This window comes from Rhipicephalus microplus, chromosome X (genome assembly GCF_043290135.1).
Source record: "Rhipicephalus microplus isolate Deutch F79 chromosome X, USDA_Rmic, whole genome shotgun sequence".
Lineage (NCBI taxonomy): Eukaryota > Metazoa > Arthropoda > Arachnida > Ixodida > Ixodidae > Rhipicephalus > Rhipicephalus microplus.
Genome location: NC_134710.1, coordinates 379,609,476 through 379,738,761, shown reverse-complemented (window position 1 = coordinate 379,738,761; position 129,286 = coordinate 379,609,476). Strand labels below are relative to the sequence as shown.

General features: G+C 44.5%; 1 protein-coding gene, 1 long non-coding RNA gene and 2 pseudogenes across 2 annotated transcripts; 2 read left to right on the top strand and 2 right to left on the bottom strand.

The window, feature by feature from the left end:
• The first annotated feature begins 73,655 nt into the window (after positions 1-73,655).
• On the top strand, positions 73,656-75,684 carry LOC119183466 (uncharacterized; annotated as a pseudogene).
• Positions 75,685-76,912: 1,228 nt separating this feature from the next.
• LOC142776419 (uncharacterized) lies at positions 76,913-119,987 on the bottom strand. The gene is made up of 3 exons (XM_075880044.1): positions 119,826-119,987; positions 89,001-89,239; positions 76,913-81,962 (listed from the first exon to the last, which is right to left on the bottom strand). The coding sequence occupies exons 1-3, from the start codon at positions 119,826-119,828 to the stop codon at positions 81,902-81,904; spliced, it is 303 nt and encodes a 100-aa protein (XP_075736159.1). The 5' UTR covers positions 119,829-119,987; the 3' UTR covers positions 76,913-81,901.
• Positions 95,253-96,673, top strand: LOC142777317 (uncharacterized). Its single transcript, XR_012888031.1, has 2 exons — positions 95,253-95,543; positions 96,059-96,673. It is a non-coding gene; the product is annotated as an uncharacterized LOC142777317 (long non-coding RNA).
• LOC142777034 (uncharacterized) lies at positions 96,766-98,137 on the bottom strand (annotated as a pseudogene).
• Positions 119,988-129,286: the final 9,299 nt, after the last annotated feature.

Below are 129,286 nucleotides of genomic sequence, written 5' to 3'. Positions count from 1 at the left end.
TCACGTCGCAACGATTTCAATCACATGTCTGCGACAGTCTCAACATTCCTATAGTGAAAACAATCACGTATATACCCCTAACTTGCGAAAAGATTTGTATAAAGACAGCTAAATGAAATATGCCAAACTTATTGCGGTCTTGTGTGGCTTAAGGAAGCCACAAAAGTATTTCATGACCTTTTTTTTTCGGATATTTGGTTTTAACGCGACAGGGTGCCCAGAAGCGTATGCTACGACAGCTACTACGCACATCGCAGGACGAGTTCGCATTCCCGCAAGCGACCAAATTGCCACAAGCTACCGTCTAAACATTAAATGAGACCTGCGATAACAAGATTTAAAACAAAACATGGCCGCACACTCCTTCTTAGATTGATATGCGAATGTAAGAAAGAAAGTTGATTTCTGGCATCACTTGAAGTACGAGCGGATAACAAGAATCGAGAGCATAATTGCAACCGAAGCGAGGTTCAGGGGCGCAGCCATGTTGCCGAAAGTCGCAATGCTGGTTTTCGGCCGACAGACGACCTTTTTCAGTTTTAAGATATAGGTGACGCGAGAAGTGGCGACAACGCAAGGGCCTCCACGAGAGCAAAACTTGTCGCTCGTCGCTTTCGTTTGTCACTGTAGCCAGGAAATCACGCGCAGGCGGATGCATATTTATATTTCTGGACCCCCTGATGGGCATCTCGCGCTACAAACGATGGCCGGTGCGTAACCTCTGCGGTTCAGCTGCGGTCACCTCCTGCCATTGTACGCTTTCCCTAGCACGTAGAGCATGTGACACAGGGGGCGATGTTTTCGTTCTTCGATGCTTTGTAAGGAACCTACAAGTGATGATAAAAATGCTGGAATAATTGCTATCGCAATAAAAGAGAGCACAGAACGCCGCTATGACTGAAAAAACTGCACCACATCTTAAGTGTTATAGAAGCCTTGGTCCTACGGAGAACCTTAAAGCCTCGTTACTTAATGTACAATTTATTCAATTCAAATTTCTGCAACTGTCAATCTTTTTCTCCATTTTGAGCTCGTATGGTGAATCAGTAGTTTTATATGGACCAAATCATTTACACCAACGTTTTAAACTTTCTTCATTTGACAATTTCTAATATCATAATATTATATAGCTTTCTACGTTAAAAACTTGTTATTTTGCAGCAATGAAACAAAACAATAACAAATCGATGTTATCCCAATGGTGGCTTTTCTGGCATTAGTGAAGTTTAGCAAGTTTATCTGGTTATATAAACATTTTCGGACAATGCACACGCAGCGCTCATGCCTCAAGTTCTTCACGTCTTCGACCTTGTGCGCCGTTTTAGTTTAATGTCGACGTTTGCGTTACTTCAGTTATACTTTTTTGCCCAACCCCAGATGCCTTTTTGCTTCAGGTCACCCAAGTTATAGTATCTCATATTGTTGAAAAGACTCAAAACAAAAATGAATGTATTGAACGATACAAGTCAAATTTGATGCAATTAGCTCGATGCAGATGTAAAAAAAGATAATCCATGCATATCTCAACTTCATAGTACAGCAACGAAGTTACGGCATTGTCACGAAATATTTCTACTAGAAAGCCATCTTGTCTCTAGTTTATGAGAGGAGACTTTTTTCCCGGTGTAAGAGGTATTACTTGAGACTGGTCGAGACAGGATATGACGTTTTTTTGTCTTTCTTTTTGTATATGATATTTTGCAGTCTGACAATTCTTTATAATAACTAAACTCCAACTGAGCAAATTCTGCTTGACTGACTGGCTGACAAAACGAATGAGAATCGCACAAACTATTACAATGCAACCTTGAATAATTACAGACGCTCACTAACCACATGGAGATTCTTGCTGGGTTATACGTTGAAGTTCGAAGTAAATTATGCAAATGGGAAATATGTAGACCATATAAACTCGTGCGTGCAATACTACATTTTCCGTGTTAAGGTGCACTACACATGAGGACGACACCCGCATTCTTGTGACGTTTTTTCATCCATGTTTGAATTATCGCTGGATTTTTCAGATGAATCGGTACCAGCGAAACGCATTCATTCCCATTGACATAAAAGACTAGAAACCCCGCTCGCGTCCCCAGGATTAGTTTCATAAGTTTATTTCTAAATAGCAGTTAGCAGAAGCCATTCCTGCAGGTTCTCTGCAAACATTTTGAACACGCTGCTATTTAGTATTTATTTCATGCAAGGGCCACTTTGTGATGTTACTACTCTACTCCGATATCGCAAGTGTAACAATGGTCTTAAAAGACCCTAAAAGAAAAGTAAAAAACTATTTCGTAAACTAAATTATAAGCTGCCCAGAGCCCTATTTTCATTAACGGAAGACTCCAAGGATACATGTATTACATCACAGATAATGAGCCAACTTACACGTCTCAGTTGCACGTCGTCTTCTTCCTGAGCCCCAGTTGTGGCTGCGGTAACTGGCGGAGTCGTCACTGAGCAAGTCATCACCTTCATCAGGAGTAGTAGAGCTGTCCTTCCTTTCGTAGCCCTGCCCGCGACTCGGACTCTTATGCGAGCGCTGGTCGTCGTTCTCCTGTTCCCTTTTTCATCGACGTCCGGATGTACGACCCTCCTCGGGATGAATCGCTGGCCAACGGTGTTGGGCGCTATCTCCAGCCGCTGCTCGAAGGCACCATCCCCGACATCTGGTGTGACATCGTAAGCCGACAGCGAGTTGTGGATAATGAGTAGCCCGATGCCTCGGAGCAGCCATGCAAAAGCGATGCCAATGACGAAGCTCAGGAACTCGACACGGGTGGGCTTCGAGGGCTCGCACAAGGATTCGGGATCCAGCGTCTGCTCGGAAAAGGGCCCTGAGCCATCTTCGTAGTAGTACCCTGGAAAGCTACGATCCGATGGCACAGCAGCTGCTTGCCACGGACGTTCTGCCAGAAAACATAAACCAGCTGGTGATGGTGCAGCCCACGTCGGCGAAGGCGTCCATTCAATGGGAAAAGTCTGGACTGGTGGCAAGATGACTCTCGATCGCTGGGCGTCCCCGTAATACTGAGGCTCTCCTTGAACAGAATGCATTCTCCCCAAATGCAAACGTAGACAATCGAAGGACGGTTAGGAGCAGAACGAGGCAACGGTGCATGTGACGTTGGAACTTCTTTGTCTTCGCTGCCTCACGGCACGCTCCCCGGATTCAAGAGTTCTTGTTTTGGTCCAGCTATTGATCGTGGCGCATACCCACTATGGGAGATTGGCCAACAATCAAGTGATTTTAAAATTATTGTTCAGATTTAGAATAATGGAAAGATTACCGATAACCTAGGAAAGTGTGATGCTTGATTTAATACATACAATTTTTTAAATAAAGAAACCAATTATTGCTTAGAAGAGAGCAGTAATCTCAAATATACTTATACAATTTCGTAGACACGTTAGTTGAATGAAACAGATAAATTAGTCAGTCTATTAGTTTCTTCAGTATATTCCCGGATGACCGCGCATGCTTTTGCAGTAGAGAAACCAGAAATGGAAGCTCCAAAAGGCAAAATGGCAGGCAGAGATGTGTCAATACCAATACCACGCAAATGCAGTTCTAATAGAGTTTTTCGTAATGTGTTAAACCGCCTTCAGGTCAAAAGCAAATAATCGATTGTTTCAAGTTCATCAGAAACACAGTGGTGAAAGTGCCTGAGCAGACCTGTGTTTTGAGAAATTTAGATTTGGATCCCGGCAACGCAGCCTTGTGATAGCTCCTTCTTGTTTAGGAGTGCGGCATAAATCTCTTCGGCAGGAATATAATAAATGACAATATTTGATAGAGTTTGTTAGTGCTGAACCTCTGAAGACTTCCACAAGCGTACGTCTGCGGATTCGAGCAGCAGTCCCAAAAGCAGATGATGGACAGAGCGTTAAAATCAGTTCGCTGATTCTAACGTCCGAAAACCGCTATATGATTATGAGAGACGCCCTAGTGAAAAACTGCATGCTCTGCGAAAAAAAAATTAAGTGCTTGATTGCTATTATATGGTGCTACACTCTGTCCTTTGAAGTAGCAAAAAAAAACTGCGATAAAGAAAGGGGTTGTGAGAAACAGTGCCATTTTGCCAGTTATGCTAACAGCATGCTTGCAGGAACTCTTCCGATGGCTTAGAAATAAGTAGGAGTAATGACTAGCGAAAAACATTTTAGCAGCTCGCCATAGAAATGGGGCTCTTGAAGAAATAAAGCTTGCAAGTAGCAAATAATGTTCGGAGATTCTGCAAATTGATGAAGAAACTTTTATTTCGTATGAAAACGGAAAGATGGAATTAAAAGGACACTGTTGTTTCGATTCAGAATTTTCGATTCTGCTGGCTTTGCCGCCGTCGTGGCTCTTTTCACGAGAGCCTGCAAGCACTCGTCGAGGGCCGAGCTGGCTGTCTTCCATCCGTACCATGTCAGTGGTTGTTTATTGTATAGTTTTTGTATTATTTTGAAAAACTTGTCAAAAAAGTGTGTTGTAATATATGCCCCCTTGACAAGCACGCAAGCCAAACAGGCGCCTTCGCACAAAAAAAAAAAACTGAAACAGCGTGAATAAAAATCTAGACAACAATAAACAAATATACTTAATATGGGAAAAGGAGTTAAAAAAAGAGCTACGAAGGGAATGCGTTCCTGAAATTCAAACCACCAACCTGGCACACTCGTAAACGCCGACAATCCTAAAAACGACATGCCAAGGTACAAAATCAGAAAGCACATGTTGCAGTCAATACCGCTGAAAACGGTGACTCTGATGCCCAAACGTCCGCGATATAAAAATTTTGCTACAGGGGTAGGACGATGCACTTTGTTGTGAAAAACAAGGACGCGTCGGCGCTACTCGCCGTCGACCGACACGTACGTACACGGTTCGTACAGCTACAGTGGCGTGCCGCATCCTCTACTGGAGTATACACTACCTTAGGACGTTTTGCAACTCTACGGACCCGATCGGGCGACGGGCGCTTGATCGGGCCTATGAAGTCGGAATACAGATAGCCACACAGCTACAGCCTGCATGGCTGAGGGTTATGTGGTGTTCCGAAGTCAAGAAACCTTTTCATGCATGTATATAACTATGTCAGTGTTAAGAGGAGGGACCCTCGATTCCAGATACAACACATTGTTAGCAACTGTTTAGTTGCCCAAGGCATAAGCGCAAAGCTTCTCTTTCCAGAAGAATTAGAGGCCGCCACTCATAAGCTAGAACTCCAAAGAAAAGTACAAGAATAAATTCCAAAATAGCACGAACGCACATGCGATATATCATTACCAGTGTGTTTTTTCTTATACCTCTGTTGCAGTTGCTTAGCCTGCGTACTATGCCAATGGCCCGCACACCTTTTCCGGCGATATATTTGATATGAGGTCATCAGTTAAGCGATGTGTGATAAAATACTCCAAGGTATTCAAAATATTGCACCAGTGGTATATCATCATGATAGTAAGACAAAGAGTTGGGTACGGAGTATTGCAGCGGGAAAACAAGGAGGGCAAATTTACTTAGATTAAGTAAAAAGAAGTTGCCATCGAGCCAGCTCTCCATTACCTTAAGGTTAGTCTGCAGCCGTCCGTATAAGATCTGAATGTTATCTGCCATTGCAAAATAAGCGATATCGTCTGCATTAACATAAGTTGTTACGGCCTGTTTACGTGGCATGATGCTCATTAGTCAATCAAATAGCACCGGCAAAAGCACTGAGCCTTGCCGTAATCCCCTCGTTTGTGCATGCGTATATGATGAAAACCCATCCTTAAAACATTACAACTTCATGTATACAAAAAAATTGTGAACCCATGCTACTATGAATTATGGAAAATTAAGGTATTCTAATCGATCTTTCAAAATACAGGGCTCCACAGTATCATATGCTCTAGCGATGTCTACGGTAACTAAAGGTGCATATTTGTTATGTAGCCGAGCTAACTGAAGCCGACTTTATAAATCAACGTGGGCATCCCAAATTGAACAACCAGTCCAGAACCGATTTTGACATAACTTAGAATTGACCTCACGGTAATACGTTCTTTATTACGTATACTGATTATTCTCTCAACCAAGTTCACTGTATTTGATGTCAGTGTGATAGGCCCTACATTATCGAACATGAATGTTTCAATTTAATTTCTGAGCAACAATATAAATATGCAGAGTTTCCATTCTGGAGGTATGCATGCGTTCCCTAACGAAGAATTTCCTAGTTCTAGCTAAAGATTCGGCGATTCCTGGAGTAAAAATTATAACATACATTTCATAACTCCATCTGGTCTGGGAGCAGTCCTCGGTAAGCATAACACTGTCTGACTCAATTCAGCTAAAGAAACTTCTGGAAATTAATGCAAGTTTTCTAGCATTGGCCGGATAGCCGAAAAATTAGCACTGAAGCAGCATTCCAAACTTTGCGCTATGTCTTCAAGAGAGAAGTCTCATTTCTTGCGGCGTCAAGACACATGACTGCAACGTTAAAGGTGCTGGCAGTACTTTTCTTGTCCGAAGGTAAGCGAACAGAGCACGCTTATTTCTTGATTTTGCAACATAATCGAAATGTGTATTGTCGTATTCTTCTTTCGTGTGGTTCTAGCACGCCTCAATACGTCAGCGAAGAATTGATAGTCCTTCAAGTTGGTTGGGCTTTGATTATAAAGAAGTTTTCTCCAAGCGGCTTTTCTTGTTCTATAGTCACGCGTACACTAATCGTTCCACCAACAAGAAGAGGATCGTTTATTCCATAGAATAGAAAATTTGGAATTGTTTCTAGACTTCTCCAGTATTGAACCAATCGTAGATGCTTAGTAGTACTGGCGTTTCCTTAGTACTGGCGTTTCGAAGCTTAGAAATGGCAGAACCGAGGCATGCCTGAAATTCGCTATGGTTCATGTATGTGCGTTTTGGCTGGTCTAAAGTTATTGTTGGACTAGTAATATCAAAAACTACAGGAAGATGGTCGCTGTTAGTTGCCGATCCAGAACAGCCCATGAGAGAACCTTGATTGCTTTGGAGCAAAACGTATAATCTAATACTGAGCAAGTCTGACCTCGGACAAGTGTTGCATGGCTTTTATTTAGACATGAGAGGTTGTAATCAATAGTTCATTCCCACAGTCGCCTACCACAAGAATTTGTCCTTAGGCTCCAAGACAAATTATGTGAATCAAAGTCTTCTGTGAGTATAATTTCATTTTTACACGTTACCAAAACACCGCCACAATATCGCGTATTTTCCACACCGGAGGGGAAGTAACAATTTATAACTAAAAAAGGGTACCATCCGTAGAGACAGTAGTCTAATGCTTATTATTTCACAATCTGAGTCTATAATTCTGAAAGAAATTTTCGCCCTATGGCATAATTTACTTGATACAAGAATCATTAAACCACCCCATTGTGATGGGCAATGTGATCGAAAAGAACACAAACCTGCAAGATGGAAATTTTTATCTGATGTAAGCGGTGTTTCCTCGAGAATTGTATTATGAAGAATAAAGTTATTGTAAAAATAATGTGAGTCAGTTGAGGCTCAGAATATAGAACGGCAGGTCCACTGTGGTACCCTCAACTGACCGCAGAGGCCATTGCCACGCCCTTGTTAGCATTTGTACGCGAAATCCCTGATTCATTCCGTTTAGTTTTGGCCTTCATATCAGTGAAGATAGGTGATCTGGTACGTTTATTATTTTGCATATCGAGTTCCATATCCGTTGCAGCACTTGTGCGCGGCTGAGGCGTATATCGGTCCAAGTGCACCTGTGTTCCGGACTGCTTAGCCTTGTCTGCACATGCAGAAGGTTCATCCAACACTACATTGCGTGAGTGGCATCGCTGGCAATGTCCGATACTGCAGGTTCTGTACAAGTCTGTACTCTTTGCCCAATCTGATTTGAAAGAATTGGCACCAAACAGACAGAAAGGTTAGATATGAGTTTATCCAATGTCTTAGTCACTGCCTTTTACACAGCAGTTTCAACGGCCTGCGATAGATTTGAGTCTATATTGGAAGTTTAGCGCGATGTAATGCCAGAGTATCCGAAACTCCTGTCTCTAACTGTGTCAATGGCTTTGCTTCGAGAAAAGTATTTCGCTTTGGGCTTGTGCATTGGTGATGATGATGATGATTCTCGGAATAACGGCACAACCTATCCCGAGGGATGCGTACGAAGAGTGCGGCTATATAATTTGCAAAGCAAAATGATCTATTAATAAAAAAGGGTAAACAGAGAGACGAGAAACAAGGACGAAGTATATGAGAAAAAGATCATTTATATGGAAGCAAAAATAGTTGTGATAATTTTGCAATGCGATAACTTTTATTGAGATATATTTTAATGCAATGCTACTGAGGGGGGATGAACAAGAGAGAAGGCAGGGAGGTTAACCAGGCACATGCCCGGTTTGCTACGCTACGTTCCAGTAGCATCTGCATAGAGAGCGGCCGATCGTCCAATTGTCGCAATGCGTCCGAAAGCTTCTGTATTTCGGGGGCAAATCGAGGGCAATGGCATATCAGATAGTGCATGTCTTCTTTGGCACAGCAGACGTCACATTCCGCATTGTCGGTCAATCCGATGAGGGTTCTATATGCTTTTGTGAAGGCAACCCCCAACCAAAGGTGACAAAGAAGCGAAGCTTCACGTCGGTGAAATCCGGATGAAGGTCGAAGTTCCAGTCAAGGGCTTATTTGGTAGAGTCTCGTATGTCTTATGCTTGGGGTGTTCCACTCCTGCAGACAGACTACGTGCCAGGTGACGAAGTTGCTTTGCAGCGTCAGTCCTTGACAAAGGAATCGGAAGGATGTGCTCTTCTTGGTGCGATGTGCGAGCCGCGTTGTCTGCCGAATCATTGCCACTGATCCCACAATGGCCAAATAAAGATGAACATATGAGATAATTAATGGCTATACTTGAGGTAAATAGATTAATGCTTTTCTTAGGGCTTTGATATCTACGACACGCAATACTTCAGGGCTCGATCGTTTCTTCATGCATACAAAAAGTTACAATACATGGAAATAACGAATCTAGGCATGTGTAAATAAAAATTTAATGACGGCATTCTGCATCGAAGTTTTGTTAGCGTAACTTCTCATTTGCCTTATGCTGCCTCTAGAGCTAATCCATGGATAATCAAGGTGCCGAAAATTTGTGCATAATTTATTTGTGCAAAATCGAATAGGATGTCGGTAACTGAAAATTGAGGAGCCATTCTATTGCTTGAAGTTGGATGGCCAGTGAATTCGTTCAGCACACGACATTTATTTGATACAGAATACTGAGCCCTAGCAAATCACACACTTTGCAGCTAAATGTCAAATATCTATCCAGAAAGTGTGCGTTGTATTTTGGGCATTTCAGCCTTTTCAATTAGGTTGCCTGAGTCTTGTTGCTATGAAGCCCGTCGTCTCGTCTCGTCTCGCTCGCCGCAAGCGCTTGACGTTTCGTAAATTATCTTGACTTGCGTTTGCTGCTAATGCGTGCCCTTTATTTTAAGGGGGCCCGTGGTTTCAACGAGCCAGTGATGACAATTCATTCATGTTCCTGGTATAGTGGCCCAGCATGGCCAGTAGTGGAATACTAACTAAGCTATCGGTGGGAAGTGAAAAACTTATTGAACTATCGGTGGATCGATTCGCTGGGTTTTACAAGCTCAACTTTAACGCACCTATTCGCAATCATCGCACATTACCATACACCGACAATTACTTGTTGGCGTTATACACCATACTCCACAACCAAGACAGATGAAAAGAATGAAACAGTGCAATATTAGCAAAAAATAGGTTAATGCACGCAAAAAAAAACTCCGTTGAGCCGGATTTAAACCACCGACCTATGAGTAATCATTGCACAATATGGCGCTTTTTAAGTCCACCGCTCTACCAACTCAGCTATTGCCGAAATAATTCGTGGGGTTTTACAAGGTCTATTTGAACACACTTATTCGGAAACATCCTACATCAGCATACACCGACAATTGCTTGTTGACGTTGTACACTCTACTCTACAGGCAAGGCAAATAAAAAATTAAATGTAGCATTATTAGCAGAAAATTAGGAAAGAGCAAGCCCCCAAAAAATCGTTGAGCTGGATTTGAACCAGCGACCTATGGGTAACCATTGCACAATATGGTGCTATTAACGCCCACTAAGTTTCCAAATGAGCCTAGGAGTTTTTTTTTCATTACCAGCTTCAGCATATACTTATCAACAAAACTATATCATAGCACAAAAGAAAATTATAGGTTTAAAAACTAAGTTCACTTACCTAATGTTACACTAGAACTAGCGCTGTTTTAAGAATAATTTTACCTGCTTCAGCGATGCTAGCACATGTGTGTGGGACTTTTGTTCTTCAACAAATCGCTGAAGAATTTCTTTGAAATATGGACTCGATGATCTGGCGTCTGCATCTACACTTCACAAGGCAAAAAGACATCTCCACCCACTGTGCAGTACAAAAATCGTAATTAGGTCCTATGGAACACCAACTTCAGTGTCAATGGCCAAAACCTGGATTCCTTGAGGGTGCAGGAGAAAATCTTTCTTAAGTGTGCGCTTCAAAATATCCCACATGAACACTCCGCCCCAACAGTCCAGGAATACATGGTCAATTGTTCCGTCTGGTTTGCGTATGTCACATTGTACACCCCAGGGTAGATAAAAACCTGTTTCGTTCATCCAAGTCTTCACTGTCAGCGTGCTACTGTGCAAGCGAAAGAAAAACGTTTCAACACCAGGTGGTACGGGCATCTTTTTTAGTCGCTTAAGCATGTCTTTTTCTCTTTTTGTACTACACTGAGATCTATAGAGTGGCATAAGCAACACGATTTCACATAAGTCTCTCTGCAACTTTTTCCTATTTTTATAACTTAAATGCCTCAATAAAAGTCGACTGAGCAAAAAGCGCGCTGACATAACTACTTCTTTTAGGAAACCTTGAATAATTTCGTTAAAATGCTCACTCGAAACAATGAGTTGAGGTAAAGCATGATAACCTGAGCTGGCAGGAAGGTATGTTCTACATTCTTTTAAAACATGAATCGGCTGACTATTTGTCGCAAAAACAAATGGCTTAAATCAAGCCCGCCATCACGGACTCGCAAAAACAAGTTTGTTCTGCTAGTTCACTCTCATGTGGAGCCCTAAATAAACACTGAAAAATATGCGGTGGAGTATTTGGACAGTTATTCTCGAACAGTTAATTACTTGCATGAGATACCACAGTTTACTTATGAGAAATAGGTTGCATACTGATGCCTTAGCAACGACTGAGAGGTTTGAGTCATTCCAGTTTTTAGATATTTTTCACAGTTAATGAATATTCTTATACCAGTGCAGTTCACTCTCAATATCATTTCAGGGGTACTCCTAATACCTAACAGGAGGGGTAAAGAAACTTAGGTAGGCGAAAGTGTCGGGAGTACACGGCCACTAGCCGTGCCAGAATCCGTGGCACTGTCCCGAGTTCACAGTACTTCCACTGGCAACACAAAAGGACATGACTCTTTTAGCAACATGCACTATGATCTATTAGTCAATACAGAATGTGGCAACATCATCGGCGTAGGCCAGCAAACGCACCTATAAATCTTGTATCAAGCCACGTATCACGTCACTCCGTATCAACACCATCATCACCATCATCATCAGCCTGACTACGTCCACTGCAGGACAAAGGCCTCTCCAAGTTCCGTCAGTCAACTGGGTCCTGTGCTTGCTTCTGCCATATTACTCCCGCAAAAGAGACAAGGAGGGCAGTGTAGGTCTATACTTTCAAGTACTTTTTTATTAAGAAGTAGCACCTGATGCGACAAGTTTTCTTCAAGAAAACCATACTGGCAAACAGATATCAGGTAAAAATAATCATACCTGCAATGAATGACTCCCTCAAATAACTTTTAAAATATTTACAAAACAGAAACAACATATAAAATTTCATGACATTACCAGCTCGAATATTGGACATAACCTAGTGATCTTTACGTCATAAGAAACACACCAGTAGTAAACATTATATTAGCGAAATAAGACAAAACGTTTAATTTATAAAAGGCACAATCTGAATAATGACTATTTTTAAAACGTCACACGAAGAATAGAACATCGTGAACTATGACTATAGGAATGACACTAGGATATAAAATGCACCATTTACAACAATGATACAAATCGCGCCTTTCAAGAAAGAAATGGCATTTTACCCCTGCACCACTTTGGAGGGCCAGACGCAACTCCTTAAATAACAACACATTGCAGACTACCAACCACCGCGCCTCAAGCGCGTTGGCTCTGTTGGGCTTCGCAGTTTAGGCTCATGCTGGGCCCTCCCATATTCAAGTGTACTCCAACCGTGCGAAAAGAAACGCCCGATGAAAGTGGCCTGGATTTTTTGAAGTAGGGGTGGCGGAATATGTCTGTCACAGTCTCTTAGGCCAATATAGTAAATGTCTAGAATATCAAGAGTGTTCATAACAATTATTTCACTTGTGTTCTTTATTTAACGCACGTGCACTTTGAGTGCTATTATCCGAAGTGCGTTTCACTCATACACACAAATCGAAGTCGACCGATGGTTGATATAACGATGCTCACTCATTCTGGATGTCTCGGTAGAATGTGGCAGTTGCACTGTTCCGGGTTTTTGGTTCCACTCTCATGGTTCGGCTAATACCAGCAACTGCTTTTTCGGAATCTTCCACCGGGCACACCATCTTTGCAAGAAAGGCTCCAGTTCTCTCATTTAGACCGACGAACCAATCCTACAACTCACACAGTTCATAAATTTGATTTTTTTTACTGCGATATTTAGGTCTCTACTAACGTTAAGATGCCTCCCACTAAATAAAAAAAAATGCCACGCCTGCACGGAAGGCGCAGCATACTCACAGCGAAAGCTATAAGAGCGGCCTTTCAGAGTTTTTTCTATACACTCATTGGGTAACTCCTGCAAACCCACTCACTCGGTAACCACTACAGCATTATTAATTAAAATTTTGAGTAGTAGGCCGGCACTTCCTATGCTATTCTTCGACATTCTTTTGGGAAGCGTCATATTCACTAAACAATTACGTGGATTTTTTGTGTCAATTTTTCATGGAGTAGCTGAACGCGACGAGGAATTATGCCTGAAGTGTGTATGCGCCACAGTTAATAAATAATAAATAACAAGCTTTTGTAATGGGTTGGAGCTTTCGACGACCTATTCTTTTCGCTATTCGCATTGTGTGACGCCTGGGTTTTTTGTTATGAAATGCTTTATGCTTCATAATATTGTCACGGGGTCGTGACGTGGCCGACGACAGGAGACTTAGTGTTGGGAATAACTGTTTATTTGGGCGAACCTGTGCCCGGTAAACGGAAAGTACAATTACAGCAGTAGTCTTGCAGAGATAGCAGTCTCGGACTGATAGCGGCGAACGGAGCGTCGGCCTTTGATCAACAACTCACAAGCGGCGAAGCGCGTCGGCATTTATACTCTTGCTGTCGAATGTTCTAGCGTTACCGCTGGTGGTGGCGTAGGTTCCAGAACAATCTGTACCATTCGCAAAGTGGGCGTGATCTTATCAAAATGATCTACTACAGTCCGGAACCTTCTCGAAAACTGCAGGCGCGGTTTGCGCTGAGAATCGTATGGTGTTTTGGGACGATAACAAAAACTTGGGAAATAGAACGTGCAATATTGTCATTCTCTGCCTGACAACAAACCTGCTAAGGGAAATTTGCAAACAAGTCCCAAGCACCGGCGTAGCTCAGTAGTAGAATACTGGACTGGTATCCAGCGGACCCGCGTTCAAGCCCCACTGTGTCATTGGTAATAGAATTTTTAGCTAATTTCGCACGATGTGGTTACGAACACCAGCGAAGGCGGCGGCGGAACGGTTCTGTGCGAGACCTGAGTTGTGATCTCATAAGAGCTTTTGCAGGAAAAATATTTCAAATAATTCTGAAAGTATCAACGAAGAATTCAATTACCTTTATGTTAAAGTTTTCGCAAAAAGTTTCAGAATAATGATTAGACTAATGTTAGTATCTGCAGTTTTACGCACCAAAACCATAGTATGAAAGTGAGGCACGCTGCAGTACAGGGCTTCTGAAGCATGAACACTCGTGTTGCTTGCGGCCGCTGGAACCGAGAAGAACACAGGCCTCTGCCATTTCGCCTCCATCGTCTTGGGTCAGCAGCCGAGTACCTTAACCGCAGCACTACCTCGACGAACAGTCTGCATTTAGTGAAACACCTCGCATAGTAACAAGATCGGGCATTGAAGAATTTCGTCATTTATTTTTGCCAAAGCATCAGTTACTTTGCTCATTTGAATTTTTCATATATTAGGGTGGGGATTTTTGGGGCTGCTAAATCTTGTAGCATTTAGTATACGCTTCTTTCTATTTCATTAAAGCTGCAAGATGATAATCTCTGGTTTTGGAGAGATCACTGGGAGCTATTTATTATCAAAACGCATGCTCTTATAAAAAGCATCTTTTTTTTTCTCTGGAACAATGACAATAGCCTAAAGTCATTGAATACTTATCACAATAAACGAGTACCAAAAGTACCGAAGGAACAACGTTTCTTTTTTTCACCCATTGTCTCTGTGCATAAGATGTGTCGGTGCTAATACGTTTTTTTCTCACTTATGGGCATCCCAGATGACGTGAATTACGATTCCGTAACGTGAAAGTTTATATGATTTGAGGGTGCGTGGTGAAGTACTGTGCCACAACCAGGATGAGGACGATAAAAAGAAGACACAACGATTAGATTGTATGTAAAACAAATTATTTTGCGGAGCTAGTTCGTGACACAACCCTCACTAAATTATCGTAGCGCTTCATTTCATAAGGAGAGGCCATGTTTTTCCTCACGATGGTCTTGTGATAGCGCCGGACATGATGGTATTGTGACCGCAGCTCACACAACAATTCGTTCGCTTCTAAGCGAGTATGTTCTCACAAATCGTCGCTTTTTTTCTTTCTACTGTTCACATTTTTCTTTTCACTTAACAAAGCTGAAAAGTGCAGCCAGTATTTTGTGCATATATTGTATGCTGTGATTTGTCTTTTTGTTTGTTCCTATTTTCTTTTGTGCCATGCAAATTTTCATTGCCGTGATGTACCTCTCTTTGAATTTGTAAATCCCTTACAACAATGTCCCCACAGGGCGCTGTAGGTACATTTATAAACAAATAAAACCACAAGGCCGCGTCCGGCGTAGCCTGCTCAAGTGCATTTCTGCACTCCACGCGTCCTGAGCTGGAAAATACAACGCTGCGCTGGAAAATAAACTGCGCTGGAAAATACAACGTGTCCGATTTGATACAGACACTTTTTTTGCCTTGCACGGCTCTCTATCAAAGCACAACGACTGCTCCCGTGTTCAGGGAGAAGCAAAAGGTTTCCACTCTGGAAAAGGTACCTCGAGGCTCTGCTGCAGCCGCTCGTGTGTTGCGTTACAGACGCCTAATGGGTACTCCAGAGTCACAAAAGGAAAAAAATTATGGTATAGAGGGCACCTCGCAATGCTACTTACTGTTGGTATCATATGTAACTTTTTAAGAGCCAATGCCACACGTGCAGGTGTTCCTTTTCTAGCAGCGTGGTTCATTTTTCCACCAGGAAGTGAAGCGAAACGGCCGATTGAGAAGGCGCTGAGAACGAGGCCCAATTAGGAAATTGCTTTTTGCTTCTAAGATGAAGCTTAAAGCGTTTTTCGAAGTTTTTCGCTCGTAACCAACAACGTCGAAGCGAAATGTCTATGAAACAAGCTCTTTAATGCCTCGTTGATTATAGTGGACGGTTGAGGTAAGAGGCGTAAGCTACGAATAACTGAAAATTTGGATGTTACTGAAGAATATCTGCAAAAAATATCTTTTCACTAAAGTTCCTCGCGTTAGATCGAAGTCATACGAAATCAATTCATAAAATAGTTGACGGATCGAAAGTGCCAATATCGCAGTAGCTTATAATTGCGAAATGTGACCGCAGGAAACACAAAGGAAAATTAACAGATCATGAAAAGCAGTTCGTGTTGACCACTTTGTGTGTTCTGTTTCACTTTTTAATGTGCTTTTTGCGGCCATTTTTCCAAATAATGTGTAAGCAAATGAACTACACTCCAGTCTTCCAAGTCTTAAAAGATATACCCAAACTTCCGACATGTGGAAGCAAAAATGAATACCACAAAGCAACTCCTTCTTCATCTGTCTGATTAATTTTCAACTCAGAACAACGAAATCGAAGGGAACAATTGAATTGTCAGTAGCATACTACTGTGTTCATTGTGAATAAACAGAATTGAAAGTGTTTTAGGTATACTTCATTATAAAAAAATTGTAGAGTGCTTCTTTCTAGTGACTTCTTTTCTTTTGCTGTTACGTGACTAGAACAGCTCATCGCTAATACAGATGTTGTTCAACATTCTGATTTCTCTCGTATACGCGCACAATGTAGAACATAACGAAAGATTTGGTACTTCATCTGATATGGGGTGTTTTTTGACAAAAGGGTCTTAAACAGATAGAGCAACATGTTATCATTTCTTCATTTCGCTCCAAGATGGTACATTTGAAACGGAAGGCAATTAAAGTGAATGTATTAGGCACTTTGAAAAAGTACTGATCTTAAATGGCAGGACATGAAGCAGTTAAGGGGGTATCGTAGGGTAAACCCCCCAAAACATCGAATTTGCATTTTTGGCACCGAAAAATATACTGTACTCTGATAAACAAACCTGTGGAAGCCCAATTTTGGCACCGAAAAATATACTGTACTCTGATAAACAAACCTGTGGAAGCCCAACATCGAGCGCCTACTCCAAGTGGTTTAAATGTCGCGCCGAAGTGCACCGCCCGCTTTCTGGCGTAAGCATTGCGCACGTAAAACCTCCTTTTCCTCAATTGGCGTTTTCTGTACAATATTCAACTTCAGTGTACCTTTCCTCAAAAATTTTGAATTTATTTCAACGAAACTTTGTGTGCGTGAACTACAATATGTTGGAAAAATCTTAACTAAAAATTGCCGATTTCATAAAATGTGAAGCTGTAACAAAAGTACACAAAAATGCGCACCCCCCGTCGTGTCGTGCAAGCAGTATTTTTATTTTACACAAAAGTTTATTACACTAATTTCTTAGTTCGAATATAACCTATTAGTCTCTACAACAACACGGCCGAATATGGTTACAATACTTTTGGTAGTTGTACAGAAGAATGCATTGAGTAAGTGAACCCCCTTTGCAATTTGGGAGTACGCCATAGGAAGGATAAGTAACCTAGGCTTACAAGAAAGGTGTCACTAAATACCCTGTGGAATTTTTGTGAGCACATAAAATTACTGATAATACTTGCACCCCTTTCTAATATGCTATGCTAACACTGACATATTCCATTTAGCTTACCATATGCCCTTAAGCTCACAAGAAGAGCTCAAGCAGTTTGGGAGGCATTCCATAATATGCCATGAACACGTAAGAGCTGCCGGCTGTGCAGGATTTTAACCCTGTTTACAGCAAGGACAGCTCTTCGTTCAAGCCACTACGCCCACGAAACCGAGGAGGACACCCAGAAAAACACAAGATGGCGTTAATTTTGTAGCAAAGTATTCCGCATTGTCAATCCAAGCCCAAATAAATGTTTCACAGAATATGACCCTAACCAAATGTGAATGCCGAAAATCAAAGTACGGTGAGCTATATACATTTTAACTTCAAAATATAGGTTTTAAGTTTTGTAGTAGCCCTATTCAATTTATCAGCACCAAGTCCGGTTCCACTTCAAGTGGGCTTGGCTCTCTTAGAATACATGAAATGAAGAGAGACCAGCTGATTCGACATATACTTCGAATTTATTTATCTCAATGCGCGAAATTTATGTATATCGGGCGAAAAAGCAGCATGCAGCGTGCCCAAACGTAAATGCTAACTTCTGACACATTCTTGGCCACATCCATTCAGCGAATCGAACTGGTTAGACCCGATCAAGCAGCGGTGGGACTTGAGTTCACGCCGGGTCACGTTGACACAGCGAGCTCCACCGAGTGCCTGCATGTCGGCGAAATAAGATTGCCTCAACTGGCGAGGTGAGCCCGTCTCGGCAGCTGGCGTCTCGTCGCACTGCGACTCTGTGTTGAGCACGCAGCGCCGGCGGCATTCTTCCCAGCGGCGGTACACGCCACGATGGCCCACGGACAAGCACGTACCCTGCGGGAAGCTCGACGTGACGCACTTCTTGTCATGAAAGTACCACGGCACGTCCAGCACGTCTTCCCTACATAAAATAAACAAGATTTGGTGTTGTTTTATGATCACCATAATTTGTGGTTAATTCATGGTGAATGCGCTAAAAGCGTCCACTCTATGTACATAATCCAACCAAGTCAATGAAAAAAAAGTTCAGCAGCAAATATGATACTGCCTAATCTAATTCTGGGCCACTTGAGTTTACAAAAAGTTGACGCGAACAGTTTGAGAGACACTTGTATGTATGCATCTGCAGCACTATACCACGGCTTGAGTTGAGTTACCGGCGCGAACAATTATGTGAAGCCCATTACACATCAACTGCGGTAGACAGAGCGTAGCGACAGTGCCTCACTGAGCGGGAGGCTACAGAAGGCCGTACCTTCCGTAACAGCTCACAAGTGAGGTGTCCTCTCACGTGACACTCGCCCATATCTAAAGGATGACGTCATCAGTGACCGCACGATGCAGCATAGGGGCACTATGCACACTACTGTAGCGCTAAGGCGGTCTGCGTAAACTATCGTGGTGGTGGTGTTGGTGGTAGGGGTTAGAAAAAGAAGAAAGCGCCTAATTTCTGCAGCCTGGTAGCGAGAACGGCGCAGCGTCTAAGAATCTGTCATCCCTCTACTGTGGTTCGCTCCTCTTCGCACTCTCTTGTTAATATTTTTTTTATCGTCAGCTATGCTCCGCAGTCGCTCTTTTTCATCCTCGTTAACTCTGCCTGTTATTATGCCACTGACGCTGCTCATTACTGAAGCGGGTGCCTGAGAGCTTGGCATTGAAAAACAGATACATAAACAACAACAATATCCATAATTAGTGTAAATAAATAATAGTAATATTAATTAAAATTATATAGATAATAATAATGATAACAGTAATAATAATCATTTATTTAACGTGACCAGGAACAACCGCAAGGTCTTCTTGCAGGTACATGCAAAAATAAAAATTCAAAAGAAACAATACAATGCAGACAGTCTTGAGAAATATCAAGAAAAAAAACGCGTAGACATAGGGAAATCGACACAAAAGTGGAGGAGTAAATAAGACAGGACAAAAAATATTTAAGGGGAACGGAAAATTACATTGCACGTATACAACTACACGCACGTATATGAACGGATTGCACGTATACGAACGGAGCGTCGGCCTTCGTTCAACAAATGACAAGCGGCGAAGCGCGTTGGCATTTATACTCTTGCCATCGAATGTTCTAGTGTTATCACTGGCGGTGGCGTAGGTTCCAGAACAATCTGTACCGTTCGCACAGTGGGCGTGATCTTATCAAAATGATCTACTACAGTCCGGAACCTTCTCGAAAACTGCAGGCGCGGTTTGCGCTAAAAATCGTGTGGTGTTTTGGGACGATAACAAAAACTTGGGAAATGGAACGTGGCATTGCCCCCCTCGGAAAAAAGGCATCGTCCCGATGCTTTAACTAAAGATGAAGGTACAATAATAATGCAAGAAAGTACAATGAATAAATTACGATGAAACAATTACCAAAAACACTGTTTTAGTTTGTTAACGCGCAAGAAACGGCTTGAGGCGCGCGACATTCACGACTTCGGGTCGCGATCGGCGTCGTTGAGAGTTCGTGATGCCGTCGGGGACAACCTCGTAATCAAGTGGGCCGAGACGTGGAACCGTCCTGTACGGTCCGAAGTAGCGTCGCAGAAGCTTTTCACTTGGTCCACGTCGGCGTATCGGTGTCCACACCCAAACACGTTCACCGGGCTGGTTTTCCACGAAGCGTCGTCGAAGGTTGTAACGGTGGCTGTCTGTCGCCTGTTGATTCTTGATACGGAGATGCGCAAGTTGTCGGGCTTCTTCGGCACGTTGAAGGTACTCGCTCACATCGAGGCTTTCTTCGTCGGTGACGTTGGGTAACATGGCATCGAGCGTCGTTGCCGGGCTCCTTCCGTAGACCAAGTTGTATGGAGATATCTGCGTCGTCTCCTGCACCGCCGTGTTGTATGCGAAGGTCACATACGGAAGAATGGCATCCCACGTCTTGTGTTCGACATCGACGTACATTGACAGCATATCGGCGATCGTCTTGTTAAGCCGCTCGGTGGGGCCGTTGGTCTGTGGGTGGTACACTGTCGTCCGGCGGTGGTTTGTTTGGCTGTATGCCAAGATCGGTTGAGTTAAGTCGGCAGTGAATGCCATTCCTCTGTCGGTGATAAGTACCTCCGGGGCGCCGTGACGTAGGACGATATTTTCGACAAAGAACTTAGCTACCTTGGATGCACTGCATTTTGGCAGGGCTTTTGTCTCGGCGTAGCGGGTGATGTAGTCGGTAGCTACCACGATCCACTTGTTTCCGAAAGCCGACGTCGGGAACGGCCCTAGTAGGTCCATACCAATCTGCTGGAAAGGTCGGCAAGGTGGATCAATTGGCTGCAGAAGTCCCGCTGGCCTTGCCGGCGGTGTCTTGCGTCGCTGACAGTCCCGGCATGTCCTCACATAACGAGTGACATCGGTGGTAAGACGTGGCCAGTAGTACCTTTTTTGTATCCTCGCGAGCGTGCGAGAAACACCGAGGGGCCCTGCCGTCGGATCGTCGTGCAGGGCCTGCAGGAGTTCTGGTCGCAGAGCTGAAGGCACCACAAGGAGGTACTTAGCTCGAAGTGGTGAAAAGTTTTTCTTTTGTAGAAGACCGTTTCGTAGGAAGAACGACGCAAGTGCGCACTTGAATACCTTCGGGACCTCGGCGGTCCTGCCTTCGAGGTATTCTATTACGGCCTTGGGTTCCGGGTCGGCCCGCTGTCGTTCAGCGAAGTCGTCTGTAGTTATCGTTCCCAATAAGTAGTCGTCATGCGGGTCGTCAGGTAGCGGTTGGTCGACAGGCGCACGAGAGAGACAGTCGGTGTCGGAGTGTTTTTTGCCAGACTTGTAAATGACAGTAATGTCATATTCTTGAAGTCTCAGGCTCCATCGTGCGAGGCGACCTGAAGGGTCCTTCAAGGTGGCTAGCCAACACAAGGCGTGGTGGTCGCTCACAACTTTGAAGGGCCTGCCATAGAGGTAGGGGCGAAATTTCGACGTAGCGCAGATGATGGCGAGGCACTCCTTTTTCTGTTGTGGAATAATTTGCTTCTGCTTTGGATAGCGATCGGCTGGCGTAACTAATAACCCTTTCAAGTCCGTCAGCCCTCTGCACAAGAACGGCGCCAAGACCTACGCTGCTTGCGTCAGTATGTATTTCTGTCCACGTACATCAGTATGTATACATACTGATGTACTGAGAAGTACATACATCAGTATGTATTTCTGCCAGTATGTATTTCTCTCCACGATGCACCACGTCCGCAGCCAGGGGAACGGCCACGTGACATCGCCGACTACCTGACAGGAACTCAATGGACACCACGAAGTCCTTCCCGTTCGCCGTCGCCCAGCTGCCGCATGTCACCGCACCCCCGGCAGTACTCCGGCCCAACGCGGGGCCGGTCTCCTAGCCCGTATCCGGGAAACTAAGGGCAGCAACTGGTGGAGGTATGCAACGAACTACCGAAGATCCTCCTCCGACGACGACGCCGCGACGGAGCTTTCCGAACACAACGCCAACCAGGCAAAGCCCTGACGGCGAAAGCTCACTTACCGAAGGTGGCCTGACGACGCAACATGGAAGCAGCGGAACAAGCCGACGCAGCCGTGACCCGACGCCACGCCCTAACTGTAATGCGAGACGGCGAACTAGCGACCTCGACGTTCTTATCGAGGGCCACAGTGTGACCGCTCTCGTCGATACTGGAGCTGACTATTCTGTCATCAGTGGGTCGTTCGCCGCGAAGTTAAAGAAAGTTAAGACAGCTTGAAAAGGCCTTGAAATCCGCACAGCTGGAGGTCATCTCGTAACGCCTGCAGGAATCTGCACAGCGAGAGTCACCATTAACGGCCGTATTTATCCTACAGACTTCGTAGTCCTACAGCGTTGCTCGAGAGATGTCATCCTTGGCATGGACTTCTTATGCCTCTATGGTGCTGTCATCAACCTAAAAACAAAGTCGATAACGTTATCTACAGAAGAAGCACTACCACCACGCACACCGTCAGGACACCATCCCTTGAATGTGCTGGAAGAACAAGTCACCATTCCGCCTCGCTCAAGCGTCATTATTTCAGTCGGCGCTCCTAAATCACCTGACTTGGAAGGCGTAGTTGAAGGCTGTCAGCATCTGTTGGTCACCCGAAATATTTGCGTCGCAAGAGGAATTGCAGAGCTGCGGGGAGGCAAAGCAACGGTTATGCTCACGAATTTCAGCAATGAGTACAAACTTGGGAAATGGAACGTGGCAATATGCAAGACGGAGAAGGGAAGATTTCGTACATTGCACCATACAATGTTAAGACAGTGCGAAGTTCAGATAAAAACAATCACTGTGGACCATGAAAAACGTCAAGAGCAAAAAAATTAACATTATAGAGACTTTGAATCCTATGAACGGTAGAGTGTTGGAAGAAGCAGGCGGGTACATGAAACGATCCATTCTCTTTTGTTAACTTACGCGAAATTCGAAAGTTAACACAATTGAGAAGTACAGGGTACGATAAGATACCATGGACTAGCTTGCAAAGAAATAACAGGTCAGAACGATTTCGTCGGCAGTGAAGTGATGGCATTTATAATAATGCAGCAGTATTTGAACGAGTTCCAGAGTAATTTCTAGCAAACCGATGGTTATATATGCTGAGGAATTTTTTCTGTACTCGTTCGATGGTGTTACCGCTGGATTGAGCAATGCCATTCCACATCATGGACGCATACTCAAGTTGTGGAAGACATATTTTGGTGTACTATTCGTGGAGGGCTATAGAAAAACTGAATTTTCGAGATATTGTGCAAACACATCCGAGAGTACGAAGGCCCCGCATAGCAGCACGCTTAACATGAGCAGAAAAGTTAAACGAGCTATCAACAAAAGAAAGATATATATGTAGCGCGAGGCGAAAAAACGACCACAGGAAAGAGTAGACTGAGAAGACAGAGCGCTACTATCAACAACATGTTTATTTTGGACCTCCAAGCTGCTTTGAAGCCATAATCGTCAGGCGACCAAGCAGATAAGCACGTGTATTTCAGATACATGCACGACAATGCCATCTACCAACAAGAAAAAACGATAAATAGGACAACAAAATATGTGAATGCGATTTCATAATGTGAATGCGATTTCATTTTTTGTTGTCTTATTTATCGTTTTCTCTTGTAGGTAGATGGCATTGTCGTGCATGTATCTGAATTACACGTGCTTATCTGCTTGGTCGCCTGACGAATATGGCTTAAAAGCAGCTTGGAGGTCGAAAATAGACATGTTGTTGATAGTAGCGCTCTGTCTTCTCAGTCTATTTTTTCCTGTGTTCGTTTTTTCGCCTCGCGATACATATATTTCTTTGAAATGTTTCACCAACAAGCCCACATCGCCACTCTTGTCGTATCAACAAAAACACCAAGATCACTGATCTCACAAACCTTGCATAACGACACAGAATTGACAGAGTGTTTAAATGACACGCTAGAAGTTTTGCGAGTGATAGACATGATTTTTGTCTTTGAGGTATTCAGAGAAAGGTTATTACAGTTGCACCATACGGAAAAAAGAACACAAATCTCACTGCAGCAAGCGACAGTCATTAACTGACCAAATTTCCTTAAATATCTTGATATCATCAGCATACAAGAGGAAAGAAGAATTGTGAATGGCAGAATAAACATCATTAACGTAAATTAAAAATAGGAGTGGGCCTAATACCGACCCCTGAATGACCCCACTAGTCGCCATTTACGGCAACATAACAAGATATATTAAGCAGATAGCTGTGCAGGAGATTCAGTACCGACAAGTCAACATCAAACTGCGGAAGTTTAACCATAATCAGTGAGTGGCTGACTACGTCAAAAACCTTGCTCAGGTCACAGTAGATTACGTCAACTTGTCCTCTTTGAGGAATAGGTGAGGAGATCTGCGTCATGAAACTAGCAAGATTTGTGGTAGTTGAGCGACCAGCAAGAAAACCATGTTGATTTGGAATCAATGAGTTTTTCACACCGAAAGACACTATGTTGTGAAGAGGCAGCTCGAAAGACTTTGATGTGGCACTTAGTAGAGAAATCGGGCGATAATTTGAAACATCTAACATAATAATAATATTATTAATATTATTATTATTATTATTATATATTAATATTATTATCACTATTATTATTATTATTATTATTATTATTATTATCACTATTATTATTATTATTATTATTATTATTATTATTATTATTATTATTATTATTATTATTATTATTATTATTATTATTATTATTATTATTATTATTATTATTATTATTTTCTGAGGTTGAACGTCCCAAAATCACGCCATGAATTTGGGACAGACCACAGTTGAGGGCTCCGGAAACTTCGACCACCTGGGGTTGTTTAACCGACGTGCGCTTAAATCTATGCACACGGGCTTCGCTTAAAAAAACGAAGGCTAATTTCATATCAGGACAACGACAACCATGTTTGAAGTTCAGGATATCGGCCGTTGAAGAGTGGGATGTTTTTTATAATATTTCCACAGAAACTTTCAGTGCTCGCCTGCTTTGCACAGCACTTCGTGCATTGCAGACGTCGTGAACCAAGTGAAACGCCGACAGCCCCATTAGGACAATTGAAGCCAGCCGTGGCGTACCTGCCGGCCTTGCAAGCGCACAACCTCCGACCGAGTGGCCAACGCACGTGACGGGGGACAAAATCGCGGTTAGAGGACAATTGGTCGTGATATCAGCAGACCAGACGTTTGCTCCCTTCCTTCCTCTTTCGCTTTGCCGCCTGATAGCTGCGCTCTAAAATGACGGCTAATTTCTCTTTATAGCAATAGTTCATAACACTGAACTGAAACTACTCTAATGGATATATAATTACAGTTCTGTTGAACGTTTGCATGTTACTTCTAGAGTGTCTGTTGCTATTCTGCCAGCATGGTAGCATTTGATATTAACGCACTATGTCGACACTAACTGCCAATTCTCTGCCGAGCACATTGTTCAGACCGCTTAACGTCTGTGGCAGTGCGTTATGAGGCGACGAACATCAAGAATTTGAATAATAGTTTACCAAGTGAGAATCGAAAGCATGCAAGAATTGCCCTACCCGCTAGCGTGTGACACAGTCACTTAAACGAGATTTTCTCGACGATGTTCCGTTCCTGCGATTGTTGAAGGAGTAGTGAAGATAATGTTAACAATATAGGATTGTTTCGCTTAATAGAAACATGGGTTTCGTGAACCGCAAGAAAACCAGTGTAGTGTGGTGCCTGGCTAAGCATTGCTTGTATAGGACACACTTTTTTTCGGTACCGAGAAAGCCAGTTTGGTACCATTAAGGATCATGTGACGTGACGGGGAATCTTTCAATTCGCGACGTACTAGCGGTACATTTGTGATGGTTCACGTAAACAACAGTTGGTGTATATTCTCCAGCAGTGTTGCTGAGTTGTGACTCTGGAATAGGAATGATTTCGTAATCATTGCGCATTTTTGCAGCCTGAGAATAGAAGGAAGATGACGCTGTGAGAAATCGAATGGTAGTGGAATTAGGCAGCTTTTTCCCGTAATTGAATGGTGTTAGCATTACGCATTTTACCAAAAACCCACCGCGTTTTTTTTTTATGAGAGGGTTGGGAAAGCTCGGGAGTTGCCACCACCGCCCCCGCGGGAGTTGGCGGCTAGAGAAGCGCTCCCATAATGCACTACTACACAGGCTCTTGCGTCCAGCACTTCACGCTGGAGCAGCTCATGTTTGTGAAGCGCAACACATAGGTAGACGGCAATGGTCATATCTTATTTCTTATAAGCAACTGTTAAAGGAGCCATGCAGTGAGAATTCAGGTTTTATAACCAAACGGCAAATCGCTCATTTAACCCTTGGCTTTACACTGCAAAATTTCGGTACATGAAAAAAAAAATTACAGAAGTCTGTCTGGTTGGGTATGAAACTGGGAGATGATTTAGACTCCAACCAAAAGTTATTGCTTTGTTACTCGAGTCGTGTCACATTCGTTAATCGAGTCGTGGCACATACAGAGTCGTGGCACATACAGAGTCACATTCGTTAATCGAGTCGTGGCCCATAATATCAACCGCACTCCCGGAACCCTTCCTCAAGCGTATTCACCCGGACTGCGCTCCACGGCGAAATTAAAAAGAGAAGGGGGAGGGGGGTCATTAGCCAACCCCCCAGGACTTTGAAGACGACGCTGCTACATAGCCTCCACAGTCACCCCTAAGGAAGGAACCAATTCGGCTATGAAACGTCGGGTTTCATCAAAAACTTTTGGTTGGAGTCTAAATCATCTCCCAACAAAAATGAAATTCTTTTTTCACCTTGCTGTGCTTGTGACCTTACTTGCAGTAGTGAAAAATCTCCAGGACACTTACTACGACGCCAATCTAGTGAACAAAACACTAGTGACCGACTGCCGAAATTGTTCGGAAGATCAGACGTTCGGGAGATCAAGCCTAGGATATCAGACATCCCTGAATATTGAGCTGAAAGTTGGTCATCTCGCACTCCCACTGCACTGGTAGGTTCATTTTATTATTACCGTTATCTGTTTTTGTAGCTTCCCTTGGTTCCTATGACTCGGCACTTTTCGTGATTGAATCGCCAAGCAACGATTACACTGAGAATGATTTTTCTGCGCTTTAAATCTACTGCTGTAATATCACACTCAAATTAGTCATGTAGGCGTGAGTACATGCTCTATCTAAGTCAAAGGCGACAAGGCTTTCTCTAGCTTCACCTTTAGTTAGCCAAAGCCAAGGGTAGGCGTGATGTAAATGTTTGAACAATTTGCCAACTTACAAAAAAGAAACCGCGGCATAAGTCGGTGTAAAACAAACGCATCTTTCCGACAGATACTGAAGGGAGAATACATTATCCTCGCACGTTCGTTCTGATTGATACCCCACACTAAAGGGGCGAATAATCTATGCATGGTTTGGTGTTCATCTCAAAGCAGTTTATTACCTGACACAAATACCCTTTTCGACAACAAAGACATCGCATACCTGTGCACAGACAAACACAAAGTTCTCACCCCATCCATGTTTGCGAGGCGCGTGACAAGCGTGAGTGCTGACAAGCAGTGCGGCACTGTATTCCGTATTGGATGCAAAGACACAAGATGCCCAAGTGAGGGTGCGCTGTTCCATCTAATACCAGCATATCTAGTTTTTGTTGTTGTTGTTGTTCCCAATAACCAAATTTTAGTTTTCTACAAATTAACGACTGCTCGAGACGCGGGGCAATAATTCTTAGCCACACTACTTTTGTCAGCATTAAATTACGCTATGTCGTCAGTTTAGCATTAACAAATTTAAGCTTAAACAAATAAAATATCATCATTCGTTCAGAAACGCTGGCCTTGAAAAGACTACTTGTAGCGGGAAAACTGTTCCTAAGAGAATTAGTAGGGTGGTTTTACTGTACAAGATATGCCACTAAGCAACTAACCCTCAACCTTGGTAACGTGTTTTACGCACTTTTTGCAGATCCTAATGCATATAAGACACTATATTTATGGTGCCAATCATTCTTAACTCGTTAAAACTATCAAAATGCATTTGCTACGTCGAGGAATCAAAGGAATGCAATGGAACACTCCCGCTATTCCCGGAGTCGGATCTGGCCAACTATTTTCATTCGAGGTATTAAAAAGAATGAAACTGTGGCTAAATCGTAATTCCCCGAAATGGAATCGGAACGGAATGGAGCCGCGCATTCTGCAACACTGGTCTCCAGCCACCTCGAAAGTGGTTTTGACGATTTAGGCTGGATGCTGGACGCGAAAATTGCGCATGTTGCACACGAATTTAACCCGTTCAGAACATCAGTTTGGAACCACCTGTGCACGACAACGCAGTGAGAAAATATGAATGAGGCGTACCAATGTGGTTTTCTTTAAAGGCAGCAAGTCATCTCAATTGTGCTCGTGCGTAGTCCTTCTGTTTTGTGTAGTATTTGGTTCTTACGTATTTCTTTCAAACAGTTCACAAGAAAACTGCAGTATAAGTCTCTTCTATTGCGATAGCAATTATATGGACACTCTCGGCTGGTTTTTGCCGCCAGCGTCGTCGTCAATACCAACGTGGGCATCGACGTCGATGTCATACACCGTATATGTATATATATGAAAACTCAAGAAAGAGATAAATCTAGAGAAAACACTGCGCACGTGGAAACAAACGTCGCCACATCGCGCGTCGCCACATCGCGTGGCGGCGCCTGCTCTAGTCTCCTACGCGTGCTTTGCCCGACTTTGAGGAGGGGAGCGATGCTCCCTCACGCGCCCTTATCTCGCGGCGGCGAGGAGGGGAAGGTCGTACGCCTTGGCAGCCCTCGGGCTCGCCCTGGAACGAATCTGCTGTAGTTACTGGGTGCACAAAGGTCACTGCAATCATTGGAGTCTCCATTTGCGAAAAACGCACGCTCTTCACACACAGCTAAGTAACAAACGAGACGCTAATTCGCGTGCATCCGTACCTGCGAGTACGTTTTGTGCGTCCTTTGTGTGTGAGGAACGTGGGAATCATTTCGATCTGCTTTCTATTCTGTGCGTGACCTTTCAATTGTTGTTATCGCGTTCATTGCTACGCCTTTCGGCAAAGTGAGTTTTTTTTTCTCTGCGAAGCATGAAACTCATGGGTAGCTACTTCGGCGCTTGTTCTTTCAGACAGCTGGAATAGTAAAATTTCTAAAAAATGGACGTGCTTCAAGTTATGAAGAACAAGAACTTCGCCAACTATATGCACTAAATAGAATACTAAAAAGCACAAACGACTGTTCGCTAATTCCTCAGATTGAACTCTAGTTAGTTGCGGAAAAATATCTCCGCCACGACAGAGACCTCAAGAGGAAAAATGGCAGGAGCGCGATTGTCACAAACTTTTACAAATATTCTCTATATTTTAACTAAGACATTCGTATAACTTTGACGCACAGGAAACAGAAAGTCAATAGCATAGAATGTAGCAACTAGTGGACTTGAAGAATTTCTAAAGCTTTATTAACACTGCCACTGCAGAGCCAATACTATCAAGAAGCAGGTAGCATAGCAAGTACGGCGCCTCCACTGAGAAGCAAAGAACATGTACGCTTCTTACTTATTGCTACTACACCATACTTAAAAATTCGACCCGATGCAACTCGCAGCTGAGACATCACTAACTATCACCTTCTGGTAAATGTATTGTCACGTGCTCGTGACGTCGATGAAGGCATCAGTCAGCGTATTCAGGCTCAAACTCTATTTGGCCGAACTAGTGGCCAGGAAATCAAATTTTTTAAGCAAGCTATGTGTATTCATAGTTCACTGGTAGCGCCGAACAGAGCGTGGGACATCGATATTCTGATCCACGGCAACATGCGTCATCATTTGTATGCGTGGCTTCGAATATTCGAGCGTTATAGCTGATGGCCGAGTTTGTTAAATAATAAACCCAGATGTTGCGTTTGCGCCCTGAAGCCAGACAGATGGTCTGGAACCAAACTGGAATGCTCTCGGACATTCTGGCGCCGAATTGCAGGAAGCCGTATCTGCACGTGCAATACGCCGACGATGTGAAACATACCGTTTGGGGTAGTATATATCATGAGACTCGCACAAAATAAAATTGTGATGAAGGCCAACCGATCCCCCTCCAAGCTCCCTCATGTAATGTCACCATTGTTCTTTATCCGTTACTTCTCTGGGTCTCAGCTATGTGAGAAGACGCCCCTGCTCGAATCCAGCTACTCGACAAAACATCGTCAGAAAAGTTGAAGAACACACAATAAAACACCGTCCAAACATTAGATGTGTGTACTTCGATACAAAAACATAATTGGGATCGAATCAATCATGGCTTAGGAACGAGCATGATGAGACCCTATACCAAACTATCGTGGGACATATTTCAGGACACATGGTGGCCATTGCCAGGATCGGTCAACGATTCACCGTTTTTGAATAAAGCCTCCTAGTGGGGCCAGTGTGGACGGAGAGACATCAGACGTAAGCCATACGCAAAACTACTGGGAATACGTGTATGCGTAACGTATACTAATAAGGTGGACAAAAATATATAAACACCAGTTTTGCCTCGAGGGCACAGGAATGATGCAACAGCCAGAAAGTGAGTGATTGATTGATTGATTAATTGATAAATTCATTTATTTTTATTTAATTTTTTTCTTGAATAACTAATTGATTATTTGATGGATTAAATAACTGATTTGTAATCGATTGATTGATTGATTGATTGATTGACGGACTGACTGACTGACTGATTGTTACGCGGGGTTTAATGTCCCAAAACCACCATATGAATATGTGAGACGCCGTAGGGGAGGGTTGCGGAAATTCCGATCACCTGGAGTCCTTTAACGTTCACGCAAATGTAAGCACACGTGCCTACAACCAGAAAGTGGAAAGTTTACGGAGAATAGCATGACTAAGAAATCTTAGCGCCACAGAACGGAAACAAAAGAAAGAAACGTAGACAACACGAGCGCTATGTGTAGCTACACATAGCGCTCGTGTATTAGCGCTCGTGTTGTCTACGTTTCTTTCTTTTGTTTCCGTTCTGTGGCGCTAAGATTTCTTAGTCATGCATCGTTACCAACCTGCCCAACTCGCCGCACTCATCGGAGAATAGCAGTTCAGTCTTTTGCATCTGTTCTTGCGAAACTCGACAAAACATTCGCGTTAGAGAAATTCAATATAAATTGCATATTTTGTGCTGTCTGTCGTCACCACGTGAAATAAGCGGCAAAACCACACAGCAAGTACAAAGGAATACGAGTCGTCTACCAATGTCCACCGATATAGCCCTCGCGACCACCCCCTTGTGATAAACGTTGGATAAAAGCAGGAATCCAACTCAAGCATTCTGCGTCCTAGCCGAATATTCTACCAAAGAGCCACGCCTGGTCTCACATCTACTTTTTAAATAGACCGTCACGTGCATATGGCATCTATATGGGGTGCAAAGATGGCTACCAAATGTCATAAGCATAACATATGCACCCCTATGATACAGCCGTCATGGTAGTTAACGATCAACTGTCGTTAAGCGCAATGCACTGAACGTGATGTATAGTTTCTATGAATCAAGAAACGACACGAATACACATTGCTAATTTTATTTCCAAATCATTAACAAAAATCAGTGCATCTCAACGAAGTGAATGACGATGACGACAACTGGACGAAGCTATGAGCCGTAAGGTTCAAGTCTACGTTGAAATCGCCGACTACCACAATGGACCGACAGATGAATGGATGAACGCACAGACAGACATGTGGACGTCTGCACGCAAGGAAGAACAGGTGGGCGTATGCATGGATGCATGGACGGCTGGACGCATAGATTGACGGACGGATGGACAGATGGATGGACGAACAGACGGATGGGTGAACGCACGGCTGGACTACGACCAATCAGTGGCCGGACAGACTGATGGACGGTTGAATGAACGAGTGTACGAATTGACAGACGGACGGCGCGGGTGATCACGTATTTTGCTGTCATGTACTTGATTACACGTAACGTCGGCTCTTTATCAAACAATATATTTTTATTGATAAAACGTAAGCAATTGTTACAATTTAGCAGGACAACAGGCCTATATTGGCTAGTCGTTGGTCTATATCCGAGTACATAACTTTGATATAGACTGACCAAATCAGAGTTTCGATATGGTCGGTTCATATAGTAGTTTCGCCACGCCCATAACTTTTCGTTATTTGTAGTGCAGCTGTTCAGTTTAAGTTGGTATTTTGGGGGCTTTACAGACACCAAGAAGGTCAGCCCTATAGAAGCTTCGCCCTCAAAATCTGGCATCAGCAGCGTTGATTCAACGAACGCATAGAATAGCTATCATGGCCGAGCAGGAATTGAAACTGATTATTCTGCGTGGCAAACAACTATTCTATCACAAAGCGACGCCAGGTCCCGGAACTCCTTGTGAGGTAGACCACAATGTTCGGTAAACGTCAATTGTGTTTGCAGTGCTGGCTATCCAATTTTATAAACAGTACTTATGTACTCCTATCATACAGCCAACAGGTTGTATTAACATAAATTTTAGTGAAGTGCCATCCAGTGAAGCTCAGTTATCAATACATGGCCACCAACCTCGCTTGCACAAGCGCTATGTATTAGCTTATCGCTTCTGGTGTTGCTTATACCTTTGTTGCTGCTGCCATCGTTACACAACAGTAAAGGAGTGAATGTTGACCAAATGTATGTGCATACAATATTTGTACGTTCAGCGTCATTTCGAAGCGTTTGGCTTAATACAAATATTACAACACAGTCACCTTCGCTTCGCATGTTTCGCATAACGTCGATTGCCAAGGTACGCGGGATCTGCCGATCCTTTGTGTGTGTGTGTGTGTGTGTGTGTGTGTGCTTGTGTGTGTGTGTGTGTGTGTGTGTGTGTGTGTGTGTGTCCTCTCTCTGCTTGATGTGACAAAATACGGGCGGCATTGTTTTCTCTATCATTAAAGAGCATTCATCGGTAGGCCTCGCACGCGTGCTGATGGTATCGCTGCGCACTTCGTGCAATGGACATGACAATATGAGTGGCTAGATTTATGCCTTCTTATCTAGCCGTTTTTGTCCCCAGCTGACGCGCGCTTCTGTTCGCTTGTCTAACCTGTGATGCGTGCACGGATGTTGTCGATATGAGATTTATTCGCAATTGGACGGTCACGGCATCTAGAAAAAAAAAAGAACGCCGACAGTGTCGATGCATTTGCTATTATAATAAAAGACAAAACTGTTTGTCTGACTGGCACGGATGACTGACGCGAGAGCGTTAAAGCATGCATGCATGCATGAGCTCGTGTCGGAGAACTTCCGGTATCTGCGGCGACGCCGTTAGTTGCGAGCAAAACATCGGCGTGGTCCATGTTTGAAAATGGTGGTGAATGGAAATAATTAAATCATAGGTTCGAACCACAATCGAGCATAGGCAACCTGTTCAAAAAGGAGGTGTTCTACAGAAATACGCCTACCTGTGCATGTAACTGCTTCGAAAATAAATCCTATACACAGGTCATGCACCGCAAGGAGTCATGTCAAGAAGTGCAATGGTGCTTGGCAGATTATTACGATGGCACCAGGTGTCACACCTTGATAATTGCGCTAATATAGGGTAGTAAGCAAACCCACTCATTACACAACTCCCACTCATTACACACCCACCCTTACACTTGGTCCTAGTTCTCACCCAAAGCATCCACAGTGTTGCGCAGCTGCAAAGCTCCGCATATTCATAGCTCACTCATGGCGTCATACGCACAATACACGGCTCCAGCGTGACCGCTTATAGATGATTCCAAGGCAGCATATTCACGTGCGATAAACCTGCTTCGGTCTGAAAATGACGTCGCTGGAACGCTCTTTGGCTTCTGTGCGTAAATAGCGACAGAATCAAATTGCAAGCCAATGCGTTTGGTTCGATGCACTCTAACAGGCCCGTGACATCATAAAGTTGGCCTCCCAGCATGTTGGTGCTTCTATGTGATATATGAGGTATGTCAGTGCAAGCGATCTATTGTTTTGCGCACGCACACTGGGTACTTCGGTAATTCGCAAAACCGAAGTAAACATGTCGTCTGGGCGGTCAGTCTTGTTTAGTATACCGTTTCACGTGTTAAGCTCTGATCGCTTATACTTCGCGTTGAGAACGCCACACAGCCGTATTCCCTTACACCGGCACAGATGGGATCCATACGAGCTTTACTTCGTACAGCACTAAAATTTGTTGTTCTCCCATTCAGCGTTTCAGCCTTGCGGTGAACCTGAAATTCTTTTTACATCGAGCTTTTCATGCGCCATGCAAATACTAAATAAATAATAGTGTCGCGATGTGGTCTAAAAATTGGATATAATAACAGATATCGGAATGTTTCTAGAAGTAAGGCTAACTTACCTTTTAGCATCCGACACGGCGTAACTCAACGAAACACAGGCGTAAGAGGTCGCGCAAGCTGCAGCGAGTGAAGTCAGCTTCGTGCTGTCATCGCTTGAGTTCAAGCGCCACGTATTAGGGTTATAAGCTGTATGCCAATCCCATTAGAGTGGTACGTGCGCGACACCAACCTCCGCTAGTACCACTCAACGCCCAACCACACGCCTGCATTTTTTCAGCGACTGCAACCACATGATGGCAACAGTTTAATCTCGTACATACCCCTGAATTGCGGAAAGAATTTTATTAAGGTAGCTAGATGAAAACATGCCAAATTTATTGCTGTCTTGTGTGGCCTACAGAAGCCACAAAAGTATTTCGCGACCTTCTTTTTTTCAGAATATTTGGTTTTAACGCGACAGGGTGCCCAGAAGCGTATGCTACGCCGGCTACGACGCACATCGCATAATGATTTCGCATTGCCGCAAGCGACCAAATTGCCACAAACTACCGTGTAAATATTTAAAGACACCTGCTATAACAAGACTTAAAGCAATATACTACCGCACTCTCACTCTATGATTGAGATGCGAATGTAAAAAAGATAGTTGATGTCTTGCGTCCCTTGAAGTACGGGCCGATAACAAACATTGAGAGCAAATTGCAACCGAAGCGAGCTCCAGTAGCGCAGCCATGTTGTCGAAAATCGCCACGCTTGTTTTCGGCCGACAGACGATCTCTTTTAGTTTTACAAAAATAGGTGACGCGAGAAGTGGCGACGACGCACGGGCCTCCACGACAACAAATCTTTTCGCTCGTCACTTTCGTTTGTCGCGGTCGCTAGAAAATCACATGCATGCGGATGCATCTTTGCACTTCTGGACCCCCTTATGGGCATCTCGCACTACAAACGATGGCCGGTGCGTAGCCTCTGCGCTTCAGCTGCGGTCATCACCTGCAATTGTACGCTTTCCCTTGCACGTAGAGCATATGACACAAGAGACGATGTTTTCGTTCTTCGATGCTTTATAGGGAACCTCAGAGTGATGATAAAAATGCAGCAATAATTGTTATCGCAATAAAAAAAGGACAGAACGCCGCCATGACAGCCAAAACTGCACCACATCTTAAGTGTTGAAGAAGCCTTTGTCCTACGGAGATTCTTAAAAGCCTCGTTAACTAATGTAATATTGATTCAGTTCACATTTAGCGTGTTTCAATCTTTTTCTCCCTTTTGAGCTCGTACGTTGAATCAGTAGTTTGATATGGACCAAATCATCTACACCAACGTTCTAATCTTTCTTCATATGACAATTTTAATATCATCCTAATATATAGCTTCCTACGTTCGAAACGTGCTATTTTGCAGATATGAAACAAAACAATAACAATTTTCTTCGTTCAGCGAACTGGGAGCGCAGAGAAAACACAAAGGACGAAGCGAGGAACCACACAACACGAGCTGTTGTGTGGTTCCTCGCTTCGTCCTTTGTGTTTTCTCTGCGCTCCCAGTTCGCTGAACGAAGAAAATGAATTACCAACTGGCCCACATCTTGATCCTTTTGAAAACAATAACAAATCAAAGTTATCCCAATGCTGGCCCCTCTGGCATTCGTGAAGCGTAGCAAGTTTGTCTGGTTATATAATCATTTTCGGACAGTGCACACGCAGCGCTCGTGCCTCAAGTTCTTTTTGTCTTCGACCTTGTGGGCCGTTTTATTTTGATGTCGACGTTCGCGTTACTTCAGTTATACTTTCGTGCCAACCCACAGATACCTTTTTGCTTTAGAACACCCCAGTTTTAGTATTTCGTATTGTTGAAAAGACTCTGAAGGGAAATGAAGGTATTGAACGATAAAAGTAAAATTTGATGCATTTAGCTCGATGCAGAGGTAAAAGGAGGTAACCCATGCATATCTCAACTTCATAGTACAGCTACGAAGTAACGGCATTGTCCCAAAATATTTCTATTAGAAAGCAATCTTGTCTCTAGTTTACGAGAGGAGACTTTTTTCGCGGTGTGAGAGGTATGACTTGAAACCGTTCGAGACAGGATATGACGTTTTTTTTCCTTTCTTTTTGTATATGATATTTTGCAGTCTGACAATTCTCTATACCAACTACAGCCAAACTGAGCATATTCTGCTTGAATGACTGACTGACAAAACAAATGAGAATCGCACAAACTGTTACAATGCAACCTTGAATAATTACAGACGCGCAATCAACACATAGAAATTTTCGCTGGGTCATATGTTGAAGTTCGAAGCCAAGAATGAGTAGTAACAAAGTAAATTATACAAATGGGAATTATAGACCATATAAACTCGTGCGTGCGATACTACATTTCCCGTGTAAACGTGCACTACGCAATATGTCGATATTTACGTCCCATGAGGACGACACCAGCATTCCTGTGACGTTTTTTCATCCATGTTTGAATTAGCACTGGAATTTTCAGATGGATCCGCACCAACGAAACGCATTCATTCCCATTGACATAAAAGACTAGAAACCCCGCTCGCGTCCCCAGGATTAGTTTCATAAGTTTATTTCTAAATAGCAGTTAGCAAAAGACATTCCTGCCGCTTCCCTGCAAACATTTTGAACATGCTCCTATTTAGTATTCATTGTTGCAGGGGCAACTTTGTGATGTTACTACTCTACTCCGATATCGAAAGTGTAACAATGGTCCTAAAGACCCTAAAAGAAAAGAAAAAACTATTTTGTAAACAAAATGATAAGCTGCCGACAGCCCTAATTTTATTAACGAATGACTCCAAGGCATACATGCATTAATTGACAGATAATGAGCCAACTTACACGTCTCAGTTGCACGTCGTCTTCTTCCTGAGCCCAAGTTGTGGCTGCGGTAACTGGCGGAGTCGTCACTGGGCAAGTCATCACCTTCATCAGGAGTAGTCGAGCTGTCCTTCCGTTCGTAGCCCCGCCCGCGACTCGGACTCTCGTGAAAGTGCCTGTCGTCGTTCTCCTGCTCCCTTTTTCATCGACGTCCGGATGTGCGACCCTCCTCGGAATGAATCGCTGGCCAATGGAGTTGGGCGCTATCTCCCGCCGCCGCTCGAAGGCATCATCCGTGACCTCGGGTGTGACATCGTAAGGCGACAGCGAGTTGTGGACAATGGGCAGCCTGATGCCTAGGAGCAGCTTTGAAAAAGCAATGCCAAGGACGACACTCAGGAACTCGACACGGCAGGGTTTCGAGGGCTCGCTCAAGGATTCGGGATTCAGCGTCTGCTCGGAAACGGGCCCTGAGCCATCTTCGTAGTAGTATCTCGGAAAGCTACGATCCGATGGCAAAGCAGCTACTTGCCAAGGACCTTCTGCCAGGAAACATAAATCAGCTGTTGATGATGAAGCCCACGTCGGCAAAGGCGTCTATTCACTGTGGAAAGTCCGGACTGGTGATGAGACGACGCTGGATTGCTCGGCGTCCCCGTAACACTGAGGCTCCCCTTGAACGGGCTGCATTCTCGCCAAATGCTAACGTGGACAATCGAAGGACGGTTACAAGCAGAACGAGGCAACGGTGCGTGTTTTGTTTTGTTTTGTTTTCCTGGGATGTTGGCTCATACCCACTCAGGTGGATTAGCCAAGAAAGTGTAGCGCAGTTTTTCTGTGATCATTTTAACTATGTGTAATGAATTGGTATTATAAGAAGACTAATGTAAAAATAAAAACAACATAAAAAGAGCAAACGAAAAAAAATCAAGTTGAGCAATTTTGAGATTTGAGATGTTATGATTACTACTCAGCTGTGTTTACTTCACTCTGCCCTGGGGAGTAATAAATAATTTTTTTGATTGAAGATCACAAAGGTATACGCTTGGTTGCCTGAATATAATCGCAAACGGCATTGAAAGCCTCCCTGTGGCAATGTCCCAAAACTGAGGCACCAAAGCTTAGCGCCGTTTCCGCCGTCAATCTAAGGCCTATTTTCCGAAATGGCATAACTAGTAACCCTTTTCTAAGTATATCGTAGCGGCGACAATACAAAAAATAATGATCTAGTGATTCCATTTCTCCGCAGAATGCGCAGAGGGGTGATGTTGTCTGACCAGCTCTGTGTAGATACAGGTTAGGGGGGGGGGGACACGACATCGAAATTTAGTAATTAAGACTTCGAGCTTTCTGGACTGACTCCAGTGGGGTTGCCATGGAAACATGAGGTGGTTATAGTCTGTCCATGTAGTTACTTTTTCTTTCGTATCAGTGTAGATTGCTGATTTTCGATATCTTATTGCCGTGATATATTCAACATCTGGCAGTATGGACAAAACTGGCCCTTCAAGTGCGGCTCGTGCTAAGGAATCGGCCAATTCATTTAATATTAATCCACAGTGTCCCGGAACCCATAGTAATCTCAGGGATCTCAACTGCGGTGGTACTAATGTTTTGAATGTGCTTAGAATTCGAGAGTTCTCTGAAGCTGTCAGAGCTGCACAAACTGAAAGAGAATCCGTCATTATGACTGCGTTGTTTTGATTTGATGGAAGTTTTCGAAGAGCTAAAATAATCGCCAAGAGCTCCACTTCAAAAACTGGAGTAAAATCAGGCAGTCTCACTGAAAAGGACCAGTCAAGCGAATCAGAGGCAATGCCTACACCTGCCTTTTGATTATTTACGGAAGCATCTGTGGCTATTATATTTTTGTTTCTGCATGCTCCAAGTAATCTAATAATATGTTATTTAAAAATTTGATAGATTGTAATATGGCATTTTGGGGGAATATATCATCATACTCAATAATAACATGACAATTCGAGTCATTAGTCTCAACTACATTTTTAATGTTCACATTTATACTTTGTAGATTTTTTTGTACAAACATTATCTGAGGTGTGCGAAACCGTGGCCAATGAGCAAGAAAGAAGGCGTCTGGGTTTGCGATAAAAGCATATTGAGATCTTCTTGCCGGTAAGCTATAAAATTTTAAAAATGCTTGTACGGTCAACATTCGAAATCGTACTTCTTTGTCTTCGCTGCCTCACGGCACGCACTCCGGATTCAAGAGTTCTCGTTGTTGTTCACGTTTTGATCGTGGCGCATAACCACTATGGGGGATTGGCCAAAAATCGAGTGGCTTAAAAATTAATGTTCAGGGTCAAAATAATGGAGATATAATAGAAAGATTACTGATAACCTAGAAAAGTATGGTACTTGAGCAAATGCATACAATGCTTTAAATAAAGAAACGAATTTATTCTTAGAATAGAACAATATTGTGATTTTTTATACATGCATAATTTTGTTGACACGTTAGAATAATGAAACAGAATAATTAGTCAGTCTATTAGTTTCATCAGGATAGTATCCGACGGCCGTGCATACTGTTGCATTAGAGAACACAGAAATGGAAGCTCCAAAAGAAAAAATGACTGGCACAGATAAGTGTATACTAATACCACGTAAAGGCATTTCTAAAAAAGTTTTTCGTAATGTGTTAAACCGCTTGCAGGTCAAAAAAATGATCTATAGTTTCAAGTTCATCACAGAACGCGCACAGTGGCGAAGGTGCCTGAGCAGACCTGTGTTTATAGAAATTAGGATTTGGTACCCGGCAACGCGGATTTTATATAGCTACTTCTTGTTTACTAGTGCGGCAAAAGTCTCTTCGCCCGGGATATAATAAATTCCGAAATTCGGTAGACTTTGTTAGTGCTGAAGCTCTAAAGACTTCCATAAGCGTACGTCTGCGGCATCGTGCAGCAGTCACATAAACGGATGATGGGCTGTGTAGTAGAACCAGTTCGCTAATTGACGACTTAGCTAAGGAATCGGCTATTTCATTTATCAATAAGCCTTTATGTTGAGGCATCCAATCTAGTCGAACTTTTCTTAAATGCGCAGACACTAGTGCACGGAACGCTTCTGTGACGTGATTATCAGCACAAACGGAAAGTGCCACACAGAGAGATAGGAAATCTGTTTTTATGACAGCTGATGTAATTGTTGTAATTACCTTCTGTAAAGTGAGCACTACTGCCAGAAATTCAGCCACAAAAAGGGGTATGAAATCAGGTAGTTGAAGGGAAAAAATCCAATCTAAAGTCGGTCTGAAAATACCAACCCTGACTTTTCGTCACATTTTATGCGTCTGCAGCAATAATAACGTTTGTTTAATACTTCGCAAATGATCTTGTAGTGAACCATCCAAAATATTATGGGGAAGTAATTTGGCAATATTAGAAAAAATTATCGTGAAATTGAATTTCCAAAGCGTATGAATTATCACGACTCGGCATGAAGTCACATATACGTAGGTTTAGAGGCTCCAGGAAATTTTGCACAAATCTAATTTGTGGGGTGTGAAATCGCGGCCATCTAGCGCCGAAAAATGTTCCGGGGTGGAAAGAAAGGCTGTTTCTGAATGTCGTAATGGTTATTCATAAATTCTTAAGGATGTTTGAACAATCAGAAGGTGAACTATAGAAGAAAGCGCAGGGACCCTCAGTTCGAGATACAACAGATTGTTAGCAACTGTTTTGGGCAGGTCAAGGCATAAGCGCAAAGCTTCTCTTTCCGGAAGAATTAGAGGCCGCAACTTGTAAGCTGGAACTCTAGAGAAAAGTACACAACCAAATTCCAAAATGGGACGAAAGTACATGCGATATATATTACCAATGTGTCTCTTCTCATCCCTATGCGGTAGTTTCTTAGCCTACGTAATATGACAACGGCCCACACACTTATTCCGGCGATATCTAAGATATGAGGTCGCCAGTTAACCGATGTGTGATAAATTACTCCGAGATATTTAACAGATTCCACCTGTGGTATATCCTCATGACGGTAAGAAAGAGAGATGTGCTCAGGGTATTGCAGCGGGAAAACAACGAGCTCACATTTACTCGGATTAAGTAGAAAGCAGTTGCCATCAAGCCAGCTCTCCAATATATTAAGGTAAGTCTGCAGCCGTTCTCATAAGGTCTGAATGTTATCTCCCATTGCAAAAAACGCGACATCGTCTCCATAAACATAAGTCGTCTTATCCTGTATACATGGAATGGTACTCATTAGTAAATAAATAGCACCGGGGAAAGCACTGAGTCTTGTGGTACTCCCCTCGTTTGTGTATGAGTGAATGGTGATGACTTATCTTTAGAACAATAAAATTTTCTGTCTGTAAGAAAATTGTGAACCCACGCTACTATGTATGATGGAAAATCAAGGTATTTTAATCGATCTGTCAAAATGCAGCGCTCCACGGTATGTTATGCTTTGGCGATGTCTAAGTTAACTAAAGCCACATATTTTTTATGTGGCCGAGCTGATTGAAACGGCTTTCTAAATCAACGTGGGCATCCCAAATTGAGCAACCTGCCCTGACCCCAATTTGACAGGGGCTTAGGATAGACCTGACGGTAATAAGTTCATTATTTCACATATGAATGATTCTCTCAACCAATTTCACTAAGTTTGATATCAGTGCGATTGGTCTTATGGTATTAAACAAGTATGCTTCATTTTCATTTTTGAGCAACAATATAATTTTGCCAAGTTTCCATTCTGGACGTATCCATGCGTTCCCTAACGAATAATTCAATAGTTCTAGCAAAAGATTAGGTGATTCCTAGAATAAACATATTACATTGAGTTCATAATTTCATCTAGTCCGGGAGTTGTCCTTGGTAAGCATAATACTGTCTGACTCAATTCAGCTGAAGAAACTTCTGGAAATTCATGAAAGTTTACCAGCATGGGCCGAGTAGCCGAAAGATTAGAAGTGAAGCGGCGTTTTGAATGAACCTTGCGCTATGTCTTCTAGAGAGGTATTCATTTCTTGTGGCGTCAAGACACATGACTGCAACGTTAACTGTGCTGGCAGTACTTTTGTTGTCCGAAGATAAGCGAAGAAAGCATGCCTATTTTTTTATTCAGAAAGATAAACGAAATGTCTTCTGTCATTTTCTTTTTCGCGCGGTTCACTTTACGCCTAAATACTCCATCAAGAAATTGATAGTCTTTCCAGTCTGTTGGGCTTTGATTATGAAGAAGTTTTTTCCAAGTGCCTTTTCGTCTTCTATAATCGCGCGTACACTTATCGTTCCACCAATGAGAGGAGGATCGTTTTTTTGATAGAATAGAAAATTGCATTGAACCAATCATAGATACAATCTCCTCAGTACTGGCATTTCCAAGCTTAGAGATGGCAGAACCGAGGCATGCTTGAAATTTGCTAAGGTTGATGTTTGTGCATTTTGGCTAATTCAATGTTATTGTTGGACATAGTGGTAAAAAAATACAGGAAGATGGTTGCTGTTAGATGCCGAATCCACAACAGCCCATGACAAAACCTTGATTGCATCAGAGCAAAACGTTAAATCCAATACTGAGCAAGACTGACCTCGGACAAATGCTACATGACGTTTATTCAGACACGAGAGGTTGTGATCAATAGTCTATTCCCACAATCGCCTACCACGAGAATTTGTCGTTATACATTAAGACAAATTATGTGAAGTAAACTTTCCTGTGAGTACAATTTCCTGTCTACATGCTACCAAAACACTGTCAAGATAACGGGTACTTTGCGCACTGGAGGGGAAGTAACAATTTATAATTTAAAAAGGGTAGTATACGGGGAGACACAAGTCTAATGCTAATAATTTACAATCCGAGTCTCACATTCTAAAAGAAATTTTAGCCCTATGGCATAATTTACTTGATACAAGGATCATTAAACCACCACCACGTGATGGGCAATTTAATCGGAAAGAACGAAAACCTGCAAAATGGAACTTTGTACCTCGTGTAAGCAACGTTTCTTGAAGAATTATAATATCAAGATTAAAACTATGGCAAAAGTAATGTAAGTAGGTTGAGGCTGAGAATATAGAACGGAAGTTGCACGGTAGTGCTCTCAACTCACCTATGGTGTTGGGCGCACTGCAGAGGCACATGTAGCGCCCTTGTTAGCATCTTCACGCGAAATAGCTGATTCATTCCGTTTATATTGGGACTTGAGATCGGTGAAGATAGGGGGTCTGGTAAGTTTATTAGTCCGTATATCGAGTTTCATATCAGTTGCAGCACTTGTGCTCGGTAGAGGCATATTATGGTCGAAGTGCACCTGCGTTCCTGACTGCTTAGCCTTGCCTGCAGATGCAAAAAGTTCATCCAACACTACATTGCGTAGCTGAGTAGCATCGCTGGTATTGTCCAATATTGCAGGTTCTATACTAGTCTGTACTCTTTGCCCAATCTGACTTGGAGGAATTTGCACCGAATAGTCGGAAAGGTTAGATATGAGTTTAATAATTGCCTTACTTACTGCCTTTTCTACAGCATTTTTCTTAGCCTGCGGTGGATTTGATTCCATACTGGTAGTGTAACGCGCTGCAATGCCAGAGTACCCAAAAGCCCTGTCTCTAACTATGTCAATGACTTCCCTTCGAGAACAGCGGCGGCGGTCGAACACTTTTAGGATTTGACCCTCCTGGGAATGAGCGGAACAGTCAGAGTTGTCAGCACAATGACTCCCTCCACAAAGACAACACTTTGCGCTGTTGCAGTACACTTTTTTGAAGTATGGCTCTGTTCTTAGGTGCCACAACGAACGTTAGATTTACATCCTCCCGCACTGTGGCCGAATATCTAGCAGTTTTTGCACTGAATCGAACGAGATGCCACGGGCTCTACTCGAAAGGTCAATGGCTATAATTTTATTTCTGACGAGCATTTTGTGCCTACAAATGTCGCGATGACAGATTCGGTTGGATGACAGATTTGGTTGTCGACTAAGCGATCACATCGGTAATTTGAAAATACGCCTGCTCAAGAGAGCCTGTCTAGTGTCTCAGCTGGACTCAGTTTGGAGTTGACTCCACGTACAAGGCCTTTGGTACATGCAATGTGAGGCGGAATGAAAGCACTCACCGGGGTAGCAGCAAGCGAGGTGCATTTGAGAAGATCCTGTGCGCAGGTCTGATTCGGCGACCTACACATGATACCTCCTCGCCCGATTGGGTGCACATCTGTGATGGTCTGGAAATGGTTTGAAGTTGTTTCAAGCTCCTTTTGGACCGCCTGAGGGTTTGTAAGTCTGATGAAGCCTCCATTTGTAGGTACAATTCACAGAAATGCTGGCGGTACCACTGCGGAAAAAGGAGTCTAGCAGTAATTCGTTAGACGGCAGGGACGCTGACCAGGCGGATCACGCCTGGCCATGAGAAGTAGTCGACATGAGCACTAGAGATAGGGTTAGACTCAGAAACACATAAACTAGAGAATCGCACTCTAAGACAGCAAAGTTAAAACCACTCAATCCTCAGCCAGGAACACCCCAGCCGGTTTGGTAGGGGCAAACTTGAAGGCGTGGTCTAGAACCTTCTTGCGAAGGGTCTTGCGAAGCGGAATCCCCGGTGCGGCGTTTGCGCGTGTGAGCAGTGTAGTGTGACCAGCGGTAATCAGTACTTTCAGGGGTCCTAAGCACCTAAGGGTCTCGACTTGTGATGATGATGATGATGCCTCTAATATGGCTCTTGCCCACATAGGGGGATTGGCCAAGAATTGCGGATATGAAATTTAAGGCCTTTCAAATGATACGTAATACTAAAAGAAGGAGGATAAAGCGCACGTAAATACAGATAGAGTGCAATAATTTATTTTTGCCATTCTGACCAGACAGAGTATATATATCTTTTTTTTGGAATTGCAGTAATTTTGAACACGTTTGACTTTGATGTTCGCGTGTCATTATCTTCATGGTCATTCATAAACGGGTATGTGCTACAAAATTGGTCTAAGAAAGGGAAAAGAAATAATCACCCATTTGTAGCACAAAGTTACAAGAAAACCCCGACCAGGACGAATATTTCGGCAAATAAGAGCCTTTTCATTCTGAGAAATCCGTGCGGATTTCCTTGTGGCTTCGTGCTACAACGGGTGGCTGTCTTAACTCTTCTGCCACCTTGCGGGTTTCCGCAGAACTGATTTGCAAAAACGGGTTAAGTCGCAATACTGCCACAGGTTCAAACTATACATATTACAAATCAAAGGTTCATCATTACTGCCTGAAACATTTAGTTTGGCTTAGCAGCAATGTCGCAATCCTCGACGAAGTTCACCAAGACACTCAAGTTCTCAATCTAAAACCAATATCAATGAGAACAAGCAGACAATGATGCTAAGGAATGGGGACGTTCTTTGTAGTGATTCATTTTTTTTTACTTTTGACATGCAGTTCAAATGACAGCAGGCAATGGCTGTTTCTCCTTCATTGAAATGCAAGTAGTGAATTCTAAACTTTGTGGCCTTTACTTCTGTATGGTCACTGGAATACATTTAACGGAGTGACTTTGTTTAGTAACCAATCAATAGGAAATTTAGCTGTAGCTAACACTTTGACAAGTAGACTTCATCAAGACTGCTTCTGCCCTGAGGAAGAAAGGTGAAGTTGTCAAGGCATTGCCTCTGGTGGCAATCCTTGTTTTACCAATTTCTCAACGCTTCACATCTCCTCCTTCTCCTTAACGTCTGTGTAATTTGGTGCTCAAGTTCTTTAGGAAAAATATATGCGCCGTCATAACAGTTGTGATTGAGTGAAGTACGACATGGCTTTTAATGGTTATTTTTTAATTCATTTGCCTATTGTGCGTTCAACGTTTCCTCATTATATACATTTTGTCCTTTTTGTTTTCGAATAATTTTTCCATCTCCATCAGCATGGTTGTTGCACCGCTCATTCTTTTGAAGCCCAACAAATTTTTTTCTTGCAGAAAATTTATTCGCACTTTGGTAGTAATATTCCCAATGATGCAACATATTTTTATTTCTGAAATATTTGATAACGTTTCCCATTGTTACTTGCTGCTTAAAATTTCGTGCCTGAACTTAGGCCCCTCAGTGTTGAACTGGATTCTCGAATTTCTATACCATTGCCGGCGGTTTGTCGTCACTAACTCCTGCAAGTCTACCCTTCCTGGCGTTCACGCTGGCGTTTCACAAGGTACTGTACTATGCGCCCTCCTCTTTTCAATTTAGATTTCCGAATTTCCACGTCACAACACCTGTAATATTATACTCTTTGTTCACGATTGCGTGTTGTATCATCCTGTAGGAAACATCTCACGTCCTTACGTCTACAGTCAGATGTTAACACTATGCAGAAATGCTGTAGGATTGGTCAATCTCCCAAATAATAACGAAACTTTCCTAATAAGTTTTTATCGACGTGAAGACCACATTGCTAACACGTACACTCTTTATACCTACCCCGTAGCCACTATCAACACTACCAAATAGTGGGGTGTTCATATCTCATCTGATCTGACATGAACATTACACATCATTAGCCATACTAATGAAGCTAATTGTGTTTTTAGATACCATCGTCACAACCTTGCCTCGGCACCTGCTGCTACTAAACTAAAAACCTACACAACACTCTTCAGGCCTAAACTTGAGTATGCTAATGTCATTCTCGATTCCCATCAAGCTAACGTGTCCACTATGCTGAAATCCATCCAACACTCTCCTTCCAGATTAATTATGTCGAATTACTCGACCAACATAAGCATGTCAACTAAATCATCCTCATCTTGTCTGATGAATGAATGGCCAACAGGCAATGCATTCATCATATCCCTACAACGGACATCGTATGATTTTAACCGAAATGCCATATATTCCGTAAGCCCAAAAACAACGACCTTCTAGGAGTCTTTTTTCGTTCAAACAGCGCAAGACTGGACCGACCTTCCCACCCACTTTAAAACCACCCAATTTAAACTGCCGTAAAAAGCCATATTTTATCTTTGTAATTATGATCTACTGCTGTTTTTTTCTATTTTATTGTTATTGTGCGTGTTGCATTGCTTTTTGTTTTGTTTCACCTATCATGTTTTTGCCAATCTCTTTTGTAATGTCCCTCGGCACCCTCGAGGTTCTAATAAACGAATAAACGAAGCATAATTTCTTTGCGAATTCAACTGCTTTTGCGTATTGACACTTTCACAATACATATATGTCTATTCTATAGTACGAAACGTGAAAATATTAAAAATTTACTCTTACTTGTGTTGTTCGCGTTCTGTCTTATTCAGAAATCGACCAGCTTTAATTTGGCCAGTTCGCCACACATGCACAAAGTTTAAAATACGGTTTACTAAGTCTAACAAATGGCCGAGTGGGCCTAGTGGATTTGCAAGAAAGCATGAACTCATTCTGCTTGCATGTGAAATGGGAAAGATTATCTGCCGCGTCAACCCTTCTTCACTCGCAAGTTGCACACTTCTTTACTTTCGATTGCTGACCTCAACAGCAACGTCATCGCAGAAATTTGTTGCCTGTGAGTTAATTCTAGTTGGATAACCAGCACCAGCCAGTTGAGGAAGCAGCGCTGCCGCAGCGTGTCACCATACGAGAGTGCGTCTCATGGGAGTTATAAAGAATGTCCGTCCGCTTCTTCGACTGCACACAGCGAGAATAGAAATAAATCTATGGCACGCTTCTCACTGCAGCTTGCCTTTCGTTGCCTCTGTTAGGGGTGTAAATGTGGGAAGTACACAGTTCTTAAAATTCAACAGCAGAGATCGCTATTACAGTCAATATTGTATGTCCCCATAACTGAAAAGATTAAAGGGGTACTGAAACGAAATTTTTCTCTTATCGTTTTTTTCATCAAATGAGATGACAAGCTTCCGAGAGCGTAGTAAATGTACTGATAAGTGTAAGTGCACCCTGAAAAATTATATGCAGCGTGCTTTTAAAAGCTAGTTTTGGTTCCTACTGTACCCTGACGTCCTGATATGGTATGAGCAGTGCCACAAGGCAGTGTGGATGTGAACCTGCAAGTTTTCACAATGTATTCGCGTCCGCGCGTTTATTTTTCCATCGTCGGCAGCGTGCCGCGCATTTGGCAAGTGTCGCGGCAAGTGGGCACAACGTTCTTTGTCGACAATCGGAAGTCAGTCTGCAACTGCGAATTGCACGCGTACGCGTCCGAAGTGCAGCGAAGACATTTAACTCCGCTTGGTTGGCGTTCACCTTCGCCACGGCCGCAGTGCACGAAGTCGACCCACGCTTGTCCCAGCCCCGAATCTAACGGGAATCGGTAGAACTTGCACCTACTGACTCCTGTTTCACTGGCACAAGATGTATATTGCCACCATGACAACAAATCCGAAATCCAACGACTGCTTTGCCCTCTGGTAAGCGTATATCTTATATTCGCGTGCACGTACACTATTTCAGACTCTCACACTTCACAAGTAAGCTGGATCACAGCGAACGCACGACCGCACAGTGCGAGCAGACGATCGAGAAGGCGATGCGCAAGCTGACATCTTTGCGTTTTGGTGCTTCGCGTCATCACAACTAGCCACACTACTCCATGAAGTCACTAGGGTTATTACTGTAGCCTCAAGTCAAGTTAGTGTCCATGTCGGTATGTGCATCGTGGGAAAATCAACTTCATTATAAAAATAGAATACCTTATCAGCATTTCCTGAGCATCACTTCTGCTCAGAGACGTCTCTGTATCCAGAACATTTGTATGGCAGAATAAACTCACCTCAGAGAAAAAGTGTCAGCACCCTTTAAAGAATTATATAACAGTTGCAACTCTCATAACTGCTGTGGACGTGCCACACTTGCTCTGGTCGTGCCCGGCCCTAAAGCCAGCGCGCCTTCATCATCTTGGAGCAACGGGTCACCGCCCCGGTCACCCTCCGTAATTACAAGAGTGGATGAGAGAACCGTTCCATCGATCTCTGTTAAATTTTATGCATGAGTGCAACTTGTTTATCTATGTGTCATGAACCTGTGTTTATCAATGCTTGTTATGCTAAAGGGCAGTCTTTGGAATGAAAATAAGGTCCAACTGAGGCATAATAGGAGGCAGACTCGGCGTTCCTATCAAATGATTCGGTAATGAGCAAGATCCCAGAAAGTGCGCCATGGTGAAGGTAGTGCTAGCCTCTACTTTTGACCCTTAATTCACTAGCCCTTACCCGAGATGTCATAGCTTTGGTCAGCATTGAAGTTGGTGCAAAAAAGCGTATCATTGAATGGTCGCTGCAACAGACGCAAAATTACCCGCAACTGCAGTGCCATATGGTGCGGTATAAAGCTATGCAGTTGACGAACGTACGACCCTCTTCACCACCGACTACGTGTATAGCCCATAGGAGTAAAGTAGTGGCTAGCCAGAAATTTTGTTCAAGGGTTGGGAAGGGGGCCCCCTTGGCAGCGTGGCCTCTAAATACATGGAAGGTGTAAATAGGTGGGAAAGTCTCAACACAAGAATAACAGATGCATTACTTGTGCCAATTTGTGTTATATGCAACAAAGCGATTGCCCCTGCGCACTGTCAAGAACGAGTAAAAAGTATGTTTTTCGTGAAAATATTGTGTTGACGCATCGCAAATTATTTCCAGAAGTAACTGAAATAACTGACATCAATATTTTCACATTTTTGCTGTGTGTGTGTGTGTGAGTGTGTGTATGTGTGTGTGTGTGTGTGTGTGTGCATCAGCTTTGAACTGAAGTGCCTAATAACAAAAAAAGAAGCCCACAATACAGCCATGCTGAGGACAAATATTTTAATGCAGATTCTCTACACACAATTGATCATCGTTCTGCACATATTATGCGGCCATAAATAACAAGACAGGGCAAAACAATAGTCACTGGAAAAATAGCGCACAGAATACTTGCATAAAACATTGCAAATGTACAGTGCCGTCCATTGTTAGGGTGAATGAACAAGCGTGCGGCCGCATCTCCGCCGCGGTCGCGCCAGTGCAACCAGCATAGCCGCGCATCGAAAGAACCCAGAACAGGTGCGGCAGTGCCTGCAGGCGTGGCTTCGCGTCATCTGCCAAATTGCTCGCGCTCTTGGGCGTGCCGAGCTCGCACTGTCATGGAAACAAGTTTTGCTTACAGTGTCCCGTATTTCATGCAGCCAATACATCCTTTAGTTGTATGTAGTGTCACAAGTTGGAGACCGCCAGAACACGAACGCTATTGAAGGGCACTTCCTAATAGAAATACTTAGGAAAGATACAGCTTCGTAGCATTAAGTTGAAGGTAATATACAGTAACTTTTGAATGGGAAGAGTCAAACGTCCTACATTTTTAAGAATAATTCACAAGGCCACGTTAGTGCACACATTTCCGTGTCGGCTCTAACGTGTCTAGCAAGTACAAAAATAATGCGCACATTTTTTTTAGAAAGGGCATGTTGTAGGGTCGTTGTTGGCCGCTGTTGTACGGTCTTGATCGCGCGCTTGTGACGGCGTGAGTGGTATTATCCGGTAATATATGAAACAGCTCGACGACTCTTCACTTTTAAACGTAAAGACCAATTATTTCAATGCAACTGTTTTGCATAGAACTCAGTGAAAGAGAAAATACATTTGCTAGTTGTATAGACACAAATATCCCGCTTTTTTCTCCCACGAAAAATAACACGACTCAATGGAGCTTGATAAAATAAAGAAGAATAGATCGATAGTTTGTTCAAGAACAGAAATGGCCAAGAATTTTTATGGATAAAACAAAAATATATTATCTGACACCGTTCATACTTCTTGTTGACGTCGCAGCATGCAGGTAAACGAAATGGTGGGTTTGCTTTAATGTGACGCCAAATCGAGACCGATAGCACCATTGCAGTGAATTTGATCTTGAGTGCTTTGCCGCTTCAGTGACGGGTGGCGTCTCTCGTAGCGCCAATCACGGCCCTGTTTCTGCCTGGCAGAGAGCTGTACAGGATTCACTAAGGCAACAGTTTACTCAACGCCGCTCTCATTCTTTTTCTGCAGCGGTCTACACTGCATCCACCGAGAGTCAATGGAGCTGCCGGCGTATCAATGACGCTTGCATGGTGCTCCACAAGCTCTCAATAATATTGAAGTCTGGAGACTGTGCCCGCACTTCAGCATTTTGCATATACCGAGACTCCAGAACTACTCCAAGTTTTTTGGACTTGTGAATGGGGAACTTCTCGAACTGCAAAATAAAGTTGCCACCAGGCAAAGGTTCCTTACAAAGGTATGGCAACATGACATCGCCAGCACATGACAGTACAAAACAGCAGTGTTCAGTTCTCTAACCTAACATAGGGTACCAGGCCGGTCGGCGTGATTGCGCCCAGGACACTCACAAACCAACGGCCCCTGGCTGCTAACGGCTGGATGATTTCAGGCTTATATAAAAATGAATCCTTTTTGGAGAGCTTAGCTTTTTTATGCAAAGGAATACAAAAGTGAGTGCCAATTCAGACTTTCTTATATGTATGAGGATGCTCAGTAAACGTTTTGAAATTTCAAGAAGTATGCTTCAACTTTTAGTGCGCAAATTGCTATTTAGTTGTCTTCACCTGAGGGCTTTTAGCCCCCTTTTTCACATTGAGAAATGTTAGAGTAATGTCCGAAATTGAGTTTCGCGCTTAGGTAAAAACGAAAAATACAATTTCATAAAGGCGTGTTTGTAATGTTATATTTCCACGCTTACTTCCAAAAACAATAATTAGCCTGGCTTTAAAAACATTGCATTTCAAATTTCAGTGAGATTTATTATCTGTAAATTTTAAATTAAATGAGGACTGAATATTGCGCCTTAGGTTGAAGCAATGCTCAGGACCATGGTGGCATACAAAGTTTTGATATATACACATTACGTACAAATTTCTAGGCTCACGTTAGCTGTTTCTCACCCAGTTGCCCGAGTGCCACACGCGCTGCATTTGGTCGCACATTGTGTAAAACGTCCACTTGTCGGTGAAGACGGCATTTCGTGCCTCGTCGGTTCAGGGCTCATTCTTGAACAAACAAGAGGCACCTGTCTTTATTGACCTCCCTCAATCTTGGCCTTTGGACTGCTCTCTTGTTTTAGAGCCCACTGAATGTAGGCGACGTTTCACCATTGTATTCGAGCAGCCGACAGCCCCGAACATCACTCGAGTTCTCTGAAGGTAAACGCAGGAAATTAATTGGCTGGATGGAATGCCCCGTGGCCATGTTGACCGCATTTCTGTGAAAGTTGAATTCTGGAGGTCCGTGTACATGTTCTGTTCAAAAAATTCCGCCATATCCACGAAGTGAATGATGATGAGTGGGCGAAGCTCCGGAGGTAAAACTGGTAAACTATGAATCCTCTGTACATTTTGCCCACTCGATTTTATTACATCGCTCCCCCTAGCGTACGTCGCCGCACTAAATCGAACGATTGCCTTCAACCAATGACACGCGCCATATGTGACATCATTCCTATTTTATAAGATCTCGCGTCTTTCATCAACTACAAGTACCGCTTTCTAGTTTATAACATCTTGCATCTTTTCATCATCAGCTACAAGTACCACCATCTAGTAAACACTACAACAACTAAACGAGAGGTGGCTACATACAGGAGACGGTACCGCCATCTAGTGAACACTGCAAGAACTAAACTAGAGGTGGCTACATACAGGGGACCGTACCGCCATCTAGTGAACACTGCAAGAACTAAACTAGAGGTGGCTACATACAGGCTACAGGGGACGCACAGCCCACGCCCTAAGGAGCTTCGCCCCTAAAAACAGCAGATGATAAAAATGGTCAGGCTCTCCACAACGACGTCCCTCATAAGCATATCTTCGTTTTGAGACGTCAAACCCCCACCATTATTTTAAAAAGTGCGAGCTTGATAACGTTGTAATATTATTTTTCAAATTTCCGTAGCCGATATCTTTGCAGAAATGTAATAGAAGCCGTCGTTTTGGTAATACGATACAACATGACGTGAAGAATCACACGTTTATATTCATTCTTTAATTTCGCAGCAAATATGATTTGGCATCATCAATTTTCGGGTGCAACTTCACACCCTATCTCCCCTCACCTCAAGAGAAACATGAAAATCAAATAATTTTAGTTTACAGGGCCGCATAGCATAAAAACACGAGAAAAATCCGTAAGTGTACATTAACCTACGCTGCTATAAAAATGACGTAAGAGCCAGTGCGTCGAAGGGACAATTATATATTGTTGCTAAAACGAAGATCGCTTGGCGTCTGGCACGTCTTTATGGTGCGACACTAAAACTAGAGGTTCTATTGGTTGCAGAAAATACATGACACTGTAAGCAAAGTTCGCTTCGCGGCAATGCGAGCTCTCAGCGCACCAGTGTGCCAGCATCGTAGCAGACGACGCGAAGCCACGCCTCGAAGCACTTCTGCTCTCGCGAAGTTTGGCTTCGATGTGTGGCCGCAGTGTTGGAACTGGCGCTTTGCGGAGCAAGGCGTAGGGTGCCTTGATGCGAGCGCCTCCGCTCAGGGTGCTGCCCCCTTTTGTACTGCTCCCTTTTTCATCGCAGTGCCTGTAGCGTCTTCACCATGCTGTAGAGCTCACGTGCCGGCTTTCTTCGACATGTTCTGCGTGGATGTTGAAATCCTCAGAGCTACAATCATTCGCGTTAAGCTAGGGGCCACTACGCGCCAGAGCAAAACCTGTATGCAGCGGGAGTGATAATGGCCGCCGCTGCAGATGTCTTTACTCTGAGCGGAGAAGCGGGCATCGAGGCACTCTACATTGCCCAAGCTCGCGCATCCATTCTAACAGTGAACGGCACTGTACATATAAATATGCAATCAATGTACGTAACTAAGCAATGATCAGTATGCCTAATGCCTAAAATAAGACAAATGAACATACTGTGCAATCGCAAGTACTGTGATACGTCCTTAGGCCAAGCTGCTATCGCAGATGCACCATGTGGACAGAAGTATAAAAGCAGAGCGCATAAATCACGAAAGTATTTCAAGACAATTTTAAAAGTACGAACGTTACTCTGCAATCAATGTAAAAGCAGGTGTGTTCCTTTCTAGTTCAAAAAACACTGAAAAAACTCTGATCATCTATTTCACATATATATATATATATATATATATATATATATATATATGTGTGTGTGTGTGTGTGTGTGTGTGTGTTTGTGTGTGTGTGTTCAGAGTTTCTTCTGGCTACCGTAAGAAAAATTATAAACTTCGAGAATAGTGCAGTATAGAAAAGAAAACAATAAAATATTTATTTATTTATTTATTTATTTATTCCTAACAGTTTCGGCTGGAGGACCAGCCTTTTTCGGAGGATCTAAGCGAAATGATACAAGTTCCCGTAGCAGAGGGCCACCCGCACTGTTCGGAGACCACCAAAACGAAAAAAAAGAAAAGAAGAAAAACGAGACAAACGGGTGAACGAGGCAAGCAACAGACAACAAGAACAAAAAGAAGAGGAAGATGAAAGGAGTGATGGAGAGCCACCGGACGCGGGTGGGTAATCCTTGCATTGTTACTAGGGATAGAGAAAACGCGTCGCCAGCGAAGGCGACCAAGGAAAAGAAAAAAAGTGAAACATATTGCCGCTTACTCACATCCCACACATGGATCGAGTTAAAGTTCACGTGGTTCGGCGCCTGGCCCCCGGCATCGGTCCACACAAACAAAAACAAGAAACATACGACCCATTCCAGCTTTAGGAAAATATTAGCCACGATGCAAACTAATGTGCCCTCTCGCGCCCTCCTCCGATCTGCCCTCTCTTGCAGAAATGTGTACAACCACTCATACTCAAAATAAATGAATGGATATTTATTGAAGGTTGAACAAACAGAAACGTAAACAAGAAATAATAAAAAAGAACCTAAAAATAAGTATGAAATTTTATAATAATAACACGTGCCGGTTGATGCACGTAGCATGGAATTCGTTTATTTTCACGCGCTATATTGATCATCCTATGTGTGCGACTTCACGATTGTATAAAAAATAATTGAGTAATTCACCTTCTGTGTTTCACAAAACTTCGCGGAAGCAAATCAGTCGCCCAGGACTCTCGTTGATTCCGTGGGTGAGTGATCTGAGTTTCTTTATGAAGTATGACTCCCTCTGTTCGCGCTCCCGTGTGTTCTGGAAGCCGGATTGTAGGAGTATGACACTAACGCGTTCGAAAGAGTGACCAGGAGGTTGATATGTTTGTAGAACGGCAAATTGGGGAGGCTCTTTACGTGTGCCCTGTGCTTGTTGAGATGCAAACAGAACGCGGCTTCCGTGTGTCCAATATATTCCTGTTTGCACACCTCACAGCGACTTTTGTATACCACATTGGCTGAGTCAGAGTTAAGGTCGTCTTTTAATTTTGTACACTTAGTCTGAACAGGAGCTTCGGCCGTATCTGTGGTCAACATGTGTGTGCACACCCTGCAGCGAGCTGTCGTGCATGGTCTACAGCCCGGATGCTGGTCGGATTTGTGTGTTTTCGCCCTGACCAGTAAGTCTCTCAGGTTTTTATTTCTTCGGTAAACCACCTTGGGCGGAGTCTGAAAAACGGTAGAGAGGTGACTACTCTGTTTAGGTATGTTGGAGTGGCGGCTTAGTATAGAATTCACCCGAGGTGTGGCGGCAGTGTATGTGAGGATTGAATTTGCACCTGAAGTTATATCTTCATTTCCGCCTTTTTCTCCCATTGTTGATTTTTGGTCCAAAGAGCAAGCACGCTCAATTGCATTGTCAATCATTTTTTCGGGGTACTTTTGACGCAAGAAGGCTGCTCTCAATTCCTGTGCGTTGGTTTCAAATTGCGTGATTTCAGAGCAAATTTTTCTGCATGTGTGGGCTTGAGAGTAAGGAACCCGTGTTTTGCAGTGATGAGAGTGACTGCTGTGGAAATGCAGATACTGTTGCCTGTCAGTTGGTTTTTTATACAGGGAAGGAGACATGGTGGTGCCACTGAGTGATACAGTGACACCAAGGAAGTAAACACTCTTCTGCGAATACGTGTGCGTGAATGTTATCGAAGGATGCAGGGAGTTGAAATCGGAAATGAATTTGGAAAGACTATGTTCACCATCAGCTTAAACGAAGAATAGATAATTGAGGAGGCGTTGGTAGAATATTGGTTTGACTGAAGAATTTTTGAAGAAAGGAATCTCCAAAGAGGCCATTAAAATAGTTGCGTAATTTGGGGCCATTTTGGTTCCCATGGCAGTTAAGTTTATTTGTAGGTAATGTTTTTCGTTGAATTCCAACTTATCATGTTTAAGTACAATATTTATGAGCACTTCCGAAGCGCTTTCGTCGAACTCACTCGTTCATTTACTTTTTCCATAGGCGGAGATTGTGGCGGCGATTCCTTCGGTGTGGGGAATGCTTGTGTACAAGCTATGTGGCCATAAAAAGGAACAGACGAAAAACTGAGCCCCGTAACTGTCTGCATCAGGGTGCGACACATCAACAGTAGCTCACAGGGGATGGGGGTGAGGAGAGATTAAAAGGATAGAAGTAAAGGCATAGAGAAAGAGAGATGCGCTAAGCCAGTGAGCGAGGACATATCGAGGGGATCGTAGAGATATTAAAGATGGAAACATGGTCACAGGAGTCCGAGGAAGGGGCACCACTTGCGAGAGCTCTTGTCGGCGTCAGGAGATGGCGCAGGGCAATTCCAATAGGTCAGAGCTACGCTGTCATCGGAGATCGGAGTCAGGAGTTGACGTGGAGCCAGCCTAGTCGGCCAGAACTACGCTGACGTCGGAGATTGCGAGGGCACAACTGGTCGGCACGGAATCTAGCGAGCGAGGCCATTTGTGCACAGTGATGACGCATTCATGGTGACCAAATGGAATTATAGAGGTACCACAAGCTTTGAGACTACTCGAAGGAAGTGGCTGGTATCTTTAATGTATGATGGGAATGATTGTGGGATGTGCTTAATGAGACAGTCAATGAAACTAGAGATTTTTTTCAGTAGCATTAACGTTGCTGGAAACTATATGTTCGCCGGGATCGTTAATCTTCTGAATTTTGGGTAGTAAATAGAAGAGCCCGAAAGGCGAGTTGCCAGGTGACATCATTTTACGCCCTCTGCTACGGGAACTTGTATCCTTTCGCTTAGATCACCCGCAGGTGGCTGGTCCACCAGCCGAAACTTTTATGAATAAATATATATTTTATTGTTTTGTTTCTTATACTGCTCTAGTTTCGAATATATATATATATATATATATATATATATATATATATAAGGAAAGAAGTGTATACCTAAGGGCTCAATTTTTCGTGTTTTTACACAATAATAATGAGACCTAACAGTCAATAATGCCAAGGAAAGTATAAGGGAAGATATCAGACCAAATTGTAATGTAAATATGAAGAAAAGTGGGAGAAAAGATAACTTGCCATGGGCAGGATGCGAACCTGCCACCTTCGAATGACGCGTTCGATGCTCTACCACTGAACTACCTTGACAGCTATCCCCACTGCCAATTTGTAGGGTTTATATGTGAATTAAACGTGGGAGTGTCAGTCAGCGCCACCAGTAGCCATCGCGGCGAGTGTGGCACACTTTTTTTGAGCCTGTTTGGCGTCACGTAGCACGTGAACTTGTTACGAGTGGGCACCTGACCAATAGTCCTTCGTATACAACCTAAAGGCACTAAGTCTGCCAGTACGAGACCCTCGTTAATGATTAAGAAAAAAGCTGTATACCTAAGGGCTCATTTTTCCGTGTTTTTACACAATATTAATGAGATCTAACCGACAATAATGCCAAGGAAAGTATAGGGGAAGATATTAGACCAAATTGTAATGTAAATATGAAGAAAAGTTGGTGAAAAGATAACTTGCCATGGGCAGGATTCGAACCTGCACCTTCGAATGACGCGTTCGATGCTCTACCCCTGAGCTACCACGACAGCTATCCCCCAAGCCACTTCGTAGGGTTTATACGTGAATTAAACGTGGGAGTGTCAGTAAGCGCCAACCGTAACCATGTCGGTGAGTGTGGCACGCTCTTTTTGAGCCGGTTTGGCGTCACGTAGCACACACACACACACACACACACACACACACACACACACACACACACACACACACACACACACACACACACACACACACACATATATATATATATATATATATATATATATATATATATATATATATATATAGATATATATATATATTCTAAAAACAAAAGTGATGCTGGGTCCGGTTAAGATTATCCGCAGTGAAGAACATTTTGATGAAGGCCGGACCCGCGGCCGAAACATCAATAAAATCACTTCGTACGTGCGTCTCCTTCACTGCAGATAATATATATATATATATATATATATATATATATATATATATATATATATATGTATATATATATATATATATATATATATGTATATATATATATATATATATATATATATATATATATATAGATAGATAGATAGATAGATAAATGGATAGATAGATAGATAGATAGATAGATAGATAGATATGTGTGTGTGTGTGTGACGCTATGATGTGGTAGACATGGCCTGGTTCATACGCCTTGTTTATTTCAAAAGCACCTCTTCTGCGGCCTCTATAAACCATCGCTTCATGCGTGAAACGATTCCCCTCTCCCCTAAAAAAGGCATCAATTGCGAACGAGAAAAAGTAAACAAGGAGAGGTTCACAAGTCTCAAATATCGAAATTCATAATTGATTCGATGCTCCAGAGGAGTTCCGTAAACTTTCAAAGACTTCAGGAAAGAGCGCAGCAGCCCGGTTAACGCGGGAGTTCTGGCGGGTGACGCTGACTGGCGTTTTGGAAAAGATTACCACGTCTTGCACAACTGCACTGACCGTGACACGGATTTAGCTGCTGCGAAGAATAAACACAGCAAATATCCGATGCAGCTTTTGCACCTGCACCCGTGAGCAACACAAAACCTGCATTAGATACTATAATTTGCTCATTAAAAATGTGTTGCATACAGTGTTTCTGGCAAACATTGAGAGGCAGTTGCCGTTTCACTGCGCTGTCCTTTAGCGCGTTTCTTTTATTTGTACAGTCCAGTAGTCATCAGTATCTTTGTAGGGCTGGAAAGGCACGCCTAGATATTTTACTGGAGTATTAAACTAGTGAACGTCAGCATAGGTATCTGGGGTTGATGTCCAGTCTCCGTGCCACAACCCCAGACACTTTCCCCAATTAACCCGACTTCCTGTAATTCTCCAAAACTTTTAACAACGCTAACTGTCTCTTGTACACTTTCTGTGGTGGTGCAACACACTGCTACATCATCAGCATATTCCAAAACCTTTGCCTCGGCGTCAAGCAGTCTGAAGCCACGGATGGTCTCGTTTTTTAATATGGCCAAGCACAAGCTCTCTATGTACAATGCAAACAAGAGTAGACTTGCCGGACAGCCCTGACTTACAGAACGTTCTAGCCTAAAGGGAGACACCGGGATCTTGTTAATAATTAGTCGTGTAGTAGAGTTCTTATAGGCCAAAACTATGCCCTCTGTATTCACCGATCCGACATTGAAATGTTCAAGTATGGAGAATAGCACATCTTGCGGGACGCAGTCAAAAGCCTTTTCTTAATCAAGCTAGAGGAACGCAACATGAGAATTAAAAGCATCGCAACTCTCAAGGACACATCGCATTGTGTGTGTTTTCATCAATATTGAACGCCCCTTGATGCCACACGTTTGGTGCTCCCCAACTATTCCGGTGATTACGGACTTCAATCTACCTGCCAATACTTTCATGATTATTTTGTAGTCAGTGTTGGTTAACGAGATGGGCCTGTAGGACGAAACTAGTTTTATTTTTGCTTTGTCATCCGTCTTAGGTATTAGAATAGTGTGCGTCTGGGCAAATGAAGGTGGTAATGCTTTGATTGCGTAGGCTTCCTTGAAGACAACTTGTAACGCTGGTGAAACGTCTGTTTTAAAAGCTTTATACCACATCGCCCCGAGACCATCAGGCCCCGGTGACTTACCAGCGGTGAGATTATTTATTGCATATTCAATTTCAGAAACGGTTATAGGCCTCTCTAACGCTTTTTTCGTTTCTAGGGATAATTGCGGCATGCGGCTCAAGAAAGTGTCCTTGAACTTCGTAACATCTACTAATGCGGCTGCGAAGAAACCCTTGTAATACCGAAAGAAAGCTTCAGCGATTATGCTGTTAGTAATTAGTAGAATTCCATTTTCCTCTATTTCTTCGATGTGACACCAAAGACTGTGCAGCACGCAATCAGGCCACCATCTTCCCTGACCGCCACTGCCGTGTGTGCCGCTTTGCTTTCATATTCCGCAGCGTCTGTACACGCGACGTCCTGTCGACCGGTGTACCTGGATTGTAATGCCTCTGCCCTGGCTTTACGCCTGCCTTCGTGAAAGGTAGGGTTCATATTTCTGGCCTGATTGCGTTCTGCACAGTCCTTGGTGTCGAGACTGTAGAGGCCGAGGAAGTGGCCATAGCTTTGGCGATCAGCCGAAAGGTGGCCAGGGTGGTCATCAGCGACTCCAAAAACGCTGTGAGAAATTATGATTCGGGAACGGTGACGGATACTGCCGTCCGTATATTAAACATGGTAGGAGTACCCAAAGAGCAGGTTCTGCTTGTCTGGGCTCCAGCTCACCAAGAACTCAGAGGGAACGAGGAGGCTCATTCGGTCGCCCGAGGTCTCACCTATCGGTCGACCCCTGGAACCTCCCAAGTTTCCGAACGAAGAAGCGAGTATATGCACACATACCATGAAATCGTCGCACACTACAGGCTGAATCGGCAAGTATACCCGAGAGCGGACAACTCACTAAGTAAGAAAAACGAGGTTTTGTGGCGAAAGTTACAGACCGGGGTTTTTTCAAACCCCGCACTTTACAGCAAGTGGCACCCCGCAGTTTTCCAGTCCCAGTGTAAATTTTGTGATGAGGTAGCGAATTTGGTCCACATGAAGTGGACATGTCGAAGTCAAAACGATGGTTCTCACACTGTAGAATCCTGGGTGGCCCTGCTCTGCAGCCCCGACCCCACGTCCAGCGCGACATCATTAGTCAAGCCCTTGCTGCTGCCACGTCCCAAAGGATTCCGGCCGACAGCTAGGGGCGACGGGCCATGCCTGAACAATTGACTGACTTTTTAATAAAGTTTTCTCTCTCTCTCCTTCTCGTCGATGTGATTGCGACGCGCTCGTGATTTCTCGATTCCGAGCGCGCGCTTGGTAGGAGTATCCCCCATAGCCCACGCCTCTGCTCTCGCTCGAATAAGGTCTCCTCTGTACCGTTCCTGCTCTACTGGCTCAATTTGTCGTTTCACCGTTCGAATATCTTCCTTATATGCACCGGGCTCCTTGCTTTTTCATGCTATCAATTTCTTAGGCATTGTTCGGAGTTCATTTTCTTTCATTCTTTTTTGATGTTTTAAAGTACTACATCTCAATATGGTGGATATGGTTCATGAGGTCTATTTGGCGTTGTGTACGTCATGGCAAAAATATTGGCCCCGTATCTGAATTTTACACCGCAAATGTCGTCCAAAGACGATAGTCTTGCGTCTGGAGAGAGCGAGCGAAACGTTTATTTGATGCTCTGCTCAAGAACATCGGTGAATGGTATTTTGGAGGCACTGCGTTAGAGTGCCTCGAATGTGCAACGCAGGCGAACGAGCACATCAAGTCGCGTCACACGTGAGACATGAGCGTTCTCTAGAAAACTGAGCGCACGCCGTGCGCACCTGTCTCGGAGGTGATAAAGTGTAGAACGCAAGGCGACGGCTAGGTGCCACCACCGCGTCGTGTTGGCAAAGTTTTGGAAACACTTGCCGCTTCATGCAAGCGTTGCATGGCCAGCGCAGCGTTCTAAAGGCTACAATCCTTACAATTACTTATGTATGCCTTTTCTAGTAAGAAAATATATACATGATATAGACGTGTTTTTATGCTGCCTCAGATATGCGCAATAATTGCTTTTAAATTGACAAACGCACAAGTATGAACGCTGTATCTTGAGCAATTATGGTGGGCGCTGGTGATGGGGTCCGCCGTTTGAGGTATCGTTTGGTCACTTTGGTGCCGTTTAGGTTACCATTGAGGGTGAAAAAAAGACAAATGTAAAGACAGACAGACAGACTAGAATTTAGGCGTCGAAGGTCCCCAAGAAAAACTATCATCTTTATAAGCCGAGGGGTGAAGGAAGCAGGGGCTCGGTGTGCTACTTTGAGGCTACGTACACCACTAGGCAGAGGTGTGTCAAGGAGTTGTAGTAATGATGATGATGATCAAAACTTTATTACTCCCAAAAGAGGGGACCAGCCGAGAGGTCGGTTACGCTGTTTAGAGGAGGTTAGCAGAGATCCCTTAGGACACCGTGGTCTCCAAGCGCGTGAGATTACCTTGAAATAATAGCTGTGCGAATCGCTACTAACTGTTGTGAATTGTCCGTGCGAAATTAAACTGATCAAGGGGGCGGAATCAACCCCCAATTGTTTCAACTTTTCATGTTTGAATATGAAGTTATAGTGTTATTTTTTGCATGTGCATTGTTACTGCATACGCATTCCGAGTCAAAAAACATGCCCGCGAACGCCGCAATATTACTGGACCGTTTTCTTTATTGCAGTGTCAAGCAATGAGAGAGCGAAATGACGATGTAACTGTAGAAAGGCCGTAAACTTCGTTGACGCGAAGAAAACACGGCATTGAACGGACGTAGTGACTTGAGGGGATCTTCAAAACTTAAGCGGATGACCAGACTACATGGTTCACGGGTATCTCTTCGCTGCGTTATACCATTGGTGAGGCTTGCTTCTTCAGTTTTTTGCGATGCACTCCTTTGTTCAATTCAGTCGCAGATTCATGCATCTTATTCCAATCATTGTTATTAAGCTTACTGACGTTCATAGCGGCGCGTTCTACGTATCGGCACGGTCCAGCAATCGGGGCAGGCCTGGTGCGAGGTGCCATGGCTATCCGCCAGTTCGAAAGAGCTATTTGCTTGCTCACAACTGTGAAAGTGCAGGCTTTCTGTGCGCGAAGCTGCTGCTCCAATTTTCGAGGTTCTGCGTAACACTGGCTTTGTCTTTCCAAGTCCTCGGCCTGGGACGCCTTGCTCGCTTGATTTACCGGCTTGGCAGTGATGAGCTGACCGGCTGTCTTCGTTGATGTAGAAAGACATGCTAGCTTTGTCATCGCTGGGCTGCGCGACACAGCCTTCATGCTTTTCGCGCGAAGTGGCAGGCCCGTATTTTGAGGTTCTGTGTTAGTCAGGCTGCGTTCTTTCGCGTTCTCTGCTTGTTTCATATTCTCAACCTGGGAAACCTTGATCGCTTTACTGGCTTGCTTGGCATTGTCACCTGCGGACACACGTAGGCTGGAAAACTTGTCCAACAATGATGACATCTCAGACCCCGACGGTGGATTAGAACAGTACGGACGGGCTGTATAAGTTGGGCGGCAAGCACGCGAAGATGGTAGCCAGGAAGTCTGGTCTATTGTTCTTTGCATTGGACGGGCCTGCTTGAGCGTGTGAAAGACGTAGTTGGGTATGTGTACACAGGATGCCGACGCATTCCTCAGTGGTGTCTTTGCATGGTCCAAACGAAAGACGCTCGCAGTGCAGGCGGACTTGTGTGGTTGGGTGCCCAGTCCTTCCTCCCCTTGCGAAGAATGGCCCACCTTCTTAGGAGACTTGAGCCTCGTGGTATTTGTGATAGATGAGAGTGCGGCCAGTGTTCTTGGGGCTCTGTATGATGGGCTGTCGACGTGGGCGTCAAAATACGATTCAACTGATAGGTTCTCTTGCGCAGAGTCCGCGTTTTCATAGTCAGCAAACTTCACACTCTTCACGTTATCCCGGTAAAACAGCCGTGAGCTTCGCTGGGACATCATGAAACAAAAAAGAAGCTTGGCCGGATAAGGCTTACTAAACGGTGGCTACAGCCGGCTCATCTGATGGTGATAATGACCATCGTCAGTGGCACACACCCACAATCAGTGGCTGGCCGACAAAGAAGTTAATTATCTTTAGCAAATGATCACTCGAAACCTATAGTTGTTGTAAATTTTTTGCCAATAGATATAAACTATACCATATTATTTAGGTAATTTACGAATTTCTAGTCACAACCGCCTTGATTTCATTTTATTTTCCAGTGATTGAATCGACATTTCTGTTACTAATGTCCTAATGAGGAGTACCACAAGGACTCAACATCTGGCGTTTAAAATACGATTCAATTGAATGCGGCTGCAGCAGTTTTTTTCTTTATGTGTAAACGGGTGTGGGGCATTTGTTCCCGCTGAATGTGAAGATGTTATATTACGAGTTAGCACTCTAATGTACCCACTCAACGGGATCGCCCATTGATCATACTGATACAAATATGAGTTTCGAATTATCAATTTAGTCTAGCATTTTTGAAATCATTGAATACAACAGAATATAATCTTAATATAATATCTCTATTAGTGTAGAGCAGATAAAGACACATGCTATTGGGGCTGAAAAGAACAAAGACGTCCTTTTCGTTTACGTACGATCAAACACCCGTAAAGCAGAAAGCGCCGTAGGATTGCTTCGCCGGTTTTGCAATAAAAATTATTAGGGGATGCGCAGGAATACGTTACTTATGATATACAAACTTTACGTACGCCCAATTGTGGAGTTTGGCTGCGTTCTGTTTTCTGGAAGTGCTGAGTACAAATTAAGACCTCTTATATTGCTAGAAAGGCAAGCTCTGCGGCTGTGTCTCGGGCTACCTAGGTGTGTCGCGAATAGCATGCTTTATTTGGAAGCTAGAATCATTCCACTTGATGCTAGATTTCGACAGCTTACTGTGCAAACATTTTTAAAACTTTACGATGCACCCCTCTTCTGTTCTCAGACAGTTTTCATCAAACATCCAGTTTCTTTCTTTCAGCGCCCGTGGTCTCGTTATCAAAGACCCCAAGTCATTTTCGTCGAGTCTCTGCTATCAAATCTTCACGTTTCCCTCCGGCATTTAACTCCCCAAACCCAATGCTCGGTGCCAGTTGACTTAATTTTCGATGATATTTTTCCGAAAAACGCCAAGTTACTTCCAAAGCATGTTCTGGAGGGCCTCTTTCAAGACCATCTAAGTCATTTTCATAAATACGTAGTAATTTCGATGGACGCAAAGCAAAATCTTCAGAAGGCTGGAGTAGGTATTTTTTCTCATCAGCTTAATTGGTCTTTTGCGCTCCGATTGCCTGACTTCAAACCAATTTATCTCGCAGAATTCCTGGCTATTACATTGGCTCTTCGAAAACTAAATTATCAGCAATCAAAAGCTATTATTATTTCGGAAGCTTTGTCTGTATGTACAAATCTAACGTCCGCAAAGAAGTCTCCTCTTCTCAGAATATTTTGGTCTCTCGCACCACATAGCCTATCAGAAGTTCGGTTTATTTGGGTCCCCGGGCATGCTGGAATTGAACTAAATGAAATTGCTGATTCGCTCGCTTCGGCATCTTTAAATTTCCCGGTGGTGCTAGTAGCTCCAGAGTTTCCTTTTATTACTGCCGAACGATTCAAACGCCTGTTAATCTTAAAAATGAACGAAACGTCGCTTCTACAATCTGAAGAATTTCGGCACTTGCAATTCACATGGAACACCGCAAAATGCCTTTCCCGTCAATGTGAGGTGACCCTCACAAGCTTTCGCTGTAGAGTTCCTCTGTTAAATTTTTATCTCAACAAATTAGGATTTTCATTAACTAACCTATGTGTAGTTTGCAATGAACCGGAAACAATAGATCACTTTCTTCTCACATGCCGCCGCTTCGCCTCACTGTGCCGAATAATTCTTGAAAGACCGATTGGTATGCTCGGATTGCCAGTCAATACATCCACCCTATTATCGTTTGGAGCCAGTCAGTTGGGTGTGGGCCACAGTGCTATTCTGTCAGCGCTACATAAATTTATTCAGGCAACCGGAAGGATACGCTGCTAGTGATACTGCCAGATATATCCAATTATTTCTTTCCCTTCCTCATTCTTGTTAATTTGTTTTATATATTCTGCTTTATTGTAATCTTCTGCAATTTTTTCACGTTTTTCCAAAGGAACATTATTATTGTTTCTATGTTATTTCTCTTTATTTTTTAGCAAGCGTGGTAAAAAGTGATCTATCAAGAGGTACAGTGTGGCCAATCCCCCATGTGGGTATGAGCCAAGATCTAGGAGACAAGACAAGACAAGACGTACGTTGTTCTGTTGATTATCAAAATTGAGTCATCGACAAGTCATATAATAAACTCTTGGTCAGTCAACATGAGTGGGTATGAGTCGTGATGGAGGCAACAACAACAGCAACAGCTGGTACGAGTCATTTACGCCATGTTTTATCCTCCCTTTGTTTTCAGGTTTGTGTGAAATAGTGAGAAAGGTAGTGTCAGATTTCACAAAAACCTTAGATGTTTTTTCCATCAGAAAATTATCAGAAAATTCCACCATCAGTGCCAATCACGTCGCAACTTCAAGTGTTGTGAAAACTGACCACGTGATTTGAAGTACTTCAACGTGACATCCCGATTAACAAGAATTTTGACGTCATCTTAACGTCACGAATTCTGCTGTGGGATTCTGCCACGTAATGCCAAACGACTAAAAGGGACTTCACAAGTGACGCTGTTGTAGCGCCCTCCTTTGGGCGCTGGGCAAAACAGGAGAGGACGTGGTCTGAACTATGACTCAACTAAGAAAATTATCACGCTAGGCTGATTGTAGCCACCCTAAGTTGTGGTTTCGAAGTGACACATGAAGCCACGACTTGCGCTCACTTTTTGAAAAACTCTGGCAACGTGCAGCTTCCTGAGTGACACCATTGTCATTTCGGTGGCCCGAATCGGCGTGATGCTCTAATACGCCTGTCACACGGGTGGCGATAACCACGGTTAAGCTAACTACGTTACAGTTAACCATAAAACAGATAGCTCCACGTCAGATGTAACCGTAGTTAGACTGCTGGCCATGGTTATCGTGAACTGAGCTAGGGAACCCCAGCTTATAATCGCAAACCACAAACCGAGTAGTAGTCAAGATAACGGACACGCCTGCAGCGGCGCGGCAAAGATGAAACCTCACAGGCGTACCAGCTGGCCAGACGCAACAACACGAGTGCTGATACGCTTTTGGGAGGACAATCTGAAAGCACTGCGCTCCAGCATGCGCAATGCGCACATTTATGCTAGAATTCTCGAGTCGCTGAATGCCGGACCACCACATCGCGAAGGCCCCAAGAACGCAACTGTCTCGGCAGCTGAGTAAGTCGTGCTCTACATGGGCTCTGTACGTTTTCACCCGCATCCCAGGAAATTCTCATCTTAGCGAATTCGCACCAATACCAGCGCATTTCTGACGTCTCCGGCAATCTCCGGAAACCTACTTCGACATAAGTCGACCCATTTCAAGACTTTTCAGGCAAGTTTTCTATCCCACCAAGCCCCCGGAGAGAGAAGCTTAACGCGCTGTGTTGCGCTCGTTATCTCTCGACGCCGCCTCGCCGGCCGCTTCACTGGGCGTCGAAGCACTTGAGCGCTGCCGGTGTGCCATGACGGTGATCATCGTGGGCATGGAAATTACGCCGAATGCGTTTTTGAAGCCAGCGAATGGCTAACGCAAGTGAACAAGATGCGTGAAGCCCGTACATCAACAGAGACCACCATTCCCCGGCTTCCGGCACCCAGGATCTTCGTCCCATAAAACCTCAAATGCCACGAATGATGAAACCGCAGCGACCGAGAGTTTGCTCACTTCACGCAAATGTGCGTGCAACTAGCCCTCAACTCGGTAGCTTCTAAGCAGCGTCGGCTGTCCAGCGATGCCCTCAAGCTCAACGTCCGCCCCAGGGGAAGATTCCTTCTCTCCAAGATTACCGACTTTCAACTGTTCGAAGCGGCATGCGCTGCAAAAAACTTCCCCAAGGCCTCCATTTGAGGTGCCCCATTCAAGTAAACCACAAACAGAACACATTCACCTATTGTACCCGGGCCATCGAACGAGCCAACCGGGTACTGCGACTTAAGGAATTGGTCATTGACACCCGCCAATACGAAATTTTGGCGTACTGTGCATCTGATGAAAGTCAAGGATGCGGTGTGATCCGAGGTGTTGATATCCGTCTAGACCACCAGGTATCCAAGCAGAATTCCAAGATCTTCGTAACCCTCTCATCGCTGACTTCCATCATCTGGGAAACACCACCATCGTACTGGTGACCTTTAAGGAACCTCGTGTCCCCACGTGGATATACCTCTGCAATGCTCGTCACCGTTGCAACCTGTAGAAGAGGAAGTTCGAAGTGTGTCGCCGGAACAGTGAACTAGGCCACAGATAAGATGTGTGTGCCAGCACAGTGGTCAAGTGTCGGGGCTGCGCCATCGCCAACCGACCCAGTGATCACGAATGCCTTCCACGTGCCACCTTTGCGGAAAATAGCATATTACCGAAGACCACCGCTGTAAGGAAATCTACAGGACCACGTATATCATAAAGCGGCGCCAATGAGAGGCCCGCTAGCAGGAGCAAGACTCCAAGCAACAAGATCAAGTGACTCAACGGCAGGTCACCCTTAAACTATCGTCTTTGGGACCGTCAGCGGTCTGATAGTACCCAGCGCAAACATAGGGACCACTCTTCCTCATTCCCACTACTTGGGGCCGACTCTTCCTACAAATCACCACAGCCAACGACCGGCTCGATGGCGCCTGCCCCTGCCCTTATTCCACCAGGTCTACCGGCAGGGAAGCTATGTGGACCTGCAGGTTCCGGAACTCTTGTGGCGGTGCCGGTGAGTATTCTGGGACGGACTCCCAACACTACACTTTAGAAAGCCATTACTCACCTCACTGCTGTAGTCACACAGCTAATGCACAAAGTTACAACAATGAAACAGCGCATAGCATCCGGTGCTTTTTCACAACCGCTACTGTGACAGAAACACCCACATCCACCCCCATGGACAATGACCCATCGGCGAGCACAGCCACAAAATGAGAGGCCTACAAGGTGGGCGGGACACAACCGGGTGACAGCAGGCCCTAATTGAGCGTCTTACGTCAGCTCTGATTATGAGTGAAACACGCACGGACCAACGTTTCGCGGCTCTGGAAAGCACCATGGAGAAATATTTTCAAGCATTCACCGCGCAGTTCACCCAGCAACTCGACTCATTGAGTAAAGCAATAGACACTCGGTGCAAATCTTGCGACGCTGTCTTAGACCCAGCTCCTTCCTCGGTCCCATTCGGCACGAACTCGAATCCTAATCATGGCGGGCCGCTCGTGTAACACCACCATCTTGCTTTGAAACTGTCGGGGCTTCGCGCGTAAGCGTCCTGTGCTTCAGCAGTTTCTTGCCTCCCGCGATCGTCCAGAAATCATAGCGCTTCAAGAGGGTGGCAAGCGCGCTCAATCAGCCGGATGCAAGACATACACGTCGGGGCGCGCTAACCCTCAAGTGGCAACTTTAGTGAAACGCAACATGAATATCATCACCAATGATATTGACTCTAATTTCCCTGATCACGTACGTTTAGAAATTCTGCCCCACCCTTGTCGTAAACCTGGTCAGTTTTTTTGTGCTTAACGTCTACAGCCCACTACGGGACTGCCGGGTCGAATTCGGCCCCCTATTTCTCCGAGTTCAACAACTAGCCCAGCACCAGCCGCATAATATAGGGACTTCAACGCTCCCCACCCTTCATGGGGCGACCACTACGACTCCCCCAAAGACCGTTCTCTAGGGGACGAGTGGCACTCACTATACCTGAATCTTCTTACTGACCCAGCACATCCCACACCTAGAGGGCGAGGAGTGCCGCGTGACACCGCAATATATCTCACCTTCGTGGGGCCTGGAGTAAATGCCACCTGGTGCAATACTCACGAAAATTTCGGCAGTTACAATTGTGTTCTGGAAATTGTAATCCAGGAGCCCACACATGAGCGTTTTCGTTCGGCTAGACTGATTGACTGGGACTGCTTTCGCACCAAGCGCCAAAAATCTGGAACCTCGATCCGTATTACTGGTATTTCCACATGGTGTGCACCGCACATGTGTTTCACAGCCCTCCACGCCTCGATTTGCACTTCGGGGTGCCTCCATCACATGGTTGAAACGAGTGAAATACATTGGAGTCGTGCTTGACCATAGATTGAGGTGGCAACCAGAAGCGACTGCCTAGTGCAGAAACACGAGATGAGTGGCGTGCGGCAACGGATGCTCGCCGACACTTGCCCTGAGACTCTTCAACGGCATGGCTTCGGTGCGCATCCTATACGGCCTCCCGCTCGCTTCTCCCTCGCCTTCCAACTGGGTGCAGTTTGATGTGGTGCACCTAACTGCCATCCGGCAGTACTTCAGCCTGCCCCGCTTCTCACGCACCGGCCCCACCCTCGCAGAGGTGGGCGATATGCCGCTGTCGCTGCATGTCGACCGGCGTGCTCTCAATCACATATAGAGCGTGCATCGCTCGCGAGTTGATCGGCAGCTCGTCTTCCCCCTTCACGATCTTCAGCACTCGAGGAGGGGCCGGTGTGCCGCACGGTTCTACGCGCTGGTGTCGTGCATTCCGGATGTGAGCAACTTCGGGGCCCCGCCTTGCTGGCATCGCCCAGTGACGATCCGCACGTCTATTCCAGGCGTGAGAAGAAAGCGCGCGACTCCAGTGTGCGCGCTTCGTCAGGAAACAGCTGCCACCATGGAGGATCAGCTATCGGGGCGTCTCCGAGTGTTTACCAACGGATCGGCCTTGGCGGCCGGTTCAGCCGCTAATACAAGCGTGGTGCCATCCTTGGAGGTGCACATCCAAAGTCGAATTGTGTGCGAGGCCTCTTTAACGGTCACGGAGCTCGCCGCGCTTGATCTCGCTGCGGACGCACTCTTGAAGCTACAGGTTCCTTCGGCTGCGGTGCTCTCGGACTCCAGGGCTGCGCTTCAGCTGCTTGCGAGGGGGCCTAGGAGGCCGCCCCTCGCCCCGCCGCGGTAGTCTAGTGGCTAAGGTACTCGCCTACTGACCCGCAGGTCGCGGGTTCGAATCCCGGCTGCGGCAGCTGCATTTCCGATGGAGGCGGAAATGTTGTAGGCCCGTGTGCTCAGATTTGGGTGCACGTTAAAGAACCCCAGGTGGTCGAAATTACCGGAGCCCTCCACTACGGCGTCTGTCATAATCATATGGTGGTTTTGGGACGTTAAACCCCACATATCAATCAATTAGGCCGCCCCTCACCAGACATATTGCCCGCAGACTCAAGGCAATGCAGGACCTGGGCTGCAACCTCGTGCTGCAGTGGATACCAGCCCACATCGGAATTCACGGCAACGAGTCCGCCGATCAGCTGGCGAAAGCGGCGCACGCAGCTGCCACGCCCACAACAACGATGGTGAGCCCCTTTGAGGTAGCACGCAGACGGGTTTGCCTTGACATCACCTCCTCCCACCTGGATGTGCCCGGGGGGGCGGCAAGCCACCACGCCCCCTCTGAATAACTGGAATGACAAGGAGAGAGGAGAAAGGACTCGCTCGCTGGACTCCGTGCCGACTGCTTGTGCCCTCACTATCTCTTCTATAGGCGCTGCGCCGTGCTCCCGACCGGGATGCAGAAATTAGGTGCCTTTTCTCATCTTCTAACCACTACCACCACCACTATCTTCTCTATCTTTTCATCTATTTCCTTCTATTCTTTTTATCCCTCCTTCCCCTCACCCTTACAAGACGCTGTGCTGTGCTCCCTTAAGCGCTGAGAAATAAGCGTCTTTTTACTTTCTTTATCGAACCACTATCACCACCACCACCATCTCCAACCACAGCGCAGCTCTGGTCGACTGGGTTAGTCCTACGCCACCTCCTGCCGCTGCTCCCCGAGGACGACGACAGGGTAGCTATGGCTGACTGGCTTAGCCCTAGGCCATCTTCTGTCACGGACAAGAGCTCTCGCCAGTGGTGCCCCGTCCTCGGATTCCTGCAACTGCTGCAACCGTGTCCATCATTCTTGTCTTCTTCTTACTTCCGTCACCCGCTGTACCTCCGCCTCGTCCTTTCCTTCCTTGCTCTCTATCTCTCTACCTTTTAATCCTATCCTTTTATTCTCTTCTCTACCCCATCCCTCGTGAGCTACTGTTGAGGTGTCCTCCCCCTGAGAGACAATTTCTTTTCCATTTAAAGTCACTTCCCTCCTTTAACGGGAAAGGGAGGGCCGTCCTGCTCGCATTGCCCACAGCCAGAGACTTTAGATCACATTCTGCTGTGGTGCGGGGCCTATACTGATGAGCGCCACCATCTCATCGCTGCGCTTCAACGACTGGGGCTCCCCAGGTCCACCGTGGAGGAACTCTTGTTGCAAAGAACGCACGCGAGTGTTTACAAGCCCGTGCTTGGAGTGCTCATCGCGTTGTTCGTGGACACAGCGCTTTTTGAGCGCCTGTGATTTCGTGAACCTGTGTGTCTGTGATCTCTTTTTCTTGTTTTTCCTTCCCCTTCATGAACACGGCACTCTTCGAGCACTTGTGACATCGTGAACGTCTGCGTCTGTGTTTTTTTGTTTGTTTAATCGCACCGAGGTCCAGCGAACTCGCCTCCGTTACTACAACGAACCTTGTTTTCTACTGAACTGCGGCTACGAGCCCCGGCGCGCGCTCCGCGCTCACCCGACATCAAACGCGCCAACATGGCTCGTCACACCCCTCAAAACTGGGCGTATCTACTTCTCCCAGCCTTCTCGGCGGCTTTTCTGGATGGTTGTGTCTTTTAAGCGTTTCAACGCGCGCACGTCAAGATGACTCGAATGCCCTTTTTTCTTCTACTTCTTTTGCTTTTCCCTTCCTATGCACTTTTCTTCCCACTCCCCCTCTCCTTGTGCCGACCTGTTGAGATGTTATCCCAGTGATAGAAAATTATAGGCGGCACTTTTCTCTTCCTTGAACTTACATAAGCACTTAGAGAGGTCTGATGCTCTCCTCTAGCACGTCGCGGACACCACAACAGACGTCGAAGTCGAGGAGTCGGTGCCTAGCGATAAACTTTGCGCGCGGAAACTCAAACTTGAGACCCTTTTGAAGGCTCGAACATGAGATAAAGACATCCGCCGCCGGTTGGCTCGAGTGCACACACACATTGAAAACTATGCTATAGAACTCAGCCGTCAGAACTGAAATGACATCTGTTCCCAAATGGATAAGGCTCCCCACTCTAAGAGCACATGAAACTCCTGCGTCACTTGCTTGATCCTCATAGTGGCAAATGGCAAGCTAAATATCAACTTGAACGTGTATTGCATGACTTTTCCGGCTCATCCGCTTCCCTACGTCACGAGCTCACTAACACCTATATCCGTCCTGAACCCGCCATTTCTCTTCATGCGTATGAGGGGGATGACAACCCGCTTTTTTATTTCCCCATAACTGTAGCAGAGGTGCGGGCGGAACTAAACCGTCTCAAGAGAAATTCTGCAGCTGGTCCAGATCGAGTCACTAATTGCATGCTCCGAAACCTGGACGATTCTTCTATTCAAGCCCTCACGGGCTATATGCAGCAATGTTGAGAGCAAGGCACTGTACCCGAGAGCTGGAAACTTGTCAACCTCATCCTGATTCCCAAACTGGGGAAAAGCTCCACGCTAGCCAACTTGCGTCCCATCTCCCTCATATTCTGTGTAGGAAAATTGATGGTGCATATTCTCCAGACCCGTCTTATTCGCTACTTGGAGTAATAATCATCTACTTCCCGACGTCATATTCGGCTCCCACCCACACCTGGCGGCACCAAATATCATGCTCCTACTCAAACACCAGGTGCTCTACAAGCGCACTCTAGACACCCAAGTCATTGTTCGTCTTGCTGTTTGCCTTTGGTAGTGTACAACACACTGCCATCCTGCAAAATTTTCAGGCTTTGAGGTTGGGAACAGGACGTATGCATACGTGAAAGATTTCCTAACCAATCGCCGAGTGCAAATTGACAGCAGTGAAGGAGAGCCTTCCCCTATCGCCCCCCCGGAAGCCGTGTAACTCCCCAAGGCTTCGTGCTATTCCCACTCCTCTTCAATGTTGCACTGTTAGGACTTCCCAAGCTTCTGACTGACATCCCAAATTCGCATCACACACTCTATGCAGATGACATCACCGTGTGGGTTCAAAGAGGTAGTGATGGCCAAATTGAAGAAACCCTGCAAACAGCAATCAACCACGTGGGCAGCTATCTCTCTATGGTAGGCCTTTCTTCCTCGGTGACCAAATTCGGATACATTGTTATCAGATCACAGGGACGCAAACGCAAACAGGTCTCTTTAAATCTCCAAGTGTAGGGGATGGGAATTTCCTAAAAAGATCACATCCGCATCTTAGGATGGCACTTACAGGCCAATGGTGGCCACTCCACCACTCTTCAGTGAATCGACCAATCTGCCAACCAAATCGGTCACCTTCTAAAGTGCGTTGCCAACAAGCATGCAGGCATGCGCGAATCCAACCTTCTTTGACTGTTTCAGGCATTTAGCTGCACACGCATTACCTACGTGGCTCTCTACCTCCGCCTTACGCGCACGGATCTCGATCGCCTCAACACTTCGCTTCGCAAGGCATACAAGACCGCCTTAGGACACTCGATGTCCACTTCTACCTCCAAACTTATGTTGGAGTGTCGAACACGGTCAATGAGCTTACAGAAGCTACCCTTACATCCAAGTACCAGCGGCTCTCACTCATGCTTGCGAGACGTGCTGTATTGCACCAAATTGGACTCAACACCACGCGGCCGGCCACCACTTACCAGGACGTACCGACAGATAAACGACTCAGCCTTCGTATTTCTCCAATCTCCAAGCACATGCCCCATGAACATCATGCGGATCGTAGGGCTGACTGTGCGCGCCAACTACAGTAACGTCTCTAGAATTGTTCCAAGTCACGTACACAGACGCCTCGTGACACCCACTTCGATCAACAATGGTGGCTGTCGCCCTGGCCCCACACCGTGGGCGGAGCACAGCATGTAGTGTAATTCACTCCACCGATATAACAGTTGCCGAAGAGGTTGCCATTGCTTTGGCATTTACCGACCCAATAACCAAGGTCATCGTAAGTGATTCCCAACTTGCCATCCGAAAATTTGACGCGAGCCCTATCTCTGCACAGGACATACTCAATTATAAAGCGTAACACCCTACCTGCCTGACCTCGCTTTTTTATTCGGGCCCCAGCTCTTGAATGTCTTAGAGGAAATGCGCAGGCACACACTCTCGCCCGAGATCTCAACGGCCGGGTGGAGTTCCTTACGCCTTAGACATCTCATTCTTTGCTCTCCCAGGTCTGCGAAGAACTAACTCTTTTGGTAATTTACACAGACATTCTACAGCACTACAAACTAGGCCGTCTCTGCTATCCTCCAGCTCATAAAGACCTCCCTCGATGTGATGCCGTCCTAAAGCGAAAGCTTCGTAAACAGGTGTCTTTCCCAACCCATGACTCATAAGCAAGGTATACCCACAATTCCTGACACCACACTGTAAATACTGCTCACAATGGGCCACACTCATACCCATGGCAAGGACGTGCTGACAGTATGGTGAGGCTTCTCACACAGAAAATACATGGGAGTTCCTTCTGCATATGACTGACTCGGCACAGCAACGCCGGGTAATCTCCCGCTCATTTGAGACCACGGTGTCCCAAGGGATCCTCGCTGACCTCCTCTAAGCAGCGTAACCAACCTCTCGGCTGGTCCCCTCTTTTGGGAGTAATAAAGTTTTGATCATAATTACCCCCAAGAACACCACGCAGGTGAGGCCAAAAATGGATAACCTAGGCAAGCGCTAAAGGTGAGCACTGAGGTTTTTCACATGACATAGAATTGTTGTAATAACACGTGCAACGATGACTTTAACTGGAGTAAATATGGCAGCGAAATGGGGGTGGGGAGCGCAACCTAACGTAGTAGCTTGTTTGTCTTGATAGGCAAAGTGTCGCACGTAAAACTGTGGACTGGTGTGTATGTAACGTGACGGTTGGGCCTCTTCAACCTTTTTAATGTTCATGCTACATTTCTGTTGCTGATACACGTACAGTACGATGCTCACTAGCGCCAGCATTATCGCGTCGCGGCGTGCGAGTGGTCTTTAGCGCCCGTGCCACATTAACTTAGGACGGCTGATCTCGACGCCCTTTGCTGAACGGAAGGTGGAAGTGTTGCGCAATATGAACTACATTTTAGCAGATGTACGTTACGGTGGCCCCAGGGTTTTACTTACTGCTTTGATTACATTTGCTGCGTTTGTCTAGAGCGCTCTGCTGCCTCCACAGTAAAAAAACACTGAACTTTTACTTGACCATTCTGAGGCACAAGCTTCTGTTATTTGAGCCTGTAGAACATATGGTAAGCTTACTTAATTCATCAGGCGCCCTTAAGCTGAGACGCGAATCGCTGATAAGTTGCGTAAACATGTGGCTGAGATTTTCAAGCAACACTCTTGCTGTAAAACCTCTGTATACGCGATATGAAGTCTAATGTCGTCAAAATGTTATCTAACACTCTTTGTTGCATTTATTTTTTATTGTTGCTGCATTCTAAATTATCAAGTAGTGTCTAGAATTCCGGTCAGTAACTGAAAGCCAGAGTGCAGAAGTATTGATGTGCCCGAAGGTTATATGTTCATGTAGATAAATGCCCCTGCCATGTGAAATAATGCGAAGATATTTTCTTTAAAGTACTTCTTTATGGCAAGGAGCGACTTCTTTGTACTCGGTCTGGGTCCAGCACTTCAAAGTGGTCGTACTACTGGCCGCTCCACAACTGTCTGCGCTCTCTTCTCATGAATAATGATCTCTTGGTGGAGGAAAATTTTGAGGTAAAGCGCAATTCTTCCTTCACAAAATAGTATGCCGCTTATGACCATGCGAGAACAAAGGTTTGAATAAAAAATACACGTACGCCGCACAATGTTTTATTGATGTTGACATTTGAAACATGTACAGCTGAAATTTGTCATTCTCGGTCATAAAAAATACAAGTTCTTTGTGGAATTTGATGTGCTGCTGAAGAGGCCAGAGCGATATAAACACAATACTCAAGGAGCTTGTCAGAGGGTTTCTCCAATGTGGAGAAAGCACCAGGTACAGTTTTGCTTGTTAGGTTCATTACGTGAGTGCACTTGTGTAAGGCCTAAGAAGCGATTCGCAGTTTTTTGCCTTTGAGCATGCAAACATCATGTGCCAGCACGCTTGGAGTCTCCAAGTCAGAGCGCAAAGCCATTCTGATATAGCTGAATCAACAAAAATGTACTATAGAAATCAAACGACAACATACAAACAAGTACATCGATTACCGTTAGCAACGCAGCAAAGATTTTATGATCATTAGGTGGTGACTAACACTTAAGGTTCAGCTGCTATCGTAGCTATGAGTGACACTGTATGGAAAGTTTGGGACAGCTTTCAAGACGTTAAAGTACGTTAATTTACCTCAATGTTAAAGTATACGAATCCTGCATTTCACTTATACTGGGGCTGCTGCTAAACAGGAAGTACGTTTACCATTATAGTACCTTTATACGGCACTGCGCATGACTTAAAAGGACAGAAATATTTCAGTAAAATTCTTGAAATATATCTTCATAATTTAGGCGCATCGCTGGTTCACAGATGTTTTCTTTGTTCTTTTATGGTACAGAACAAACATGAGCAGTTTATGTGCTCGAATACAAACAATTGAAAATTGTAAACTCACTTCAATGACCAACTAACAAGTGTCGCAAAACTGCATGTTGGTCAAGCATCTGAAACCTGCTGCATAGACTGCTGTTTTTTACAAACTTTTCTTGTGCGTATTTCTCCCCGAACAGCAGAGGTTACAAAGCCGTCCGAAGATGCGGAAGTGCGTGCCTTATGAGAGGACCATGGAAACGAGGAGAATGTGGTGCCCGACAACGGCACTGCGACAACAAATCCAACCCCAGAGGAGACATCCTTGCCAAGCACAGACACATCAGGGGACACTAGAAAACCTAGCGCTGCTCGTGATGGAAGTGGTGGCACAAGAAGAGCACGCAAGCAGCCACTCACGACGGCCCTACTGCTCCTTGAAAGCCACAAAGACAGGTAGCTCACAATAAAAATAAGAAAAAAACGAAGCGGAAGCTGATGAAGAAGCTTGTGAAGCTGCAAGGAGAAGCAAATGATGTATGTCCAAGCATGTGCCGCGTGATGGAAAGGTACTTTCAGTCAAAGTACACTAAAAGATAAATTTTGTTTTATATTAGGGTTTGCAGTGAAACTTCTAAAGATTTCTCGCAGTGCCAACACACGGGTTTGATTTCCTGGAGAACCAAGAAACGTACAGCTTCAATCACCAAATTGCAAGACGACAGGCTGTATTACTAAATAAAATAGTGAAACACATATCACGAGGTACACGTTGCTGGGCTAGTCAATTATTGTTCAAGTGAAAGCTACAGTTGTAGCTTTTTCGAGCAAATAAAGAATGAAGGAAAGGGTCAAGGGGAGCACATTACTTTTGACAGTTTATCCAACACTTTGTACAGCGTATTATGCTGGCATATATAAGTGTACAGGCTTCTGCTCGTGTCTATGCCTATATATGTTGGCATAGATAGGCATATAGGCTTCTGTGCATGTCTATGCCTACATATCTCGCCGCACTAAGTGCTGGATAGACAGTCGGAACTGTGCACTCTGCCAGATACCTTACCTCGCTTTTTTTATTGTGTGCGAAAAAGCCATAACTGGCTTTCAGTTGAATGAAATGCATGTAAAGTGACATTTACGCCTCGTAAGTTTCTGGCATGTCTGTGTCTGCATGTCTTATATTTTTGCATATGCTATAATCACATCCAATGGATTTAAGTCCAATCTTTCAAACTATAGGCTCATCTCCCTTACATGTACAGTATGCAAGCTTCTAGAGCTTAAGTAATAAATCACAAACTCGCATACGTTGAACACCGTTACATTTCATTGCCATGTCCGCATTGTTTTTGTAGAGGGCGCTCAAAAGTAACACAACTGGTTGAATTAATGCATGACATGTTGCTGACCATTGACAACCAGAAAGAAATAGGCCTAGGAGTGCTAGATTTTACCAAGGCATTCGACTGCGTGTCCCTTAGAAAGCTAGTCTTGAAGCGTTTTTTTTTCGTTTTGGAGGACAGTTCTATTGTTCATTGGATCCAGGACTACTTAATAGATCGGAAAGTTTGTGCAAATTCATGATGCAGTATCTTCATCACAACCTGTCTCCTCATGAGTACTGCAGGGCAGTGTTCTCGCGCGTTGAGACTGATGTGTTTAGACTTAGATGTGCGTTAAAGAAGCAGATATAAAAATTATGGCATTGTCAACTAGAGCATCCTTCATAATCGTAGCGGTTTGGAACATTAAACTCCAAAAAATATTATTGCATGCAAGGTTAAAAAGTACGTCATATTCATGACATTGTGATGTACTCGCACGGCATTGGGGTCAAATCACGACACAGGCGATGCATAGGAACTTTCTAAGTCGCTACACAGCAAAATTATAATAGGAGCACACGCAAAGAGCACATCATTCCTTCTTTCCGCAGCATTTTCTCATTTAGTAGTGTGCGAGTGCTCAGCAAGGGCATTCCTCACAGCCACACCAATGGTTCCACCGGTATCGTCGTACAAACTGGCTGACGCAGTCTTCGATCTACCTTTGTGGCGGCATCCACCCACAATATATCGCAGCAATCATTGAGCTGTTCACAAATGTTGTGCAGAACACAACATGAAGAAATGATCCTATTGACACTGTCAATGTAACACTCTGGCATGTGCAAGATCCGGAAGCGTGCCTTCAGCCGGCCAAAAACATTTTCAACCACACACCTGGCACTCGAGAGACGGTAATTAAAGTAATGCGTGGGGGAACCTTCAAGGCCAGGGTGAGCGTAAGGCTTCATTATTGTTTGCTGTAACGGGAAAGACTGTTCGGCAAGCAGCACAAGACCAATTTCCACATTCTTATTGAGCCTTTGTTTTTCGTGAATGGGCTGCTAGCCAATATTTTATGAAGCCGTGACCAATGAAAGATATTGGAATCGTGGTTTTGTCCAGGCGTTTCTAAACTAGTGCATTGAAACTTGTAGGTGTAGTTCACAACAGCTATTATGACGCTGTACCACCCCTTACAATAGTTGTAATCAGTGGCATTCTGTTTCGGTAACAGACATCAACATGGCACCCGTCCAGGGTGACTATGCCTTGAGGAAACCCTGTCACTGCGGCAAACCAGCGTACGCGCTAGGCAACTTTGCGTTCCCTGAGAAATTTTATCTATCAGGTACAGTCGGCGAACACAGTGGCGCCAATCTTGCAGGAAACAAAATTCACAGAGGAGCGCCCAGCACCAAAGATATTGTCCACATTTCTATTCTCAGAAGAGGTAGCGAGGTGCTAGAAGGCTATTGCACACGATTTTTGAGTGGAATCGCCTTCCACATATTCGTGTCCTAACCAATCCCTTCTTTTGGGCTGAACACATGCCCAGAAGAACGAACGGGATGGCCTCCACCCAGCGGTGTCCTTCGACGGCTGGCAATGAAAACGCCACAGCATGTCATTACTGCGTGTCCCATAGAAAGCTAGTCGTGAAACGTTTTTTTTCTGTTTTGCGTGCCATAATATTGCAAGCATGCGAGAGGGACCGAAGAGCAGCTGAGTGGTGCCGGCGAGTCATGGCCTGCGCGTCCCCTTGCACAGCTGCTCTTGGTTGTTCTCGTGAGGTTGGCTGAAATAGACGACCAAGTCGAACTTCATAGAACTCCGATCAGTGAACGCTGCTCAGTAACATGAATAATGGTATAAAACTCACTCGAAAATTAGCCATTAGCCAGAAATGCAGCATATTCTTGACGATAAAAGCGTGCTATTCGAGTACCTCCCACATATGAGCTGAACTATTCTGCTCAACTAATGATGCTGGGTTTATCAAAATTGATGCTTCATTCACCGGGTCATTTCAACGAAGTGATCAGGGCGTTAGCAACGCATCAGACAGTTGTGTTTCTTCAATTTTGTGGTGTTTTTTTCCTGGAGTGTCATCATAATAGCTAAAGTATGAAATGAATAAAGTATCTGCTGGATTTTAACGTCCTGTTACGACGATTTCATTACGAGAGACTCCGTAGGGCAGGATTCCGGAAAATTTCACGATCTGGGGTTTTTTCAAGTGCATTCAATTGGAAGCTGACGAGCCTCAGTCATTTTGCCTGTGTCGAAATAAGTATTATATAAATAAATAAGTAAATTAATATGTCAATCAATAAACAAGCAATATATATGTAAATAACAACACAAGCTAAAAGACAGTTAGCCATCGGCAAACAAAAGTTAACGCGCTGCGAGCTATCACGCACTCGTACTGCAATCAAAAATAAATCCACGCGCACCTTCTTGCATCAAAACCATTCGAGCGTCTTGCTTAGAAAAAAACTTCGAAAAGTTTTTCTGTCTTACTTTTTTCTTTTTTTCTAATACTTTGTGCAAAACTATTTATACTGAGCAACAATTCTACTCTTGAGGTACATGGTTTCAATAATCAACAAACCAAACGACGGTTTTTCACCGACAGCTTAAAACAGTGCATTGTTAAGCACGCACGTTCGCAGTCGGTAAAGGCGGTTCACGTGGCGGCATCTTAGCGCAACGCGTAGCGCGTCCGGATGCTCCTGGCGTCCGGCTCCTTGGTCTGGGGCTCTTCCCAGCGCCTTTTTCGGGAGCACTTCGGCTTTACGTTAGAGGTGGAGAACCATGTGCTCGACAACAAACGCCTCGGCTGACGGCAGTGCCAGCCCTGCGTCCGTCCAGGAGGACAGTCGGCCACCACTGGTGGAGACCTTTGCGGCTTGCTTCGTCCTGGGCAGCTTGTTGGTCAACTTCTACAGCAGGTAGAAGAGCCACAGCGCATTGGTGCGCGGGTGATATGCGTCCCAGTCGTCGCTGAAAGATAAAAATAAAGTAGGAGGTTATATCACAGCACGTGAGATGCCGGTTATCTGAAATTGAGCTTTGAAAATTGTATATCACCAAATATTTTTGGGGGAACAAAAAGATCAGGCCCCGCAGCGGTGGTCTATTGGCTAAGGTACTCGGCTGCTGACCCGCAGGTCGCAGGATAGAATCTCGGCTGCGGCTGCTGCATTTCCGATGGAGTCGGAAATGTTGTAGGCCCGTGTGTTACTTTTTGGGTGCACGTCAAAGAACCCTAGGTGGTCGAAATTTCCGGAGCTCTCCACTACGGCGTCTCTCATAATCATATGGTAGTTTTGGGACGTTACACCTCACATACCAATCAAACAAAAAGAGCAGAATTTACCTTCTGACATGAGTCTGGTCACTCTTCTTGCTTTTATTATCTATATTATTTATGAATCTCTCATTGCGCCAATAATAATGCACGCGCAGCGGGCTCCAATATCTACGCCTATTGCTATTCAGCCAGTCGCAGAAAAAAAAGGACTTTATTGATGGCGAAGTTGAACAAATTCATCGTTTTAGGAGCTTTCTCCATTTGCGGGGCGGGGCGAAAGGGGGGGGGGGTTCTCGTCGTTGAGCCAGTGTGTACTCTAGTGCTCTTTGCCCCCGCTAGAGGCACAGCTGTGCTTTTTATTTCAAGAGCGCTCACTAGATGGTGTGCTTCCACTCAGGCGATGCTCGCTCACCTGAGCACAGTGGGTCAGGCTCTATACCAGTTATACGCGCAGCGGGCGACGACCACGATGACTGCGTCTCGCATAAACAGCAAGCAAGATAGAGACGCACGTCGCAAATGCTGGTGGTGGAAGTGGTGTGAACGTCATTGTCGAAGCCACCCCAGGCGTCGTGCCTTGCAGCTTTTTGAGTTCCGGGAATGGCGCGTCTACCGACAGCCCAATGTCTGTGTTCTACACAGGCGACGAGTCGCGAACTGTGCATATAACTGGTACAGCCCACAACCAAATGGCCACAAGACGACACATGCGTAGGTGTGTGACTGTCCATTACAGTGGATGGTATCATACTTGTTGGCTGCCATCAGTACGTGTGGCGGCTCTTCAAAAAACACTGTATATGACGTGTATGTACCATCACACCGCAACAACTCTCGTGTGAGATTTTTATATGATGCTGCTTTAGCGTATGTACAGAAGATTCACCATTTACCGGATTTAACCTCTGGAGGAAGCTCCTTTATCATCGACCTCATCAATATGTTGGAATTTTTATTCATATTAACATCTGTAGCCAAAATTTAGCAATGAATTTGAAACGCGCACCAAGTAAGTTGGCTTCTAATAAAAACTATGAACCATCTTTTAGAAGGAAACTGTGATGGGATGCGAAGCAGCACCGGTGCACTCAGCGTTGATTCGGTTGAAATAGTATTCGACGCTGATACTGAAAGAACAATTTGAAGCGAAATTTGGTGTAGCAATTACTCGAATAAACGTGTGTGTGAAACGCAAAGACATGGGAGCCGGGACACGTTGAAGACGTTTGCGCTCCCCTTTCATGGCTCGCGTCACGTCGTTGTTACCCGCGCGCCATCTGTGTTCTCGAATGCGGTCAGTGTTCTTAACTCACCCCTCATCGATTTCACTGGTCTTCCGCTTCCGGCACCTGCGTTCCGGTTCCCCGGCTCACAACCCGTTGGTGCTGACATCGCCATTCGTGAACGCGATCGGCTTTGCTAACCCTTGCAAGGCTGGCGACAGCCGGGAAAGGTTAGCGCACAATAGCGGTAAGCATGCCACGACGGCTTAATTGATGATCGATTTGTCGGGTTGAACGTCCCAAAATCACCATATGATTATGAGTGACGCAGTTATAGAGGGCTCCGAAAATTTCGACCACCTAGGGTTCTTTAACGTGCACTCAAGTCTGAGCACACGGGCCTGCAGCATCTTCACCTCAATCGACAATGCAGCCACCGCAGCCAGGATTCAATCCCGTGACCTGTGGGTCAGCATTCGATTGCTTTTGTCACTAGACCACCACTGTAGAGCCACGCCGCGACGGCATCTCGCCCTTCGCACGATCCCGCGGCAAACAGTGGTGCGCAGTCCACAACATCGGCGACGCGAGCTTCTGGAGGCGTACGCCCCGTGCGCACCAGCTGACTCGCGACTTCTTCTCGCCGAAAGATGGAGAGAGGTGGCGCGGGTGAGATGATGCCCATGTAAAGAGTGGGCTCGAGTGTTGTGGGTGGTAAAGAGGTTGAAGCGAGAGAGAGGTGCCACGCGGCGAGCGTGCGGAAGACGAGGGAGGCACATCGCCACGCACTGCTATGAGGGCGTGAGCTACTTGGCACCGCTCCAACACCTACGGCGAAGGGAGCGGTGTGGATGGAGGGACCGAGTTACACAGGCTAGTCAAAGAGCTGCTTCGTATCTAAAAAATAACACCATCTCCCGCTAATGGGAGCCATCTGTAGATGCGAAACAGCATGCGCTAACGCTTGCGCTGGCGCTGGCATTGACACTTGCGTTCATCTCGCCGTTGCGCAGGAGAGTAACCTGGGGAGGCAAAAAGCTCGCAGTGATGAAGTGGTGTTTTCTACTGGAATACGCCAATCGCTGATAATGGGCAATGAGAGGCAGACGACTGCGATTGGACACAGAGACCAGAATTACATTTTTAGTTATCACCAGCGCTGCGAATTTTTATTGCTTAAAAACGCTCAGGTGAAATCTCACACCGGCACTGTCTTGGAAGTCAAGGACGTGTGCCTATATATACGTGGTGGCCAGAGAACGGTTGTGCAGCGCGATGAGTCGGTTTTTTCAATGAAGAAACTCGCTAGAAAACTCTACCTACATCGGCGTTGCGAGGCGAGGATGGGGAGGGAGAGCGTAAGCGAAGAGCAAAGGCGGGAAGGGGGAACGAGTGGTGAAAGAGGTGGACCGAGCGTAGGCTAGGCTGCTAGCGTTACCGTCAAATACACAGGCAAGAAGGGGCCCAAGCTCCACCCCTCCTAAGTCGCCCAGTCGGCCAATAACCCTAGAGTATAAAGGTAAAGGTGGCGGCGCGCGCATTTAAACAAACGACGAGCAAACGCTATTTAGGGAGCTAACCAAGAACATCCACCAAAAAGCCTTTATTCTGAAAGCACGGCAAGGCTCACCGACATATTCATCGTCCAGCCTGTGAATGAACACTATAACAGAAAAACAACTTGCTCATATGCCTGAGGCGTCAGCGAAACCAATGCGTGTACAGAAAACTTGTCATCCGAGGGACTCCAAAGCCCACAACCACATGTTCTCTACATATGGCCAGAGACAGTCCACCGAGAGAGACAGCCAATAGGTAATGTATACACGGAGAGCTTGGAAAAGAGAACTTCAGTATGGAATGGGACGGCTCTGACGACCCATGAACCCGTCTGACCCCACTCGCACCTACACTCTCAAAAACGTAGTAGCGCTTGCTAAGCTTGGGGTAGTAATGGTTTTTCAAATATAATACAATCCTACTAGTAAGTGTAATTAGTAATGGCTAGAGTTGTAACAGTTGCTACTTTTCTGTTCCTAACAGCATTTACTAACTGTTACTACCTTGCCATCATGAACCATAGGTATTGATTTTAATTGCTTTACGAACAACGTTGTAGCCGGTGCTAATGTGTTGAACTTGACAGATTATATCTCCATTGTTAAAACTGGTCAATGAATGTCTCATTACTACAAAACTTCGGACAATCATGCAGGACGTGTCCCGATTTATGAACACGAGGGGCCATCATCAGCCTGACTACGCCAATTGGAGGGCAGAGGCCTCTCCTGTGATACACCAATCAACCCGGTATTGTGCTTTCTGCGGTCACGTTATACCTGTGAACTTTTCAATGTTATCGGTCCACCTAAATTTTGGTCTCCTCCTTATGTGTTTGGCTTCTCTGAGCATACAGTCCCAAACCCTTAGTGACCAGCGGCTATCCGGCCTACGTGCTACGTGCCCGGCCCATGTTCATTTCATCTTCTTGATTTCAAGTATGACATTCTTAACACTGATTTCTTCTCTGACCGACTCTGCTATCTCCTTGTCCCTTAAGGTTACATATGCCCTTTTTTTACCATCGTTCGCTGCGCCGTCCTACATTGAAGGTGAAACCTTTATGTAAGCCTCAAGGTTTCGGCTCCGTAGGTAATTACCAGCTAGATGCATCTGTTATATACCTTCCTCTTTAGAGTTAGTGGTAGATTACAATTCCTTATTTGAGAAATTCTGCCGTATGTGATCCACCCCATTTTTGTTCTTCTAGGTGTTTCACTCGCGTGGATAAGTTCCGAGGTTGCTACCTGTCTCAAGTTGACATATTTCTTTACAAATTCCAGCGTCTTTCCATCTATTCCAAAGCGTTCTTTTCTGCCAAGGCTGATGCTCATTACTTTAGTTTTGTGTACAATAACTTTCACACCTACTCTCCTGCTTTCATTGTCCAGTTGAGTAATTAGTTACCCGAGTTACCCATCAATGCAATGGTATGAGTGAACCGCAGATTACTAAGATACGCTCCCTTAGCCCTTATTCCTAACTCCTCCTATTCAAGGGCCCTGAAAAGCTCATGTAAACACGCGTTGAATATCATTGAAGAGATTTTATTTATTTGTTATTGATTAGTTCAACCTACATCGCCCAAGTGGGCAATAGTGTAGGGGGGTGAGGAGAAAAAGCAGCAATATAGCCAAAGAAAGCACACATTGCTCCGCCGTGGTGGTCTAGTGGCTAAGGTACTCGCCTGCTGACCCGCAGATCACGGGATCGAATCTCGGCTGCTGATTTCTGATGCAGGCGGACTTGTTGTAGGCCCGTTTGCTCAGATTTGGGTGCACGTTAAAGAACCCCAGGTAGTCAAAATTTCCGGAGCCCTCCACTTCGGTGTCTCTCATAATCGTACGGTGGTTTTGGGACGTTAAATCCCAGATATAAATCAATCATTCAAAGCGCACATTGGCGCCGTGAAAATTGGCATACATTTGCGCAGCTGCTCCTGGGCATTCACAAAAAGTAGTGACGAACAAAAATCATCGAATATAAGATCAACAACACACGCATCCCAATTATTTCATTCACGAATGGTCAAAAGAAAAAAAAGAATTTGCAAAGGCACCAGCTTGACAGCTGACCTCGTGAATTTTTTAGTGATCATTTCTATATGAAACGCAGTGTGGGCTCATCATGCATTAACTCTTGTGAAAGTGGATTCCATCAAAGAATATAGAATGAAGAAATTTTAATCGCAATAATTTTCTGCGCGGCTGAAGAGGCTTCCATCCTAAGTTATTCCTAATGCATGTAACACTGGAGTTAAACTTGTGATTATTACTGACAGACTACGCTGCGTGGTTTTGTATGCGTTTAAGTTTATAGATTAGAGTTTTTTCATGAGGGTCTCACGCTGTATAGGCATATAATTGGATAGGTCAGAAATTTGCAACATACAAAGCCACTTTCAGACATTTTGGTGCAGACTTGAAATTTTTTTAAGAAAGTTTAACACACCGTAGACCTTTCCAGTTACGTAACCTATATACTTATTGCAAGATAAATCGGACGACAAGTACACACCAAGGTATTTAAATTGTTCAACATGGTTAAGTTGTTCTCCTGACAAGCTGCAGAACGAGTGATAAGGTTTCCGTTTTCTGGTAAAGATAAGGAAGCAACATTTCGTTTTTACATTCAAACACATCTTCCGATTCTCGCAACACGTTACCACACTGTCAAGATCACGTTGTAAAGCACAAATATTGTCCATACTGTTTGTTGATCCATAAATAACACAATCATCCACGTAATTATAGCCTTACGTTTGATGTTAGCGTCTGTGACAAGTCTTTATTATACACCAAAAAGAGTAAAGGACCCAATACAGAACCATGTGGCACCCCAAAAGTTACGCTGACGTGTGAAGAAGTACCAATTACTCGGACCCGGAGGTCCTGGGATCGAAGCCCGGCTTGCTTCGATCCCGCGACCTGCGCGGATCGAATTCACTACTTGCATTGAAATGCAAGTAGTGAATTCTAAACTTTGTGGCCTTTACTTCTGTATCGTCACTAGAATACATTTAAAGGCGAAGCCTAAACATATGCCCACTGTGAGCAAGCAAAGTGTAGTGCGGTAAACTGTGCGTGGCCTTTACCATTGTAGTTTACAGCTTCAGCTTATCAGGGTACAACAAGAGAAACATTAACTTTGTATAAGCACAAAACGCGTTTCATTTAGGTTTTACCATTTGCTGTCTAGGGGCGAAGCAAGGTCGGAAATAGTCTAAATATAGGCCCCATATTTACATGTTTGACTGCAAATATTATCGACAGACGATAGTGTTTTGTCTGGAGAGAGTGAACAAAACATTTGCTTTGTGTGCGAGAAAATTGCTGAGTGGGATTTTGGAGGCGCTGCGTGAGACATGAGCGTCATCTGGCAGTAATCTTGGAAAACGAAAGAATGGCCTCCGATATAGCATGCGCCCAGCTTGCGTGCGCCATATCAAAGGCCCTAGTTTGTAGAATGGAAGGTCACAGGTAGATGGCAGCACCATATCGTCTTATCTAAGCGTAAAAATCATCCACTCTTTCGTGCGTAGCGTCGCATTCTCCGCGCAGCGTAATAAGCGCTATAGTCCTTAGAACTACTTATATAAGCATTTCCTAGTATATAGAAACAGGCCACAGAATACTGACGTGATTGATATTGTGGCTCAGATATGGGCAACGTTTTTTTTTTAATTCTACAGTGCGCACAAGTATGAGCGGAAAAACAAGATCAAGACTGGTGGGCGTTGAGGAAGTGGTTGAACTTTGCCCTAATAATGAATTCTTTCGGTTGACAGACAGATGGTAGCAATGTTTGGGGTTTCACGTAAAATGTGTCTCAAATGTAAACCCAATAAAGTGATTCTGGTACTTCAGGAAGGGTTCTAAGCTACATCGTGGTAAAAACCTGCGAGGCCAGCAAAGTAAGAAACCAAGGTGCATTCAGTGAACTCACCGGGTGCAGGGAAAGAAAAGTGTGCTTCCGTAGCAGCGATCCGACACGTGGCGGCCATTGACAGAGATAGCGAGGCAGCTCTTGATGCTTGAGAACCACTTGAAGACGTGGTTGCACACGTGCACTGGGTCTGTGGCCGCCAGTAAGCAGGCTTTCCTGTAGGCACTGCAGTAGAATTCGTGCTTTGGATGCCCCCAGTGAGTGTACACTTGTTCACTGTATGACTCGAGGGTGACGGCCTGTGATGCGCAAGAATTGTGTACATCAATGCCACATATGAAAAAGGCGTCAATGTATAAAGGATTTAAAACACCAATAGGAGTTCTGGCTCTCGTAACCTTTTACAATATTGCTTATATTAAAGAAAAGTGCTTCTTCAGCCACTGAAACCTGATCTCTTCCGATCACCTTTTTTACACACCCTGGAGGAACCTCAATGCGTGGTGGCTAGAGGAAGATTCCGCAATTGCTATGCCAGTTGTTGTCGCGCAAAAAGTGTTGGCAGTGGCTGGTGCTTGGCAGGGCCTATGTTTAGAGAAGTCGCATTACAAGTGACTAAATATTACGGTACCTAAACTATTGTTTCCTAACATGGAGTAGATGTACAAAATAAAATGTTACCAGCCATCGTTAGGTTTTAGGTTCGTATTAATGAAATGCGTTTACTCATCTATTTTGTAGTGTGTTTAGCTTAGGCCAACAACACGAAGCACAAAGCGAAAACCACTTGGAACAAATCTTTGGTTTTGCACGCTGTCATAATATTCTACCAAAAGATACCGCCTGGATGGTCAGTCATGTCTTGTTCTGTGTGACCATATATAGATATATTGGTATGGTATGAGCCGGGCCATGTTTTGGAAACAAAGGTAGAGGGAGAGAAAGTTACTTGGTTCGGCCTATGTTCGCCATCATCACCGATCGTCGCCTGCGATAAAAGAATTTAAAACAAAATACGGCTGCACTGTTACTCTTTCATTAAGATGCGAATGTCAAAAAGATAGTTGATTTCTTGCATCACTTGAAGTACGGGCAGATAACCACCATCGAGAGCAAATTGCAACCGAAGCGAGGTCTAGAGGCGCAGCCATGTTGTCGAAAATCGCCACGCTGGTGTTCAGCCGACAGACGATCTTTTCTAGTTTTACAGAAATAGGTGACGCGAGAAGTGGCGACGACGCATGGGCCTCCACGACAACAAATCTTGTCGCTCGTCGCATGCATGCGGATGCATGCAAGCGATTTTCTGGACCCCTGATGGGCATTGAAGAACAATGGCAATTTCGGCTAGTTGGTTTGAATTCATTGTAATAAGGGCTGCAGCGCGAGCACGAATGTGCTAGAAGAAACAGACGAAAGTCGAGGCACGGAAAGCCTCGACTTTCGTCTGTTTGTCTCCGTTTTCGTCTCGTGTTGTCCTTTTTTGCTTTCCGTGCCTCGACTTTCGTCTGTTTCTTCTAGCACATTCGTGCTCGCGCTGCAGCCCTTAGTACCTGATGGGCATCTCGCGCTACAAACGATAGCCGGTGCGTAGTCTCTGCGCTTCAGCCTCGGTCATCACCTGCAATTGTACGCTTTCCCTAGCACCTAGAGCATATGACACAAGGGACGATGTTTTCGTTCTTCGATGCTTTATAAAGAACCTCCGAGTGATGATAAAAATGCTGTAATAATTGTTATCGCAATAAAACAGAGGACTGAACGGCACCGTGACTGCAAAAACTGCACCACATCTTAAGTGTTGGAGAAGCCTTGGTCCTACGGAGAGCCTTAAAAGCCTCGTTACCTAATGTACAATTGGTTCGATTCAGATTTTTGCGTCTGTCAATCTGTTCGTCCATTTTGAGCTCGTACGGTGAATCAGTAGTTTTATATAGACCAAATCATTTACACCGACAATATCAACTTTCCTCATTTGGCCCTTTCTATTATCCTACTATTATATAGCTTCTTACGAAAAAAAACGTGTTATTTTGCAGCAATGAAAGAAAATACTAACAAGTCAAAGTTATCCGAATGCTGACTGCTCTGGCATTCGTGAAGCGTAGCAAGTTTGTCTGGTTATATAATCATTTTCGGACAGTGCACACGCCGCGCTCGTGCCTCAAGTTCTTCACGTCTTCGACCTTGTGCGCCGTTTTATTTTGATGTCAACGTTCACGTTACTTCAGTTATACATTTGTGCCCAACCCCAGATACTTTTTTGCTTCAGGTCACCCCAGTTTTAGTAATGCATATTGTTGAAAAGACTCAAAACAGAAATGAAGGTATTGAACGATACAAGCCAAATTTGATGCAATTAGCTCAATGCAGATGTAAAAGAAGATAATCCATGCATATCTCAACTTCATAGTACAGCTACGAAGTTACAGAATTGTTACGAAATATTTCTATTAGAAAGCCACCTTGTCTCTAGTTTACGAGAGAAGACGTTTTTCCCGGTGTGAGAGGTATGACTTGAGACCGTTCGAGACAGGATACGACGTTTTTTTCTTTCTTTTCGTATATAATATTTTGCAGTCTGACAATTCTTTATTCTAACTACAGCCCAACTGAGCAAATTCTGCTTGGCTGACTGACTGGCTTACTGACAAAACAAATGAGAATCGCACAAACTGTTACAATGCTACCTTGAATAATTACAGACGCTCACTAATGACATGAAAACTCATGCTGGGTCATATGTTGAAGTTCGAAGCCAAGAATGAGTAGTAACAAAGTAAATTATGCAAATTGGAAATATGTAGACCATATAAACTCGTGCGTGCGATATTACATTTCCCGTGTTAAGGTGCACTACGCAATATGTCGATGTTTGCTTCACATGAGGACGACACCCGCATTCATGTGACGTTATTTCATCCATGTTTGAATTATCGCTGGATTTTTCAGATGGATCCGGACCAACGAAACGCATTCATTCCCATTGACATCATATATAGGTTTATAAAAGGCTAGAAAGCCCGCTCGCGTCCCTATGATTAGTTTCATTAGTTTCTTTTTAAATAGCAGTTAGCAAAAACCATTAATGCAGCTTCCCTGCAGTCATTTTGAACATGCTGCTATTTAGTATCCATTCGATGCAGGGGCAACTTCGCGACGTTACTACTCTACTCCGATATCGCAAGTGTAGCAATGGTCCTAAAAGGCCTTAAAAGAAAAGGAAAAAAAACAGTTTCGTAAACAAAATAATAAGCTGCCCACAGCCCTAATTTCATCAACGGAAGACTTCAAGGCATACATGATTTACATCACAGATAATGAGCCAACTTAGACGTCTCGGTTGCAAGTCGTCTTCTTCCTGAGCCCCAGTTGTGGCTGCGGTAACTGGGGAAGTCGTCACTGGGCTAGTCATCGCCCTCATCAGGAGTAGTCGAGCTGTCTTTTCTTTCGTGCCAGCGCCTGTCGTCGTTCTCCTGTTCCCTTTTTCATCGACGTCCGGATGTACGACCCTCCTCGGAATCAATCGCTGGCCAACGGTGCTGGGCGCTATCTCCAGCCGCCGCTCGAAGGCATCATCCGTGACGTCTGGTGTGACATCGTAAGGCGACAGCGAGTTGTGGACAATGGGCAGCCTGATGCCTAGGAGCAGCTTTGCAAAAGCGATGCCAAGGACGACACTAAGGAACTCGACACGGCTGGGTTTCGAGGGCTCGCTCACGGATTCGGGATTCAGCGTCTGTTCAGAAACGGGCCCTGAGCAATCTTCGTAGTAGTGTCTCGGAAAGCTACGATCCGATGGCAAAGCATCTGCTTGCCACGGACCTTTTGCCAGGAAACATAAATCAGCTGGTGATGATGCAGCCCACGTCGGCAAAGGCGTCCATTCGCTGTGGAAAACCCGGACGGGTGGTGAGACGACGCTGGATCGCTCGCCGTCCCCGTAACACTTAGGCTCCCTTTGAACGGGCTGCATTCTCGCCAAATGCAAACGTGGACAATCGAAGAACGGTTACAAGCAGAACGAGGCAACGGTGCGTGTTTTGTTTTTGTTTTGTTTCCCTGGGATGCTGGCTCATACCCACTCAGGAGGATTGGCCAAGAAAGTCTAGTGCAGTTTTTCTGTGATCATTTTAACCATGTGTAATGACTTAATATTATATTAGGACTAATGTAAAAAACAACATAAAAAGAGCAAACGAAAAAAAATCAAGTTTAGCAATTTTGAGATTTGAGGTGTTATGATTACCACTCAGCTGCGTTTACTTCATTCTGCCCTGGGGAGTAATAAATATTTTTTTTGATTGAAGATCACAAAGGTATACGCTTGGTTGCCTGAATATAATCACAAACGGCATTGAAAGCATCCCTGTGGCAATGTCCCTAAAATGAGGCACCAAAGCTTAGCGCCGTTTCCGCCGTCAATCTAACGCCTATTTTCAGGAATGGCATAACTAGTAACCTTTTTCTAAGTATATCGTAGCGGCGACAATACAAAAAATAATGAACTAGTGATTCCATTTCTCCGCAGAATGCGCAGAGGGGTGATGTTGTCTGACCAGCTCTGTGTAGATACAGGTTTAGGGGGGGGGGGCACACGACATCGAAATTTAGTAATTAAGACTTCGAGCTTTCTGGACTGACTCCAGTGGGGTTGCCATGAAAACACGAGGTGGTTATAGTCTGTCCATGTAGTTACTTTTTCTATCGTATCGTGTGACGCTGGTACTTCTTTGTCTTCGCTGCCTCACGGCACGCGCTCCGAATTCAAGAGTTCTTGTTGTTGTCCACCTAATGATCGTGGCGCATACCCAGTATGGGGGATTGGCCAAGAATCGAGTGGTTTAAAAATTAATGTTCAGATTTAAAATAAATGATATTTATTGGAAAGATTACTCACATCTAGAAGAATATGGTACTTGATCTAATGCACACAATTCTTTAAATAAAAAAACGAATTTATTCTTAGAAGAGAGAAAGATTCCGATTTACACGCATATAATTTTGTAGACACGTTAAATGAATGAAACATATTAAATAGTCAGTCCATTAGTTTCATCAGGATAGCTCCGGACGGCCGCGCATACTGTTGCAGTAGAGAACCCAGAAATGGAAGCTTCTAAAGGCAAAATGAATGTGTATCTTCGCGTTGCGTTGAAGCGAAGAACGTATAACCTGTGACGAGCCGCGCTAGCCTACAACGATCACGTTCGTCGGCTCGTCTGTGTATGTCACAAACCATCACCTCGATAAAGCGCGCACGAAGCTGCTTTCAATGCCCGCGGTCGACAATCTTGATGAATCGGATGATGGCGCCACGTGAGCCGTGACAAGTTACGTCGACGGAAGGAACTACGACGATCTGCGCTGGAGTCTGTGCGAGTGTTTTTTGGAAGACAAACATTTTAATACCGTCCAAGAATTGTGGACTGGTTACATAGTTGAATTTAAGAACTTAATGTTCGAGAATATTTGTAATGCATGGGATTGCATTTGTAGCGCGTGATCTGTTCGTTTAGTTCCCATTGTGCGCACTGCTATTGCGCGTGCCGGGCAAGTTTCCGGGCTCGCGCCTCAGCTGCCGCTCTGCTGTTAGATTGAAAACACAGAAGTACATGAGGATGTCTACGTATTCGCATCTCACGTTATTTATGTATCGCATATATTGAATTCATTCTGATCCACTTCTCGGTGTTGCCACGGTCTTTTTATATTTTAACCGCTGACTATGTTACTTCCAGGTCGGGTACCGAAGAGGAGTACGAGGAAAAAGTGAAAGGCTGCTCCAAGAGATATGCAGCCTCGCAAGAGACTTCGGCTACAAGATCAAAAGCCGTAAAGCGCAGCCCTCTGCGGGTCAAAGGTTCAGTGGGGTTGTGACCCACGACACTGCTGCTGCTACGTTGGTGCCAGCGTCCTAAGTCGCCTTCGATACGTAATGACATAGACAAATGGTAGCTCTTTTGAGCAACGACATGAATACCAAAGGACATAGGACAAAGGGATACCTGGTCAGGGTGAACTGGAGATCAATGGAAGGGGCCTTTCGTCCTGATTTGGACATATAATGAGCTGACGATGGTGATGCAAATGTCATATGTTCTGGGAAAGGTTATTGTGCCACTTATCTATAACGTCAGTCATTACAGATAACGCTGTATGAGTGAGGGAAAATGTGCGTATGCGAAAGGTAACTACGCACAGGACTAGCTCCCGGCATGCTTTTTGCTGCTATCTACTGATAGCATTGTTTCGCAGCTTTCATTAAGTGCTAAGAACAAATGCAACGTTAGTAAATGATTGCACTTTACATGTGTGTCGTTGTGCAGTAAATATTTTATAGGGTTAATGCTTCTGAAACTATGACTGAAACACAATCTACTCTATCCCACTGCCCAGAGCCACTGAGTGCAGATGCAAGTTTTGACGACGCATCTCAAAGTGCTGCAGACCTACTAGAGAAAATTGCACAGGGCACCGACATAGCCGCAACACCTGGCCTCGCGGACGAAACCACGACCACTGCTAATAACCAGCGGCAAGAGGCATCAACAAATGCGGAAGACAGGCCTGATACCTAAGGAGCTGCCCAAGTTGTGCGTAGTAAGTACATGGCTGCATTTTACAACAAAATTTATTACTTTGCTCATTACTCTGAAATCATTACCTTGTAGCGGAATAAGTGAACCCACTTGACTGGTACTCACTCAACCACAGAAGTGACATATAGCTGGGCTCATGGCAACTCATACAAGAAATCCCACTGCACATGGAGTCTGTGATTTGACTACAAAAAATCACTCGTGCACGCTTAGGTGAACAACAGAGAACGGACTCTGTTATTTCTTTATTAGGACTACCTTACAATCATATCATGTTCAACATATTCATGTTTCAAGCGCTCTGGCCTATTGACCGCTACTGCGTTTGAAATCGATGGCGCTGTGTGACCAGACTCACAATTCAGGCAACGGACTACCATTCATATTTCTGCAGTATCAAATTTTTAACATCTAACAAAATTTAGTGTTCATTTTCTTTGTCACTGATGCTCGTTGCTGCCTGGTTTGAAATAAATGATGCTGCAAACTAAATGCAAATAAATTTAAATTTTGCAGGAAGACGCAGGGCTCAAGCAGCGACGACTAGTGCGGACTACGAATTCATCGAGAAGAAGTGGAGACACGAGAGGGCCCTGAAATAGAAGGAGCATGCGCTTGAGATGAAGCGTCTCGCCATTGAAAAGCTCCGAATCAAGCGAAAGCAAAAACGCTCCGAGAAAATGCACGAGCTGAAACGAGACAGAACTGAAAGAGAGCTGCAACTGAGAGAGCGGGAAATGGAAATTCGCGAACGCCAGCTGCAAGCACAACTCGACGAAGCGAGCCAAAGAGAGCAGCTGTCGAGATTCCACAAGGCAACTCAAGACGTGATACTGAAAATTGTGGAAACTATTTGTGATAAGTTGGCAAAGCAAAAAGCGTGTAAATAACATTCGGCTGCATTCACAAGAAGGCAGACTAAATAATGTTACGGGGCTTCTGGCTGGGCCGTAAATCCAGCTCCCGACCTCAAACCTAATTATGTTATGCAAACATTTCAGTGTTGCAGAGAAGACACTTCGGCATTAGGTACCTGAGTTGTTACAGTTGTACAGTTTTGCATTATTGTATCTTTCATGTCAACAATTTATATTTGAAAATAAAGGAAGAAAAGCATTTCTTTTATGAGCACGCATGCTTCGCCTGAATTTTGAAACGTTCTCGTGGTGTTGCGCTCGCACTGTTACACAAAATAGTTGATTGACGTTTATATAAGTTCCGTTTCACTTCACATAACGACTGGCAGGGCTCAAGTAATCTTGCAGGCAAGGTGGCTGCACATCAAAATATGTAGACACTTGGTTACCATACATACAAGCATGACAGTTGGTCAGGATAACAGCTACGCTGTACACGCGTGGTACGGCTTCAAGTAGTATCTTCTGTTTTTTTTTAAAGTCAACAAATGCAAATTCAGAGATGACTTTTCCAAATCCGCAATCAACAGACTGCCTGACCGCACTCATGGATGAATTGAACTCTTGTTGGACGGCTGTCAATGCTGCTCCTCCGTAGGGCTTCATAGGCAGTGGGCGGAGAGGATAGGCTGGGTCGCTGTATATAACGAATTCCTTGTCCAGTGCCAATGCTTCCAGCTTTTCATACAACTGGCTGTCCCGAAGAATGCCTGAAAACAATCAGTTCCATATAGTTAATCATCCTTCAGCGCATTCAACACAGTTCAACTACAAGAACAACTTGTACCCGCATACTTTGTAGGATGCTTCTGCGATTGTAAAGGAGTGACTATATCTGTGTATGTGGAACTGACTAATGAAGGGTCCGATCAGGTTTCCTTGAACGTCATGTATAACGTTCTGACGGAACATAACTCACCAGCATCATGCCTTCGTCCCGGGTATGGTCCATTCAGCTGGCAGATAAGCCCATTTGGACACATCAAAGACTGGTATTTAAGAACATGTAGCCTCTTGTGCCCGGAAAAGTACAGGCGCTGGTCTTTGACGGGGAACGCATAAGGAGCGCGCTGTACCGTCGATAAACACCCAGCAGTTTCTGAGAGGAGCACCTTTACGATGAACAGCCTGGGGCAAACAAATATCAACATGAGAACTGGCGCTAATGCGTTCAATCTCGAAGCGCTAAAGAAATAAAATATAACTTACTTCGCTAATAGCCTCCAAGACCGATGGTTTGAGCCACGGCTCAATGTTTATATTATTCAGGAGGCTACAGAAGTTCCTTTCGATGTGGTAGAGTACTTTGTTCGATACACTCAACACCACGGAATAGTGAAGTTCAAAATATTCTTGAAGGTCACACAGCCTGTTTGGACAGGCAAGTCTCCGGAGGCATATGCATAGGGCTTCTGTGGCCGTTACCCTCACTTCCTGAGCACTAGTGATGTACTGCGGCATCTTCAGGGCACGCACAAGCACTGGAAATTCAGCTTTTTCGAAGCGAAACTGTCGTCGAAAACTAACTCGACATTGAGTCCAAGTTCAGTAGGCCATCTTGCGATGCATGCACCCAACGCCGCGGCGGTTCTTTTTCCCGCCACATGAGTGCCTCAATGTCCTCCCAACTCAGGTGCGCCAGGCAGTAGGGGTCCCAAAGAATACTTGACCTCACCATTGTCGAGGAGATTCCGCCGTACCTACCGCACGGCAGGTGAGAAAGCGCGAACGTTTGGCAGTCGTACTCGCGCGGGCGTTCACAAAACGTTTTGAGTGGCTACCGCTACGGTTTTGTACTATGGCCTTTATGTGGCCTAAAATATGGCCATAATCTGGCTATATTACTTGAATTGGCTCACATTGGCTGTCAACAACACGTACTTCTATTGTCATCTACCAGATGGCGCAACACGCTTCACGCTCGTTACGTACGTGGGTACTACGGCGTACTAAAAGCCGATTAGTGGCAAACGACGCCACGTAACGCAAGGCGCTTGCGTGATGCGTACGTAGCACCATTCCGCAGTACTAAAACTCTCTAGTATTTTGCATTGGGCTTGTGCATCGGTGATGATGATGATGATTCTCGGAAGAATAGCACAACCTATCACGAGGGATGGGCACGAAGCGTGCGGCAATATAATTCGCAAAGCAAAATGATATATAAATAAAATAGGCCAACAGATAGACGAGAAACAAGGACAAAGGGTATGTGAAACAGATCATCTATATGGAAGCAGAAATAGTTGTGATAATTTTGCAATGTGATAATTTTTATTGTTATATATTTTAATGCAATGCTACTGAACCTAAAGATGAACATATGAGATAAATATTGGGTATATTTGAGGTAAATAGATTATTGCGTTGCCTTGTGCTTTGATGTCTGCGACACACAATATTTCAGGGCTCGATCGTTTTTTCAAGATTACAAAAGTTACAATGGGGGGAGAGAACGAATCTAGGCATGTGTAAATAAAAATTTAATGACGGCATTCTGCATCGAATTTTGTTAGCGTAACTTCTCATTTGCCTTGTGCTGCCTCAAGAAATAATCCAAGGATACTTGAGGTGCCGAAAAGTTTTGTCGGTATCTTGGGCATAATTTAATTGCGCAAAATCTAATAGGATGTCAGTAACTCAAAATGGAAGAGCCATTCCTATGCTTGAACTTGGATGGCCAGTGAATTCGTTCAGCAAACGACATTTATTTGATACAGAATACTGAGCCATAGCAAATCACACACTTCACAGCTAAAGCCAAATATCTATCCAGAAAGTGTGCATTGTATTTTGTGCATTTCAACCTTTGCATTTATGCCTGAGTCTTTTTGCTACGAAGCCCGTCGTCTGGTCTCGTCTCGCTCGCCTCAAGCGCTTGACGTTTCGTACATTATCTTGACTTGCGGTTGCTGCTAATGCGGGCCCTTTATTTTAAGGGGGCCAGTGGTTCGAACGAGCCAGTGATGACGATTCATCCATGTTCCTGGTATAGTGGCCCAGCATGGCCGGAAGTGGAATTCTAACTGTGCTATCGGCGGGAAGTGAAAAACTGATTCTATCGGTTTAACGATTCGTTGGGTTTTACAATCTCAACTTGAACGCACCTATTTGCAGTCATCGCACATTACCATACAACGGCAATTACTTGTTGGCGTTATACATCATACTCCACAACCAAGACAGATAAAGAGAATCAAACATTGCAATATTAGCAAAAAAAGGGTAATGCACGCAAAAGAAACTCTTTGAGCCGGATTCAAACCACCGACTTATGGGTAATCATTGCACAATATGGCACTTCTAGAGCCCCCCCGCTCTACCAACTCAGCTACTGCCGAAATTTTTCAACGCACTTTTTCGGAACCTCACTTTTCTATTTCAACGCACTTTTTCGGAACCATCCTACACCAGCATACACCGACAATCAATCGTTAACGTTATACACTATACTCCACAGGCAAGGCAGATAAAAAAAATCAAATGTAGCAATATTAGCAGAAAATTAGGAAAACGCACGCCAAAAAAATTCGTCGAGCTGGATTCGAACCAGCAATCTATAGATAACCATTGCACAATATGGTGCTATTACCGTCCACTACTTTTCCAAATGAGCTTTGGACTTTTTTTCATTACCAGCTTCAGCATATACATATTGTTACCACATGTGTAATTTAGGTATGTGCCCCTGTGTAGCGGGGTGCACATTTACAGAGGTGGGCAGCCCCCGCTCAGCAAGCTCGTCACGGACCCTTCACAGCTGAGCGGTCTCAGCGTTGGTTCGGCGAGCGTCCTCTATCAGTCTGCTACAACTGTGGCTTCGAAGGACACATTGCCAGGTATTGCAACTACCGGCAGCCACCAAGGTACGACCGATCACCAATATGTAACCGTTATGGCGTTACCCGAGCACCGACATTCCCGGAAAGCGCGTCTTACGAGATCCCAGGACCGCTAAGAAACCAATCTCCGGCCTCTGACCACAGTGTGACACTGCCACCTGCCCCTCGCACCAACCAATCACCGTCTCCTCGGCGCCGCCACTCCTCGCCTCCTACGGAAAACTAGCCGGCGCGGCCGTTGGAGGTGAGGTCGCCGGACAGTCTTCGATTTCAACAGACATACCTCCATTAGCTTCCATGTTTAGAAATAAGGTTCAAGTGCTTATCGATGGTGTACCAACAATGGCGTTGGTGGACACTGGTGCAACCGTGTCAGTGATGAGTTTAGTCTTAACCCGCCTTCTTGGACGGAAGGTTATGTTTCTTTGGGACCGTTCTGATATGTTTCGTGGAGTGAGCGGAGAGGTGTTACGACCTGTTGGTGTCTACACTGTGACTCTTAGTTTGGCGTGCCAGAACTTTGACGCAGAAATTGCTGTTCTCCCTCATACTACGCATGACGTCATTCCGGGGCTCGATTTCTTGAAGCTATCAGGTGCTACTATCCATTGCCGCACAGGACAAATTAAAGTAGATTGCGCTATCACACTTGCGTTTATGGAAAACTCGCCCTCACAAGGAAGTGCCTTTGCGTGTCTGTGGACACAACTGTGCCGGCGTTGTCTGCAAATTGTGTCCCTGTTGTCTGTTCACCTGCAAGCGAGGAAACATTTGACGCCACTGTGGGGTCCGTGCACCTCAGTTGCATAAAGAAGACATTTTTAATACCCTACTGCACGCTATCGATTGCGCAAGGGCACACTGCTTTATGGGTTATTAACTGCTCTAATGAACCTACAGTGCTGCCGGAGGGTCTGAAACTTGCAGAGATTCGTGAACACCAAGTATTCTCGCTTGCCACTCTTGCAGAAAGCAATGATTCCCCTTATAAGACCCGTTGCGATAATCTGCATGCCAGGGACACTACCAATATGGCTATGATTGATAAGTCACTCAGCGCAAAGGAACGTAATGAACTGGCGAGTATTCTGCGCAAACATGCCGGTATTTTTGATTTCGCTCAGCATGATCCGCAGTCATTCTCTGCTTCTCGTATAAAGCACCGAATCGACACGACATCTCACAGACCTCACCGACAGAAACCATATCGTGTATCGCCTTCGGGAAGCGCAGTGATCAATGAACAGGTTTGCGAGGTGCTCAAGCAAAATGTAATTCAAGATCATGTAGTCCGTGGGCCGCTCCAGTAATTCTAGTGAAAAAGAAGGATGGGACATGGCAATATTGTGTTGACTACCGCCGTCTCAACGCCATCACTAAAAAAGACGTATACCCACTCCCGCGGATTGATGATGCTATCGTCTGTCTATCATCGGCCTCTTACTTTTCGTCTGTGGATTTGAGGTCAGGCTACTGGCAGATTCCAATGCACGAGGAAGACAAGGAGAAAACGGCATTTGTTACAACAGATGGACTATTTGAATTCAATGTGATGCCGTTTGGACTCTGCAACTCGCCCGCAACGTTTGAGCGATTTATGGACAACATTCTGCGAGGATTGAAGTGGGAAGTGTGTATGTGTTACTTGGACGGCGTTGTAATTTTTTGGCGCACCTTTTGTGAACACAACACACGCCTTGACCTCGTACTGGACTGCCTAAGCAAAGCACGCTTGGTGCTCAACTCAAAGAAATGTCGTTTTGGAGAGCGTCAAACACTCATCCTTGGACACATAGTAAACAAGGAAGGCATACGACCGGATCCCACCAAGATGGCCGCAGTGGAGGCATTTAAGCAACCAAACTCGGTGAAAGAACTGCGCAGCTTTTAGGGCTTTGTTAATACTTTCACCGATTCATTCCTGGCTTTGCCAATATCGCATGCCCGCTCACGTGTCTGCTTCAGAAAGGTGCGCAGTTTGACTGGACCTCAGAATGCGAGTCTGCTTTTTTCGGAGTTGAAGTTTCTTTTGACGTCTCATCCAATTCTTCGACACTTCAATCCTCTGGCTCCCACTGAGATTCACACAGACGCCAGCGGTATTGGTGTAGGTGCTGTCCTGGTTCAACGCTTGGATAATCAAGAACACGTCGTAGCGTATGCAAGTCGCTCGCTCTGCAAGTCCGAGCGTAACTACACTGTCACAGAGCAAGAATGCCTTGCAGTAGTCTTCGCCGTGCAGCGTTTTCCGGTGCTACCTGTACGGACGCCCCTTTACCATCGTAACAGACCATCATTCTCTATGCTGGTTGGTCAAACTACGTGACCCATCTGGTCGGCTGGCACGCTGGGCACTTCGTCTACAAGAATATGACTTCACGGTTCCCTATAAAAGCGGCCTACATCACGCTGACACAGATTGTCTTTCGCGACTACCGCTTCCAACGACGGAATGTGACGCGGACACCTTCGATACTTACATTGCCTCACTCGACCAACCATTTCCTGATACCAAGACTTTTAAGGATGAGCAACAAAGGGACAGCACTATACAACAGCTTCTTGCTACCAAACCAAAATCATCGCCTACACGCTTCTGCCTCCGAGACGGGCTAGTTTACAAAAAGAACTACACCAACACCGGCTGACGATATTCTCTGGTGGTTCCAAAGAGTCTTCGCGTTTATGTCTTGCAGGCTATGCATGATGACCCAACATCCGGTCGTCTAGGCACAACGAAAACTCTTTGCCGTCTTCAAGAAAGATTCTACTGGCCCAAAATGCGCCAGACGACGGAACAATACCTGTCTAGCTGTAACGAGTGTCAACGTCATAAGCGCCCAACTAGTGCTTCTTTAGGGCGATTACATCCGGTGCCGCACCCTATAACTCCATTCGAGCAAGTTGGGATTGACCTCATTGGACCCTTTCCCCGGTCTTCTGATGGAAATCGCTGGATAGGCGTTTGCACCGACCATTTAACACGGTACTGCGAGACAGCTTCCATACCATCGGCAACTGCAGCCGATGTGTCTTCCTTCATGCTACGTTTTGTAATTCTTCGACATGAACTCCCAAAATTGTAATCAGTGACCGTGGCCGACAATTCACAGCAGACGTGATGGAAGAGATGCTTCGTGTCTGTGCTTCAAGGTTTCGGCACTCTACGCCATATCATCCCCAAACAAACGGTCTAACTGAAAGAACGAACAGAGCTCTCTCGAACATGTTGTCTATGTATGTTGCATCAGATCACAAGGACTGGGACAGTATTCTACCCTTTATCACATATGCATTCAACACCGCTCAGCATGAAACTACCGGCTACAGTCCTTTCTTTCTTCTATATGCTTGACCACTTCGTCATACCTTGAATACCATCTTCCCATGTTTGGACCACCATGATCCCTGCATATCCGAGATCATCTGTCGGGCCGATGAAGCTAGACGCCTTGCTTATTTGCGCACTCTTGCTTCGCAAGACCGCTCGAAGGCACATTTTGACCGCCGACACCGACACGTGACGTACAATCCCGGCGACCTAGTGTTGCTGTGGACACCAACAAGAAAACGCGATTTGAGCGAGAAACTGCTAGCGCAATATGCGGGACCTTATCTTGTTGTAGACCGTATCAGTGATTTAGTTTACCGCATAGCGCGTCTCCATTCGAACGGCTGACGGTCTGCAAAAACTGAACTTGTTCATGTTGCACGTTTGAAGCGCTTTATTCCTCGAGAGACTGTTTGACTCGCCCAGTGGGCTTCGTCTGCGTAGAGGAAAATGTTACCACATGTGTAATTTACGTATGTGCAACTGTGTAGCGGGGAACATCATGGTGGCAGAAGAAGAGGATGTTTGTTTGGTGGCAAGAGCTCGCTGGTGCGCGTTCACTGCTGTATACCGTCGAGTCGACCGTTACGTCGGCTCTGAATAAACCCCTCTAGTAGACGAAAAAATATTCACAAAGCTATATAACAGCAAAAAAGAATATTGAAGGCTAAAAAATTCAATTCACTTAGCTAATGTTACTCTAAAACTAGCGCTGTTTTAACAATAATTATTCCTGCTGCAGCCATACTAGCACAAGTATGTGAGACTTTTGTTCTTGCTAATCTCTGAAGACTTTCTTTGAAATACGGACTCGATGATCTGGCGTCAGCATCTACATTTCACACTGCAAAACAACATCTCCGTCCACTGTGCAGTAAAAAAATCATAATTAGGTCTTATGGAACACCATCTTCAGTGTCAATTGCCAAAAATTGGATTCCTTGAGGGTGCAGGGGAAAATATTTCTTAAGGGTGCGCTGCAAAATATCCAACATGAACACTGCACCCCAACAGTCCAGGAATACATGGTCAATTGTTCCATCTCGTTTGCGTATGTCACATTGTACACCCCAGGATAGATAAAAACCTGTTTCGTTCCCCCAAGTCTTCACTGTCAGCGTGCCAGTGTGCAAGCGAAAGAAAAACCTTTTAACACCAGGTGGTACGGGCATCTTTTTTACTCGCTTAAGCACGTCTTTTTCTCTTTTTGTACTACACTGAGTTCTACAGAGTGGCATAAACAACACGATTTCACTGAGGTCTCTATTCAACTTTTTCCTATTTTGATGACATAAATGTCTCATTGAAATTCGACTGAACAAAAAGCGCGCTGACATTACTTCTTTTAGGAAACCGCGCATACTTCCGTGAATATGCTCAGTAGAAACAATGAGTTCAGGTAAAGCAGGATAACCTCAGCTAGCAGAAAGGTATGTTCTACATACTTTTAAAACTTAAATCGGCTGACAATTTGTCGCAAAACAAATGGCTTAAATCAAGCCCGCCATCACGGGCTCGCATAAACATGTTTGTTCTGCTAGTTTGCTCTCATGTGGAGCCCTAAATAAACACTGCAAAATATGCGATGGAGTATTTGGACATTTATTCTAGAACAGTGAATTACTTGCATGAGGTACCACAGTTTACATATGAGAAATAGGTTGCATACTTTCGCCTTAGCGACGACTGACAGGTACCAGCCATTCCAGTTTTTAGATTTTTTGCAGGTAATGAATTTTCTTATGCCAGTGCAGTTCACTGTCAATATCATTATCTAGGGGTACTCGCAATACCTAAATGGAGGGGAAAAGAAACTTAAGTTGGCGAAAGTGTCGGGAGTAGACGGCCACTCGACGTGCCCAAATCCGTGGCACTTTCCCCTTTTCACAGTACTTCCACTGGCAACACAAAAGGACTTGACTGTTTTAACAACATGCAGTATACTCTCTTAGTGAATACATAATGTGGCAATTTTATCGGCGTAGGCCAGGAAACGCACCACTACTTTTTGTAATTTAAAGCCACGTATCACGTCACTCTGTATCACCATCAGCAGCATCATCAGCATCAGCATCATTATCATCAACATCATCACCATCATCATCAGCCTGACACCGTCCACTGCAGGACAAAGGCCTCTTTATGTTCCGCCAGTCAATTGGGTCCTGTGCTTCCTGCTGCCATTTTACACCCGTAAAAGAGACAAGGAGCGCATTGTTAGTTCTATACTTTCAAGTACTTTTTTAATCAAGAAGTAGAACCTGATTTGAGAAATTTTCTTCCAGAAAACCGTACTGGCAAACAGATATCAGGTGAAAAACAATCAGACCTGCAATTGATGACTCCTTCAAAAACTTTTACAATACTTACAACACAGGAACAAAATATAAAATTCCATGACATTAACAGCTTTCTATAATGCACATAACCTGGCGATTTTTACGTCATAAGAAACACACCAGTAGTAAACAATAGATTAGCGAATTAAGACACAACGTTTAATTCATAAAAGGCATACCCGAATATTGACTATTCTTTTAAAACATGACACCAAGAATCGAACATCGTTAACTTTGGTTATAGGAATGACACTAAGATATAAAATGCACCATCTACAACGGCGATACAAATCGGGCCTTTCAAGAAAGAAATGGAATTTTACCCCTGTATCACTTTGGAGGGCCATGCGCAATTCCTAAAATGACGACACATTGCAGACTACCAACCACCGCGCCCCAAGCACGTTGGCTCTGTTGGGCTTCGCTTTTCGAAGCTCGTGCTGGGCCCTCCCATCTTAAAGCACAATCCAACCGTGCGAAACAAAACGCCCGATGACATTGGCCACTGGATTTTCTGACGTAGGGGTGGCGGAATACGTCTGTCACAGTCTCTTAAGCCACTATAGTAGATGACTAGAATATCATGAGTGTTCATGACAATTATTTAACTTGTCTTACACTCTCAAAAATTAAGGCACGTGCACTTTGCGTGCTATAATTTGAAGTGCCTTGTACTCATACACACAAATTGAAGTCGACCGATGGTTGGTATAACGATGCTCACTCATTCTGGATGTCTCGGTAGAATGTGGCAGTTGCACTGTTCCGGTTTTTGGTTTTGCTTTTATTGTTCGGCTATTACCAGCAACTGCTTTTTCGGAATCTCTCACCGGACACGGCATCTTTGCAGGAAAGGCTACAGCTCTCTCATTTATCCCGACGAACCAACTCTACAACTTACACAGTTCATAAATTAGATTTTTTTTGTACTGCGATATTTAGGTCTCTACTAATCTTAAGATGCCTCTAGCTAAATAAAAAAAAAAACGTCAGGCCTGCGCGGAACGCGCGTCTACAGTCACAGCAAAAGCTAGAAGAGTGGCCTTTCATAGCTTTTTCTAAACACTCATTGGGTAACTCCTGCAAGCCCACTTGCTCGGTAACCACTACGGCATTAATAATTAAAAATTTAGACTAATAGGCCGGCGTTTTTTATGCTAATCTTCGACATTCTATCGGGAGACGTCGTATTCGCCAGACATTTACTAGGATTTTTGTGTCAATTGTTCATGGTGTAGCTGAACAAGATGAGGAATAATGACTGAAGTTGGTATGCGCCACAATTAATAGATAACAAAGAACAAGCTGTTGTAATGGCTTGAAACCTTCGACGAGCCATTTTTTGCGCTATTCTCATTGTATGACGCCTGGATTTTTTGTTGTTGTTATGAAATGCTTTATTCTTCATAATATTCTCATTCCTTTTCTGACATCAAACCTGCTAAGGGCAAGTTTGCCAACAAGTCCCAAGCACCGGCGTGGCTCAGTAGTATAATACTGGACCGGTATACAGCGGACCCGCGTTCGAGCCCCACTGTGACATCGGTACTAGACTTTTTTTCCAAATTTCGCGCAGTGTTGTTACGAACACCAGCGGAGGTGGCAGCGGAACACTACGGCGCTGCACGAGACCCGAGTTGTGATCTCATATGATAATTTGCTGTAAAAATAATTCAAATAATTCTGAAAGTATCAACAAAGAATTCAATTTCCATTATGTTACATTTTTCGCAAGTGTTTCATAATAATGATTAGACTTTAGTATCCGCAGTTTTACGCACCTAAATCATACCATGAATGTGAGGCACGCTGCAGTACAGGGCTCCTGAAGCATGACCACTCGTGTTGTTTGCGGCCGCTGGAACCGAGAAGAACACAGGCCTCTGCCATTTCGCCTCCATCGCCTTGGGTCAGCAGCCGAGTACCGTCACCGAAGCACTACCTCGACGAACAGGTTGCACTTGGGGAAACACCTCGCATATTAACATGATCGGGTATTCAAATTTTTTGGTATTTATTTTTGACAAAGCATGAGTTACTTAGCTAATTTGAATTTTGCATATAATAGGTTGGCGATTTCCGGGGCTGCTAAATCTTGCAGCATTTAGTATATGCGTTTTTCTATTTCATTAAGGCTGCAAGAAGATAATCTCTAGTTTCGGAGAGATCACTGGGAACTATTTAATATCAAAACGCATGCTCTTGTAAAACGCATCTTTTTTTTCTCTGGAATGAAGACAAGAGCATTAAGTTGACTGTAAACATTTGACAGAAGTCTGTCTGGTTGGGTATGCTACTGCGAGATGATATAGGCTCCAACCAAAAGTTTTTAGGAGACCCGACTTTTCGGAACCGACTTGGTTTTTTCTTCAGGGGTGACGGCATAGGCTACGTAGCAGCAGCGTCTTCAAAGCTCTCGAGGGGTGGCTAGTGACCCCTCTCTCTGTGTGTCTCTCTCTCGTTTTGCCGTGGAGCGCAGTCCGTGTGTGTACACTTGGGGAAGGGTTTCGAGAGAGCGGTTTATGTTGTGGGCTGTTCCCTGAATGTGCCACGACTCGAGCAACAACCTTCTCCTCCAGTTCGGCTCGCTTTCGAGGAAGGCCGTCGCTTCGAAATTTATCTTGTGGTACAATGTCTCCTCATGTTCGGCGACTGCGCTGCGCTCTTTGTAGAACCTCCACACATCGTTGGCGTGTTGCTTCAGTCGTTCCGGTAGGTTTTTTGTCTCACCGATATACGACGCGGCGCTCTCGGCGCACCGCACCGCAGCTTTTAATTGCGAAATTTGACCGCAAGAAACACATGGGAAAATGAACAGATCGTGAAAAGTGGTTCGTGTTGAACATTTTGTGTGTTCTGTTTCAGTCTTTTAATGTGCTTTTCGCGGCCACTCTTCCGAATAATGTGTCAGCAAATGAAGTACCCTCGAGTTTTTCAAGTTTTGAAAGCTACACCCCAACTTTCGACACGTGGAAGCAAAAATAAATACTACAAAGCAACTCCTCCTTAATCTGTCTGAATAATTTGCATCACAGGACAACTAAACCAAAGGGAACTATTGAATTGTGAGTAGCATACTACTGCGTTCGTTGTGAGGAAACAGCATTGAAAGTGTTTTTGGTATCCCTCATTATAAAAAAATCGTAGAGTGCTTCTTTCTTGTGACTCCCTTTCTTTTGCTGGTACGCTAATAGTACAGTTCAAAGCGAATTACACTAGTTGTTCAATCGTCTGATTTCTCTCGTATACGCGAACAATGTAGAATATAACGGAAGATTTCATACTTTATCTGTTACGTGGTGTTTGTTTTTTACAAAAGGGTATAAGACACAGAGGGTAAGATATTATCAATTTTTCATTTTGCTCCATGATGTTACATTTGAATTGGAAGGCGAATAAAATAAATGTATTATGCACTTTAAAAAAGTACAGATCTTAAATGGCAGGACAAGAAGCAGTGACGAGGGTACGGTAGGGTAAACCCCCCAAAATATGAAGTTAGCATTTTTGGCACTGAAACATTTACTGTACTCTGATGAACAAACCTCTGAAAGGCCGACATCGAATGCCCAATCCAAGTGGTTTAAACGTCGCGCTAAAGTGCACCGCCCGCGCTATGGCGTAAGTAGTAAGCGCACATGAAAGCTCGTTTCACTCAAATGGCATTTTCTGTATATTATTCCACTTCAATGTACCTTTCCTCAAAAATTTTTGAATAAATTTCGACGAGACTTTGTATGCGTGAACTACAACATGTTGGAAAAAGTCTTGACTAAAACAAATTGCCGATTTCATAAAATGTGAAGCTGTAACAAAAGTACACAACAAAACGCACCCACCGTCAAGTTGTACAAGCAGTATTTTTTATTTTTACATAAATTTATGGAACTAATATTTTTTTCATTCGGGTATAACCTATGAGTCTCTACAACAACACGGCCGAAAATGGTTACAATACTTTTGGTAGTTGTAGAGAACAAGTTGATAAATAAGTCAACCCCCTTTCAAATTTCGGAGTAGGCCATAGGAAGGATAAGCGACCTAGTATTACAAAAAGGGTGTCACTTGATACCCACTGGGATTTTTGTGAGCACGTAAACTTTTATGATAATACTTACAGCCGTTTCTAGTATACTATGCTAATACTGATATATAGCATTTACCTTATCATATTGCCTTAAGCTCACAAGAAGAGCTTAAGCCGTTTCTGAGGCTTTCCAGAGATGCCATCAACACGTGAGAGCGGCCGGCTGTGCAGGAGTTATCAATGTTTACAGCAAGGACAGCTCTCTGTCAATTCTCTACGCCCATGAAACCAAGAAGGACACTCAGAAAAACACAAGATGTCACTAGTTTTGTAGCAGAGTATTCCCGTGGTGAATCCAAGCCCAAAATAAATGTTTCACAGAAAATGACCCTAACCAAATCTGAATACTGAGTATCAAAGTACGGTGAGCTATATAGATTTTACCTACAAAATATAGGTTTTAGGTTTTGTATTAGGCCCAATGCTTTTATCAGCACCAAATGACTGTTTTTCTCTGTTCTAGTTCAAGTAGGCTTGGCTGTCTTAGAATACATTAAATGAAGAGAGACCAGACGATTCGACACGAATTATATTATTATTATTATCATCATTATTATTAATATTATTATTATTATTATTATTATTATTATTATTATTATTATTATTATTATTATATTATTATTATTATTATTATTATTATTATTATTATTATTATTATTATTATTTGAGGCTGAACATCCCCAAACCACGCTATGAATTTGGGAATCACCAGAGTAAAGGGCTCTGGAAATTTCGACCACCTGGTGTTGTTTAACCAACGTGCGCTTAAATCTATGCACACGAGCTTCGCTTGAAAAAACGAAAGCTAATTTCATATCAGGACAACGACAACCGTGTTTAAGTTTAGGATATCAGCCGTTGAAGAGTGTAATGTTTTTTTTATTATTTCCACAGAAACTTTCAGTGCTCGCCTTCTTTGCACAGCACTTCGTGCATTGCAGGCGTCGTGACCGAGTGAAACGCCGACAGCCCCGTTAAGACAATCAAAGCCAGCCGTGTCGTACCTGCCGGCCCTGAAAACACACAACCTTCGAACGATTGGCGCACGCACGTGACGGGGGACGAAATCGTGGTCAGAGGAGAATTGGCCGTGTTATCAGCAAATCAGACGTTTGCTTCCTTTCTTCCTCCTTCGCTCTGCCACCTGATAGCTGCGCTCTAAAATGATGGCTTATCCCACTTTCCAATAATAGTTCATAACACTGAACTGAAACTACTCTAATGGAAGTATAATTACAGTTCTGTCGGACATTACCAACCTACTTCTAGAGAGTCTGTTGCTATTCTGCCAGCATGATAGCATTTGATATTAAAGCACTCATGTCGACACTAACTGCCAATTTTCTGCTGAGCAAATTGTTCTGACCGCGTGGCGTCTGTGGTAGCGCGATATGAGGTGACGCACATCAAGAATTTTAATAATAGTTCACCAAGTGAGCATCGAAAGCGTGCAATAATCGCGCTCCCGGTTAGCGTGTGACACACTCACTTAAACGAGATTTTCTCGACGATGTTCCGTTCCTGCGAGTGTTGAAAAAGTAGTGTTCATAATTTAAACAATATAGCATTGTTGCTCTTTATAGAAACATGGGTTTCGGGAACCGCAAAAAAAGCAGTGTAGCGTGGTGAATGAAAAAGCATCGCTTATATACGACACACTCTTTATCGATACCGAGAGAGCCAGTTTGTTACCATTAGGGACCATGTGACGTGACGGGCAAGATTTCAATTCGCGACGTACTAGCGGTAGGTTTGTGATGGTTCACGTAAACAACAGGGGGTGTATAATCTCCAGCAGTGTTTCTGAGTTGTCACTCTGGAATAGGAATGATTTCGTAATCATTGCGCATTTTGCAGCTTCAGAATAGAAGGAAGACGATGCTTGAGGAATGGAATGGGAGTGGAATTAAGCACCTTTTTCCCGGAATTGAATGGTGTTAGAATGACGTGTTTTACCCAAAACCCAGCACATTTTTGTCTATGAGCTTTTTTTTTAAATTTCATACATTAGTAATGAGAGGCTAGAATATCAATAAAATGGCGTTTTTAAAATGGCTTGGCTGATTACAAGTACAATACATTTATAAGCAACGCAACGGTTAGGTGGGCAGATGAGATTAAGAAGTTTGCGGGAATAAATAGGCAGCAGCAAGCACAGGACCGGGTTAACTGGCAGAACATGGAAGAGGCCTTTGTCCTGCAGTAGACGGATTCAGGCTGATGATGATGATGATGATGATGATGATGATGATGATGATGATGACATTCATAAGCAGTGCACATACTAAAAGTTTGTCCTTACATTGACAGTGCTCCTCTGAAGTTCGTCTCTTATTTTCGTGTAGCCGTGGTCAAGTTGATCTACGGCGGCAACATGCCCCCCTCCACCTTTTACGCCTTGTCATTTCTTTTTTCTCGGTGGCACCCCACCTACAGCCAAAGCCGTCTGCTCTCTTCACATCCTTCATGCCTTTGTGCAAACTTCTCTCACTCTATGCCAACTCGGACGCGTCTTCCAAAAAACCCTTGTGATGTGATTTGTATTACCACTGGTGCGGTGCTTTTGTTCACCTCAATTTCCCCTCGTACTCCCCCCCCCCTTTTGTCATACTGTACTTCTTGTCTAGACACATGAGCACCTTCGCAAGAAACTCTGACGGCGTAGGTCTCTCGGTCAGCACAACACACAGTCGTACATGATGAGCTGTATGCACTGCCACCCGTACAGCAAGAGAGAGAATTAGAATAAGTTTTTGAAAACATTGCTTCTGGAAGCCGCCTGAAGCAGCAAAGGCGACGTAACGAAGGCCACAGCGGTGCTCCCCGATTCCCGAAGAAAACCCACGCACCGAACTAAACCTACGTCCCCTCTGTACTATGGAGAGGGGTGGGAAAGCCCGGGAGGCACAGCCACCGCTGCCGCGAGTATTTGCGGCTAGAGAAGCGCTACCATAATGAACTACTACACAGGCTCCTGCATCCAGCACTTCTCGCTTGAGCAGCTCATATTTGTGAAGTGCAACACAGAGGTGGACGGCAATTCTCATATTTCATTTTTATAAGCAACTGTTATAAGAGGCCATCCAGTGAGAGTTCAGGTTTTATAACGCAAGGGCGAATCGCTCATTTAGCTCTTAGCTTTACGTTGCAAAATTTTGATGAATGAAACCAAAATGATTTGAAAGTAAACATTCGACAGAAGTCTGTCTGGTTGGGTATGAAACTGGGAGATGATTTAGACTCCAACCAAAAGTTGTTACTTTGTTACTCCAGCCGTGGCACACTTGTTACTCTCGTCGCGGCACATAAAGAGGACAGCCCATAATATCAACCACTCTCTCGGAACCCTTCCCCCAGTGTATTCACACGGAGTGCGCTCCACGGCAAAATGAGAGAGGTGGGGAGGGGGTCATTAGCCAACCCGCGAGTGCTTTGAAGACGACGCTGCTACATAGCCTCCGCAGTCACACCTGAGGAAGGAACTGATTTGGTTGCGAAATGTCGGGTTTCTTCAAAAACTTTTGGTTGGAGTCTAAATCATCTCCCAACAAAAATGAAATTTTTTTTTCACCATGCTGTGCTTGCAACCTAATTGCAGTATTTAAAAATCTCCAGGACGCTTACTACGACGCCAATCCAGTGACAAAACACTAGTGACCGATTGCCGAAAGTGTTCGGAAGATCAGACTTTCAAGAGATCAAGCCTAGAAGATCAGACATCCCTGAATATTGAGCTGAAAGCTGGTCATCCCGCACTCCCACTGCACCGGTTGGGATCACTTCGTTATTACCGTTATCTCTTTTTGGAACATCCCTTGGTTCCTATGACTCGGCACATATCCGTGTTTGCATCGCCAAGCAAAGACGACATTGAGAGTATTTCTCTGCCCTTTCTATATACTACTGTATAATCAAGCTCAAGTTAGTCATGCAGGCCTGGGTATGCTCTATCATAGTCGAAGGCCACAACGCTTTCTCTAGCTCCACGTTTAATTAGCCAAAGCCAAGGCTAGGCGTGATGTAATTGTGTGAACAATCTGCCAACTTACAAAAAAGAAACCGCGGCATAAGTCGGTGTAAAACAAATGCATCATTCCGACAGACACTGAAGGGAGAATACATTATCCTCGCACGTTCGTTCTGATTGATACCCCACACTAAATGGGCGAATAATCTATGCATGGTTTTGTGTTCATCTCAAAGCAGTTTATTACCTGACACAAATACCCTTTACGACAACAAAGACATCGCATACCTGTGCACAGACGAACACACAGTTCTCACCATGCTTGCGAGGCGCGTGACAAGCGTGAGTGCTGATGAGCAGTGGGCACTGTATTCCGTATTGGATGCAAAGACACAAGGTGCCCAAGTGAGGGTACACTGTTCCATCTGATACCTGCATATCTAGAGTTTTTTCGTTGTCGTTGTTGTTCTCAATAACGAAATTTTAGTTTTCTTCAAATTAACGACTGCTCGAGACGCGGGGCAATCCTGCTTAGCCACACTACTTTTGTGAGCATGAAAATACGCTATGTCGTCAGTTTAGCATTAACAAATTTACACTTAAACAAATAAAATATCATCATTCGTGCAGAAAATGCTGGCCATGAAAAGACTACATCTACCGGGAAAACTGTTCCTAAAAGAATTAGTAGGGTGGTTTTACTTTACACGATATGCCACTAAGCTACTAACCCTCGACCTTGCCAACGTGTTTTACGCACTTTTCCAGGTTCCAATGCATTTAAAGACACTATATTTATGGTTTTGTTCATTCTTAACTCGTTAAAACTATCAAGACGCATTTCCTACATCGAGGAATCGAAGGAGTTGAATGGAACGCTTCCGCCATTCCCGGAGTTGGATTGGGCCAACTATTTTCATCCGAGGTAATAAACAGAATGAAACTGTGGCTAAATCGTGATTCCCCGGAATGGAATCGGAACGGAATGAAGGCGCCCATTCCGCAACACTGGTCTCCGCCACCTGGAGAGTGGTTTTGACGATTTAGGCTGGATGCTGGGCGCAAAATTTGCGCATGTTGCACACGAATTTAACCCGTTCAGAACATCAGTTTGGCACCACCTGTGCATGACAATGGAGTGAGAAAATAGGAATGAGGCATACCGATGTGGTTTTCGTTAAAGGCAGCAATTCATCTAAATTGTGCCCGTGCATAGTCCTTGTGTTTTGTGTAGTGTTTGGTTCTTACCTATTTCTTTCAAGCGGTGCACATGAAAACTGCGGTATAAGTATCTTCTATTACGATAGCTATTATATGGACCCTCTCGGCTGGTTTTTGCCGCCGCTGTCGTCGTCAGTGTCAACGTGGGCGTCGACGTCGATGTCATACACCCTATATGTATATATATGAAAACTCAAGAAAGAGATAAATCTAGAAAAAAAAACACTCCGCACGAGGAAACAAACGTGGGACCTCTGCGTCGTGAAAGCGAGGCGTTAGCCACTGAGCCACCCCGGAGCGCATCCTTCTACGAACAAATGGCAAGATACCTAAATCTATCACATACCGCTGCACACGAGCATCTCGAGGGGGGGGGGCATTGTGTTTTCAGTATTACCACCAAGATGGCGCATTTAGCGCGCGTCGCCACATTTCGTGGCAGCGCCTGCTCTAGTCTCCTACGCGTACTTTGCCCTACTTTGCGAAGGGGAGCGAAGATCCCTCACGCGCCCTTATCTCGCGGCGGCGAGGAGGGGAAGGTCGTACGCCTTGGCTGCCCTCGGGTTCTGCCTTGAACGAATCTTTTGTAGTTATCGGGTGCACGAAGGTCACTGCAATCATTGGAGTCTCCATTTGCGAAAAGCGCGCGCTTTTCAGACACAGCTTAGTAACCAACGATACGCTAATTCGCGTGCATCCGTACCTGTGAGTACGTTTTGTGCTTCGTCTGTGCGTGAGGAACGTGGGGCATGTTTCGAGCTGCTTTCCATTCTGTGCGTGACTTTTCAACTAGTTGCTATCGCGTTCATTGCTACGCTTTTTGGCAACGTGACTTTTTTTTCTCTGCAAAGCATGGAACTCAGGGGTAGCTACTTCGGCGCCAGTTCTTCCAGACAGCTGGAATAGTTTTCGCACCTCTTTACAAGCTAACAAAGAGGCAGATAAGCACCATCATTGGCAAGCAAATATTACGCGATCTACTCGCGTATTTCAGAATCCCTGCCAACTTTTCTGAGCAGATTCTGCTTCGGCGAGCCTACACTCAATCTTCGTGTCTTCCTTGTCACAGGTCATGCCAGATCAAGACGAACTTTGTGCGCGCCGAGCCCGGTCACACTCAATTTCGTCCTTCGAATTGAATTATGAATATCACGAATTACGTGCCACTTTCATTTTTTTAAATAATGGACGTGCTTCAAGTTATGATGCACAAGAACTTCACCAACAATATGCATTCAGTAAAATACTAAAAAGCTTATCAACGACTCTTTACTAATTCCTCAGATCAAACTCATGTTAGTTGCGGAAAAACATCTCCGCCACGAAAGAAAACTCATGAGGGAAAACGGCAGGAGCACGATTGTCACAAACTTTCACAAAAATTCTCTATATTTTAACTAAGACATCCCGTATAACTTTGACACGTACGAAACAGAAAGCCAATATCATAGAATGTATCAATTAGTGGACTTAAAGCATGTCAAGTCACTGTCACTGCCGAGCCAATACTATCAAAAAGCAGGTAGCACAGCAAGCACGGCGCCTCCACTGAGAAGCAAAGGACATCTACGCTTCTTACTTATTGTTACTACACCATACCCAGATATTCGACCCGATGCAACTCGCAGCTGTTACATCACTAACTATCACATTCGGGTAAATGTATTGTCACGTGCTCGTGACATCGATGAAGGCATCAGTCAGCGTATTCTGGCTCAAACTCTATTTGGCCGAACTAGGGGCCAGGAAATCGAATATTTTAAGCAAGCGATGTGTATACATGGTTCACTGGTAGCACCGAACAGAGCGTGGGGGGACATCGATATTCTGATCCGCGGCAACATGCGTCATCATTTGTACGCGTGGCTTCGAATATTCGAGCGTTATAGCTGATGGCCGAGTTTGTTAAATAATAAACCCAGATGTTGCGTTTGCGCCCTGAAGCCAGACAGATGGTCTGGAACCAAACTGGAATGCTCTCGGACATTCTGGCGCCAAATGCGGGAAGCCGTATCTGCACGTGCAATACGCCGACGATGTGAAACATACCGTTTGGGGTAGTATAGATCATGAGACTCGCGCAAAATAAAATCGTGATGAAGGCCAACCGTTCTCCCTCCAAGCTCCTTCATGTAATGTCACCGTTGTTCTTTGTCCGTTACTTCTCTGGGCTACAGCTATGCGAGTAGACGCCCCTGCTCGAATACAGCTACTCGACAAAACATCATCAAAAATTTGAATAACACACAATAAAACAACGTCCAAACAATCGATCTATTGACTTCTATACAAAAACATAATTGGGATCGAAGCAACCATGCGATCGAACAACCATGGATCGATCAACCACGAGTCTATATACAAAACTATCCTGGGACATTTTTGCGGATACATGGTGGCCTTTGCCCGTATGGGTCAACGATTCAGCGTTTTTTATTAAAGCCTCCTAGTTGGGCCAGTGTGGCCGGAGAGACATTAGACGCTAACCATACGCAAAACTGCGGGGAATATGTGTATGCGTTACGTATAATAATAAGGTGGACAAAAATATCATATAAACACCTGTTTAGCCTCCAGGGCACAGCAATGATGCAACAGCCAGAAAGTGATTGATTCATAGATTGATTGATTATTTATTTATTTATGTATTTATTCATTTATTTATTTATTGAATAACTGATTGATTGATTGATTGATTGATTGACGGACCGACCGATCGACCGACAGACCGACTGACTGACTGATTGATACGCGGGGTTTAATGTCCCAAAACCACCATATGAATATGTGAGATGCCGTAGGGGAGGGTTCCGGAAATTTCGACCACCTGGAGTTCTTTAACCTTCACGCAAATGTAAGCACACGGGCCTACAGCCAGAAAGTGGAACGCTTACGGAGACTAGCAGTTCAGTCTTTTGCATCTGTTCTTGCGAAACTCGACAAAACATTCGTGTTAGGGAATAGAGCTTATTTCATATAAATTGCATATTTTGTGCTGTCTGTTGTCACCACGTGAAATAAGCGGTAAAACCACACAGCAAAAACAAAGGAATACGAGTCGTCTACCAATGTCCGTCAAGATAGCCCTCGCGACCACCCCCTTGTGATAAAAGTTGTATAAAAGCGGGAATCCAACTCAAGCATTCTGCGTGCTAGCCGAATATTCTACCAAAGAGCCACGCCTGGTCTCACATCTACTTTTTAAATAGACCGTCACGTGCATATGGCATCTATATGGGGTGCAAAGATGGCTACCAAGTGTCATAAGCATGACATATGCACCCCTATGATACAGCCGTCATGGTAGTTAACGATCAACTGTCGTTAAGCGCAATGCACTGAATGTGATGGATTGTTTATATGAATCAAGGAACGAAGCAAATAGACATTGCTAGTTTCATTATGAGATCGTTAACAAAAATCAGTGAATCTACACGGAGGGAGTAACTATGACGACCACCGGGCGAAGCTACAAGCCCTGAGGTTCATGTCTAGGTTTAAATCGCCGACTACCACAAAGGACCGACAGATGAACGGATGTACGCACAGACGGACATGCGGACGTCTTCACGCGAGGAGGAACGAATGGACGTATGCATGGATGCATCGAAGTTTGGACGCATAGATGGACGGACGGATGGACAGATGGATGGACGAACATAGGGATGGGTGAACGCACGGATGGACGAAATGCAGATCAGTAGCCGGACAGACTGATGGGCGGTTGAATGAACGAGTCAACAGATTGACAGACGGACGGCGTGGTCGATCACGTATTGTGCTGTCGTATATTTGATTACACATAACGTCGGCTCTTTATCAATCCATCTAATTTTATTGATAAAACATAAGCGATTGTTACAAATCAGCTGGACTGTAGGCCTATATTGGCTAGTGGTCGGTTCATATCTGAGTACACTACTTTGATATAGACTGACGAAATCAGAGTTTGGATATGGTCGGTCATAGAGTAGTTTCGCCACGCACATACCTTTTCGTTGATTGTAGTGCAGGTGCATGTTCAGTTTTAGTTAGTATTTTCGGGGCTTCAAGGAAAGAAAACGTCAGCCATGTAGGAGCTTCGCCCCAAAAGCTGGCATCAGCAGCGTTGATCAAACGAACGCATAGAATAGCTATCAAGGTCCGACCAGGAAACGAACCCCAGTATTCTGCGTGGCAAACAACTATTCTGTCACCAAGCGACGCCAGGTCGCGGAACAGCTTTTGAAGTAGACCACATTGCTCGTAAGACGTCAATTGTCTTTGCAGTGCTGCCTATCAAATTTTATAAAGATTACTTATGTACACCTATCATACAGCCGACAGGTTGTATTAACGGAAACTTTAATGAAGCGCCATCCAGTGAAGATCATTTATCAATACATGGCCACCATCCTCGCTTGCACAAGCGCTAAGTATCAACTTATCGCTTCAGGTGTTGCTAATACCTATGTTGCTGTTGCCATCGTTACACAACAGTAAAATTATGAATGTCGAACAAATGTATGTGCACAATATAGTTGTACGTTCAGCGTCATTTTGTAGCATTTGGCCTAATACAAAAATTAAACACACTCACCATTTCATCACCAGTTTGCACAGCGTCGATTGCAAAGGTACGTTGGATCTGTCGATCATTTTTCGTGTGTGTCTCCTCTTGCTACTTGACGTGACGAAATAAGGGCGGGAATTTTCTCTCTCCTTGAAGACCATTCATCGGCAGGCCTCCCACGCGTGGCGATGCTACCGCTTTCGCTCTTAGTTTGGCGGATATGACCACATGAGTGGCTAGATTTATGTGTTCGTCAGCTAGCCGTTTTTGTCCCCAGCTGACGCGCGCTTTTTTTGCTTGTATAACCTGTGATGCGTGCGGGGATGTTGTCTATATGGTATTTATTCACAATAGGACGGCCGTGGCATTCAGAAAAAAGAACGCCTAGAGTGTTGATGCATTTGCTATTACAATAAAAGACAAAATTGTTTGTGCGCTTTTCTTACTAGCACAGATGATACTGACGCGAGAGAGTTAAAGAGCTCGGGTCGAAGAACTTCCGGTATCTGCGGCGACGCCATTAGTTGCGAGCACAACATCGGCGTGGTCCTTGTTTGAAAATAGTGGTGAATTCAAATATTTAAAATAATGTTTCCGAGCTGCAATGGAGCATAGGCAACCTGTGCGGCAAGCAGGCGTTCTATAGAACCACGCCTACTTGTGCACGGAACTGCTTCAAAAGTAAAAGCTATTCACCGGTCATGCACCTCAAGGAGTCGTGTGAAGAAGTGCAATGGTGCGTGGCAGAATATTACAATGGCACCAGGTATCACACCTTGAGAATTCCGCAAATGTTGGGTAGTAGGCGAACCCAATCATTACACAACCCTCACTCATTACAAACCCACCCTTAGACTTCGTCCTCGTTCTCACCCAAAACATCCACAATGTGGCACAGCTTGAAAGGTCCGCATATTCATAGCTCTCCCATGGCGTCATAAACTCAATACATGGCTCTAGCATGACGGTTTATAGCTGATGTCAAGGCAGAATATTCACGTGCGATTAACCTGCTTCTGTCTGAAAACGACGTCGCTGGAACGCTCTTTTGCTTCTGTGCGTAAATAGCGACAGAATCACAATGCATGGCAATGCGTTTGATTAGATGCACTCTAACGGGCACGTGACATCACAAAATTTGCCCCCCCAGCATGTCGGTGATTCTATGTGGCATAATAAGGTATGTCATTGCAAGCGATCTATTGTTTTGCGGGCGCACACTGGGTACTTCAGTAATTGGCAAAACGATCTTGTGGCACAGCGCCGGCTTCATGACTGCACTATAACAGTAGGCGTTGCTTTCCCCGCGTCCTGACTGAGGTATTCACGGAACAATGTAGCATGTCTCAGCAAATCATAGGATGATGCGAACACAGCCTGATTACGCTTTTGCAGTCTGCTCTTGAAGGCGAGGCCTAAACATATGCCTACTGTGAGCAAGTAAAGTGTAGTGCGGTATACTGTGCGTGGCCTTTAACATTGTCTTTTACAGCTTCAGTTTATCAGGGTACATTAAGAAAAACATTATTTTGTATAAGCACAAAAATCCTTTCCTTTAGGTTTTACCATTTGCCGTCTAGGGGCGAAGCAAGGCCGGAGATAGTCTAAGAATAGGCCCCGTATTTACATGCTTGACTGCAAATATCGTCGAAAGACGAAAGTCTCTCATCTGAAAAGAGTGAACAAAACATCTGCTTTGTGCGCGAGAAAATCGTTGAATTGGATTCTGGAGCGCTGCGTAAGACATGAGCGTCATCTGGCAGTAATCTTGGAAAACGAAAGAATGGCCTCCGATATAGTGTGCGCTCAGCGTGCGTCCGCCATCTCAAAGGTCAAGTTTTTAGAATGCAAGGCCACAGGTAGGTGGCAGCACCATATCGTCTTATCTAAGCGTAGAAATCATCCACCCTTTCGTGCTTAGCGTCGCATTCTCAGTGCAGCGTAATACACGCTATAGTCCTTAGAACTACTTATATAAGCATTTCCTAATATAAAGAAACAGGCAACAGAATACTGACGGATTGATATTGTGCCTCAGATATGCGCAACGTTTTGTTTTTTTTATTTGACAGTGCGTACAACAATGAATGGAGAAACCAGATCAAGATTGGAGAGCGTTGAGGAAGTGGTTGAACTTTGCCCTAATATTAAAATTCTTTCGCTTGACAGAGAGATCGTAGCAATGTTTGGTGTTCCATGTAAAATATGTCTCAAATCTAAAACCAATGAAGTGATTCTGGTACTGCAGAAAGGGTTCAAGGCTAAATCGTGTTAAAATTCTCGAGGCCAGCAAGGGAACAAACCAAGGTGCTTACAGTGAACTCACCGGGTGCAGGGAAAGAAAAGTGTGCTTCCGTATCAGCGGTCCAACACGTGGCGGCCATTGACACAGCTAGCGAGGCAGCTCTTGATGCTCGAGACCCACTTGAAGTCGCGGTTGCACACATGCACTGGGTCTGTGGCCGCCAGTACGCAGGCTTTCCTGTAGGCACTGCAGTAGAATTCGTGCTTTGCATGCCCGCAGTGAGTGTACACGTGCCCACTGTACGACTTGAGGGTGACGGCTTGCGATGCGCAAGAATTGTGTACATCAACGCAACATATGAAAAAGGCGTCAATGTATAAAGAATTTAAAACACCAATAGGTGAGTTCTGGCTCTCGTAACCTTTTACAATATTGATTACATTAAAGAAAAGTGCTTCTTCAGCCACTGAAACTTGCTCTCTTCCGATCACCTTTTTTTACGCACGTTGGAGGAACCTCAATGTGTGGTGGCTAGAGGAAGATTTCGCAATGGGTGTGCCAGTTGTTGCCGCGCAAAAACGGTGGGCAGTGGCCGGTGCTAGGCAGGGCCTATGTTCGGAGATGTCGCATTACAAGTGCCTAAATTTTACGGTACCTACATCATTGTTTTCTAACACGGAGTATTTGTACAGAAAAAATTGTTACCATTATTCGTCAGTTGTTAGGTTCGTAGTGATGAAATGCGTTTACTCATCTATTTTGTAGTGTTTTTAGTTTAGGCCAACAACACGAAGTACAAAATGAAAAGCACTAGGAACAAATCTTTGGTTTTGCACGCTGTCGTAGTATTCTACCAAAAGATATCGTCTGGGCGGTCGTTCATGTTTAGTATACCTTTTCACGTGGGAAGCTCTGATCGCTTATACTTCGCGTTGAGAACGCCACACAGCCGTATGCCCTTACACCGCCATTTTATAGAGTTACGTGAGATACGATCCATACGAGCTTTACTTCGTACAGCATTAAAATTTGTTGTTATCCCATTCAGTGTTTCAGCCTTGCGCTCAACCTGAAATTCTTTTTATATTGAGCTATTCATGCGCCACGCAAAAACTAAAAAAAGTAATAGTGTTGCCATGCGGGCTAATTATTGGATATAATAACAGGAATCGGAATGTTACAGTAAGGCTACCTTACCTTTTAGCATCCGACCCGGCGTAACTCAACGAAACAAAGGCGTAAGAGGTAGCGCAAGCTGGAGCGAGTGAAGTCAGCTTCGTGCTGTCATCGCTTCAGTTCAAGCGCCACGTATTAGGGTTATAAGCTGTGTGCCGATCCTTGTCAAGCGGTACATGCGCGACGGCACTCTCCGCTAGTACCACTCAAGGCCCAACCACACGCCTGCAATTTTTCAGCGACAGCGACAAGCGGCAGCGACAAACTTGCCTCGTTATACCGTCGCGTCGCGATGACTGCCAGCACATGACGGCAACAGTCTCAACCACAGGACAACCACAGTCTCATTTCGTACATACCCCTAAATTGCGAAAAGAATTTTATTCAGGTAGCTAGATGAAAATATGCAAATTTATTGCTGTCTTGTGTGGCCTACAGAAGCCACAAAAGTATTTCTCGACCTTCTTTTTTTCAGAATATTTGGTTTTAATGCGACAGGGTGCCCAGAAGCGTATGCTACGACAGCTACGACGCACATCGCAGGACGAGTTCGCATACTCGCAAGCGACCAAATTGCCACAAACTACCGTCTAAACATTGAAAGACCCTTGCGATAACAAGACCTAAAACAAAATACGAACGCACTCTCACTCTTTGATTGACATGCGAATGTAAAAAACATAGTTGATTCCTTGTATCACTTCAAGTACGGGCCGATAACAAACATTAAGAGCAAATTGCAACCAAAGCGAGCTCCAGGGGCGCAGCCATGCGGTCAATAATCACCACGCTGGTTTTCGGCCAACAGATGATGTTGTTTAGTTTTACAGAAATAGGTGACGCGAGAATCGGCGACGACGCATGAGCCTCCATGGCAGCAAATCTTGTCGCTCGTCGCTTTCGTTTGACGCTGTCGCTAGAAAATCACGTGCATGCGGATGCATCTTTACACTTCTGGACCCCCTGATGGGCATCTCGCGCTACAAACGATGGCCGGTGCGTAGCCTCTGCACTTCAGCTGCGGTCATCTCCTGCAATTGTACGCTTTCCCTAGCACGTAGAGCACAAGACACAAGGGACGATGTTTTCGTTCTTCGATGCTTTATAAGGAACTTCGGAGTGGTGATAAAAATGCTGTAATAAATGCTATCGCAATGAAAGAGAGGACAGAACTCCACCATGACTGCAAAAACTGCACCACATCCTAAGTGTTGGAGAAGCCTTGGTCCTACGGAGAACCTTAAAAGCCTCGTTACCTAATGTAATATTGATTCAATTCACATTTCTGCGTTGGTTAGTTTTTTTCTCCATTTTGAGCTCGTACGATGAATGAGTAGTTTGATATGGACCAAATCATTTACACCAACGTTTGAAACTTTCTTCATTTGACAATTTTCAATATCATACTATTATATAGCTTACTACGTTAAAAACGTGTTATTTTGCAGCAATGAAACAAAGTAATAACAAACCAATGTTATCCCAATGCTGACAGCTCTGGCATTCGTGAAGCGGAGCAAGTTTGTCTGGTTATATAATCATTTTCGGACAGTGCACACGCAGCGCTCGTGCCTCAAGTTATTTTTGTCTTCGACCTTGTGCGCCATTTTATTTTGATGTCGACGTTCGCGTTACTTCAGTTATACTTTTGTGCCCACCCCCTTAAACCTTTTTTGCTTAAGATCACCCAAGTTTTAGTATTTCATATTGTTGAAAAGACTCAAAACAGAAATAAAGTTATTGAACGATACCAGTCAAATATGATACGTTTAGCTCGATGCAGAGGTAAAAGAAGGTATCAATGCATATTTCAACTTCATATTACGGATACGAAGTTAAGGCATTGTATCCCTTCTACGAGAGGAGACTTTTTTTCCCGGTGTGACAGGTATGGCGTGAGACCGTTCGAGACAGGATATGACGTTTTTTTTTCTTTGTGTTTATATCCTTTTTGCGGTCCGTCAATTTCTTATACGAAATACAGCCCAACTGAGCAAATTCTACTTGACTGATTGACTGACAAAACAAACAAGAATCACACAAACAGTTACAATGCAACCTTGAATATTTACAGGCGCTCACTAATTACAACTAATTTCTGTCTGGGTCACATATTGAAGTTGGAAGCCAAGAATAAGAAGTAACAAAGTAAATTGTGCAAATGGGAAATGTGTAAACCATATAAACTCATGCGTGCGATAGTACATTTCCCGTGTTAAGCTCCACTACGCAATAGGTTGAGGTTTACTTCACATGAGGAGGACACCCATACTCCTGTGAGGTTTTTTTGTCCATGTTTGAATTAGTGCTCCATTTTTCTGATGGATCCGTATTAACGAAACGCTTTCATTGCCATTGACGTCATATATATGTTTACATTAGGCTAGAAAGACCACTCGCGTCCCCATGAACAGTTTTATAAGTTTCTTTTTAAATAGCAGTTAGCAAAAGCCATTCCTGCAGCGTCCCTGCAAGCATTTTGAACATGCTGCTATTTAGTATTTATTTTATGCAGGGGCAACTTTGTGATGTCCTTACTCTACTCCGATATCGCAAGTGTAACATTGGCCCTAAAAGAAAAGGAAAAGCTATTTCGTAAACAAAATGATTACCTGCCCACAGCCCTAATTTTATTACCGGAAGACTCCAAGGCATACATGGATCACATCACAGATAATGAGCCAACGTACACGTCTCACTTTCACGTCGTCTTCTTCCTGAACCCCAGTTGTGACTGCGGCAACTGGCAGAGCCCTCACTGGGCTAGTCATCACCCTCATCAGTAGTAGTCGAGCTGTCCTTCCTTTCGAAGCCCTGCACGCGACTCGGACTCTTGTGCGAGCTCCTGTCGTCGTTTTCCTGTTTCCTTTTCCATTGACGTCCGGATGTACGACCCTCCTCGGAATCAATCGCTGGCCAACGGTGTTGGCCGCTATCTCCGGCCGCCGCTCGAAGGCATCATCCGTGACGTCTGGTTTGACATGGTAAGGCGACAGCGAGTTGGGGACAATGGGCAGCCTGATGCCTAGGAGCAGCTTTGCAAAAGCGATGCCAAGGACGACACTAAGAAACTCGACACGGCTGGGTTTCGAGGGCTCGCTCACGGATTCGGGATTCAGCGTCTGTTCAGAAACGGGCCCTGAGCATTCTTCGTAGTAGTGTCTCGGAAAGCTACGATCCGATGGCAAAGCATCTGCTTGCCACGGACCTTTTGCCAGGAAACATAAATCAGCTGGTGATGATGCAGCCCACGTCGGCAAAGGCGTCCATTCGCTGTGGAAAGTCCGGACGGGTGGTGAGACGACGCTGGATCGCTCGCCGTCCCTGTTACACTTAGGCTCCCTTTGAACGGGCTGCATTCTCGCCAAATGCAAACGTGGACAATCGAAGGACGGTTACAAGCAGAACGAGGCAACCATGCGTGTTACGCTGGTACTTCTTTGTCTTCGTTGCCTCACGGCACACGCTCCGGATTCATGAGTTCTTGCTGTTGTTCACGTTTTGATCGTGGCGCATACCCACTATGGGGGATTGGCCAAAAATCGAGTGGCTTTAAAAGTTATTATTAAGATTCAAAATATTGAAGATATATTAAAAAGATTACTGATAACCTAGAAAAATATGGTACTTGAGAAAATGCATACAATTCTTTAAATAAAGAAACGAACTTATTCTTCGAATATAGCACTATTATGATTTTATACGTACATAATTTTGGGGACACGTTAGAACAGTGAAACAGAATAATTAGTCAGTCTATTAGTTTCATCAGGATAGTATCGGACGGCCGCGCATACTGTTGCATTAGAGAACCCGGAAATGAGAGCTCTGAAAGACAAAATGACCGGCACAGTTAAGTGTATACCAATACCAGGTAAAAGTAATTCTAAAAAAAGTTTTTCGTATTGTGTTAAATCACTTGCTGGTCAAAAAGAAATGATCTATTGTTTTAAGCTCATCACAGAACGCGCACATTGGCGAAGGTGCCTGAGCAGACCTGTGTTTATAGAAATTAGGATTTAGTACCCGGCAACGCGGATTTGTGATATAGCTACTTGTTGTTTACTAGTTCGGCAAAAGTCTCCTCGCCCGGAATTTAATGAATTGCGAAATTCAGTAGACTTTGTTAGTGCTGAAGCTCTAAAGACTTCCATAAGCGTACGTCTGCGGCATCGTGCAGCAGTCACATAAACGAATCATGGGCAGTGTGGTAGAACCAGTTCGCTAATTGACGACTTAGCTAAGGAATCGGCTATTTCATTTATCAATAAGCCTTTATGTTGAGGCATCCAATCTAGTCGAACTTTTCTTAAATGCGCAGACACTAGTGCACGGAACGCTTCTGTGACGTGATTATCAGCACCAACAGAAAGTGCCACACAGAGAGATAGGGAATCTGTTTTATGACAGCTGATGTAATTGCTATATCTAACTTGCGTAAAGGGAGCAATAAATACTGCCAGAAACTAAGCGCCAAAAACAGGCATGAAATCAGGTAGTTGAAGGGAAAAAATCCAATCTAAAGTCGGTCTGAAAGTACCAACCCCGGGCTTTTCGTCACATTGCGATGCGTCTGCAGCAATAATAACGTTTGTTGTCGTACTGCTCAGATTATCTTGTAGTAAACCATCCAAAATATAAAGGGGGAAGTAATTTGCCGTTATTAAGGAAAATATCGTCAAATTGAATTTCCACAGCGTATGAGTTATTTCGACTCGGCATGATGTCGCATATACGTAAGTTTAGAGGCTGCAGTAAATTTTTCACAAATCTTTGTTGTGGGGTGTGAAATCGCGGCCATCTAGCACCGGAAAATGATTCGGGGTAGAAAGAAAGGCTGTTTCTGAATGTCGAAATGGTTATTCATAAATTCTTAAGAATGTTTGAACAGTCAGAAGGCAAATATTTCAAGAAAGAGCAGGTACCAAAAATTCCAGATACAACACATTGCTAGCAACTGTTTTAGATAGACTAAGGCATAAGCGCAAAGCTTCTCTTTCCAGAAGAATTAGAGGCCGCAACTTGTAAGCTGGAACTCAAAATCTACACAACCAAATTAAAAAAAAGTACGAATGTACATGAAATCTCTCATTACCAGTGTGCCTTTTCTCATACTTATGCGGTAGTTGCTTAGCAGGTAATATTCCAATGACCCAAACACCTTTTCTGGCGACATATTCGACATGAGGTCGCCAGTTATGCGATGTGTGATAAATTACTCCAGGGTATTTAACAGATTCTACCTGTTGTATATCCTCATGATAGTAAAACAAAGACATATGTACGTGGTATTGCAGCGGGAAAAGAAGGAGGGCAAATTTGAAAACTCATCTTTAAAACATTAAAACTTCATGTCTGCAAGAAAATTGTGGACCCGCGCTACTATGTATGATAGAAATTTAGGGTATTCTAATCAATCTTTCAAAATACAGTGCTCCACGGTATCATATGCTTTACCGATGTCTAAGGTAACTAAAGCTGCCTACTTGTTATGTAGCCGAGCTAACGGAAGCCGACTTTCTAAATCAACGTGGACATCCCAAATTGAACAACCAGCCCTGAACCCGATTTGACAGAATTTAAAATTTGATTCTCGGTAATAAGTTCATTATTTCGAACAATGACGATTCTATAACGAAGTTCCCTAATTTGATGTTAGTGCGATTGGCCTTACGTTAATCAACAAGTATGCTTCATTTTCATTTTTGATCAATTATATAATTTTGAAGAGCTTCTATTCTGGTGGCATCTATGCGTTCCCTAACGATTAAGTCACTAGTTCTAGAAAAAGAGTAGGCGATTCCTAGAGTCAAAGCTTTAACATACAGTTCATATTTCCATCTGGTCCCGGAGCTCTCCTCGGTAAGCATAATACTGTCTGACTCAATTCAGCTAAAGAAACTTCTGGAAATTTACTCAAGTTTTCCAGCATGGGCCGGATAGCCGAAAGATTAGCATTGAAGTGGCATTTCAAACACTGCGCTATGTCTTCTAGAGAGGTGTCCCGTTTCTTGCGGCGTCAAGACACATGACTGCAACGTTAAAGGTGTTGGCAGTACTTTTCTTG

Excerpts from the sequence above, each read along its gene's own strand:
- LOC142776419 (XM_075880044.1), bottom strand. Across the intron at positions 81,963-89,000 it reads CTTTTCTTTCCCTGCACCCG|CGACGACTGGGACGCATATC; the intron begins GTGAGTTCACTG and ends TTTATCTTTCAG.